The sequence below is a fragment of the Pelophylax lessonae genome (genome assembly GCF_965119305.1).
Source record: "Pelophylax lessonae genome assembly, chromosome: 5".
NCBI classification, from domain to species: Eukaryota; Metazoa; Chordata; class Amphibia; order Anura; family Ranidae; genus Pelophylax; species Pelophylax lessonae.
This window is the reverse complement of record NC_138772.1, coordinates 450,415,174-450,550,155: the sequence shown is the minus strand read 5'-3', so window position 1 is coordinate 450,550,155 and position 134,982 is coordinate 450,415,174. Positions and strand designations below refer to the sequence as shown.

Here is a 134,982-nt window from a genome sequence, read left to right as displayed (position 1 = left end):
CTCGTAATATCTAACCTTAAAAGGGTTTTAGAAAAAACATCCATTAGCAGGATTTAATTGATAAGTTTAGCACGTAAAATGTTATTTACAAAGTTGCACAAATCTCTTATTAGTTCTTCATTCTTGGGGTTTACTGGAAACGTGGTTGAGAAATTCTACACTGTAGTAATGCGTGTTCTTTTTTTTTTTTTTGTTTCAGAAATAACATTTATTGAACTTGAACTTGAAGGTTATACAATAACCCAAAATTCTATCCAGCACTATCTCCACAGGTGCAAGACCAGGAGCTGCCAACCAGTCCCCCCAGAGCTTGGCAATTTTTCCCAGTATAAGTAAAATTATAATTATATGAGTATAAGGGTGTTGCCCATGCTAATTATCCCTTCTCTATGGCTGGGAGTCCTATAAGTTTTCCACTGTTGCAGGAGGAGTCTACGGGCTTGCAATAGGGCTCTATTAACACCTGCTTTCTGAAAATCAGTCAGTGAGAGGTCCTCCGTGATGCCTAAATGCATTGGGTAGGTTTATCCTAATAGTAATTGGAAGAACTGTATTAATAGTGTTACCACTCCAGCCCAATAGCCATGAAGTTTAGGGCAGTGCCACAGAAGGTGGATAAGGTCACCTTGGGTGGTTGCACATTTTTTTTTTAAACTGCGTTTTATTAAATTTATCACTTGAACAGTACAAGAATACTACAAAACATTGGAAATACAGAGAGTCATGGAATAGTACCGGTCATCAATGAAATAACACAACGGTTCAATATAGGTAAAGGATATCCCATAGATACGTAGATACAGAGATTTACAAATTTGTCAGAATAAAGCAGATATCCTCAGGTATAACACATGCAACACATGCTCGTTATATGCATAAACAACAAAAAAAAAAAAAAGAAAAAACCCAAAGAAAAAGGAACAACTCAGCAGAAAAATGCAGGTGGTGGTCAGAGTCACAGCCTCATTCGACAGCGGAGTGTGGGCCCAGAACAGCCCCCCCCGTACCCGGACCGCCCTCACCCTCAGGGCAGCGCGGAGCTGCACGTGTCAGATAAAGCAACCCAAGGACCCCATACTTTTAGGAACTTTTTTGGACAGCCCCTGGCCTCATAAGTCAGCCTATACAGGGGTAGGACATGGTTGATCAAATTTTTCCAAAGATCAAGTGGGATCCTGTCCACCTGTGTCCATTGCATCACTACAGTTTTCCTGGCATAAAACAACAAGAGTCGGAGAAGCTGTTTCCGATGGGTGCCGAGATCAATCTCCCCGAAAATCCCCAGTAAGCACCACTTAGGGCTGCAGACGTTAGGGAAGTCCAAGGAGGTCGAGAGAAAGTGTGTAACTTGGGACCAAAAAGGCCTCACTTTCGGACAACTCCACAGCATGTGAAGCAATTTTCCCTGGTCCCCCCCACATTTATGACAGTCTGGCGCGGGTCTCTGCCTCATCAGAAACAACCGATAAGGAGTATAATAAGTCCTATGAAATATACGTAACTGTATCAGACGGTCCCTGGCCGAGATGGGTGTCCTAAAATATACCTCAAGCACTTCTTCCCAATCATCGTCCGAGATATCCGGGATGTCTCTTGTCCACCCGACCCTAACAGCCTCCAGGCGCGATGGCACACTAGTAAGAAGGATTCCATAGTAGGAGCTAGTCAGCTTAGTGTGCTCATCCCGCAACAATTCCTTTTCCATAGGAGAATTGTCTAGCGTGACACTGCCCGGCCCAAATTGGGCCAAGGCAGCGTGTCGCAGCTGGAGATAACGATATTGCCAAGAGCCGGGCACCCGAAAGTCCGCCCGGAACTGGGAGAACGTCTTAAAATTTCCCCCCTCAAACAATTGATGGGCATACTTCAGGCCCCGTTCTGCCCACCGCGCCGCATCCTGAGACCCAGCGAAGTGAGGCAGACTAGGATTGCACCACAAGGGTTGATTCGGGGAACAGAGGCCCGGAGTCGCCGCCAACAGAGACTCACATCTGACATATATCTGCAGAGAGGATTTCAAGAGTGCCGTACCCTCGGAGGACGCAACGCAGCGCCGGTAAATAAGATTAGCAAGCGTTTCATAGGAGGAAACCACCGCTGCTTCGACAGCCGTAGCCGCACTGCTCCTCCGAGGGAAGAGCCAATCGTGGACATGTCCCATTTGTGCTGCATAGTAATACAAGCGCAAGTTTGGAAGGGCAAGGCCCCCCATCGCCACCGGCTGCTGTAAGGTGGCAACAGAAAGCCTAGGCGCCTTCGGGTACCATAGGAAACCGGAAATAAGAGAATCAAGATCCCTGAAAAACCTATTCGGCACAAACAGTGGAGAGTTGGCAAGGAGATACAGAAATTTCGGCAACATAACCATTTTAAATAAGTTGACCCTACCAGTCAGAGTTAGAAGCAGATGCTTCCAGTGCTCCAGTCTAGATTTGAACAGGCTTAGGCAGGGAACAAGATTGTTTTGGAAATACAAGGATATAGGTTGCTGAACTTGAACACCTAGATATTTAAATGAGAACGTAAATTTCAAGGGGCAGTCAGTCGGCAGCGAGAGCGGGATGTCCATATCGACAGGAAACAGGCTAGACTTAGTCCAGTTAACCCGAAAACCAGAAAAAGAACCGAAATGTCGAATAAGTCGGAGAACGGGCATAAGCGATGTGTGTGGATCAGTTAAATACAACAACATGTCGTCGGCATAAAGAGAGACCCTCTCCTCCAGAGACCCCACCGACATCCCTTGGACAGCGGGGGAAGTTCGCAGCAGCTGAGCCAAAGGTTCTATTGCGAGCGCAAAAAGCAAGGGGGATAAAGGGCAACCCTGCCGCGTACCCCGTCGTATCTGCAGTGGACCAGAAACCATCCCATTTACCCGAATACGGGCAAGAGGTTGAGCATATAGGATCCGAAGCCAAATCAAAAAATTCTTTCCAAACCCAAATCTCTCAAGTACATAGAACAGGTACGGCCACTCCACAGAGTCAAAAGCCTTCTGTGTATCAAGTGAGAGGACCACCCTCGGTAAACGAGAGGGGTTCGGGGCCTGCAGATTGGTGAACAACCGACGAATATTCGCATAAGCCGAGCGCCCCGGAATGAAGCCAGTCTGATCTATCCCCACGATAGAGCCAATTATCTTATTAAGACGCAATGCGAGAATTTTAGTAAGGATTTTAAGCTCTACATTAATAAGCGATATGGGTCTGTAAGAGTCACAGTATCGCGGGTCCTTATTAGGCTTAGGGATCAACACTATGAGGGCCTCCTGGAGCGAAGGAGGAAGGGAGCCACCATCAAATATCGACTTGAAGAGCACCAGGAGTCGCGGCAGCAACAGTTCCCCGTGCTGTACATACCATTCTACCGGAAAACCGTCAGGGCCCGGAGTTTTATGTTTTGGGAATGATTTAATGGCAACCCCAACCTCCTCCAGCGACAAAGGGGCCTCCATACTAGCGCTCTGCTCAACACTAAGTGTGCGGAAAGGAATAGAGTCCACATAAGCATAAAGCTCTGGGGGGGTATAATGGGCCGAGAGGTGTACAGGTCCGAATAAAATTTGTGGAAGGCGCCAAGTATGTCCTCCGTCGCCGAGAGAGAGTGCCCCGCATGATCCAAAATAACAGGGATAGCAACCGGTTCCGGAACAGGGCTAGCCAAAAAGGCCAGCAAACGACCGTTCCTGTCCCCGGTCTCAAAAATACGTTGGGACTGGTACAGGAGACGCTTCTGGGTCCTCTGCACCAAGGCCAGCTCGTAAGCCCGCTGCGCCGCTTTCCACGTTCTATTATTCTCAGGGGTGGGATCCAAAGTGTAAACCCGTTCGGAGGCACTCAGAGCATCTGCCAATTCCTCGATTTCTGCTGCCACTGCCTTTTTGAACTTAGAAACCCCCTGCATGTATGCTCCGCGCAGGACAGCCTTAGAGGCGTCCCAACAGGTGAGGTCCTGCACCCCTTCCGCATTCTCCGCCCAGAAATGAGTCATGGCAGTAGCACATTCAGCCGACACCATCGGGTCCGCGAGCCAGTAAGGGCTCATACGCCACACCGATCCAGCCGGACGCCTGGCCACCGTCAGTGTCATCACCAGGGGTGAATGGTCTGAGATTGCCCTCGGAAGGTACGCCACGTCGGAGATCATTGGAAGCACCTCCGAGGAGACAAACCACATATCCAATCTAGAGAAGGTACCATAAGAGCTGGAATAACAGGAGTATTCCCTTCTCTGTGGATATTTCCATCGCCACGTCTCGGTCAGACCGTACGCCGCAGCCCAGTCAGCTAATGCCAGCGACTGTCGCCCCGAGCCGTGGAGACGATCCATTTGAGGTTCCAAAACTGCATTAAAATCCCCTCCTATAATTAAAGACCCCTGAGCCATGGAGAGGACCGTCCGCATACAGTCATCAAGACGTCCAACCTCCACTGGCGGAGGGAGGTATAGGTTAACTATTGTAAATAAACGTTCCATAAAATTCAATACCACTATAACATAACACCCATCCCGGTCGGTCTTCACCTCCAGCACCCGTACCGGGCACGCCCTGGAGATCAAGGTCGAGACCCCCCTTGAATAGGTGGAGTAAGTAGCATGGAATGCGTGAGCCATACGTGGTCGCTTTAACGCCCTTGTTTTGGGGTCCATTAAGTGCGTCTCCTGCAAAAGGAGGATGTCCGCCTTAGAGCGCTTGAAATAATCAAACACTAGAGACCTCTTAATCTTGGAGTTCATGCCCCGCACATTCAATGTCAAAAGCCTCAAAGACATTTGTTAACAAAAAGTAGCATGAAGAAACGCGGCCCACCCAGAGGAGAACCCCCTCTGAGAGCGCCCCGCCCCCACCTGAAAAAACATACATACCAGTACCTAGCGGGCGCACGGGCAGGGAAAGCCCCCGGGGGGCCCGTCCGGACCACACCGCCGCCGAAATACCACCCAATAAAGAGCTGACCACCACTGCTGAGAAAAAAAACATACAGAGTAAAAATAAAACAGGAAACTGAAATCCACAAACCCATGAACTCACCCCCCCACCCCCCACCCGGCTCCCTGTCATAAAAACGGTCAGAGAGCTTTAGCCCAGAAACACTAACAACCCCAGGAGGCATAACTATGCCAGAATGTCTTTTGTTCAGTGTCCCTAAAGGAGCAGGAACACACCAGAAAAAATAAAAACAAAAACAAGAAAAATGAAAAATGGAAAATGGGGGGGGGGGAGAAAAAGAAAAAATTTCCCCCCAGAGAAAAAAAAAAGGGAAAAAGACAAAACGCTGCGGAGGTGGCGGCACCGCCTCCGAGGATAAAGGTGCAAGTTCAGGGGATGAAAACCTCCTCAGAGAACACATGAGGGAGACCGTCCGGTCCAGTATGGAGTCGTCCAGCCATCAGGATAACAGCACCCCCAGACAGGGGATATCAGCAACAGATTCCGAGCATCAGTATGGAGGGGCCCAGGTAGGCCCAGACCCCCGGCAAACAACAGCTGCAATAGTCAAAGCATGTTCAGCCCCGTCTTCCCAAACCATCAAGCCAGGCCGATGCATCCTGCGGGGAAAGGAAGAAGTGAGCCTTTCCCTCATGAATCACCCTCAATTTAGCTGGGTAAAGCATGCTGTAGCCAAACTGCCCCTCCCTAAGCCTGCGTTTGACAGCATTGAAGGCCATGCGTAACTTCTGTGTAGCAGCAGAGTAGTCAGGATAGATAGAGATTTTAACTCCATTGTATTGAAGGTCAGGAAGATTGCGTGCAGCTCGCAGGATATTTTCCTTGTCCCGAAAATGAAGGAATTTTGCCAGTAAGGATCTTGGAGGGGCCCCGGGAGGGAGAGGGCGCATAGGAACCCGGTGTGCCCGTTCAATGGCAAACAAGGGGGAGAGAAGTTCCACACCTACAGTATCCTTAATCCAGGTTTCCAGAAAATCCTCAGCATGTCTCCCCTCAGACTTCTCAGGAAAGCCAACAAAGCGGAGATTATTTCTCCGCATCCTGTCCTCCAAGTCCCCAAGTTTATCAGAGTGGTCCTGTAGATCCTGCCGTTGTGTGCGGACCTCTGCCTGCAAGGGGTGAACTGTGTCCTCAACATCACTGATACGCTGTTCAGCAGCAGTGATCCGAGTGCGAATCTTCTGCACTTCATGTTTAACTATAGATAAGTCCAGCTGGACTGTCTCAATTTGAGTGGTCAGAGTGGATTGGCAAGTGTGAATAGCCTCCATGATGTGCTGTAACGTGAGGCTCCCAGAAGCTGAATCTCCCGCCTCAGTAGCCCCCTCCGGAGCCCCCCCTGCTTGGGAGTCCTCCGCATCCCATGTCCCATCCGCCGCCCAGGGATCTGAACCCTCCCGAAGCCACGGGGATAGAGCTGGGGGTCCCTTAGACAGCACGGGGGAATCTGCGAAATGGTCCCGAATAGTGGTCGGGCCTTCTGGGGCACACCATCAGGCTTACCCGAGGATGCAGGGATCCGTGAAGGAGGCTGTCCGGCCCGGCCCGACTTCTCCTTGGGCGGACGCGGCGGCTGGGAAGAGGGTCCGGCGCCATCTTGGGAGGCCTCGCAGCCCGGGCTGTTTCGGAAGGGCGCACCCGCCTTGGTGCCCTGGGGGCCGATTTTGACCATGGTGGCCGGCTCCGGAGGTGCCAGGATAGGTGTGCCAGCGAAAATTGAGGGGTTGAACGAAAGGATTAGTGCCAGGATCAATGAAGGATCACCAGGTGCCGCCGGAGCTCCGAGACCGCGCTGCTTACATGCCGATCGCTAGCCACGCCCCGGGGTGGTTGCACATTTAGCTCATAGAGGGGATTGCAAGATACCCATAGGTATAGTAGAGGCGTATAGTAAGCGCAAAGGACAATGTATAATTGTTAGAGCCTCTGAGTAGTGTTAAATGAGCTTTGCATGACTGATTCTAGAGCAGCCGTCATTAAATGGCGGCCCGCGGTCCAAACACAGACCGAGCGACGCTCCTACCTGGACCGTCAGTGTACAGTGACACATCTCCACTCCACAGTCATTGGTTGCTGGGACCGCGAACGTCCCTGCAACCAATGACATTGCGTTTGCGCCCCGCCCCCTGCTGTATACTCTTTCCCGGCTCCCGGCCGGGCCCTGAGGTGAGACGTGATGTGATGTCCCCGCTCCCCCTGCTGCTTGTCATCTCTTTTTCTCTCACTCAGCCAGGAGCGAGGTACGATGTGATATGCGTGCTCCGCCTCCTTCAGCAGGACTCCCGGCACAGCTCTCGAAGCCTCGGTGTAGCTTGTTATCTCTGATGGCTCCCGCTCCCTGCCTGTCTCAAGGTATATGGGGTGTTTACAGGGGCACGATGATGGACACATTTACTCTTAAGGGGCACACTGATGGGTACATTTAATGGAAGGTTCACTCTGATGGGCACAACAAAATGTGCCCAGCAGTGTGTCTCTTAACATAAAATATGCTTATTAGTGTGAACATTTACATAAAACAAAGGGCACTCTAATGGACATATTTTTTGTTAAGGGGCACTCTGATGGGCAAATTTTATGTTAAGGGGCACTCTGATGGGCACATTTTATGTTAAGGGGCACTCTGATGGGCACATTTTATGTTAAGGGGCACTCTGATGGGCACATTTTGTTGTGCCCATCAGAGTGAACCTTACATTAAATGTGCCCATCAGTGTGCCTCTTAGGAGAAAATGTGCTCATCAGAGTGCCCTTTATTTTATGTTAATGTTCACTCTTCACTAATGTTAAGGGGCACTCTGATGGACATATTTTATGTTAAAGGACACATTTAATGTAAGGTTCACTCTGATGGGCATAACAAAATGTGCTCATCAGAGTGCCCCTAATATAAATGTACCCATCAGAGTGGCTCTTAATATAAATATACCCATCAGAGTGCCCCTTATCATAAAATAAGGGACATGCCGATGGACACATTTTATGGTAAAAGGGCATGCTGATGGGCACATTTGTTAAGGGGGCACACTGATGGGCACATATTATGTTAAGGGGGCACTCTGGGCACATATGTTAAGGGGGAACTCTGATGGGCACATCTGATGTGATGGGGGACACCTAATGTATAGGGGCACTGTGATGGGGCACACCTGATTTGATGGGGCACACCTGATTTAAAGGGGCACTCTGATGATGGCACCTAATGTAAGGGGGCACTCTGATGAGGACAAATGATGTAAGGGGCACACTGATGGGAGACACCAGATGTAAGGGGACCTTCTGATGAAGAAACCTGATGTAAGTGGGGACATTTTATATTAAAAAAAAAAGCAAAAAGACAATTGGTTATGTTACACCATGTTGTCGTTATTTTATTTTTTTTACAATGCCCAAAATTACAATCAGAGGCAGTCAAAATAACACAAGTTATGCTTTTGAAATGTTGATTCTGCACCACAGTCCCCTAATCTAGTAGACCATAATGTGCCAAAAATGGCACCATCCCTTTTGCTCTTTTAACTCCCATCACAGTGACTCTGCCAGAGGTCAAGTGGTTAAACAGACCAAGTTATCCAGCAAAGGAATATTGAGACAAGCCATTCAACGCTAACAATGATCAATTTTTATTCAAAACCTTTATCCTAAAAGTCCGAAAATAAAACTACACTGCTCAAAAAAATTAAAGGAACACTTTGAAAACACATCAGATCTCAATGGGGGAAAATATCATGCTGGATATCTATACTGATATGTGCTGGGTAATGTGTTAGGAAAGAAAGGATGCCTCATCATTTAATGGAAATCAAAATTATTAACCTACAGAGGGCTGAATTCAAAGACACCCCAAAAATTAAAGTTAAAAACGATACAGCAGGCTGGTCCATTTTGTTGAAATTTCATTGCAGGAACTCAAAATGGTACTCAGTAGTTTGTATGGCACGTGCTCGTATGCATGCCTGACAACATGGGGCCATGCTCCTAATAAGACGACAGATGGTGTCTCTGGGTATTGTGACGGTGGTGGGTATCAGACCCCTGGCCTTCTCATCCAACTCGTGACCAAAGACCAAGCAATCTCACAGCCTGCCGTCACTTGCGTAACAATGCCACTCTCATCTGCACCCGGCACACAGATTGTCCAGCTTGAGGGACCACAATCTAGATGCCAGCAGACTGAAAGCGATTGTCACCGGGCTAATTAAACAACTAACCCTTTCTCTGCCACCACCTCTACGTTATAATGAGCCCAGAGGACGCTCGTAATTTTAGAAATACCAATTATGACTTTAGAATAATCATCTGTAACACACACTGTCACCTCAGACAAGAATGTTCAGATGGGTTATACTAAACAATAGCGCTCTTTCAGGAGGCAGGTTCTTTTGGGTCAGTTTGCGTTTAAGAGCTTAGAGACAAAGTTAAGTGCCGGTTCACACTGATGCGGCTGCGGCGATCGCATGTAATGTCGGAGCGCACTGCTCCTTCATTACATGCGATCGGCTGTGCGGTGCGAGTTTAGCCATACACTTTGTATGGCTAAATTCGCACCGCACCCTCAGCAAAGATGCACAGTACCCTTTTTTGCAGCCGCATCAGGATCGGATCGCACAGCGGTTCACACTTGTGCGATCCGATCCTGTGCGAACTGCAAGATCGCACTGCGATATGCGATCAAACTGGGGGTGTCGTTAAGATTACATTGACACCCCCAGCGTATCGCATATGGCAGTGTGAACTGCCAGGGGTGCGTTTGCGATGCGGGAACAGGCTGCGAATTCGCAGCCTTCCCGCATCGCATAAGTGTGAACCGGCACCAACACTTTTCAAAATAAGGTTTAATTATAAGAAAGGTGAAGATTGGTGCAAATATTTACGGAAAAATGGGTTACAAAGAAATAGAGACACAATACAGCAATTTAGAAATATGAAGATAAAGAGTGAATATACTTGCATTTAAAAAGTCCTGGTATCATCAGAGTTCCAGAAACTGAACATGCGATCGGTCCTTCTCTTAAAGCGATGTTATTGCTTGGATGGTAGAATGAAGACTGCAAGCTCCATCAGCTCTCTCTTTTTCTCCGTCAGGCGGTGACGGACACCCCTGACCAATTACAACAGAGTGGCAAAAAGGGCTGTCCAGTGGTTTATGACTATTTCAAATGTACTTTTGTGGACAGAGTCATACCACTCTTAATATCTCGACATATGTAAGGGTTATATTCTTGAAACTGATATTTTATAACTAAGCATGTAATTTGCTTTCAAACAATATCAAACATGAATATCTTTTATCACAGAGGGAATATCTTATCGCTCGTTCCAATTCCCTGCATGACAGGATGACCATGGGTGGTCTTGTTAAGTTCGGTAGGCTATTTGCCATTCAAATATTTACTTTTTGGTAATATGTTATGTTCAGGTAAAGAGTTATGAATTTTGGGTGTAACGGTGGTCATTTTCCCAATGATCAATTTGGCTTGGGTGAATTCCACACAGCCTGGTCAGCCGTAGTGAACATCTGTGCTGATAAGGGTTGCTTTGTTTATGACCTGGCCGGAATGTGTTAAGAATATATAAGGCTGCTTTGAGGCTTACATAATGATGTTCAGTGACCCAGGGGATAATTAACACTGCCAAAAGGAGCTGGGGGGGGGAGGGGCTGGTAAAGGTCATTCCTTTTTGTTTTTTTTGATACTGTCAGCTGAGCTCAGAACCACAAAATGGAAACCGTGACAAAATGGTGTCTTAACGCTCGACACCATTACACCTCCCCCTCTTGAGGGCGCATAGGAGGGGATTGCAATTTCCCTCCAAACGCAACCGACTCCCGTGGGTTCGGTTTGTTGCGACAAACCACCCGCATTGCCATGGGCGCTGCCTTTCTTCTGCTGGGTGACCGATGCTACTTCCCTGGGGAGTAGCTTCCGGCTCAAATAGAGGATGCGAGTTTCCTCACCTTTCGCATCCCTCCGGCCTAGGGCTGCATCTGGCCCAAAGGTAATGGCATAGGGTTGTGCCGGGACTGGGCGTTTAAATTCCGGGCCCCATGTCCCAGGTGCGTGGACCAATACCTCAGTCGGGGCCGGACGGTCCTTCTGACACACTGACGTCAAGGATGCCAGTGTAGCCAGGGTACCGTTGGGTTGGTCAGTCACAGGTTCAGCTGAGCCACTATCGTTGCACCCCAGCATCCACCTGTGGCCAGCTGTACCCAGGAACGACGTACCCAAAGTTGTGGTTTGAGGAGTAGGCCAGGTCCTGGTATCCTCAGTTCCAGATCTCTGGGTGCCTACTCCTCCCTGCTGTTCCCAGTACCAAACCGCTGACAGGTCCATCTGACAGTTACTATGCAGAACTGTCAAACTAGGCCATGCCAGAATATTTGGGACTGTGGACAGGAGCTCTGGGTGTTCCACCCAGACAGGGCCAAACACTACCAGGCCCCTAAAGCAGGCCACTGCACTAGGTTTGACCTCTCCCCGTAGATCACACATGACCCTTAGGGAGGTGTCTGATGCATTCCCAACCCCATCTAGCATTGCCGTAGATACAGTTAAGCCACATGGGGTGGGGAAGGCTGGCTTGTCCTGAGCCTTCCAGGTTAGAGGGTTTGGCTCACGCCCCCTGCTCAGGTTCAAGGTGGTTAGACAGCGGGCACCAGCCAGCTGCTGTGACAACTCATGGTTCCTGGGAACGGGGTAGGCCACAATCGCAGGGCTGACGTTCAGCCTGCTAAAGGCTCCACAAAGCCTTCTCTCGGTCTCCTGTTCCCCATCGGCCTGCGCCTCCTGTGAGACAGGAGAGGTCGCAGGCATGGGGGGAGCAGACACCCAGGCGCCCACCTCGTGGACGCCAAGGTGTGCCCTCCCAGAGTATCCAATATCTCTGACGTGGCATGCTGTAAGCACTGCCAGCAGCATAGATACCTGGAGGGGAAAGGGGGGCTTCAGCTGAAGGCGCAAACCCACGCCCGGAGTGTCAGCTACCGCTAATAGGACACCTGTCTTTCCCAGTTCAGGGGTACTAACTCTGCCCCTGGCATGTGCTGTGCTAGGATGCGGTGTGAGGATCAGGTCAAGCCACAAACCCTGGTGCTTCACTCCAGACCTGGCCCGTCTGATCTCACAGAGATCCTTACAAAACAGATCACCTGACACCTTCAATACATGTCTGTGAGATTGACTGGACACAATGAACAACTGTTTAACCCCTTCAGTCTCCAGGCCTTCTGCCTGTTGGCCTGTCACACCTATCTGCCCATTGTCCCAGTCAAGCTGTTGTTTACTCATCACAGCAGGGGGCCTTTCAGCTCCATTCCTGAGTGATTTGAGAGTCTGGTTGATCCGCAGTGCTGGCTGACAGGCAGTACTACAAGTCCCAGCCAGCTGTCCTGTGGCAAACAAAGAAAGCTGCTAAGGCTTATCAGAGGTGGAGTCCACTGGGTCAGAACAGGGAGAGGGCACAGAGACCTCCTCCTGCTGCTCTGCGACCAGGGCCTGCATCTCCACTGCCTTTGCCGCACTGCGATGGACCACCAACATGGGTAAAACATCATTAGCATTATCATCATTATTTGCATCATCATTTTCATCATCATTACTACAGCATACCCCTGGTTACTTCACAGGCAAGAGGGCCCCCCTTCCTTCTTCAAAAGATGGAGGACCTGGTAATTCAACACCACCCTTCTCCTCCTCCTTTCTCTGTCCATCCATAGGTTGCCCAGACATTAACCCAATATCTGCACACAGTACCTTGTCAAGTCCAGAGAGTTCCGTAGAGGCATCCAGGGTGCTTTTAGCAGGGGTGTAGTAAGAAACAAGGGTGCCTAGGTCAGCACCCAACAAAACATCTGTGGGGATTTCCTCAGAGACTCCCACCTCCCTCATCCCACTCCCAGCACCCCAATCAATGAAAACACGGGCACGGGGTACGCGTGAGCGGTCCCCCCACCTCCAGTGAGGGTACAAAACTTTCCAGGGATGATGTCCCTTCTTCTTATCACTTCTGGTTTGACCAGGGTGACTTCAGCTCCTGTGTCCCGGAAACCAGTGACAGTCTGGTTGCTCACGGTGACGGGCTGCAAGTTGGCGGTGGTCACCCAGGATTTCCTGCGGACAAACAGCACAGAGGAAGAGTTGCTGGCCGGCTGACCAGGTAATAGGAAAGGGTTAAAACCTCTACTAGGCTACTTTTGGTGTTTCTGTTTATATTGGAGCTATTCCCCCCTCATTTCCTGTTTTAGTGAAGGATTACAGACAACAATAAAAATCCTTCCCCAATCTATGAATAAAAAGGTGTTCGCTGTTTGTTGACCTAAGAAGCCCATGGATTTTTTTTTTTTTTTTTTTAACCAGTGTCTTGAACAGAAAAAACTGACTTGATTCCGCCTAGCCAAACACTAGCTGATCAGCAAAGCAGGCTATAGTCTGCAGCTCTGATTGAGTGGGGAAAATCATGCAGAGTGGTTGTACCAAAGTCTATTAATCTGCTTCGTTACAAACAAAGTGCCCACAAAAAAAAACTATGAGCTGGAGTTTACTTTTGTTTTTTACTGCAATTTATAATTTATTAATTAGTGTCACATCAACACACATGATCAGTTCTTCTTTCTGTCCAGCAAATACCCGAACTTTTCCAAGAAAGGTGCCCTGAAAATCAGAATGAGTAAATTTTAATAGCAGAAAGAATAGTTATGCTGACAAATATACATATACCAGTGCCTTTTTTTCTACCTTCTAGCCTCCCTTATTTATTTTGTCCAGTGATAACATGCCTTGTCACTCCATGGATAATGTATAATGCACGTTGTAGATTTGTGGACGGTGTACAATGAGCATTGTTGCTTCATGTGTGGTCCAAACTACGCATTGCTGTTATGGATGGTGTACAGTAAGGAATGTCCCTCTGTGGATGGTGTACAATCATTGTTACTTTATAGATGGTCCACAATGAGCTCTTTTGCTCTAAGTATGCTGCAAAATTATTATTACAGGTATTTATATAGGGCCATCAATTGACATCGGTTTACATATATATACTGTATATTGTACATTCCCATTAGTCCCTGTCCTCAAGGAGCTTACAACCTAAAGTCCCAAACTTACATTCATAAATAAAATAATAAAGTAAAGTCAGCGCCTTACAAATATAGAACAGCAGCTAGCAAACAGTGTGAATATACAAACACCTAAATAAAGTTGCAGCACTAAAAACATTGATAAAAATGACAAATAATCCTACACTATGGGAAGATGTGTTCTCTCCTATGTCTGCTGATTTACACCTGCTGTGCTGGAGTATTGGAGGAGATATCCTCTGCTGTGAACCCCCTTATGTCTGGCTCCGCTCAAGACCTGATATTACACCAAAACGCAGTAGCTGTCTTGACAAGGCAGCATATCGGTCTGGTGAGTGTGCATTCCTATTGTTGGTGAAGGATTACTGGTGGAGGAGTGTTCAATTAGATATACCAGCACTGAATATCAGCACAATTTTGGATTTTCTTTAAAAGATTTCCTATGGACTGAATTATTATTATTTTGTCACTTTAAATCACTGTTTGTTTAAACGCTGTAACTTATTTCATATGTATGTGACATAATTGTCACATACAATATTCTACATTTTATTTTTGGATTATTTGTCATTTTTATCACCATTTTTAGCCCTGCATTCATAAATACATACACATACAGCCAATTTAGACAAGAGTCAATTAACCTACTAATATGCCTTAGGAGAGTGAGAGGAAACCAGGGTACCCAGAGGAAAACCACGCAGGGACAGGGAGAACATACAAACTCCAGGAAGGTAGTGCCATAGTTAAGATTTGAACCAAAAAACCTAGTGTTGCTAGGCAGAAGTACTAACCACTTAGCCACTGTGCCACCCCCCAATGAGTTTTGTTGCTCTGTGGATGGTGTACAATTATTATGATCACTCTGTGGATGGCTTGAATGATCATTGTTGCATAATGTATGGCATACAATGAGCATTGTTGTTGTGGATGGTGTACAGTGAGCATTGTCACACTTCGAATGGTGTACAATGAGCACTGTTACTCTGTGGATGGCATGAATGAGCACTGTTGCTTAATGTATGGTTGAGATGGGCCGAACAACCCCTTGTTCGGTTTGCAGCAGAACTCCCAAACAGGGGAAAAGTTCTAACCTGAACAGCAAACCCCATTGAAGTCTATGGGAGCCGAACAGGAAAAATCAAAAGTGCCCATTTTGAAGGCATAAATGCAAGTAATTGGCCAAAAAAGGGGTATGGGGGTCTGCCATCAATGCAATTTTTTTCTTTTTTAATTAATCATTTTTTCAGGAGCAGTGATTTCAATGATGTATCAAAAATAAATAATTTCTTTAAATATAGTGCTTGAGGGGTCCCCTTAGTCTGCCTGTAAAGTGGTGCATCTGTAGCACATATAGAACATGCTGCAGCAAAAATGACATTTCTAAAGAAAACAAAATTAGTCAAATAACATTTAATATGTGAAAATGTTGAGAAAAATAAATATAAAAACGGTAAGGGATTCCCCCCCCCCCCCCAAAATACATACCAGACCCTTATCTGAGCATGCAGCCTGGCAGGTAAGGAAGGGGGGAGGACGAGCGAGCGCCCCCCTCTGGGATCATACCAGGCCACATACCCTCAACATGAGGGGTGGGTGCTTTGGGGCAGGGGGCTTTGCGTTGATGGGGGCAAGGGCATCATCCCCACAATCAAGGCTGGTGGTTGTAGGGGTCTGCAGGCAGGGGGCTCATTAGAATTTGGAAGCCCCCTTTAACAAGGGGGCCCCCAAATCACGGCCCCACCATGTGAATGAGTATAGGTTATATAGTACCCTACCCATTCACCAAAAAAGTGTCAAAAAGTAATAAAAACACACAGTTTTTGACAATTCCTTTATTAAAAAAAAAAAAAAAATAGTGTCCCCCGATGTAAATCCATCGTCAATCACGCTGCTCGCCGCACCCAAAAAATAAAAAAATTTAAAATGCTCCAGCCAACATGAAGGCTGGCTGCCTACTGCAGGCTCTGCCATTTGAAAGTTCTTATATAGGTAAGGGGCCGGCCACCTGGCTACGTTACCTGGTGGCACTGCCCCTTCTAATGTCATGGACTGGTGCATGCTGGGTCAGCAATGTCTCAAGAGGTCTGTGCCACCAGGTGACAAAGCCAGGTGACCCTGCCCCTTACCAATATAAGAACTGTGAAATAGCGGAGCCTCTAGTAGGCAGTAGTGATCGACCGATTATCGGCCAAGCTGATATATCGAGGGCCAATATGCACTTTGCCCGATATATCGGAATTGGCCTTTTGATTTACAGATATCGCCCATATTTTGGGAAAGTGCTTGTACCAGGGTGATGCCTGCAGCTAGAGGCATCACCCCACTACTGGTGTCCATAGCCGACGGTCGGCTGTCTTGTAATGACAACTGATGCGGCTGAGAAGCCGATCGGCTGTCATTCCAAGAAGCGGGAGGGGACGTCCCCCTCTCCCGCCACCTTCCGCGGCTCGCGGGTCTCCTGTCCCACCGCCATCTGACCGGGTCTCCGTTTCTTTGAATTTGGCGCCACCGAGTACCCGAAAGTGATCTTGTGACCTGAAATCACTTCCGGGTACTGGCGGCGCCGAATTCAAAAACTTACAGCATTCAAAACAGCCAAACTTTGCGTTTTTAATGCTTTTAAGTGCAGAGGAGGGGTTTAGGGTCTTTTAGACCCCCAGATCCCTCCACCACAGTACCTGTAGACATTAAAAAAAAAAAATTAATGTCAGAAAATATAGGCCAATATCGTCCGATACCAATATCCGATGACAAAAATCTCGGTATCGGCGGTAAAAAAAACGATATCAGTCGATCAATAGTAGGCAGTCAGCCTGCATTGTCGATGGGAGCGTTTTTTATATTTTTCGGGTGCGGCGTGCGGCATGATTGACGATGAATTTACCTCGGGGGACACTATTTTTTTTTTCTTTAATAAAGGAATTGTCAAAAAATGCGTGTCTGTTTTTTAATACTTTTTGATACTTTTATGATGAATGGGTAGGGGTACTATGTACCAAAACTCATTTACATAAGGGGGGCAGAATCTGGGGGCCCCCTTGTTAAAGGGGGCTTCCAGATTCCGATGAGCCCCGCTGGCAGACCCCCACAACCACCAGTCACAGTTGTGGGGATGAGGCCCTTGTCTCCATCAACATGGGGACAAGGTGCTTTGGGGCAGGGGGAGGAAGAGCCCCCTCCTTCTGCTGGTTGGAGGGGATAGTGCAGCAAAATTATTTTAATTTAGAATTAGCAATACAGTAGAAAGTAGAACAACAAAGGGCATTTTCTTCTTCTCCATGTTGCTGTAACCTCACACCTGGCTACATGTGAATGGTGAAAAATTAGCATTGTCCCTCTGTTGATGGTGTGCAATAAGACTTATCACTGTGTGGATGAACACTGTTGCTTTGTGTGTGGTGTACAATAAGCATTGTTGCAGATAGTGTTCAATTGTTGCTCTAAATATGATGTACGGTGACTATTGTCACTCTATGGATGGTGTTTAATGGGCATTGTCACTTTTTGGACAGTGAGCAATGAGCATTGTTGCTCACTGAATGGAGTATAATGAGCAATGTTTTTTTGGTGGATAATGATCATTGTTGCTGTTAATAGTATGTAAATAGCATAGTTACTCTGTTGTTGGTGTACATTGAGCATTTTTACACTGTGGATGGTATATAATGAGTATTTCTTGCTCTGTGGATGGTGTTTAATGAGTATTGTTGCTCTTTTGATGGTGTTTAATGAGAATTCTTGTTATGTGAATGATGTACTATGATCAATGTTGTTGGGTAAATTGTATGTAAATAGCATAGTTACTCTGTTGTTGGTGTACGGTGAGCATTTTTACTCTGTGGATGGTGTAAAACAAGAATTGTTGCTCTGTGGATGGTGCATGAGTATTATTGCTCTGTTGATGGTGTATAATGAGCATTGGTGCTCTGTGGATGGTGTATTATGAGAATTGGTGCTCTGTGGATGTTGTATAATGAGAATTGTTGCTCTGTGGATGGTGTATAATGAGAATTGTTGCTCTGTGGATGGTGTATAATGAGAATTGTTGCTCTATGGATGGTGTATAATGAATATTGTAGCTTTGTGGATGGTATATAATGAAAATTGGTGCTCTGTGGATGGTGTATATTGAGAATTGGTGCTCTGTGGATGGTGTATAATGAGAATTGTTGCTCTGTGGATGGTGTATAATGAGTATTGTAGCTCTGCGGATGGTGTCTAATGAGTATTGTGGCTCTGTGGATGGTGCATATGGAATATTGTAGCTCGGTTGATGGTGTATAATGAGAATTGGTTCTCTGTGGATGGTGTATATTGAAAATTGTTGCTCTGTGGATGGTGTATAATAACAATTTTTGATCTGTGGATGGTGTATAATGAGAGTTGTTGCTCTTTGGATGGTGTATAATGATAATTGGTGCTCTGTGGATGGTGTAAAATAAGAATTGTTGTTCTGTAAAAATTGGATTTTTGACTTACCATAAAATCCATTTCTCTGATGTTCATTGACAGACACAGCTCATGATCTTCTTAACCATTGGGTTATACTTCCCCCTACAGGAGTAGGACACTAGGCAGAAAAAAAAAGTCTGGCTATGTCCATGGGCAGTCCCAGGGGATATACTCCCTCTCTCTGCTATAGGTACTCAGTTTTGTTACAAGCAGTGTCAGAAGAATTACAACTCCACAGAGGGGTGGGTGCTGTGTCCGTCAATGAACATCAGAGCAATGGATTTTACGGTAAGTCAAAAATCCCATTTTCTCTTTCGTTCACTGACGGACACAGCTCCTGATCTTTGGGACCACCATTGGGACTAACCATTGGGACCTCCCAAAGCAGTGTTAAACATGAGGGGTATGAACAGCGAAAAGAAACTCCCTAGGCTAACTACTGTATAGCCAACCAGGTAAACAGGTCAACCAAAACAACTGGAGCTCACCTGAAAAAAACAATACACCCTCAAAGGGGACCAGGTCCTCTAAACAGCAGCCTGTAAAACCTTTCGGCCAAAGGAAGCATTCGCAGATGCCAAAACATATATATTATATAACTTTGTGAAAGTATGCACAGACGACCTGGTGGCCACCTCACAAACCTGCGTCACTGACGCCTGATGACGGAAGGCTCAGGAGGCACTGAGCGCCCAAGTACAGCACGCCTTGACAGGGAAAGGAGGAACCTGACCCCTGATGGAATAGGCCTGAATCGTCGTCTGTCTTATCCATCTGGAAATGGTTGCAGAGGAAGCGGACAACCCTTTCCGAGGCCCATCAGTGAGCACAAATAGTGAGACTGATTTCCCAAAAGACTCCGTAGCTGCCAAGTACATCCTAATTGCACGGACCACATCAAAGACATTTCCTTCAGATGTTTTGGCCTGGGACACAGGGAAGGCAACACAATGTCTTCATTCAAATGAAAATCAGAGACAACCTGAGGAAGGAACGACGGACAGGGGTGAAGAACCACCTTATCACTGTGAACCACCAAGTAAGGTGAACGTTAGGATAACGCCGCCAATGTTTACACCCTGCGGGCAGAGGTGAATGCCACCAAAAAAAGGCCACCTTCTGGGACAGCGTAAGCAGGGAATCTCCTGAAGATTCTCAAAAGGAGGCTTATGGAGCAATGAGGTCCCAAGGTGGCAACAGAGACTGCACTGGAGGGGTCAAGTGACTAACTCCCTGAAAAAAAGTACGCCCCAAGGAGTATGTGGCCAAGGGCCATTAAAAGAAGACTGCTCAGGCACCTGACCCTTGATAGTACTCAAGGCCAGCTTCTGCTCAAACCCCCTGTTGAAGGAAGGTCAAGATCCTAGCCACCAAAAAATAGTGAGGATGAACCCCAAGAGACTCACACCACGCAATGTATATCTTCCACATACGATGGTAGATCTTCCTAGAAGTAGATTTCCTAGCTTTTAAAAGCATTGGAATTACTAACTCAGACAAACCTCTATCCATCAGCACCCGGCATTCAACAGCCAAGCCCTTAAAGCCAGCAACTGTAAAGCAAAATGAAAGATTGGTCCTTGAGGTAGCAGATCCTTCCTGAGAGGAAGCTTCCAAGGAACGTCGGCAACCAGCCGCACCGGATCGGTGTACCAAGCCCAGCGAGGCCAGTTTGGGGCTACTAAGATAACCGGAATCCCTTCTGCCTCAATCCTGCATAGAAGTCTTGACAGAAGCTTGAGAGGAAGGAAGGTGTAAATCAGACGATACTGACCCCACAGGGCCACCAGCGCATCTATGGTGTCTGCCAGAGGATCCTGTGACCCAGCCACATACCTTTGCACCTTTCTGATGAGCCAAGACACCAACAGATGCATCTCGGGGATGCCCCACCAGACACACAACTGATGAAACACCTCCGGATAAAGGGATCACTCCCCTTGGTCCAACGCCTGCCGACTGAGGTAATCCACCTGCCAGTTTTCCACCCTGGGAATGTGTACGGCAGAGAGGGCTGGAAGGAACCGTTCTGCCCACCTTAGAATGGTGGCTACCTCCAGAGCCGCCAGGACACTTCTTGTCCCCCCCCCCCCCTGGTGATTGACATAAGCCACGGCTCTGGCACTGTCCGATTGAATGCGCACGGGACATCCCTAAAGATGATCTGTCCAATGTTCCAGGTACAGTCTAATCGCTCGGAGTTCCAAGACATTGATCAATAATCTGGACTCTTCCAGTGTCCAAATCCCCTGAACCGAATTTTTGCAGAGGACGCCTCCCCAGCCAAACAGGCTGGAATCTGTGGTGACCACTGTCCAATACAAGGGGAGGAAGGATTTGCCAAGCCGAAGCGCCGAAGAACAAAGCCACAATATCAGGGACTCTTTCGTTCCCCGGCTCAGCCGGATCTGATTGTCCAGAGACTGCGGATTCTTGTCCCATTTGGCCAGAATCTCCCTTCCAGGGACCTCGTATGGAACTGTGCAAATGGAACTGCCTCGAAAGTAGACACCATCAGGGCCAGCACCCGCATGCAAGAGGGATGACCATCTGCTGGACAGCAGGAGATGAATTGCAGCCTACAGTTTCTGGAGTTGTCCAGAGGTGGGAGCACTCTGGCTAAGGCCGAGTCCAGAGTCAGACCAAGATTGTCCAGCTTTGTGGATGGAATCAGAGCAGACTTATGAAAATTCAGAATCCAGCCAAACTCCCTCAAGCTCGTATGGTGATTTCTAGGTTTTCCACCAGAGCAGGAGACACGGCTTGCAGAAGGTCGTCCAAGTAGCCCAGTACCGTGATCCCCCACTGGCGTAACAATTCTAGGACCAGGGCCAACACTTTTGTGATGAGGAGCAGAGGCGAGACCAAAGGGTAACACCACAACTGATAATTCTCCTCTCCCACGGCAAAGCGGAGGAAGTGCTGGAGACCGACACATATTGGAATGTGAAGGTAAGCGTCCTTGATGTCAATAGAGGCAAGAAAAAAAAACCTGATGCAGGGAAGCCACCACCATGCGAATGGACTCTATTTGGAACTTCTGCACCCGCACAAAGCAGTTCAGTGTCTTGAGGTCCAGAATTGGCGCACCTTGCCTTCCTTTCTGGGGACTGTAAACAGGTTTGAGTAAAACCCCTGAAAATGTTCTGAAGTCAGAACCAGGACCATCACCCTTTAAAGTAAAAGGTATTGCACCGCCGCAAAAAGAGCCTGTAAGGGGACAGTCCGATGTTGGAAGGAAGAACCTTACCAGAGGGTAAGAACGAAACTCGATCTTGTAGCCAGGCTGAATGACCTCTTGGACCTACTTGTTTTGTATCAGGGGAGTCCACAGTTCCGGTAACCAGCGAGGACGTCCCCCCACCCCAGATACGGGTGAAGGGGCCTTGTCTGCGGGTCTGGAGAAGTCCGCTCTTGAATTGCCAGACCAAGTTCACATGGATCCTCCAAAGGAGGCTCCGGAGGGCTCCGATCCCTTGTCAGTCAACCTTGAGGGATGAAAAACTTCTTATTAGACGAGAAGGAGGGCCCACGTCTACGACGAGGGTCCTTGCCCTTAGTAGCCTACGGAAGAAAGGTACTCTTCCCCCATGTGAGACCTTTAATGATGTCATCCAGGGTAGCACCAAACAGGCAATCTCTTTGAAAGGGAATATCAATCAAGGCCTTTTTAGAAGTCTGGTCCACAGACAAGCATTTGAGCCAAAAGAGACGCTGAAGGACCACTGCCGAAACAGAGAGCCAAGCCACTAGCGGAGCCGCATCCAAAGAGGCATCACAGATAAATTGCAGCCCCTGGACCAGCTGGTCCCCCAGCTCAGCAAAGGCAGAAGGAGCTACTCCCCCTCCAGGTCACGGAGCAAAAGCCTAGCCCATTCGGTCAGAGTCTGCAACACCAGGGCAATGTTGAATATTGGCCTCAGTGCTGAACCAGCCAGGGTGTACATATTGCCGGGCACAGCCTCCGCCTTCCTATGAGCCTGGTCCTTAAAGGGTGGGGACTCTTCAACCGGAATCATGGTTGCCTTGTTTAATATGGAAACCGGAGGGTCCACCATGGCTAAAACAGTCCACTTCTTAAAAAGGGACTCCTCATAGAGGTGTCACCTAGCAAATCGTTTAGGGACCCCAAGGGGACGCTTTGATAGTCCCCACTCTTTAGTGACAATTCTATTAAAATAGGAGGGGAAAGGGAACACCTTTTCCACTCTGGATGGCTTGTGAGTGCCAAAGGGAACCTGCGCCTCCGTCGCAGCTGCAGCTGCGTCCTCCATCTTTAAAGTCTCACGCACAGCTACAATCAATGCGTCCACCAGCACCTTTTCATACGTGGTTGCAGAAGTGGAGGAATCCTCCTCACTATCTGAGAATTCAGGGGGCGTGGTCACAGACCCAGCAGGGTGACCCACATCCCCGGTGGCCGAATCAGACTCAGAATCTGATGAGACAGATGAGGCAGCCCACCGGTTACCAGTCACAGAGCACCAATCAATCCTTACTAGAGAGGGAGAGGACCCCACCAGACTCACCACTACACATAAGCCAGGCACCGCAGCCACCATGAGAATCTGCACTGCACAAGCGACGATCAGGAAATAAAAGGATCCAGGAGTCTGTACCATGGGGATGAGGAGGGGCTCCCATCACCCAAAACGCTGCCCAGAAGGCTCCACAGATATGGCCGCCACTGTTTTCTATGGCAAGCCACTGCAAAATGGGTGCCAGGCTACACAAACATGGCTGCTGTGCATTGCAGCACAAGGCTACAACAAAATGGCGGCTCTGCGTGGCAGCATGAAGATCCCAGGGACCCAGGAGGAATCCCTAGGCCTCAAGTACAGGCCCAGGTAGGACGGGGGACCCTGACAAGAGCCCTCACCAGGTACAGCCCCGCACAGCCGATCGTCTGGTCACTGGCGGCACTGCCCCCGGCCCCATCGCCAGCATAGCGCCCTGTCCCCACCCCTGGAGGTGGACCAGACCACCCACACAGCCCCAGCATAAGTGGAGGGGGGGGTAGGATGGGGAACAGATGCGTGGGGTGCCTGATGGGAAGGAGGGGAACCTGGTGGTCCAACTATCCCATGGAAGAGCCCACGTCCACCCCAAAACCCTTTAGGGGGAGAGGGAGGACAGCTACTCACCATACCAGGAACCAGGTGGGCACCGCTCCAGACAGAACCCCTCGTCATCTAAACGGAGGGACTGTTGGCCGAGACCCGGTCGTATGCAACCTCGCGAGGCGTTTAACTAGCCCCCATCCGGTGGTGGTATGTCACGGCCGACCTAGCGTGGAGCTGAGGTCTGCGTGCGCTCGCTGGCCAGACTGGGCTGACCACTGGATCTAGATTATCCAGCCCGTCGCCCAGTCCATCAGTTGATTGTAGATCTCACAAAAAAAAAAACGGGAGAAAGATTTCTATTTAAAAAGAAAAAATTGCCAGGACAGGGGTCCCAGCAATGAACTAGGTCCTTACTCCTGACTAGACAAAAAAAAATATAGCAGAGAGAGGGAGTATATCCCCTGGGACTGCCCATAGGTGTAGCCAGACTTTTTTCCTGCCTAGTGTCTTACTCCTGTAGTAAAACCCAATGGTTAGGAAGATCAGGAGCTGTGTCCGTCAGTGAACGAAAGAGAATTTTGTACTATGATCATTATTGTTGGGTGAATAGTAAATAAATAGCACAGTTGCCTTATTACTCTGTGGATAGTGCACAATGAACATAAAGCAGATTATTTTTGAATGGTGTACAATGAGCATTGTTTCTGTATGAATGATGCACAGTGAGCCTTGTTCTGTGGATGGTACACAATCAGTCTTTTTGATTCCTTCCATGATGCATTGCTGAGTACCTAAGTGGCCAAGCCTGGGAAAAGCACAGGTTCAGTTGAAATGTATCTATCTGTATATATTTTTTTGTCGGCATATGACACTGTTTGTAATAAAAGTGTATGTAAAGACACTACAGACCCTACTAAGCCAGTTTTAACAGTCATAGTAATGTGTTTGTCATGCAGCAAACCTGTGGTCACTTTTAAACTGTCAGAATACATGGAAAGCAGGCATCTAGAGGTGAGTGGGTGTACTTTCAAACACTTTGCTAAGCATCCATGGAGCTCTGAAAACTGGGGTGCTCTGTTATGCAAATACTGGTTTTGGTCCCTAAAGTCAGGCTCTGACGCACTCCCTCCTATGTTTAGGCCTTGTTGTTGGCCTATCAGGGGAATGGGCATCCTCATTAACCAAAAGTAAGACAAAGGATACAGAAGGGAATGGGCCTCAGTTTAGCATTGGTATATGCATGACAGAGTTTTTTAGGGCTTCCTGGTCTCATAGTAAAAGAATAAATGCTATGACAATATGTGAGCTCAAAGCCACAATACCTTAAGATATGGCACTGTAGAAAGGGTTCTTATTTTGTTCCCTGTGATCGTCTCTGTGGAAACACATACATATTCCATCATTAGTGAACATGAGCAACATTCCAAAGAGCTAAATTCAGAGAACCAAACATGTAATTGAAGAGGTAGGTCATGTCAGATTACTATTAAAAAGATTTTATATAAACAACACAATCACATTGAAGCAGATTTTCGAAAAGAAATACACAAACATGCAAAAATTAACTGACTGGTTGGTCTATGTCACCGCGTTCCATATTCATTAGTACTGATAGCGTACAGTGTCTTGAAAAGTTTTCATACCCCTTGAAATTTTTCACATTTTGTCATGTTACAACCAAAAACATAAATGTATTTTATTGGGAGTTTATGTGATAGACCAAAACAAAGTGGTACATAATTGTGAAGAGGGCTTCAAAATGGTTTATAAATAAATATGTGAAAAGTGTGGCGTGCATTTGTATTCAGCCCCCCTAAATCAATACTTTGTAGAGCCCCCTTTCTCTGCAATTATAGCTGCAAGTCTTTTTTTTTTGGGATGTCTCTACCAGTTTTGCACATCTAAAGAGTGACATTTTTGCCCATTCTTCTTTGCAAAATAGCTCAAGCTGTCAAATTGCAAAAAAAGCATCTATGAACAGCAATTTTCAAGTCTTGCCAAAGATTCTCGATTGGATTTAGGTCTGGACTTTGACTGGGCCATTCTAAGTCATAAATATACCTTGATCTAAACCATTCCATTGTAGCTCTGGCTGTATGTTTAGGGCCTTTGTCCTGCTGGAAGGTGAACCTCTGCCCCAGTCTCAAGTCCTTTGTAGACTCCAACAGGTTTTCTGCCAAGATTGCCCTGTATTTGGCTCCATCCATCTTCCCATCAACTCTGACCAGCTTCCCTGTTCCTGCTGAAGAAAAGCATCCCCAGAACATGATGCTGCCACCACCATGTTTCGTGGTGGGGATGGTGTGTTCAGGATGATGTGTGAGTTTTCCACCGCACATAGTGTTTTGCTTTTAGACCAAAAAGTTACATTTTGGTCTCATCTGACCAGAGCACCTTCTTCCACATGTTTGCTGTGTCCCCCACATGGCTTCTCACAAACTGCAAACAGGAATTCTTATGGTTTTCTTTCAACAATGGCTTTCTTCTTGGCACTCTTCCATAAAGACCAGATTTGTGGAGTGCACGACTAATAGTTTTCTTGTTGACAGATTCTCCCACCTGAGATGTGGATCTCTGCAGCTCCTCAAGAGTTACCATGGGTCTCTCGGCTGCTTCTCTGATTAATGCTCTCCTTGCCCGGCCTGTCAGTTTAGTTGGACGGCCATGTCTTGGTAGGTTTGCAGTTGTGCAATACTCTTTCCATTTTTGGATGATGGACTGAACAGTGCTCTGTGAGATGTTCAAAGCTTGGGATATTTTTTTTATAACCTAACCCTGCTTTAAATATCTCCACAAAGAATTCCCTGACCTGTGTGGTGTTTTGCTTGGCCTTCATGATGCTGTTTGTTCAGTAAGGTTCTCTAACAAACCTCTGAGGGTTTTACAGAACAGCTGTATTTATACTGAGATTAAATTACACACAGGTGGACTCTTTTTACTAATTTGGTGACTTCTGAAGGCAATTGGTTCCACTAGATTTTAATTAGGGGTATCGGAGTAAAGGGGACTGAATACAAATGCATGCCACTTTTTTCACATATTTATTTGTGAAAATTTTTGAAAACCATTTATCATTTTCCTTCTACTTCACAATTATGTGCCACTTTGTGTTGGTCTCATAAAATCCCAATAAAATATATTTACGTTTTTGGTTGTAAAATGACTAAATGTGAAAAATTTCAGTGGGGTATGACTACTTTTATAAGGCGCTGTATGTAAACATACACTATTGGTACTTTTAGTTTTCTAAAAATCAAAAATTGTGTGAACTTTTACTTACATTATACAGTCATGTGAAAAGTAAACTCCTGTTCTAAATTTTCAATTTCCTGAATTTTCTAACTATTCTCGTCTCTATCCAAAACAAAAACAAAAAAAAACCCTTGACGTAATTGACTTACATTTCCATCAGCAAGTTTTCATATTTAAAGGATAAGTTCACCTTTAGAACATGTTACATGTTACAGCTGTATTTAGGGTGTAACATGTTCCAATACTTGCAGTGCTCACCCCCTGATTACCCTGCACCCCCCTTGACAGTGGGCATGGGAGCTCCCCCCCAGCTGCTGTCACATTCAAAATCAGCACGGCTGTGTTGGGCTCCATCCACACAGTCCCATCTTTCATTTATAGGAAACTGTGTATGGGTGAAGCCGGGACCGGACTACCATGTTTGAGTATACAGACTTATCTTTCATTTGTGGGAACGTCATCTTGCAGAGACTGGAAGAGTGGCATTGTGGCAACTGTAGTCTTTCGCAGGATGATGATCATGTGCCTGGATTATCTAAGAAAATACCTTCCCAGAAAACAAAGGAGGCGTGAAGAATCTTGGGAGGAGTTATAAATCTATCTGCTTAACAGACTTGAACTCTCTTGCTCCTGGGACTGGTCGTGTGTACATCGGTCTGCTGTGTAGTGAGTGAGATAGCAGATTGCTGCCTACTGCACGTTGCCTGACCCGATCGCAGACTCAGCCTCAGCAGAACGGATGTCCATCACTGCAAGGTGGATATCCTAGCAGTGTCACTGATAGAGTGGAGACCAGCTGAATATCCTGAAGCAGCAGAGCGCAGCTATATCCAGACCACAGTGCGTGGAAGGCTGCATCGCCTGTTCCCCAGGGCCCTCCTGGAGGGATATCAAGATTTGGCAAGAGGGTGCCTGCTCTAAGTCCAGACTGAAATTATTACACTCTATCGTTACACTGAACATAGACAATGAAGCAGATATCAGATCCCTTAGGATTACAATCTATCATATTGACTCCTTTGTTATTCAAGCCACATTGGAACTTGCTTTACATGAGCTCCAACTGCCTGTGAAGAATACAGAAAGGCCTTGCAAGGGGAGGCAACATCATTGTACAGTTACTCTTAAAGGGGGCACGTTCCGGTATTCTGACTACCATATCTCTCATTAGGATACACCTGGTATAGGTCAGCTTAGAGTCCCCCTTTGATTTGAGTGCTGACTGATAATATAAGAGAGAAGATTTATCTTCACATTATAGAAGATTGTGTCTAGTGCTGTTATTTGATGTTATACCATTCTGTGTCTTCGTTGTCTTTTGATGTCAGCCTTGCTGAACTCCGATAGTTTATTCAGGGTCTAGCTGATTGACATAATTTTGCACGTCTATTCTTTGAGTAAAAGTTAAAACTCATTCATACTGTGTCAGTGCATCACTAAAAGATGTATACATTATGTCTGAACCTAGAGTGTCAGGAGGGCTGGACGGTTCACAGGGTCAAAGCAGTGCAGAAGAACATACATTAAACATCAACCCTCAAGGGGGTAGTGCTACATGGGTAAACTACAAGTCCCATCTTCCACTGTGGCAGACATTTTGTAGTTTCCAATGGACTGTGAGGGAGCAGATAAGTGCCCTCGTAGTCTATTCACCCACAATGCACTAATCACAGGTGCAATGCTCTGAAGGCTTGTGTAAAAAAAAAAAAAAATAATAATAAATGCATGTTTTCTTTCCCTGCAATAATATGTATAGAACCCACTAAATGCTCTATTTCTTCTCCATTCTGTCAAAAAACATATTTAGGCTGGAGTGTTTTTTTTTAAATTATTTTAACAAGTGAATATGTTCAGCTTAAACAATATTATATATATTATACTGTATACCAGTGTGAGAAGGACCCTCAGCTAGGGGTCAGTGGGAGAAGGGCTCCCTTGCACTTGTGAGCAGTGTAATGTCCTTTTAATTTTGATGGTCAGACAGAAAATCAATCAGCCAATACTCCCAATTGCAAACTCTAGAGCAGTAGTCCTCAACTCCGCTCCTCAGGGCCCACTAACAGGCCAGATTTTAGGTATTACCTTGGGGAGATGCAGACTAGAGTACTGCAATCCCTGAGCAGCAAATTATATCACCTAAGATGTATTTCAGTTATCTTGCAAACCTCGCCTGTTAGTGGACCCTGAGGACCAGGGTTGAGGACCACTGCTCTAGAGGAACCCTGGTCGACAAACCTGTCCTATAGGTTGAGTCCACCCAAAACTAATATTTACGTTAAACCTCCTGCACCTTTAACCTGCTTATTTGGGATTTGTAACCAGTTTACTAAGTGATTTATTCCTCCAAATACCACAATGCAGCTATCCTTTGTTGCCAAACAGCCTTAAATTGCACTCTAGATGGAAACACAATCCCACACAGAGTCATCTGCAGTTAATACCGTCCAGCTTTTTTTTTTTTTTTTTTTTATAACCAATATAGCAAACAATAGTGACTTACTGTTCATATAACTTATTTATATGACTTACCTCCTTTTAAGGCACCACAAAAATGAAATTCATCATCTGTTCCCGAACACAAATCCATTTTTGTATCTGAGACTTTTAAAGCATTCTGCCAGATTTCAACAGTAGCATATGCATAGTCCAAATTCATTCCTGCAACAAGAGACACATTGTTAATATGTTGCACAAAGTGAAAAACTACAGGACGTGCGATCAAGCAATCTGCAATCAAGAAGTCATATTTCCTACACAAACATACATGTAAACTGGAAAAGTGTATATTTAAAGTGCGCTATCCTAAAGGTGCATATATATCATTAAATAAAATGTGATATATAACAAACCATCAGAATATAAAAATATTGTTCCAATGAAAAGAAAAAAACTTCAACCTGTGCCAAAAAAAAAGAGTATAGCGATTCAGTATCAGTAAATAATTATAAATAATTATAACCGTATTCACAACATACCATCAGAGTGTAAAAATATTGTTCCAATAAAAATAAATTAACTTCAACCTGTGCCAAAAGCAGTGTAGTGAATCATTAAATAATTGTACAAGTGTTTGTAAAAACCAATGATGAGTTCATAAGACGGGTTCACAAGAGCAGTCCCATATGAAATCAACTCAGTGATGCGTTGTGAAAATAAACTGATAAGTAATCCAAGTGCTCAGAATGTGAATTAAGGCAGTGGCCGCTTACCAGCAGACTGCGAGTAAGCAGCTTTGAATTGCCCGACTATCCAATGCAGGAACTCTCAAGCTGATATCATCTACACAGGAACAGCTGATTTAGAGATGAACGATCCATCTATTCAGAAAACAGTCTCAGTCCTCTTCCACTCTTGGTTCAGACCTCAACACAGCAGCTGACAAGCTCCATATGCGAACAGTGTGTATAAAGAGAAAAGGACTCGTAGTGCATTATCTCCTAAATATCATTTATTGAAATAAAAGGGGCACTTATATCAGATCTCTGGAAAACGAGCAGATAATATAAATGAATAGACATGGCCGCCTGCAGTGCGGACCATGCAAAGTGACAGGCGCTGGCTACTCCATCCGATGCGTTTCCCCCCCCCCTCTGGCAGGCGTCAACTGGGAATGGAGTGTTAATCCAGATCGCTCATCTCTAAATCAGCTGTTCCTGTGTAGATGATATCGGCTTGAGAGTCTAGGTGTACGGGTATCATGTTCCTGCATTGTATAGTCTGGCAATTCAAAGCTGCTTACTCGCAGCCTGCTGGTAAGCGGCCACTGCCTTAATTCACATTCTGAGCACTTGGATTACTTATCAGTTTATATTCACAACGCATCACTGAGTTGATTTCATATGGGACTGCTTTTGTGAACCCGTCTTATGAACTCATTATTGGTTTTTAGATACACTTGTACAATTATTTATTGAATCACTACACTGCTTTTGGCACAGGTTGAAGTTAATTTATTTTTATTGGAACAATATATTTACACTCTAATGGTATGTTGTGAATACGGTTATAATTATTTATAATTATTTACTGAATCACTATACTGTTTTTTGAGATAGGTTGAAGTTTTTTTCTTTTCATTGAACAATATTTTTATATTCTGTTGGTTTGTTATATATCAAGTTTTATTCGATGATATATATGCACCTTTAGGATAGCGCACTTTAAATATACACTTTTCCATTATTCATTTCCATTATTCAGGAACTTTAAGTGCAGCAATCCCCATTTGTAATCAGTGCATCTTTACCAATTTTTCCACAAATACATGTAAACTGAGCATCGCGTGAACTAGCAGTATTTGTGATCTCTATTAAACATTCAACTTTATTGTTGTGCTACCCTGCTTGTTTCATATGATTATGTCCAAAAAATAATTTTCTAGAATTACAGGACACAGGATCTTAATTTTAGATAATGGAGTTATGCAGCTACGTTCAGGCGATTAGACACTGGGAAAAAACATAGCTGTAAGGACAGCCCCAGCATAGCCTCTTCCACTGCCAGCAAGCCTCAGTTTTTTGCTAGTGTCCTATGGACATTTTCTCTCTCCGTTCTGACAGAAGCAAACTTTCCATTTTACTTTTTCTTTGTTAACATTTCATACAATGATTCTTTAGCCAAGTATGCAGCTACTCATAGGCACTGCAGCTTCCATTTAGCAGCTTTCCAGGTTGGTTGACGCCTTAGCTGCACCTTTGGTTTGATCATACCTTGGCCCAGCTAAGAAGAAGGTGCAGGGAGAACCTACAACATTGCTTCAGGCACTGGATCCTGCGTGGGACTCACCTAGTCATGTAATGCAACGTAATGAGTTAGCTGCAGGGTGCTTTACTGGTGTGACCTTGTCCCTGAAGATTTCCTTGTGAGGCAAGTCCACTGGCAGGGCAAATTGCTGAAGGTGCTTTATCCCTATCTCCTTTTGTCTTCTGGACCACAAGACTCTGCGGTAAGTTGGGGCTATGCCCCTTCCCCAAGGTGCAGCATCCCCAGTCCCTTAGGGGTAATTTAGGGCACCCAGGCTGCACCTACCTTTAGTGGCAGCCGGAAGTGGGATTCTCAGCTGCTGCTTTGTTTTGAATTATGAGCTATTCCTCTGTCTCTAATACTCCTGTGCAGGTCAGGTTGTGCCTGTGTGCCTGTCCAGCCTTGATCCAACCAGGGCTTACTGCACAGGAATGTGCCACTTTGGTCTTTTGGGTGCACAGTCAGCTGGCATATCCACTACCTGCCTCTTCCTGGCCACATGGCACTGTGATTCTTGGATGTTTTGGGCTCCCTATGCCTACAGTGACAGTGTTCACAGAAGGCATGGCAGCTTCTTTTTCTACAGGTCTTGGCTACCCCTGTGGGTTTTTCTCCCCTCACTGCAATGGGGGATCATAAAGATGTGAAGGCCGCTTAAGCAACAAATTGGGGGCATCTCCATATTATTGCCTTTGGTTTTGGAATGGGACGTTCAACAACATCATATAGGTGTGATGGCCAGGTGTCTACAAGCGTTTGGTCATACAGTGCATATAATTTCAAATAGTAGTAGTAATAGTAAATTTTATCGTTCCACTGCTTTACATCAAAATTTTACTTTACACTGTTTAGCTTTCCATTCAGTAGCAATACTTATTAAAGTAAAATTAAAGTTCCTCTGAAAAAAACTGTCAGCAGTTCAAGTTCTTTAGCAGAAGAGACTTGCCAAAAAAGTCACATACCACCATGCTAATAGCATTTTTTTTTTAATGTATGCATGCAGTGTATATCCCAGGTCATTCTTACATGTCAAAGCTCTTGGAAGTGCCCAGGATGGATGAAGAAACTCTTGTACATATGTGTAGCAGTTACTTCTTCAGTGTTTATCCATTGGCTAAAGTAGAGCACTTTGTGACCCACAAAAAGCATCGATAGAGAAATGGCGTCATTAAATGGAGCAGAAACTGTGGCCTAGATTTAACACTGCTGACAGAGGGCGTTATGAGAGGTATGTGTGCCACAATGTTTAAATAGGATGTACCTACTTATACAATATGGTGGCAGCTCACCCCCACAAAGTGGAATTTCTCTCTGCAGAGCAATGAATTTACAGATAATGAGGGCTGATAATTCTAAAGTGTTTATGCTGTGACCCTACTAATGATAAAAGTGTGTATCTTTAACCATCATGTATACACTTTGGCATCTAGAAATTCTGTCAACAGCTGCAAGTCACCCAATAACCTGCTTGTCACTTTCCATGAAGGAGCCAGTGCTGGCCTTCCCTGACCACGTGGCAGCATCAGAAAGGCACCGGGCTGAGTCAATGCAATTTCATATTTGTGTGCATGTTCACATCTTGGTACATTGAGCCATTGATGCTCCCTGATGGTCTTGTCTGCAAAGCAGCAAATGATACAGGACTTACTCCCACCACAAATGTCAATTCCTATCAATATACATGTACATAAAGGACAATTGAAATCAGTAAGTCTTTATCAAACAACAGTTAAGGTAATAATATTAACAACATAATATTGCAGAATACTTCACATAGAAAAAATGTGATTTTCATAGATGGCTCCCCTTACAAGATAAACTTGCACCCAAGGTTACAATCCACAAGAATGACAACATGTGCAATAATTTAGCGGCCTTTAAAAGCCATTTGAGAAATGCTTTAGATGCATTGTGGAAGTCCCCTTCAATTGACTTCAGTGAGAAAGTGCAAACCAATGGAACAAAACTTTACAATGCATTGACTTTTCTATGTGCATCAGCACAACATGTCTGGTGTGACTGTAGTCCTTTAATTTATATTGATTGATTTTTTGGAGGAATTGCATTTTACTGTAATTAAAAAAGTGAGAGAATGCACTCTGGTTGACAAGTAATCACTATAGCTGAACTACATGCACGGGTATTCATTAATAAAACATTACTTTTCTTTTTAATAAACTACTGCAGGTACCTGGATTTGACTTGCTATCGGCCTCTTGCAATTTCTTGCACAGCAGTTCTTAAAGAATAAATCCAGGCCAAAACCTAACTAACGCTAAACCTGCTCTGTGTCACATTCTAACCCTAATCTATCTAACCCTGTAAAGCAAAAATAACTGTACTTACCTATTCTGCAGCCGATCTGATCCAGTCCCATGCTTACCTGTCAGTGGTGGCTTCAGTTTGGAGACGGGTGCAGGAGAGGCACTCGACAATGGAAGCCCCATAGTAAGTCTATGGGTGACGTCACTTCCCATTCATTTCACAGCCGTTGTCAGTCCTCTCCTGCACAAAGCTTCCGCTGCTGGAGACCGGATCGGCTCCAGAATAGTTAAGTACAGTGATTTTTGCTTTACAGGGTTAGATGGATTAGGTTTAGAATGTGGCACATAGCAGGTTTAGCATTAGTTAGGTTTTGCCTGGACTGCTACTTTAAGCCGGGTATACATGGACCGAAATTAATTTGCTCCCAATTTCAGTCTGTATGTACTGCTCTTCGTTCAACAGAAGACAGATATTAGATCGGCACCTGTCAAACTCATGCAGGAAAACCAGCATTCAATCAGTCACTTCAGCCACCAATGTTTTCTGATGGTGGGGTCTCTGCTGTCAGAATACAATAGCACAACAGAGGAGGTCCCTGCATCTACATCGCTTGTGTGGATGCAGGAGCCTGAGTTTTATTTCTAGTTGCGGTGGGGCCTAACAATTGGAGCGGTGTAAAGAGGGTATGGGTAAATAAAATCTGACCCTAACTACTGGATACAAACACACATACCACAGTCTTTCAGTATCCACATAAATGCTTTATTTACTGCGCCACAAGCTAGAGTCTCACAAACATAACCCCAACCTAGCAAAGTGCGCTGCAGTGAGGAGTGGGTGTGGGCAAATTGCAATTGATTATGGGTGTGGCCTAAAGGAACATGGTTACATATAGTCTAAGCCTGCTGTCTTACCTACTAAACATTTAACACAGTTGCAGTCCTTGAACCCACAAAATACTCCAACTACTGTGACACAAGCAAGAATTTCACAGACACGCATAAACCAAAGGATCACCTTAGAAAAAAAAAAAATAAAACAAAAAATAGACAGTGAGCTAACACCTTTTCTCAGCCTACCTTAAAGTAGACCTTGGTGGTCAGCGTCTGTGCCCCCCTTACTTTGATGGTCAGTGTCTGTGCCCCCCTTACATTGGTGGTCAGTGTCTGTGCCCCACCTACTTTGGTGGTCAGTGTCTGTGCCCCACCTACTTTGGTGGTCAGTGTCTGTGCCCCCCTTACAATGGTGGTAAGTGTCTGTGCACCCCTTACATTGGTGGTCAGTGTCTGTGCCCCTCTTACATTGTTGTTCAGTGTCTGTGCCCCCTTACATTGGTGGTCAGTGTCTGTGCCCCCCTTACATTGGTGGTCAATGTCTGTGCCCCCCTTACTTTGGTGGTAAGTATCTGTGCACCCCTTACATTGGTGGTCAGTGTCTGTGCCCCTCTTACATTGGTGGTCAGTGTCTGTGCCCCTCTTACATTGGTGGTCAGTGTCTGTGCCCCCCTTACATTGGTGGTCAGTGTCTGTGCCCACTTACTTTGGTGGTTAGTGTCTGTGCCCCCCTTACATTGGTGGTCAGTGTCTGTGCCCCCCTTACAATGGTGGTAAGTGTCTGTGCACCCCTTACATTGGTGGTCAGTGTCTGTGCCCCTCTTACATTGTTGTTCAGTGTCTTTGCCCCCCTTACATTGGTGGTCAGTGTCTGTGCCCCCCTTACATTGGTGGTCAGTGTCTGTGCACCTCTTACATTGGTGGTCAGTGTCTGTGCACCTCTTACATTGGTGGTCAGTGTCTTTGCCCCCCTTACATTGGTGGTCAGTGTCTGTGCACCTCTTACATTGGCGGTCAGTGTCTTTGCCCCTCTTACATTGGTGGTCAGTGTCTGTGCCCCCATTACATTGGTGGTCAGTGTCTGTGCCCCCCTTACTTTGATGGTCAGTGTGTCCCCAGTACATTGGTGATCAGTGTGCTCCCTCACATTGATCAGTGTATGTCTCTTTTGTTTGTGATCACTGGGAGCAGTGTTACAATTTCATGATCAGCAGAGAAGCGTGGGCACTGGACACAGAGAGCAAGGGGAGCAGGAAGAGGATCAGCATCAGTGAAGAAAGGGGCAGACTCATATGTAAATACAAGCTGGCCATAGTCTGAATGGCTCAGTGTCTTTGCTCATCATAATCTTTGTGTGGGAGGTTGGGACACCCAGGGCACCCTGCAGGAGATGTGTGGTATGTTCCTAGTGTGCTCAATACTGGTTACACCCCTGTAATAGGAGAAGAGAGCAAAGTGACTGAGAGATGATCTCATCGGAATGCTGCTGCTCTTTTAATGTCCAGTCAGTGCATCTGTTCTACAGTCTATAACTGTAACAAAAAATGTGTTGTCCTCCTGGCTATGCTGTGTGGCAGGGCTGTACAAATATTAGGACTTGATGGACTACAAATACATCGGCAGGTAAATCAGCTTCCTTGTATACACTACAATGCAAACGTTTTAGGCAGGTGTGAAAAATTGCTGTAAATTAGTATTGTTTTTTAGAAATACAAGTATTAAAAGTTCATTTTTATCAATTAACAAAATGGAAAGTAAATGAACAAAAGGGAAATCCAAATCAAATCAATATTTGGTGACTACCCTTTGCCTTCCAAACAGCATTAATTCTTCTCTTTACACCTGCACACAGTTTGTGAAGGAGCTCAGGAAGTAGGCTGTTCCAAACATCTTGGAGAACTAACTACAGATCTTTTGTGGATGTAGGCTGCCTCAAATCTTTTGGCCTCTTCATGTAATCCCAGAAAGACTCAATGATGTTGAGATCAGGGCTCTGTGGGGGCCATGCCATCACTTCCAGAGCTCCTTCTTCTTTACACTGAAGATAGTTCTTAATGTCATTGGCGGTAGGTTTGGGGTCGTTACCCTGCTGCAGAATAAATTAGGGGCCAATCACACGCCTCCCTGATGGTATGGCATGATGGATAAGTACAGTAAAACCTTGGATTGCAAATAACTTGGTCTGTGAGTGTTTTACAAGATGAGCAAATTTTTAAAATAAATTTGAACTTGATAATTGAGCGAGGTCTCGAAATACGAGTAGCACCACGTCACTACTGAGTATAAGGCTCGGTTCACACTGATGCGACTTGGATGTGGGTTTCCCCACATCCAATTCATATGACAGGAGACTGTGACCAGTTCTCAATGGAGCCGGTTCACACATCTCCGAGGCGACCACAGAGCACATTGCACAAGGGTCCTGGCTCCGTTTCAGGTCCAAATTCAGACATAAATTCGGGCCTGACTCATCCCTGAAACAGAGAACAGGAAAAAACCGAACCCCCGATGTAGGAGTACAAATAGGCAAATATGCATTAGTGAATTCAAAATCGGCATAGTCACGGTTCCATAACTGGCAATTGCCAACGAGTTTCCTATATATAACTGCACTATTTAGCTATGATTATGTGTGTACATGTATGTCAATATAATGGGGTGTGCTCTACCTCGTGTGTGGCTATTTATTTATGTTACAATTATTGTGCATATTTTGTTTCCTTCTTTTGCTAAGGAATGCTGTTCGGAAGGATTATTAAAGAGTAATGTTACATGTATTTGTCATTTAAAGTTACATAGCTGTTATTTTTTTTTTTCATGTTACATTTATTTTTTAGGAGACAATAGAGTTCTAATTATCTATGTTCATTCTTTAATCATACTAAACTATTATGCAAGTCTAATTGTACTTGGCACATTGGTTTAGTGGTCTGCGCTCATGAGCAAAAAGCTATTAGGTCATGAGTTCATATCCCAACAATGCTAACACCCTGTGTGTTTTCTAGTGTTTGATTTTTTTTGATTTCCACACAATAATATTTTTGCTAAATAACATACCATTGACTTTGTGCAAGTGTACAAACTGTGCAAGTGTAAGAATTGATGCTGGTTTAAAGCCAAAGGGTAGTCACACCAAACATTGATTTGATTTAGATTTTTCTTTTGTATGCTAACTTTGCATATTGGGGATTGAATAAAATAAAAAATTAAAATACATAGTTTTGCCAACGACAAGAGCCACTGACCTGTTATTTTTGTTGTTTGCCATATTCCTGCTGTCCTCTATTGACCTTGTTAAATATTGCTAAATGTATGCTACTTCCCATGGTGGTTATTGCCTGTTTACACCATGAGTGTTCTTTTTTAATAAAATCAATAAAAATATTGAAATCTAAGATATATAGTTTTGAAAGCCTTCTTACACTACATAATTTCTTTATACCTATCTAAAACATTTGCACAGTACTATATATAAAGAAGCTGGTTTATCTGCCAATGTATTTGTAGTAAATCTATTCCTAATATTTGTACAGCCCTGCCACACAGCATAGCCAGGAGGATAACACTATTTAATCTGTGTTCGCCTGGGGTTCAGCTTTAAATAATATACCTAAAAAAAGTAAAAGCTTCATCTCTGGAATAACCAAGTACAGTGTATGAGTTACATAAACTCTTCTTTTAGAATAAACCGTATTGAACAAGCCAGTATAAAATACAATGACCACATAGCAATCTGTTTGAAATCTTTAAGGCTAACCTGGTTTGTATAAACTAAGTGTTGACAGGCTGCCATAGGCTACTGTACTTTGCATAAAGACACCGCTTTTTGCACTGCCTTATTGAATAAGGTAAGTGATATATGGTCTGTACCCAAATTGATGACCTAATGTGATACTCAAGAATACAGGTGAAAGGGGTCATAGAAGACCTCTTAGAACGGCTGCAAAAAAGGGATGCTCAAACCAACTCAGTGAAATTAATAGAAAAAGCTTTATTATGGATCAGGATTGACACATGGTTATAAAATTACCCCGGCTAGGGGACACATTGCAAAAATTCAACAGGTATGTCAAGAAAAATAATTACAGAAAACATACATAACATAAAAACAATAACACACTCACAAGGCCGGCCTCACACACACTCCAGAAAATCAAGCCAGTGGGAACCTTGGCTAACCGCATACATTCCAATCGGAATTTGTGAACGCGGTGAGCTCAGGGATCCACTGGTTGGCATGCCACAGTGTAAAAGTCAAAAAATGTAATGATGGACCGATGTGGTAACATCAAATAGCAAGGGAACATGACCATCTAATATGTTACCGTTAGTACAGCTTGATGCTACACGGCTGATATACTAATATCAAGGGAGTGTCAGCCTGTGGGGGCCCACTGGATAGGATTGGCAAATACTTGGACTCATTGATCAAGGATCTTGTCCTCGACCTTCCCTCGTATGTGAGAGATACGGGGGACGTCCTGAACAATATCCAAGATCTTGAGTTTGCTACCGCAGTTCTGCTTGTCGGTATAGATGTGGAGTCTCTCTATACCTCTATTCCCCATCCCTGGGGCTTATTGTCAGTATACCATTTCTTGGAACAGAAATTTCCGTTACTAGGCCCACAGAACGAATTCCTTTTGGAACTACTTGAATTTTCCCTGCTAAATAATGTTTTCCAATTTTCCAATAACTTCTTCCAGCAAATCAGAGTAACGGCTATGGGGGCCCCTTGGGCACCGTCGTATGCCTGCCTGCATCTTGACATGTCGGAGGAGGAAGTGGTGTACACCTCGTCTATGTACCTCAGCCATGCCTTGACCTGGCTGAGGTATATAGACGATGTGCTCATGGTCTGGGCAGGTACACCACTTGAGCTGGAGCACTTTGTGTCGGAACTTAATGCTAATCAGCGAAACATCCGGCTAACCTATACAGTTGACAGGAAAGTGCTCCCCTTTTTGGACTTAAACATCGAGCTTAAAGACGGGAGACTAACCACTACTACCTTTCGCAAACCAACAGCCGCCAATACACTGTTGAGGGCAGATAGCCATCATCCCACTAGCCTCAAAATGGGGATCCCTGTGGGACAGTTTTTCCGCATAAAACGTAACTGCTCATCCGGTGAAGACTATCTACGGGAATCCAGAGAGCTCTATGCGAGATTTCGCGAGAGGGGATACTCACACCGGATGATCAGGAGAGCAAAAAGAAAAGCGGCAGAAAGGGAAAGAAAGGAGCTTCTGAACCAAACTAAATTAAAGTCAGAAAACTCTAACTTACCACGCCTAATCACTAAATATGGCTGCCAGTGGAATGAGGTGAGAAAAATCCTCCAATCACACTGGCATGTCTTACAAAACAATGAATTACTAAAAAATATAGTTGGACCTCGCCCATTGTTAACAGCTAGAAGAGCAACGAATCTCGGTGACTACTTGGTACATTCAGAGTTCACACCCACTACTAAGTCTAATTGGCTTACTGAATTACAGCCTCTCAAAGGAATGTACCCCTGTGGCCACTGTCAGATTTGTACCCATGTAATAAAATCACAGACTTACACTGATTCACAATCCAAGACGACGTATAAAGTCGAGTCTTTCATAAATTGTTCTACCTCTCGAGTTCTGTATATTATAAAGTGCCCCTGCGATAAAATGTATGTAGGGAAGACCAAAAGACAACTCCGTATCAGAATTGGGGAGCACCTCAAAAGTGTACGTCTCAAGGAGGAGACTCCAATTGGCCTACATTTCGCTGAAAAACACTGCGGGGACCCAACAGGCCTCAAGGTAATGGGTTTCTGGGCTTTAAAAATATCACCCAGAAGAGGTGATTTTGATAAAGTCCTCCTAAAAGAGGAAAAAGCCTGGATATTTCGTCTAAAGACATTGACACCTCTGGGACTAAACACTGACATGAGCCTCAGTATATTTTTAGAGCCATGAATATATGAAGTCAATCCCAGCCCCGGTATTAATGATGGAGCTACAAAGTGGTATAATAGGTAGAATATGATAATTAATATTGGGCTATAAAAACATAATAGTGAATAACTAAACATCTTACACCTTAAATGTGATTAGCCATATCACCCTGTCCCACCATTGGTACCGGGCAAATTATGGGAGAATTTCTTTAAATAAGTAACCATCTGACTTAGGCCATCTATACCCCTTCTGAACTGGGATGACTTTATCAGGGCATCTAGATTTAAGACCGGTAGATTGTGGGATGCTTCTAATATCTAAATGTCTGTTTTTGTATGACCAGGGTTATTGTATAAGAGCATAACCCAGGATTCTCTAGTAAATAAAAATGTAAAAAATTCCTTGAATAACGTCCGTTATTGGATGTCCAGCAGATCCTCTGGTTGATAGGGGAAATCTGCATGAACCTAAATAACTCTATCATTGCCCTCTGTATCTGTTTTATTTTGAGACAGTCTTATGCCATGCCATGTATATGCATTTTTTATTTTTCCATAGGGTGACTGTTGGTAGTGCTGAAGCTATAAGGAGCCTTAAAATGCGATAGTGCCAGTACTGTCTAATGATATAATTGAATACCATGAAATCCATATCGATAAACTAAGGATTAGCCCTATATCTCCGATTAGGATATCGAAACTCCAATGTTCTGCCGGTAGTAGTCCTGGAGCCATGCCATAATTATTTGTAAATTAAAGCTGTTGAGCATTACCTTTATTTTACCACAAGATGGAGACAGTCCATCTGGTTTTTAATTGTTATAGGAGGTGGAGATGGAGGAGTGTCTGCAGTACCGCCACCTGTGGGCATTAACCAATCACGCCACTTCCCTATTTATTCACCTCTCAAACCATCCAATGACGTCCTGACGAAGCGTGCGTCACGCACGCGAAACGCGTTGACGTCACACGCCGGCCCCGCACAACCCGGAAGAGCCACTGATGCGCTCCAGCGTCCATCCAAGGTGCGGAAATCCTGTCTCCAAATTGGAACACGCCGTCTCCTCGTGGCTGGCCGGAGCCATACCTGCATGCCGGGCCCTCATCTTAATGTTACCTGGGAAAACAAGCAGAAGCCCACCGATTTAAGATCCAAGTGCATGGTGAGCATTAACTTTATACCGATAGGGGATAGAGAAAAGGCCGTGACCACCAGGCTGTCTGTGGATACCTAGCAAAAATACACCAACCAGCGGAAGGCCATCATTTGGCCCAGGGTCAAATACCATTTCCTATAAGATTCAGCCTAACCCTGGTGTGAGCCTGCGCAGGATGCAGATTGCACTGCGTCTCTCCCCTGCTCCCGCACCTCCATTCCTTATACATTGTAAGTGACGCTCTGCCCCAGAGGAACTATTGTCGGCCTGACATTGCTGCCCCACATACAAGAGGAACTGTACCATCCCCCCCCCCAAAAGTATATTTGCTCTTGATCATCACAGGACTGATCCTCTATATCAAATCCAATCTATCCGGTATGCAGACACTCCTTTAGACACCCTTTCCTTTATGGTGGAAATTACTTTGAAAATTCCGAGTTATTGGTATTCATCACCATAGTGTCATGGTCTAGCCTGCTACTGAGTCGAATATTTGGAATCTTCTATGCATTGTATAGTCCAGCTTGGGACTCCCTTGATATTAGTATATCAGCCGTGTAGCATCAAGCTGTACTAACGGTAACATATTAGATGGTCATGTTCCCTTGCTATTTGATGTTACCACATAGGTCCATCATTACATTTTTTGACTTTTACACTGTGGCATGCCAACCAGTGGATCCCTGAGCTCACCGCGTTCACAAATTCCGATTGGAATGTATGCGGTTAGCCAAGGTTCCCACTGGCTTGATTTTCTGGAGTGTGTGTGAGGCCGGCCTTGTGAGTGTGTGTCATTGTTTTTATGTTATGTATGTTTTCTGTAATTATTTTTGTTGACATACCTGTTGAATTTTTGCAATGTGTCCCCTAGCCGGGGTAATTTTATAACCATGTGTCAATCCTGATCCATAATAAAGTTTTTTCTATTAATTTCACTGAGTTGGTTTGAGCATCCCTTTTTTGCAGCCGTTCTAAGAGGTCTTCTATGACCCCTTTCACCTGTATTCTATAGTATTGTTTCTTTGGCTGTGGTGGCTCCCTTCATACCATTTGAGACCAATTGGATTTCCAACGAGTCTCTTAACGGGGCTGTGTCCCGCCTACATAGGACACAGTAGTCTCACATCTTGGGTGCCTCCTCTGTTTCATATAATGTGATACTCAGGCCAAGACCATTAGAAGCACATGCTGTTGTGTACAGACACACATACCCAGCAGCTTGTTGGGAAATCTCTATGTGACTGTACTACTTCATCACTTGGAGTATAAGGAATAAAGTCACTGACAGCATAAAAAATCACTTCTGGCCCTGAGCCACTTTGTAAGACACTTATAGTTTTATTAAGGGCATGTGAGGATAAAAGTGCTAATTCTAAAGTGCAGTAACTGATAGCAAACAAAACAGAATGTATTCTTTTGGCAAAGACTGTCCTTTCCATGGTCAAAGATGTATAGATGTCCTGTGTCTATCTTTCTCGGGGAAGGTCTGTCAATCATTGGTTACCCTAAGTCTGTATATCAGCAGGTAAGTATCATCCTCTTTTATCAGATTTGTTTTATCCTTTAAACAACTAACTTTAAACAAACAGAAAAAATTACTTGGTATAAATATCATAGAAATATTCACTTCTTCTTTCCAAGTAGCACTACAGGGATCTATAGAAAAAGACAAATGGTTGTTGTCATCTGAAAAACAAATACACATGTATTATAATCAATTCATACAAATAGCTTTTCTTTAATAATGTGACTAAAGGACTTATTAAATGCAGTGAACAAAAATCAACATTTATAGTGCAATTCCAGTCAAAACATCTGTTTTTTCATTTTGTATAAGTTAGGTAGGTAAAGTAAGAACCCCTGGTGGGTTTTAATTGTTGTCTGGGTCTTTGTTTTTGCGAAAAATCAACCCTTCGCTACTAAAATGTGCCTTTCCAGACATCTTCATGACAGCTCATTGATGATTTGATTCTGTTTCCTTATCAACTCCATAGGACTGTATACTAATACATTTTTGTTCCTCCTCATATGCTTGTCCTTTTTTTTTTTCTCTCCTCCATTGACCACTCCAATGACTACAGTACATTCCCTTACCTGGCTGCTGCTATTTTTACCAAGTGTTTGTTCCTGGTGAAGCCCATGCTGCACCCTCCAAATGAGTTTCAAACAGAGAACCCTATCTGGGATCTGGGATAGCTCCTGCAAACAGCCTGGCCTCTGCACAGACACTGATTCTGCTCTTATTTTCACTCCTTTATGCCATCAGTCATCCTTTTCATGGGTATATTCCCCCAGGAGGTGCTTCAAATGAATGCACTTTAATTCATGTGCGTTAATGTGCTTTGCATTAAGCCAGTTTATTAATTTGAACACACTGCCTAATACACATTAAATTATTATTTTTTCCTGCTGATGGAGTTACTTTCATAAAACACAGTTATATTAATGTATGGAAGGATGCCAAGTAATTATATGCCAAATACACAAATTTGACAAGGTCCAGAAGGCATAAGATCTCCTAAGAGAATTGTAAATATGACCCATATCATGTTTAAAATCTAACAAATCATAAAACTTTATTCTGTTAAGTAATAAGGGGATTTTTTGTTACTCACCTTAAAATCCCTTTCTCTGGGTTCATTGATGATCTTCAATATCCAATACCAGGCAGGGTTTTTTAGCCCTACCTACAGGAGTAGGACACCTCCTATGGGCAGTTCTCTCTGAGCATAAAACCCCCTCTCTGCTATAGGCAACCCAATTAGTCACAAGCAATGTCAAAGGAGAAAAAAGAGGGGTGGGTGCTGTGTCTCAGAGCAATCCAGTTTTCATTGATAGACACAGCCTATTCTTCAATATTCATTACCAGACAGGGATGTCCCAAAGTAGTGCCATAACGAGGGGTGGGCAAACCAACTAATAGATAAAAACCCAGGGCAACATGCCAACACTCTGAACCACCCCAAAGGGGCACCCAAGAGTCCTAAATAGCCGCCTGCAAAACATGGCGACCAAAACTAGCATCGGAGGATGCCTAACACATCAACTGTATAAAAATTTTGTAAACAAGTGCAGAGACGACCAAATTGCCTTGCAACATGAGAAACAGACGCTCAATGTCAGAATGCCCAGGAGGTGCTAATCGCCCTGGCAAAATGGGCTGTCACGGGGAGGAGAGGTTCCCACCCTTCAGGAAAAAAGAAAAAGAAAAAAAGGCTATGGGAGAACAGTTCACAGCATAAGATCATGTCCATACTTCTGAACACACTAGACAGAATGAATGGGTTGCCTATAGCAGAGCATGAGCATAATAAAACCCTCCGGCACCCCTACATTACACCCCTTAGACCAGGGGTCCTCAAACTTTTTAAACAGGGGGCCAGTTCACAGTCCCTCAGACACTGTTGGGGGCCGGACTATAGTTTGAAAAAAAATATGAACGAATTCAATGCAGAATGACCAGCGTGCCCCCTTCAATGCAGAGAGACCAGCGTGCCCCCTTTAATGCAGAGAGACCAGCGTGCCCCCTTCAATGCAGACTGACCAGCGTGCCCCCATTCAATGCAGAGAGACCAGCGTGCCCCCATTCAATGCAGAGAGACCAGCGTACCCACTTTCAATGCAGAGAGACCAGCGTGCCCTCTTTCAATGCAGAGAGACCAGCGTGCCCCCTTTCAATGCAGAGAGACCAGTGTGCCCCTTTTAACGCAGAGAGACCAGCGTGCCCCCTTCAATGCAGACTGACCAGCGTGCTCCCATTCAATGCAGAGAGATCAGGCGGCCCCAATTTAATGCAGAGAGACCAGCGTGCCCCCTTTCAATGCAGAGAGACCAGCGTGCCCCCTTCAATGCAGAGAGATCAGCGTTCCCCCATTCAATGCAGAGACCAGCATGCCGTGCCCCCTTCAATGCAGAGAGATCAGCGTGCCCCCATTCAATGCAGAGAGACCAGCGTGCTGTGACCCCATTCAATGCAGACAGACCAGCGTGCCATGCCCCCATTCAATGTAGACAGACCAGCGTGCAGTGCCCCCTTCAATGCAGAGAGATCAGCGTGCCCCCTTCAATGCAGAGAGATCGGCATGCCCCCATTCAATGCAGAGAGACCAGCGTGCCGTGCCCCCTTCAATGCAGAGACCAGTCAGAGCACTTACCTGCAGCGGCGTCTCCTCGAGTCCTCCCGCCTCCTCCTCGGCCAATGGCATGAGTTCGCCTTTCGGCCAATCAGGAATCGGTCTCTGACCCGCTTCCTGATTGGCCAGGAGAAGGATCCATGTGACAATAGCGAATTTTCATTCGCTATTGTCACACAAATGGGTGGGCTAGGGAGCAGTGCTCTGCGCCCCGGGTCCACCCTTTTCTGAAGCCTATTAGAGCCTCTGGCTCTAATTAGGTGATTCAGGGAAAAAAAAAACAATGTGAATGATACATCCCGGCCGGCTGGCCGGGTTCAGAACCCTGGCGGGCCGCAGTTTGAGGACCCCTGCCTTAGACCTTTTGATTCGGTGGAGGTTTTCTCTGACGGTTTTTCAGGGTTCAAGAAAAAGGTTTCTGTGGCAGCTCTGGGCTGAAAGTATAATTATCGCACTACATGTTGGTCTGTTGCAGAGGCTACACAGGTTAAAAGTGTATTCAATGGCAAATTGTTTTTTCCTTTTCTTAAGTTTTGGATAGAATGGGGAAGGGTTAGAATCTCTGTCAAGTATTTATTACTGCCTATGTCTCTATTGTGAATATTCCGTCCCCTATTAATCCTGGTCTCCATTGCCACTGAGACTGAACATGGGCAAAATCCAAATTTTGGGGTTGTCTGTCACAAAAGCAGAAATAGACAGGGAATCTTCCAATGGGGAAACGTGTTCTAGTGGCAATTTATCTTTGGAAAGATTTTCTTTGACCTATAGTTGTATCTATCGCACAGGAAGTGAAGGCTAGATCTGCTGTCCTCTATCTCCACCTCCTGTTTATTTCCCCGATTCAGCTAGGGATTTTGCAGCTGTGGTGGCAACTCTGCACATGCTCCGATTTCAGCGAGATGCTATGCTGAGAATTTCCTCCCTCACATCTGAGCAGCCAGCCCATATGACTATAGAGTGTGGGCGTACACACAGGGGTAAATGACATCCCATTCCCTCCCTCCCTCCTCCATGCCCACTAACCAGCTAAACACAATGGGGGGTGGGATAAAACATGTAGCTTAATGGAGGCTTCACCTCCCTCCTATTTTAAGACACAGGCTGGAGAGGCATGACACATCCTGTGACTGGCAGAAATCCACCCACACCATGTTATTTCCACATTGTTGAACATTTTACATTGATGATAAATCTCTTTCAGAAAGCTCCCAATTTTTCCTACGTTTAGTACTGTTCTAAGCTAAAAAAAATTATAACTATGCTACGGAATTCTCCGAATACCCCTGCCATAGCTTTTTGGCTTACCCTCGTTAATCAGGCACTCCCACTGTATAAATTAATGTGTGAAGCCAGAGGTTGCCCTTGTAAGTTCCATAAAATCTGGGACTTATAGGTGTGTTCAGACCACACTACACCACCTACTACCCAAGGTACTGACCAGAGATAGGGACTTATTGTGGATATTTTTTCACTTTCTCTTGACTACTGTATTTGTATACACTGTTATATGGACAATATACAGTTCAAGTTTGGATTGCACACCTGTTCCTTCAATGCTTGATCTATGTGTAATGAATTGATATACTGTATATTCTATATGGTGATATTTGAGCATTGTTTACTTTATTTTCTGTGTTTTCTTTTATTGTACCCACATATTTTGTGTAAAATATCGTTATCTTAAAAAAAAAAAGCTCCTCCTGCTTACATTTCCCTGCAGACAGGCTGGGAGAGAGCTGGGACATGTGAAAATTGTATATCAGCTGGGAAAAGGGTACTAAGATGTTTTTTTTTACTATTAAAAAGATTACAATGCCATCATCCACATACAGAAATTAAAGGGACAATGTAAATTAAACAGTCTGTGTTTAGTATCACTTAACTAATTTCAGGCTTTGTAGCAAAGCTCCTGTTTTACGTTTCTGCGCTGTTTTTCACTATGTGCTACCACTGTTGGACCCCAAAAATCTAAAAATATTCAGCATTTGCCTAAGGCTTCTCAGGCAGTGAGCACTACATTTTGAGAGGCAGGCAGAATGTCAGATGTACCCCATTTCTGAATGCCCTGGATTTATCCCAAGGCTTTGGTGGCAATTCAGGGAATAGGGTAAAATGAAGCTCCCACAGAACCCATCCACACCTCTGCTAGATTTGATCTTTCAGTGCATTTTGAATGTGTGTATATCTATTTTACCTATAGTTAACAAAAAGTGAGATACTGTATACTGTCCGGAAACCACAACCTGAAAAAAAAAAGCAAGATCATTTTTAATGACCCACACTAAAACACATAGCTGTAGCCTATGCCTTAAATACCTACAAGAACACCTAAAGGTTAACTAAGTAAACCTATAGAGAGTATAGATAGACTTTAATTTCAGCATTCAAGCAAAGACTGTACAAGAAGCTGGATTGCATACATAAATAGAACATATAGTACTTACCACACAGTATATAAAATAACTCCACCGCGCGATTGTTACACATTATGTATTTTGTGATTGTCCTCATCGGAACAAAAAGAAGCAGAATAAAAAACAGAACCCTAATCATATCATCTATCATCCACCATTAAGACCATGAGAGAAAAATCATATACAATCTGTAAGAGGAACAGCAACTCGTCCTCTGATTTCCACTTCCTCTTAAAATGTTTTCTGTTTCTTACGTCAAATTCACAATCCAGGGCAAACAGAGACAGGCTGAGGTTTCACCGAAAACCGGAACTTTTTTTTTTTAATAAAAAAGTTTGTGTAAAGGCAATTTTCTTTTCTTATTTTTGAATAAAATATGGGAGGGAAAAAAAACCCTGTTGGATTTCTATGGCTACCTCTGTCCCGCCAGGAAGATCTAAGCTCCCCATTTACAGGTATGAGTTTGATATGTATGAGCTTGAAGATTCCTCCATTCACACAAACGAGGGGGATGGAGGAATCCATCATCAACGAATAACCTCTATCGAACAGGGATGGCCATACACTGATTAAAATCTGGTCATCCCTGCTGAACTGGCCGCATTTCAATTAGTATATGGCCAGCTTTACTCTACACATTTTTCCCAGTGACCATTGTTTCCATTACTTACAGTGACTGGAAATCCAACACTTTTAGGTTGCCACTGAAACAGGAGCTGCATAAAAAACTTCCAGTGGCAGAATCTGCTATTCAAATTTGTAGTGTTTTTTTCCCGGTAGTACTACAAATAACACAATTCTTGTCTATTTGTCTTTTTCTTGTCATTCTTCCACTGAACATATGGAAGAGGCCTTGGCTGTCATACAGGTTTGACTTTAAACATGTCTGCTTTTCGTTCCATTACATGGTGGATTAATGGGACTAGGAGTTTGCACAAGAAACATAGATATGTTTTTGCTTTCTTACCAGCCAACAGAAATTAATAGCGACACTTCATTTAAGGCAAGACCAACCAGTATTTTTTGTACTTGCTAAAAATGTTCTTAGCCTGAAATATGAAAACTAATGCACCAAGCACAAGTAATGACTAGTAAGCTGCAGTATATTACATTTCTGTTTTGGGATTTAGATATGCTTTAAGCCTGGTGTCTGTTCTGACTCATTCACACAGCCATGTAGCGCAAATTTCTTCATGAGGGAGCCAACAGGTGCTCCATATAGCTGCCTATAGAAGTCAACGGCTGTACGCGTCTATAGGTGTCAGTTATCTTGGTGGAGGCCGAAGTGCTGAGAGGGCTTCCTTTGCAGCTTGGTGCGGATCACCCCCTGGAGGTGGAACAGGAGATGACACGTACCAAGGAGCACTGGATGCGGGTGGATTCCTTATGATGAATGGTATGGTGTGGACTCACAGGACCGTTTCCAGAGTATCTAAAGATGCTTGAAACAAGAGACAAAAGGTTAATGCCAGGCCGAGGGTCATACACAGTGAATCAGTCTGAGGAAATGGAGGTACAGAGGGGTAAGACAAGGAGAGAGTCTGTGGAATCCAGGCCGAGGTAGGTACACAGAATATCCAGCAGAGGTATGGTTCAGGCAGAGAGTGGTCAGGCAAGCCGAGGTCAAACAAGGAGAAACATAGAATGTGTCGGCAGATAAGAACCATTTGGCCCATCTAGTCTGCCCAATATATCTGAATCCTATGAATAGTCCCTGTGCAGATGGGTCAAGGAGCAAGCCGGGTCAAAAGCAGGGACGCAGATAAACAAACAGGTCACAGGTACTAGAGCTGATGATAAACCAGCACTGAAGCACAGCCAGAGAGTGCCTTATATAGGGCCAGGGCTAGGGAGAAGGGCGTGGTGACACACCTGCTCTGTCTCCAGCGTTATATTGTTGCTGAATGGTAATTCCTTTCCTGACAGTGCCCCCCCCCCCTCGAGGGGCAGCCTCTGGATGCCCTACGACCACACTTTCCCGGAAACTTGTTGTGAAACTCTCTCAGGAGTTTAGGAGCATGTATGTTGCCTAATGGTTCCCAAGAGTTGTCTTCCGGCGGGTATCCTTTCCATTTGATTAAATATTGAGTGCGATTGCCTTTCTGTCGACAATCTAGGATGGTCTCAACCACGAATTCAGGCTCCCCTTCTACCGAAACTGGAGGAGGTGGTAACTCTTCTCTTCCAGGGTAGGGGCTTGGTATCGCCGGTTTAAGCAGCGAAGCATGAAACACCGGATGGATCTTAAGAGAGCCAGGCAGGATTAACTCAAAGGCTACAGGATTCACTATTCTTTTGACCTCAAAAGGACAGATGAATCTGGGACCCAACTTCTTGGACAGGCAAGATAATCTTAGATTAACTGACGAAAGCCAAACCTTGTCTCCCACCTTGTATGCTGGGTTCTCCTTCCGTTTGAGATCACAGAACTTTTTATAGGCCTGTTGTGCCTTCAGAATATTGTCCCGTAACAACTGGAGATTAGCTGCAATGGCTGCTAGCCGATCATGGACTGGGGGAACCGTAATTTCCTGATCCAGATTGGGCAAAAAGGAAGGATGGAAGCCATAATTAACCCAAAATGGGGTTTGGTTGGTTGCGGAGTGCACAGAATTATTATAGGCGAACTCCGTGCATGGAAGTAGGGAGGTCCAGTTGTCCTGAGCACTGGTGCAGAAGCATCGGAGGTACTGTTCCAGGGTTTGATTTTTTCTTTCAGTCTGCCCGTTGCTTTGTGGATGATAAGTAGATGACAGGGACACTTAAACCGCCAAAGATTTACAGAGCTCCTTCCAGAACCTAGAGGTAAATTGAACAGCTCGATCCGAGACTATATTGTTCGGAAGTCCATGAAGCCTGACCGCCTCTTTGATAAATGTATTGGCTGTCTCCAAGGCAAAAGGGGTACCCATCATTGGTAGGAAGTGAGCCATTTTAGAGAGTCGGTCTACGACCACTAAGATAGTAGTAAACCGGGGGGCGTGGCCGGGATGTGAGCCTGAGCGGACGTGTGGCTGCAGAGCTCCGTGATCATCCGTGCTAATTCCTCCGTTTTAGGGCTATTTTGTTTGCAATACCTGGCTTGCCGGCTTGTCCTGCTTCTCTGGATCGTCCTGGTCCTGCTGCCATGTCGACCAAGCCGAAGGGTAAGCTGCCTAAGGATCCGAAACCTCAGCGCCCCGGGAAGAGCCGGGCCACGTGTCCTCCCGGCGCCATCTTGCCAGTCTCCAGCAGCCCCCAGGCAGGTCGCTGCTCCAGGGCCTCGGCGGGGATGTCTTCCTCCCCTGACTCGCAGCCGTCGGGCTCACAGACACCGGAGCGGAGCTCTCCTGCGCCCGCGGAAGTGGCGGTGGAGGTGGCGGCGATCACCGGACCCATCCTCGCGGCCATTGAAGGCTGCAAGGGTTCCCTCATGCTCCGCATCGACAGCGTGGCCTCCAAATGCACCCTGATACGCCACGATCTGGACAAAATCAGGGGCAGGATGACGGAGGCTGAGGATCGGATTGGAGAGGTAGAGGACCGGCAGGGATCCCATTCGGCTCAGCTAGCGGACTTACAGGCGTTGGTCGCCGCGCTCACTAGCAAGGTGGATGATGCCGAGAACAGGCAGCGCCGAAATAACATCCGTGTGGTGGGCTTGCCGGAGGGCGCGGAAGGTGATCGCCCTGAAGCCTTTGCTGAGGACTTCTTCAAATCCCTGCTGCACCTGCATGACCTTCCTGCTACCTATGTGGTTGAGCGGGCTCACCGGGTGCCCACGGGCAAGCGACCCTCGGGGGCCCCCCCCCCCAGACCGTTCCTGGTCCGGATGCTGAATTACCGGGACCGGGATATGATCCTTGCTGCGGCTAGGAAGCAAGAGGAGTTGCCCTATGAGAATTCCAGGGTGATGTTATTCCCGGACTTCTCGGCTGAAGTACAGAGACGCCGCAGATCCTTTAATGAGGTGAGACGTCGCCTGCGGGAGAGGAATATCAAATACAGTATGCTGTATCCCAGTCGGCTGAGAGTGGCCCATCAGGGCACGGTGCGATTCTTCGAGACCCCCCCAGATGCCAGTGATTGGATCGACACCTTGGGTGCTGCGGCCTGATTGTTGCTGACCCCCTATGTCCCCCTCGGCTGTATGATGTCCCGGATTCTGTAAGTGAACTCCTGCACTGACTTCTGCCCTGTTTGCCCCTTTTATTCCCACTCCTGCTCTCCTACATGCTCCTATTCTGCCTCCCTTGGATGTGTTTCTCAGGACTCCTGGACACTTGCACCTCCTTCCTCACGGTGGATGCTTGCCCTGCATCCTCCTTTGGCCCTTATGTCCCTTTTGTTTACCATGGAGCTCGGGTGAACTGCACTATTTTTTCCCCTTTTTTTTTTTCCCCTTTGCTTGACTTTTTGCCTTCTTTTTGTTTTTTGACAGGCTCCCTGAACTGTGCTTCCCGCTAGCCCTGTTGGCGGTGGGCGGACTATTTTTGGACAGACTGTGGCGGTAGGCCCAGGCGGTCTGTTGGCTGGTGCCTAACCGCTTTTTTTTTCTCAGTTTTTGGGTTCAAACTGTCCCTGGGCTCTCCCCCTTGTTTTTGGGGGTAACGGGGTACAGTAGGGTAAACGTTATGTGTTTGGGGTGTTGTGCTCTCCCTCTAGGAGGGCTTACTTTGTTTGTGTTTTTGTTTGGTGCATGGGTTTACTCAATCTTGCTGCTCCCCAGGAGGAAGTACCTATGGGTGATACTTCTGGGGTGTTCATTTATGTAACCTTCCAGGATGGCATCACGTAAACCATCTACCTTCTCTGTGCTATCCTGGAACGTACGGGGTCTCAATTCCAAGTTTAAGCGGGCATTGCTCTTTCAGTATGTGCAGCGTTACAACCCCTCCATACTGGTTTTGCAAGAAACCCACCTGGTGGGCAGCAAGCTCCTGTCTCTTAAAAAACCGTGGGTACAGAGGTCGTTCCATGCCTCCTACTCTACTTATGCAAGGGGTGTTTCTGTACTGATTCACAAATCTTTGCCCTGTGTGGTGGAGGCGGTGCACACCGACCCCTCCGGTAGATATGTGGTGCTGGTGCTCACTATGTGGCAGCAGAGGTATGTGGTGGCGGGCATTTATGTGCCCCCACCGTTCAAAGCTGAGGTCCTGTATACCGTCCTGGAGAGGGTCTCCGGCTACTGTCCTGCCAAACTGCTTCTCCTGGGGGACTTCAACGCCATCCTCTCCCCGGACCTTGACAGGCCCTTGCCTCTCAAGGCCTTTTCCAGGGACCTTCTCCATTGGTCTTCGGCCGCCGGGTTACAGGAGATTTGACGCTGGAAACACCCCCAGGAGAAGGTTTATTCCTGCTTTTCTGCTACTCACAAAACATCCTCCAGGATAGACTATGGCTTCGCCAACCCGCTCATGTTGTCTGATGTGGAGGAGGTCTCTTATCTCCCCAGCGGCTTGTCGGACCATAGTCCCTTGCAGGTCTTTATTCGCTCGGGCTGTGACCGCAGTAGTGCTATGTGGCGCCTCGGTGCCCAGTGGGTGGACCAGCCCGAGATTGTAGCTCAGACCCCGTCTATGATAAAGGACTATTGGCAGACTAATGCAGGTACGTCCTCTCCCGGACTGGTATGGGTCGCCTTTAAGGCGGTTACTAGGGGCCACTATATTTCGGCAATCAAAGCCGTTCGAGTTCAGCAGCTGGCTACGGTGTCTGACTTGGAGGCGGCGGCCGAGGCGGCTTCTGGCCGCTATGTCCGGGACCCCTCGGCCGCTAACTTTGACGAACTGCAGGCGAGTAAGAGAGACTTACATCTACACCTGACTGAGGTCACCCGTTTGTCTATGTACCACTCTAAACAGAGGTTGTTTGAATACAGGGATCGGAACGGGAAACTGTTGGCGGTTATGTCTCACCATGATGCCCCCCTCACCCTGGTTCCGGAGCTCACTTCTCCTTCTGGGGAGGCGGTCACCTCACCGGAGGGAATTTTGGGGCTTTTTGGGGACTTCTACTCCCGATTATATGCTACTACCTTGCCCGCGGACCTCCGGCCGGAGGTTCAGCAACAGCTCCTGGATCCGGTTGCCCTGGGTTGGTTGTCGGAAGCCGAGCGCTCCGACTTGGTTCGGCCGGTCACGGCGGAGGAGGTGGAGATAGTGATATGTTCTATCCCTGGAGGCAAGGCCCCTGGCCCCGATGGGCTGCCCATTGAATTCTACAAAACTCATGCCGGAGTGCTGGCCCCCCTGCTGGCGGCTTTGTACAATGACTGCCTGGAGATGGGCTCCTTGCCGCCCTCTATGGCGGAGACACACATTATCCTGATCCCTAAGCCCCCGAAGGACCCGAAGCTGTGTGCTTCCTACCGCCCAATTGCCCTCCTTAATAATGACCTCAAGGTTCTCACAAAAATTCTTGCCTCCAGACTTCGCCCCATCCTCCCCTCCGTGATTGACCAGGATCAAACGGGGTTCATGGCCAACAGATCTACAGATGTCAATCTGCGTAGGCTTTATACTAATTTGCAAACTCAACATTTGAACTCCGGTGCAAGGGTGGACGCCTCCTTAGATATAGAGAAGGCTTTTGATTCGGTGGAATGGCTGTTCCTGTGGGAGGTCCTCAGGAGAATGGGGTTCCCCCTGTTGTTTATACGATGGTTGCAGACAATCTACAGATCTCCAAGGGCGGCCATTCGTTTGGGAGGAAGGCTGTCCCCTTCGTTCCTGTTGTCCAGAGGTACGCGGCAGGGCTGTCCTCTTTCTCCGGCCCTTTTCGCCATCGCCATGGAACCCTTGGCCGAGGCGCCCGAACCTCGCCGGAGGTTCGGGGGCTTCGGGTGGCGTGGCTGGAGGAGAGGGTGGCGCTGTACGCGGACGACCTCCTGTTGTTTTTGCAGGATGCGGGTCCCTCCCTTCGGGGGGCTCTGGACATCCTGGACGGCTTCTCCAGGGTGACGGGCCTGAAGGTGAATTGGTCAAAGTCCCAGCTGCTTGCGATCGACGGGGCGGCCAGGAGCGCTGCCCCGCCGGATCTCTCGCTACAGTGGGTCGACAGTTTCATGTATTTGGGGGTGAGGGTGTCTAAGGACCCCTCGAATTTTATTTCCCTTAATCTAGACCCGGTGATGCAGGATGTTCGGGCCAGGCTGAAGGCATGGGAGAACCTTCCCCTCTCCCTGTTGGGCAGGGTGAATCTGATAAAAATGAAGATCCTCCCTAAATTGACCTACCTCTTTCGCCACTCACCCCAATGGATCCCCAAAACCTTCTTCACCAATTTGAATAGGCTCTTCTCCTCCTTTTTGTGGGGCCCTCGCCCCCCCCCGCTACAAGTTTTCAACGCTGATGAGACCCCAGTCCCAGGGGGGTCTAGCCTTCCCAGACTGTCATAAATATTTTTTGGCCTCCCAGTTGGTTTCCGCGGTATGGTGGCTGTCTCCTGATGCCTCCAACTCCGCGGTGGTGCTGGAGGCGGCGGTGTTGGGGTCAATGGAGGCGCTGTCGCATCTGTTGTTCCGGGGCCCCAAGGCTCTGTATCCTTTGACCTCATCCATGCAAACGACGCTCAGAGCCTGGCGTCAGGGCCTGGCGCTGGAGGCTTACCCGAGCACCGCGGTCTCCCCTAAGGCGCCGCTGTGGATCAACCCTACTCTGCCCCGCTTGTACTCCCTCCCCGACCCGGCGGCCTGGACCAGATACGGCATTAAGGTGATTTCAGATCTGTCCTCGGACCTCTCCCTCCCTTCATTTGACCAACTTTGTGAATCTCACGGGGTGCCCCCGTCTCACCTCTTCCGTTATCTCCAGTTGTCCCATGCCTTCGGGGCTCAGTTCCCGCGGGGGGGCGGGGGTGGTGCAGTCGGATCTGGAGCGGGTTCTTCGGTATGATTGCTCCGCCCGCGCCGCCTCGGTCCTGCACGCCCATCTCCTTCGAGTGTTCTCTCCGGAGCTCTCGGGTCTCCGAGATCGGTGGACTCGGGATGTCCCGGACATGGACGCCGAGGACTGGCAACAGGTGTGGGATTCCCCCTTTAAGATCCTGGTCTCACTAAGGGACCGCATGGTGCAGTATAAGATCGCCCACCGGGCGTACTTCACTCCCCATCGCCTACACAAAATGCATGAGTCCCACTCCCCGGAGTGTTGGCGGTGCGGCCACACGCCCAGGGACTTTATCCACATTTTCTGGACCTGCCCAGATCTGTCTGATTACTGGTCTCGGGTCCACGCAGCTGCAAACGGAGTGTTGCAGGTTTCGATAGACCCCTCGCTCAAGACGGCCCTGTTAGGCCTACTGGACGATCTGTTCCCTAGGGTGGCGGATCGCACCCTCATGGGTCTCCTCCTGTTTTTCGCCAGAAAGAACGTAGTACTTCATTGGAGGCAGCGGTCCCCTCCCCCGCTCCGGTGGTGGAGGGCGCTGGTGGATTCGGTGATACCGTTGTACAAGGACACGTATTCTCACAGGGGATGCCCCAAAAAGCATGACAGGGTTTGGGCCAAGTGGTTGGCGGACTCCTCCGTGCCGCTGCTTGCCGCCTGTCTGGGCGGGGGCGGCTCCGGGGTTCCATAGACCGCTATCCGGGACCGGCCGAGAGGCGGCCCGGACTATACTACTTATCTTATGCTGTACACTGATTAACGTTGTATTCTTGCTGCCAGAATAATTATGCCCCTGCGTGGGCTCACTTTTCCCCCTTTTTTTTGTTCATGTTTGATTGCCGTGACGATGACCATGCGCTGCAAGACTGTTATGTGAACCTTTTTGCACCTATTGTTTTTGTGTTGTTATGTTTTTCTGCTGAAACAATAAAAAGATTTTCAAAAAAAAAAAAGATAGTAGTAAACCCTTCTGAGGGTGGAAGCTCGACTATAAAGTCCATAGATAGACCCTTCCAGGGTAGTTCCGGAATTGGCAATGGTCTTAACAGTCCCCATGACTTTACTTTTGCCCCCTTGTTGCGTTGACAGGTGATGCAGGAATCTACATATGTTTTGCAGTCCTGGTGTAATTTAGGCCACAAAAAGTGGCATTGAATGAGTTCAAAGGTCTTCCTTACCCCAAAATGCCCTGCAAGTTTGTGGTCATGGAAGGTCTTGAGGACCATGAATCTCACTTGTGTGGGAACAAAAATTTTCTCCTGAAACCAGAGGAACCCTTCCCGCTTATGTAGAGATTTGGCTTCTTGTCCTGTATACTGGGTAGAGGCTTGTTGAATTGAGGACCGTAAGTCCGTATGGATCAGAAAAAAGTTTTGAGCCGACAGGATGGTACTGGGCTCTGTTGTACCGGGAGTGTCTGGAAACATCCAGGACAGGGCATCCGCTTTTCCACTCTTAGACCCTGGCCTGTAGGTAATGTGGAAATTGAAGCGTGAGAAAAATAAGGCCAACCGGGCTTGCCGAGGTCTCAACCGTTTGGCGGCCCACAGATATTCGAGATTCTTGTGGTCCGTGAATATCATAATAGGGTGCACTGCCCCTTCCAACCATTCCTCCAGGGCAGATTTAATGGCTAGAAGTTCTTGATCCCCCACATCATAATTCCTCTCAGGAGGTGACATCTTCTGAGAGAAAAATGCTACTGGGTGTAGTAAGGCCTTTGGGCCTTGTCGTTGGGACAGAATAGCCCCCGTGGCTACTTCTGAGGCATCTACCTCGAGAATGTAGGGTAAATCTGGATCTGGATGTTGAAGAATCGGAGCGGGCACAAACAGGCTCTTTAATTTATCAAAGGCAAACTGGGCCTCTGGCGACCAGCGGAAACGGATCTGCTGGCGTGTTAGCTGGGTGATGGGTGTGACAATTGTTGAGAAGCCCTTTACGAATCTTCTGTAGAAGTTAGCGAAGCCCACAAATCGCTGAACTCCTTTCATATCCGTGGGGGCTGGCAACTCCAAAATTGCCTTCACCTTCTGAGGATCCATCGAGACGCCCTCTGTTGAAATGATAAGCCCCAGAAACTGAAAAGATCCTCTCTCAAATTCACACTTCTCCAGTTTCACGTAGAGTCCATGTTTCCTCAGGGTGGTTAGAACTTTTTTAACATGAATTCGATGGAGTTCTAGAGAGGGGGAGAAGACCAGGATGTCATCTAGGTAAACAATTAAGAAGTTATCCAGAAATTCACGGAAAATGTCATTTACCAGATGTTGGAAAGTGGCTGGGGCATTGCACAGCCCGAATGGCATGACCATATATTCGTAGTGGCCAAAACGGGTTCTAAATGCAGTTTTCCACTCATCCCCCTCTCGGATGCGGATAAGATTGTATGCCCCTCGGAGGTCTAGTTTAGTGAAGACTCAAGCATTCCGGAAGCGCTGGAACAATTCTGGAATTAGAGGGAGAGGGTAGCGGTTTTTAATAGTAACTTTGTTGAGTTCCAGATAATCAACACAAGGTCTTAACTTACCGTCCTTCTTCTCTACAAAAAATATTCCAGCGCCAGCTGGGGAGGATGAGGGCCTGATGAACCCCTTTTTCAGATTCTCATCGACATAGGACCGGAGAGTTTCTAATTCCTTTTCAGATAGGGGGAAGATCCTTCCAAAAGGGATCTCTGCCCCTGGGAGAAGCTCAATGGGGCAGTCGTAGGGCCTGTGAGGGGGTAGAACATCAGCTTTCTTCTTGTCGAAAACATCCTTAAAGTCCCGGTAAGCTGCAGGAATGTCTTCGAAGGAGTCTGAGGCCGGCTGGACGGCTAGGCAAGTGGCTGCAACTTGGGATTCTGAAGGGAAGCAATGATCCAGGCATTTTTTAATCCAATCAATCTGTGGATTGTGGGCTTGGAGCCATGGTAGGCCTAGGATGACCGGGAATAAGGGAGAGGACAGGACATCGAAGCGGAGGAGCTCTTGATGACCCGAGTCCGTGGTAGTAAGGACCGGGTAGGTCTCCCTGGTCACGGGTCCGGAACTAGGCAGGGCTCCGTCGGCCAGGAAAACTTAAAGCTGTTTCTCCTTGGCTTGCAGGGGTACCCCTAGCTTCGCAGCTAGTGTACAATCCAGGAAGCAACTGCAAGCTCCGGAATCAATAATTGCCGTGAGCTGGATCCTCTCTTCTGCTACGTGTAGGGAGACAGGAAAGATAAGGTGAGCAAGGGATGGCTCAGAGACCTGACAGTTCGGGACAGACCATGAACAGCACTTACTAGGCCTCACAGGGCAATTGCGGAGGAAGTGGCTGGAAGCTCCGCAGTATAGACAGAGGTTCGCCTGGCGGCGGCGTTGTCTCTCTTCGGGGGTCAGGGAGGAACGAATGAGCCCAATTTGCATAGATTCCCCGTCTGCCGGGGCATGGACAGCTGGTCCTGGAAGAGGAGAGGCCATAAATGGGACCTTTGGCATGACCCACGTGGCTCGAGACCCTTGAAGGCGTTCTGAGCGTCGCTCCCGCAGACGCCTATCCATTTGTATGACAAGAGCGATTAGATCCTCTAAGGATGCAGGTGTTTCTACCCAAGCCAGCTCGTCTTTTAAAGCTTCCGAGAGGCCATGACGGTACTGTTATTTCAATGCTGCCTCGTTCCAGTCCGTGTCGGCTGCCCATCTACGGAAGTCTACCGTATAGTCCTCGGCCGGGCGTTTGTTTTGCTGGAGGGGATGCAGGGCCGACTCTGCCGTGACCGTACGGTGGGGATCCTCGTATAATTGGGCCATAGCCTCAAAGAAAGAGTTTGTGGAATTCAGGATTGGACTCTTCTGTTCCAAGAGATTGTGTGCCCAAGTCTGAGGTTCTTCGGCCAGTAGGCAAAGTATGAATCCCACCTTGACGGACTCAGAGTAGAAGGTCCTAGGTTGAAGGGCTAGGTATAATTAACAAGCATTCCTGAAGGCCCTGAATTTCCTACGCTCCCCACGGAAGCGTTCTGGCGTGGGCACCTGTGGTTCCGGGGGCGGAGCTGAAGCCGAATGGCCGGAGCTAGCTTGGTCCGGTTGGGCCGGAGCCGGCAGCAAGCTAGTGGATGGCTGATTTGGGTCAAGTGGAGGAGAAGGGCCGGCCGTGTTGAGTACTCGACCCTCTAGCTGGAAGTACCCATCTTGTAGCCTTTGCACAGCTTGGGTCAGGGCTGAAACCTGCTGGCATAGGGCCTCGAGCTGGGAAGCACCTCTGTCGGCCTCTGACATGGCTGGTTTATGCTGCCAGTTACCTTGGTGGAGGCTGAAGTGCTGAGAGGGCTTCCTTTGCAGCTCGGTGCGGATCACCCCTGGAGGTGGAACAGGAGATGACACGTCCCAAGGAGCACTGGATGCGGGTGGATTCCTTATGATGAATGGTATGGTGTGGACTCACAGGACCGTTTCCAGAGGATCTAAAGATGCTTGAAACAAGAGACAAAAGGTTAATGCCAGGCCGAGGGTCATACACAGTGAATCAGTCTGAGGAAATGGAGGTACAGAGGGGTAAGACAAGGAGAGAGTCCGTGGAATCCAGGCCGAGGTAGGTACACAGAATATCCAGCAGAGGTATGGTTCAGGCAGAGAGTGGTCAGGCAAGCCGAGGTCAAACAAGGAGAAGTTATAAAGAAGTAGGGTAAGTTGGCGCTGCCAACTTACCCTACTTCTTTATAACATTTTAATATAGCCTTTATACTATATTTTTGGGGTAGGCTTCAGCCAACTTTTTCAGCTTTATCCCCTTGCGCGGAATCTTTTACATATCAAAACAAGGAGAAGTGCAGATGGGTCAAGGAGCAAGCCGGGTCAAAAGCAGGAACGCAGATAAACAAACAGGTCACAGGTACTAGAGCTGATGATAAACCAGCACTGAAGCACAGCCAGAGAGTGCCTTATATAGGGCCAGGGCTGGGGAGAAGGGCATGGTGACACACCTGCTCTGCCTCCAGCGTTCTATTGTTGCTGAATGGTAATTCCTTTCCTGACAATAGGCAAGTGCCTGTGTAAACATCCATATCTATATGGACGTACAATTTTGGACACATAAATCTGCGTCATGTGTACAGGTGGTCCCCGGGTTACAAACAAGAGGTTCTGTAGGTTTGTTCTTAAGCCAAATTTGTTTGTAAGTCAGAACAGGTAAATTTTTAAAGCGTAGCCCCAGCCATAATAATAATTTTTACGTTTTTTGGATAGCATAGGAAAGAGGTAACACCCCTGTTCCATTTGTTTTGCTGTGTGTGCCCCTGTGCATAAGATTTCACCTCACTTTCTGACCCTAGGACAATTGGATTTTGAAAATTTTGGGCTGTTGTGGACAAGGATTAGTGATAAAGCTTCAGTGGAGACACCTTTTTCCCATGAGAACTCTTACAGGATTGAATTTCTCTTCCTAGGGCTAGATTTCTCCTCGCTTCCTGTTGTCTCCTTACATTTGTAAGTAGGAGTCGTTTGTAAGTTGGATGTTTGTAACCCGGGACCAACTGTATATGGACATATGCTTATGTTTAAAAAAATACTTCTATAACCAGCACCTGTGGGCTCCCTAGGGCATAAATAGAATGTACAAGTGTACATAAAGAATATACGCCATGCAACCAGATACGGCTGTGTGCAAGAGCCTTTTTAAAGGTATACTTCGTACTAAACTGATATGGGGAGCTAAGCATCCCTTTACCATTTATCATTGCCACCAATGAAGCTAGTTATAAAAAACCCTCCCTCTTCTATCCATCCCTGCTCATCCTCTTTGGTCATTGGTATAAATATAGGGTTTTTATTTGGGGGAGGGGCTGCTCAGTTCTAAAGGGTAGAGGAATGTATTAGCATACCAACCTGAAATGTTAAACATAACTGTGTATAGATATAAAGACTCGTAATTTCTAACCTTAACAGGGTTTTAGAAAAAAACATCCATTAGCAGGATTTAATTGATAAGTTTAGCACTTAAAATGGTCTTTACAAAGTTGCACAAATCAGTTATTAGTTCTTCATTCTTGGGGTTTACTGGAAACGTGGTTGAGAAATTCTACACTGTAGTAATGTGTGTTTTTTTTTGTTTCAGAAATAACATTTATTGAACTTAAACTTGAAGGTTATACAATAAATTCAACCCAAAATTCTATCCAGCACTATCTCCACAGGTGCAAGACCAGGAGCTGCCAACCAGTCCCCCCAGAGCTTGCCAATTTTTCCCAGTATAAGTAAAATGATATGAGTATAAGGGTGTTGCCCATGCTAATTACCCCTTATCTATGGCTGGGAGTCCTATAAGTTTTCCACTGTTGCAGGAGGAGTCTACGGGCCTGCAATAGGGCTCTATTAACACCTGCTGTCAGTGAGAGGTCCTCCAGTATGCGTAAATGCATTGGGTAGGTTTAATCCGAATAGGAATTGGAAAAACTGTATTAATAGTGTTACCACTCCCGACCAATAGCCGTGATGTTTAGGGCAGTGCCACAGAAGGTGGGTAAGGGCACCTTGGGTGGTTGCACATTTAGCTCATAGAGGGGATTGCAAGATACCCATACGTATAGTAGAGGCGTATAGTAGGCCCAAAGGACAATGTATAATTGTGAGAGCCTCTGAGTAGTGTTAAATGAGCTTTGCATGACTGATTCTAGAGCAGCCGTCATTAAATGGCGGCCCGCGTTCCAAATACGGACCGAGCGACGCTCCTGCCTGGACCGTCAGTGTACAGTGACACATCTCCACTCCACAGTCATTGGTTGCTGGGACCACGAACATCCCTGCAACCAATGGCATTGCGTTTGCGCCCCTCCCCCTGCTGTATACTTATTCACAGCTCCCGGCCGGGCCCTGAGGTGAGACGTGACGTCCCCACCCCCTGCTACTTGTTATCTCTTCCTCTCTCACTCAGTCAGGCGCGAGCTACGATGTGATATGCGTGCTCCGCCTCCTTCAGCAGGACTCCCCGCACAGTTCTCGAAGCCTCGGTGTAGCTTGTTATCTCTGCTGGCTCCCGCTCCCTGCCCGTCTCAAGGTATGTGGGGTGTTTACAGGGGCACGATGATGGACACAGTTACTCTTAAGGTTCACTGATGTGCACAACAAAATGTGCCAAGCAGGGTGTCTCTTAACATAAAATATGCCTATGAGTGTGAACATTTACATAAAACAAAGGGCACTCTAATGGTCATATTTTGCAAATTTCATGTTAAGGGGCACTCTGATGGGCACATTTTGTTGTGCCCATCAGAGTGAACCTTACATTAAATGTGCCCTTCAGTGTGCCTCTTAGGAGAAAATGTGCTCATCAGAGTGCCCCTTATTTTATGTTAATGTTCACTCTTCACTAATGTTAAGGGGCACTCTGATGGGCACATTTTATGTTAAAGGGCACATTTATTGTAAGGTTCACTCTGATGGGCATAAATAACAAAATGTGCTCATCAGAGTGCTCCTAATATAAATGTATCCATCAGAGTGCCCTTAACATAAAATAAGGGGCATGCCGATGGACACATTTTATGGTAAAAGGGCATGCTGATGGGCACATTTGTTAAGGGGGCACACTGATGGGCACATATTATGTTAAGCGGGCACTCTGATGAGCACATCTGATGTGATGGGGGACACCTAAAATATAGGGGCACTGTGATGGGGCACACCTGATTTGATGGGGTACACCTGATTTAAAGGGGCACTCTGATGATGGCACCTAAAGTAAGGGGGCACTCTGATGAGGACAAATGATGTAAGGGGGCACACTGATTGGAGACATCAGATATAAGGGGACCTTCTGATGAAGAAACCTGATGGGGACACCTTATATAAGAGGGTACTCTGACGGTGGCAACTGATTCATGGGGGGCACCCAATGTAATGAATTACTCTGGTAGGGGCACCTGACGTAAGGAGGAACGCAATTGGGGACATTTACAGAGTATTACCAGAGTGTGTGGAGGAAACCGTAAGAAAAACGTGGCTTGCGCCAAAAAAAAAAAAGGAAAGAAGACACGTACAATCTTTCATTGTACAGACTTGTGATTCGGACCTCGGGCGGAAATTTTTTTTAGCGACCGGACCGCCTTCAATTTTAATTCCCTACCCCTGTTCTAGAGCATTATTCCATAGATCCCCCTCCAAAAGACCTACGTCCTGTTCCTACTTCTCTTTAGCATTAAAGGAGTAACACTGTAGTAATGGTATGTACAGAAATATAATGACCCTGCTTTTACCACCATGCCTACTCTGATGGAGGTAAAGTCACTAAGGTGGCATTATCTGCTTTTAAGGCCAATATTCACATCAATTTTATATAGAAAAAAAAAAAAAAGCAAAAAGACAATTGGTTATGTTACACCATGTTGTCATTATTTTTTTTTTTTTTTTACAATGCTCAAAATTACGATTAGAGGCAGTCATATTCACAAAAGTTATGCTTTCGAAATGTTGATTCTGCACCACAGTTCCCTAATCTAGTAGACCATAATATGCCAAAACCGGCACCATCCCTTTTGCTCTTTTAACTCCCATCACAGTGACTCTGCCAGAGGTCAAGTGGTTAAACAGACCAAGTTATCCAGCAAAGGAATATTGAGACAAACCATTCAACGCTAACAATGATCAATTTTTATTCAAAACCTTTATCCTAAAAGGAAAATAAAACTACACTGCTCAAAAAAATTAAAAGGAACACTTTGAAAACACATCAGATCTCAATGGGGGAAAATATCATGCTGGATATCTATACTGATATGTACTGGGTAATGTGTTAGGAAAGAAAGAATGCCACATCGATTAATGAAAATTAATGATCAAATTTATTAACCTACAGAGGGCTGAATTCAAAGACACCCCAAAAATTAAAGTGAAAAAATGATGCAGCAGGCAAGTCCATTTTGCTGAAATTTCATTGCAGCAACTCAAAATGGTACTTAGTAGTTTGTATGGCATGTGCTCGTATGCATGCCTGCCAACATGGTGGCATGCTCCTAATGAGATGACAGATGGCATCTCTGGGTATTTCCTCCCAGCTCTGGTCCAGGGCATCACTAAACTCCTGAACAGACTGAAGTGCAACCTGGTGGCATTGGATGGACCAAAACATAATGTCCTAGAGGTGTTCTATTGGGTTTAGGTCACGTGAGCATGGGGGCCATTCAATGGTATCAATTCCATCATCCTCCAGGAACTGGTTGAATACTCTCGCCACATGGGCATTGTCGTGCTTTAGGAGGAACCCAGGACCCACTGCACCAATGTAGGGTCTGAAAATTTCATCCTGATACCGAATGGCAGTCAGGGTGCCATTATCTAGCCTGTAGAGGTCTGCGCATCCCTCCACGAATATGCCTCCCCAGATCATCAAAGACCCCCACCAAACCAGTCATGCTGAACGATGTTAAAGGAAGCATAACATTCTCCATGGCTTTTCCAGACCCTTTCACATTTGTCACATGTGCTCAGGGTAAACCTCCTCTCATCTGTGAAAAGCACAGGGTGCCAGTGGTGGACCTGCCAATTCTGGTGTTCGATGGCAAATGCCAATCGAACACCATGGTGGCTGGCAGTGAGCACAGGATCACCAGAAGATGTTAGGCCCTCAGGCCACCCTCATGAAGTCTGTTTCTGATTGTTTGGTCAGAGACATTCACACCAGTGGCTTGCTGGAGGTCATTTTGTAGGGCTCTGGTAGTGCTTATCCTGTTCCTCCTTGCACAAAGGAGCAGATACTGGTCCTGCTGATGGGTTAAGGACCTTCTACAGCTCTGTTTGGCTCTCCTAGAGTAACTGTCGGTCTCCTGGAATCAACTCCATGCTCTTGAGACTGTGCTGGGAGACACCAAAGCTTCTAGCAATGGCATGTATTGATGTGCCATCCTTGAGGAGTTGTACTGCCTGTGCGACCTCTAAAGTAGTGGTTCTCAACTCCGGTCCTCGGGACCCACTAACAGGCCAGATTTTAAGTATTACCTTGGGGAGATGCAGACTAGAATACTGCAATCACTGAGCAGCAAATGAGATCACCTGTGATGTAATTTCATTATCTTGCAAACCTGGCCTGTTGGTGGGTCCCGAGAACCGGAGTAGAGAACCACTGCTCTAAAGGGTCCAGGTATACCCTCATGCTACCAGTAGTGACACTGACCCCTGCCAAATGCAAAACTAGTGAAAAGCAGTCAGTAAAGATGAGTAGGGAAAAAAAAGTTAATGGCCTTCACCTGTAAAACCATTCCTGTGTTGGGGGTTGTCTCATTGTTGCCCATCTAGTGCACCTGTTATTTTATTAATAGCAACGTAGTTGAAACTGACTAACAACCCCCTCTGCTAGTTAACTGACACAATCAATACCAGGTGTTTAATCGACTTGATGCTGTACTCTGATTGAAAAGTGTTCCTTTAATGTTTTTAAGCAGTGTATATCTGTAACTGGTTATTAAAAGGAGCTCCAGTCATTTCTACATTTATTAAAAGTCAGCAGCTACAAAAAGTTGTAGCTGCTAATGTTTATTAAACACACACTCAGGATCCAGCAATGTACTCATCCCGGCCATCACTTCTCTTTCTCTTCCCCACTCCCCCGACATTTCAACGGCTTAACAGCCAGGTGTGCAATGCGCATGGGCGAGTTGCGCTGCGTGTCTTGAATCGTTTCGGCAGTCACCTGGGACCTGAGACACATTCCAGATGACTGCAGGGAGGGAGGGGGAGAGAAGAACTTCCGCTTGGATCGCCTAGGCAATCCAAGCAGAAGTGGGAGCGGGTGCCTGTTTAAACTAGGTATCTGCTCCCCCCCCCCCCCCCCAAAAAAGTTACATGCCAAAAGTGTTGGGGGGGGGGGGTAGTACTTTAAGCGGAACTTCCCCTTTTGGGTGGAGCTCCGCTTTACGTGATAGCTGGAATTTAGCTTTAAGTTGTTACTTGGCACTTTGTCACCTATAAAAAATAAATCTACAACAATTGACAATGCTGCTGTCCAAAGGTGGCTACAGGTACATTGGACTTAATGTAGCCACCCCAAAACAAAAAGGTGTGTAAAGCCCCGTACCGATCATCGGCCGAACGATCGGCCGTCTTTTGTCCAGGGCTGTCCTGTCCGCTGAAAAGTGCAAAAGACTGCACACGAATTTTGTCGGCCAACAACAGCAGACTGCAGAAGTGATGTCATGTGATGGTTAACTTTCCGTGTCTTTTTTCTTCTCTGAGCATGCCCAGTCTTGCAAATCTGCTGATTGTCGGCCGAAATCTGTACTGACTGACGCACAATCGGCCGTTCTGTTGTCAGCGTACAAAAATTTTAATGCCTGCAGGACAGATTCTGTTCGGCCGAAAATGCGCTGTCGGAAGCATCATACTAACAAGCCGACAATCGGCCGATCGTTCAGCGGCCGAATATTTGCGGCCGACAATCGGTACGTGTGTACGGGGCTTAAGGCACCATTTGCAGAAGGGTTTTTCCACACTACGAGACAATACAGGGAGTGCAGAATTATTAGGCAAATGAGTATTTTGACCACATCATCCTCTTTATGCATGTTGTCTTACTCCAAGCTGTATAGGCTCGGAAGCCTACTACCAATTAAGCATATTAGGTGATGTGCATCTCTGTAATGAGAAGGGGTGTGGTCTAACGACATCAACACCCTATATCAGGTGTGCATAATTATTAGGCAACTTCCTTTCCTTGGGCAAAATGGGTCAAAAGAAGGACTTGACAGGCTCAGAAAAGTCAAAAATAGTGAGATATCTTGCAGAGGGATGCAGCACTCTTAAAATTGCAAAGCTTCTGAAGCGTGATCATCGAACAATCAAGCATTTCATTCAAAATAGTCAACAGGGTCGCAAGAAGCGTGTGGAAAAACCAAGGCGTAAAATAACAGCCCATGAACTGAGAAAAGTCAAGCGTGCAGCTGTCAAGATGCCACTTGCCACCAGTTTGGCCATATTTCAGAGCTGCAACATCACTGGAGTGCCCAAAAGCACAAGGTGTGCAATACTCAGAGACATGGCCAAGGTAAGAAAGGCTGAAAGACGACCACCACTGAACAAGACACACAAGCTGAAACGTCAAGACTGGGCCAAGAAATATCTCAAGACTGATGGATGGGCCCGTGGCTGGATTGGTAAAGGGCAGAGAGCTCCAGTCCGACTCAGACGCCAGCAAGGTGGAGGTGGAGTACTGGTTTGGGCTGGTATCATCAAAGATGAGCTTGTGGGGCCTTTTCGGGTTGAGGATGGAGTCAAGCTCAACTCCCAGTCCTACCGCCAGTTTCTGGAAGACACCTTCTTCAAGCAGTGGTACAGGAAGAAGTCTGCATCCTTCAAGAAAAACATGATTTTCATGCAGGACAATGCTCCATCACACGCGTCCAAGTACTCCACAGCGTGGCTGGCAAGAAAGGGTATAAAAGAAGAAAAGCTAATGACATGGCCTCCTTGTTCACCTGATCTGAACCCCATTGAGAACCTGTGGTCCATCATCAAATGTGAGATTTACAAGGAGGGAAAACAGTACACCTCTCTGAACAGTGTCTGGGAGGCTGTGGTTGCTGCTGCACGCAATGTTGATGGTGAACAGATCAAAACACTGACAGAATCCATGGATGGCAGGCTTTTGAGTGTCCTTGCAAAGAAAGGTGGCTATATTGGTCACTGATTTGTTTTTGTTTTGTTTTTGAATGTCAGAAGTGTATATTTGTGAATGTTGAAATGTTATATTGGTTTCACTGGTAAAAATAAATAATTGAAATGGGTATACTGTATATTTGATTTTTGTTACGTTGCCTAATAATTATGCACAGTAATAGTCACCTGCACACACAGATATCCCCCTAAAATAGCTAAAACTAAAAACTACTTCCAAAAATAGTCAGCTTTGATATTAATGAGTGTTTTGGGTTCATTGAGAACATGGTTGTTGTTCAATAATAAAATTAATCCTCAAAAATACTCATTTGCCTAATAATTCTGCACTCCCTGTAAACTGTAATGATAGGCTGTCGATGGTGGAAGCTATTTGTGCCTGTTTGCACAACCAGAAATCGGCTGTGGTGATTGTGGCTGGACACATGCAAAGATCACCGGCAGGTGATCTGTGGTTGTGCGAACAGACGCAAAAAGCTGGGGCCGCTGACAGCATGTCATTGCAGTGTACAGCCTCGGCGGCCACTGCTATCCGCAGCTGTCAGTCCCAGCAGCAGGAATCCTTAGATTCCTGCCACTGGGACTCGCAGTGTGGCAAAACATCCATGCAAATGCTGCCTTACTGGCCAAACACCAGGTGAAAATAAAGGTAGGGTACAATATATTACATTTTTGGTTTTGCGTTTAGTTGCAGGTTAAATATCAATTTCACGTGAAAACACTCTTCCTAACCTATACAACATTTATGTTTGTGAATTAAACATTTGCACAAGAAGAGCATTAGTGAAGAGTGTAGACATGATGCTTCTTAGTATATTGACCCTCTATTCATTGCACTTGGCAACTCCAACCAACAGAAATGGGTATGATGTTTTTAGTAACCGAATTAAAGAAAAAGAAAGAAACTGCCACAAAATTTGTGTTGTCTTCTTGTGACTATTATTAAGTGTTTAAACCCACGCTAAATGGGAGTGCAAAACTAATTGTTAAGTGTATAAGTAAATAATTTAAATTGATTGCAGCTGCTGTTTGAGTAAAAAACCTCGACACAAATGACTAACAATAAAAACAGCGCTTGCAGTAAAAATAGCAAAATTAATCTTAAAATACATTAAATGTGCATAAATGAGTGCGAAAATTAGTATACCATAAATAAATTGATGACAGAAAGTGCACTGGTGCTTGAAATATGAATCCTTGTGCAATAGCTCTAAAAAGTGCAATCAGTGCTATATAAGTCCATACACAGTGCAATGTCATTAAAGCAAAGTTCTGGCCTATTTTGCAACTTTAGTGATTCCTGGAGTGCTCGCTATGCTGAACAACAATTGGGCATTTTCAATATTTTTCGGGGGTCCCTTACCTTATTTTCAGGGCATTTTTGATTATACTTCCTCCTTCTCCCCCCCCCCCCTCTGTGGCCACGGCCACCGACATCACTTCCGCCTTAGCAGTGCATCCTGGGAGCGGTTTGTCATCACTCCCAGGAGGCTGGAATCAGGAAGAACTCCCAGAACATATCCCTGGAATCAGGAAGAAGGACTCCGCAGATTACACTGCGGCTTCAGATGCCCACGTCTAAGATAGCAGCGCCCAGACAGCGTTTTTCAAGTAAGATTTTTACTAAAATCCAATACTGTACACCTTGTAAGTATGAGAATAGTGGTTCTGTAAAGGGCGATGGATTAGTATTATAGGGGTATTTTTAAGTTAAAAAGGTAGTTGAGGCCGGAACTCCGTTTAAATATAAAGTGCTTGGAGTGCTTCAAAAAGGTGCTGGGGTGCTTCAAACAAAACAGCCAGTGCAGGTGCTTCACTCCCCTACTGTGTCCCCACTCACCAGAAAAGATGGACCCTCAGCTATTTCAATCTGAGGGTCAAATGAGCTTGAGACTGATATAAAACGAACAAAATCCCCTTGGTAGTAGTGTCGAATCTTGAGCAGCTCAAATGGAACAAATAGCCCACATACTGAAGGCCATAATAATAATTTTATTGGCCCAAAATCATAAAATTTACAGAGTTTCCATATGAGAAGCGCATGTAGAAATAAAGAGCTTGCAGGACCGGAATACAGCTGTTCCCGGAATGCTGCTCGTGTGCGTTCCATGGATACCAGTAAGTGACGTCAATGGTTGTGGCATAACTGGAAATACGTCAACGCATTTCGCCCCACCTACCAGGGCGTCATCAATAGCCATCTATTGATGAGGTGGGGCAAAACGCGTCAACGTATTTCCGGTTACGCCACAACCATTGATGTCACTTCTTGCTATCCGTGGAACGCACGTGAGCGGCTTTCAAGGAAGGGCTGTTTTCCGGTCCTGCAAGCTGTTTATTTCTACATGCACTTCTCATATGGAAACTCTAAGTTTTATGATTTAGGGCCAATACAATTATTATTATGGAATTCACTAGGTGGGCTATTTGTTCCCTTTGAGCTGCTCAAGATTCAACACTACTATTAAGGGGATTTTGTTCGTTTTATATCAGTTCCAAGCTCATTTGACCCTCAGACTGAAATAGCTGAGGTTCCATCTTTTCTGGTGAGTGGGGACACAGTAGGGGAGTGAAGCACCTGCACTGGCTGTTTTGTTTAAAGCACGCCAGCACCTTTGAAGCACTCCAAGCACTTTAGATTAAAGGACATTGCACTGTGTATGGACTTGTATAGCACTGATTGCACTTTTTAGAGATATTGCACAAGGATTAATATTTCAAGCACCAGTGCACTTTGTCATCATTCAATTTATTTATGGTATACTCATTTTCGCACTCATTTATGCAGATTTAATGTATTTTAAGATTAATTTTGCTATTTTTATTGCAAGCGCTGTCTTTATTGTTAGTCTTCTTGGGACTATGGCAACACTGGGGTATGCCATACAAAGTGTGCGGTCCACCACCAGAAACGGAATTTCCTTCACTAATCCCTGCTCAATTCTTCACCCAACTATCTTTAAAGGATAAGTACACCTTTGGGATCATGTCACATTTTGCTACTCCCCGATCCTCCCCCCCGAACCTACTGTCACTATTTAAAAAAGAGTGCGGCCATGCCGGTCTCTGCCCACAGAGTGAATGAATGAACTACAAGTACTTACAGCCTTTACAGCTGACGGCTTGTAGTTCTCAATGAACGACCAGGGCGCTGTTGAGGTAGTTCATTAATTCACCCTGTCATTGTGAAACTGCCTGCCCAAACAATGTACAAGCAGACAGATATACTGGTTCTGCACTCCAATGTATTCCAGCCAACTAGAAAAAAAAATTGTAAATGCACATTTTACAATTTATTTATTTATTTTTTTTTTTATAAAAGGTGAACTTACCCTTTATTTATTGATACTTATATGATTACGATCTACTTAGCACTCAAGAAGTAAAAGCAGCTGGAAAGAAAGTGTCCGTTTCAGCTATTCAAAGTGTATGTGTAGAAGACTTTTTTTTTTTTGGGGGGGGGGGGGGTATATTTTTTTTATTTGCAGACAGAGTATGGAAGGGTTAAAACTCATTTATTTAAACAAATATTTCAGCCAAGCGCTCACTCGACAGAGAAAGACTGACGTGCTGCTCTCCTCAGGCAGGGGACTCCAAAACGTGTGCATGAAAGAAAGGAAAAGGAGGCGCAAACACCTAGTTCATTACCCGTGGTACTGTTTAAAATGATTTAATAAAATGCTGAATGCATAATCACAAACATGAAGAATAGAAATCGTGTTACAAATTCCCGTCACACGTATGTTGGAACATATCCTGGAAATTGCGAACCGCTAACGCGTTTCAGGAGTCAAGCTCCCTTCCTCAGAGCTCTTTCCAGGACATGTTCCAACATGTGTGACGGGAATTTGTAACACAATTTCTATTCTTCATGTTTGTGAGTATGCATTCAGCATTTTATTAAATCATTTTAAACAGTACCACGGGTAATGCACTAGGTGTTTGCGCCTCCTTTTCCTTTCTTTCATTTATTTATTTATTGCTGTCTGTGCCCCTTCACCTTTGGCCAAGAAGCGAGTTAATTGTTACCGAAACAAATGTCTCCATTGGAAGATTTTCCCTCACCACTGGTTACAGCCATAATGCAAAAATATTGGATTTCCCCTCACATTCCGTCTCAATGAGAACAGACACCGGGGCAATTAAAGGGTGGGGAAGTTTTGATAATACACACACTTTAAACTCTTGCAATGCCCATTAATTGAACTGGAGTAGATTGTTTATCCTCTCAGCAGAGTTACACTTTAATCATGGTACTTAGGATCTGCCATGTCTGACTGGCTTATCAAGCAATGTACAGTTGTGGAATACACTACACACAGTATTCAATTCTTTGGCTCATTGAAAACAGAAATAAGTTGTCAGGGCCAACACAGTTCCTACAGGGGTGTTATAAAACTTTGAACATAAAGTTTGTAACGTCACAGGTCCTCTTATATGAACATTAAAAAACTGTTGCATATTCACATAGGAAACTATTGTTCCTTTGAGGGCTTATCCAGATCTTCAAGATTAAAGGTGAAGGGTTTATCATAGCCCATAAGGTGATGGTAGTCCCATGGATTTGGGAAGAGGTCTGGATTGACCAGCATGGATTTCTTCTTAGCATAGAACGTTGTGAACATTTTACTCACACCGGGGACTTCCACATCGGCAGGAGAAAACACAGTCCTCTTTTCTGCAAGAAGTACGTTATATGTAACTGCAGTGAACAAGTCCCTGTCGCTGTTGTGATACAAGCGAGCCACGTATCCCTTTGTTATTAGGTGCAGAGTAACGGGGGTGACAAAAGTGAAGAATCCCACCACACTGCAGAATGCTACTTTCAAAACAAGGCTGTCCACTCCAATACCAGTCTTCATCAAAATATACGGCATAAGAAACAAGCTAGCAATACTGGTGGAATAGGAGAAGAACTTCACACCTGTTTGAAAAAGAAAAAGAAAAAAAAAAAGGCATAAAACACATCATGTAGAGCTGGTCACTGTTGGTGTAGTACTGAATATTTCAAACCTCACCACATGCATTGACCTAATCAGCCTTTCTCAACCTTTTTGGCTTGAGGTACCAACCCCCCTTTTCACAATTTACCCAGGGATGAAGGCAGACACCTACACTTCATAAGCTTAATAGAGGTCAAATTTAACCCCATAACCTTTTTACCCTAAAGGAACCCTTGCAACTTTTCAAATCTCTGGGAACGCCTGAACTGGATTTCAGTTCAAAACCCACTTACATATTAGTGTTCAGTTCAAACCCCACTCTGCATCCATGATATTTTCCTTTTAATTTAGTCTAAACTTAGGCTTTAAATTGGACTTGTGCCTTGGATAGTCCTCAGGATACAGGCCCTTATCCTGTACATTACTTGTATTAAAGCCCCGTACACACGATCAGATTATCGAACGATCTGTCGTCCGTTTTTTGTGGCATGCTAGTCTGATGTGGAAAGTGAAGAGGTTATTTTCATACGAATTTTCCCGTACACAGAATTCTACTTCAGAAGTGATGTCATGTGCTGGATTGTTTTGTATGTGTTCTTTCGTCTCTGAGCATGCCTAGTCTTGCTCTTAAGATTTTTTTCCGTCGAAATCTGTACTAATGAGACTGAAAATCGGACGTTGTTTTGACGGACGACAAAAATTATATAGCCTGCACATCAGGATTTTGTCAGCCGAAAAGTCGGAGTCGGCTGTCGAAAGCACCATACTAACAATCTGAAAATCGGCAGATCGGTCGCCGGGACGAATTTTCCCTACATATTTTCTTATCGTGTGTACGGGCCTTAACCTACCACTCTTATGTGTGGTAGGAAATCAAATCACAACCCACACACAGACTGAAAAAGCTTACCTCAAGTACTAGACAGGAGTTATTTCCTTTCACTTTTTTTGGTGACATGAAGAGCTAGGACTCGAAGAGTACTCTTGGGTTGATATCATTCCACCTGACAGGGTCAGAGGACTGAAGCCACCACTGAACAGATATAAAATTTGCTGCAATAGTAGATCACGGTGGAACTCTTGTTGAGATATCCTGAGCTAGACAAATATAGCTGCATAACCCACAGGTTTCTTATGCTTCTCAAGGACTTACTAATAAGTTCTCCTCTTAGATGCAGATATTTACTTGCGTTTCCAGGAGATATATAAAAGCCAGAAGAGAGATTGAACTCACAAGCTAGCTACTCAAAACTGAATGACTAGATTGAGAATCTGGACCCTTTAAAAAGGTTTTCTCATCTACGTAAATTGCCTACACCCATAGCATGTGCATTACTTAACTTTGGTCAGAGCTGGAAAGTTTGTTCTTATATAGAAAACCCCCTCTTGCCTGCATAGGCAGTTTTTTTTTTTTTGGTAAAGGTCAACTAACAATTTAAAGCGGAGTTCGGCCTCCCCCTCCAAAAATTAAAAGTCAGCAGCTACTGTAGCTGCTGACTTTTAACATTAGGACACTTACCTGTCCTGGAGTCTAGCGATGTCGGCACCGCAGCAATTGTTTCCATTGGCTGTCGGGTGCTGCCGCCGCCATTGCCAGTAAAGGAGACCCGGCAGTGAAGCCTTGCGGCTTCATGGGCGGGTCCCTAGTGCGCATGTGCGAAGAGCGCTGCGCATTCCTATTGGCTCCGTGGCAGAGGAGGGAGCCGAACTTCCGGGGTATGGCGCCACATCCCGGAAGTGGGGAAGGGTACCTGTCAAAAACAGGTACCTGTCCCCCCCCCCCCCTCCCCTGAAAGGTGCCAAATGTGGCACCGGAGGGGGGGGGGGGGGGTCGGAACAAAAGAGCGGAAGTTCCACTTTTGGGTGGAACTCCGCTTTAAAGTTTAATAGGAAGTAAACCCTGCTATAGTTTTCAGCCAAGGAAGCTGCCATCTTAGCTTCTGTTTGACCTGCAACTGCCATGGTGCTACACATGTGATCAGTTATGATAGCAGCCATTTGACTGCTTGATAATATAGTTTAGAGCACAAGCTACAGCGTGACCTTATCATTCACAGCATGCCTTGAATGTAACTGTCTTAGTTTCACTTAAAGTCCAATTGAAAATCACAGTCACATGGCAAAAATTAAGCTTTGTGAAATGAGACTTATGTCAGTTTTATTTTGCCACGATTCATGACATCTGCATTCATAAGACATCCAACCTGCAATGCATTTTGTACAACAGAATCTGAGAACTACATGTCTTTGTTATATGATCACATTCACAGAAGTCCTGCATCGTTTTCTTGCCCTGATTAACCACCACGTCTCTTGCTGGTGCTTTGCTGTCCTTAAAATTATGATATTTAGCAGCAAGCTTTCCAACAACAGAATTTCTGTTTCAGAGAGTCACTGAAAATACATTCTGGGACATTTGTACAGCTTTCCCAAACATCTCAATGATTAGCAAGATCAATGGGGCATTGCTGCCATCTGTCCAACAATTTATTCCTTTCTTGGCTCTCATCCTGTGCATGTACATTTCTGATTCTTGTACTTCCTTTATCTCAGATTATTTACTATACATATTCTTTTCTCATGGAATTGCTGCATCCTCTATGTGTTTGTTGCCAAGAACAATTAATTGGCTTCCAACTGTCATTTTATAGTTCAGTTTCTGGGAAAATCAAAACAAGAAATCTGATTGTTGCCCATCAAACATTTTCATTTCAAGTAGACGTTAACCGCAAAAATAAATGCATCTTATTTGCTCTCTTTTAGTTTGTTAAATATACTATTTAAATCTTCAATTGGATCTATTCATTATGTGCAAAAACACAAATGCACCTTTTTGGTACATACCACCTACCAGAAATACTGTGTACTGTAGGAAGTGTGTTAGGACTGCAGATTACCATTATATGTTGATCAGGGGGGGGTAAATGTGCAGCTGGTCAAGTCAATCCTCTTGTAGGTCAGAATAGCAAAGATCAGTGATCGCAGCACACACTTTTTTTTCCTTTAAAAGGAAAACTAAAAGAAAAGTTTACTTTAGGAAAAAAAAAAATGCATTTATTATTTTTTGTAGTAGGATCCTGTAAAGCATTGCACCAGCAATCAGCAGATCACTGATGCCATGCAGGACTCCTGTACACTGTCAGTGTATCTGCATGCCTGTACATCCCATACTGATAAGCCGATACTCCCTGACAGGAAGACTCAATGAACTACCACAGCGCTGTGGTAGATGAGTGAGATCTACAAGCCGATAGATGAATGATGCAGCCGTGTTTTTTTCAAACAGTGACAGCTAGTACAGGGAACTTCTCCCCGTACAGCTGCCACAGGGAGGGGACAGCGGGCAGCAGCTGCAGTACTGGGAACATCTTATACATTCCACCCTAAAATCAGATAGAACATATAACATGTTCCCAAAGCTGAACTTATCCTTAAGGGCTCTTTCACACTAGGAGTCCATCAAACGGACTCCATTTATCTCAGCGGGGGATCGATCCGCTAATCCCCCTGCTGAGCAGGAGGATGACAGCTGTTCTCCAGGCTGTGTGCAGAGACACAGCTGTCAGGTCCCTATGCACCTCTATGGGGGAATCAGATGGGAACGGACCGTCGGTCCGATCCGCTGGACGGATGGAAAATAGGGTTTCAATCTTTCCAGATTTGACGGATCGGTTCGGATGTCAGCGGACATTTCTCTGCTGACATCCGATGCCCCATAGAGATGCATGGGGGTGATCCGCCAAAAAAACTGACAGGCTGATCTGAACAGTCCGCGTGTGTGAAAGGGACCTTAAATAGTTACAAGCAAAAAATTTGGAGTTGCTGTTCGTACACACTGGGGTTGATTTGCTAAACGCACCTTTGTAAAAGAATTTGCACAAGGGGATTCGCCTTAGGTCCCTTTCACACATACGGTCCGTTCAGTCACGTCAAAATGTATCAGTTTTTCATCCGTTTTTCATCAGTTTTTTCAACCGTTTTTTTTTACTACCAATGCAAAACGGATGAAAAACGGACTGTTTGTCTGTTTACATTCGTTTTTCGTCCGATCTGTTTTTTTGACGGATGAAAAATAGGGAATTCATCTGTTCCATAAAAATGGACATTGACATAAGTGGATGAAAACGGATGATCATCCGTTTTTACATAGAAATGCACTGATGTTCATTTTTCATCCGTCAACGGATGGACGAAAAACGGACCGTATGTGTGAAAGGGGCCTTAAGCTTAGTGAATGCTGACTCCTATCATCCAATTATATGAAAGCAAAAGTACTGTTTTTGTAAATTTCACCTTTACAAACTATACCCATTGTCTAAATGAAGGGAAAATTTCTCTGTTAAATGAATAGCCTATTTGGGGGGGATAACTTCCAGTGGAATCGCCTAGGCAATTTCAGTGGCAGCGGGGGAGGGTACCTGTCAAAAACCCACTACAAAAGTACCCACTTCCATAGAGAAAAAAAAAAAACTCCAAAAGAGGGAGAGGAAGGCATAAAGCCTAATTTACCTTTTTAGGTGAAAATCCGCTTTACATTATTAAGGTGTCAATTTAAAAACGGAGATAAACAGAGATAGTGATGATCACAGCTTATCTCACGGGTGTTGTGATTTATTTAGCTGGAATGAGGTGCAGAAAGATGTTCTCCGCTTCTCATCACAATACACGAGAAGCTGTCATTGATTTTTTACACAAACGGACAGTTTATTAAGGCAAGATCTGGGTACCCCACTGGCCATCTGTGTAAAATATCTCCCTCTCTGCTTCTCCAATCCAGAGGTCAAGTTAAGCAGGAATAGAGGAGAGAAGCTTCAACAATGTGAGGAGGATATTGATTTAAAGATTTCCTTCTTCAGGCCGAGTACCAATACTTTCGGTCAAGTCCTCGCCAATACTGCAAAGAATCGCATGCGATTTGAACAGGAATTTTTAAAAAGGGAAAAGTATCAGTTTCAGTATCTCCAGAGCATTAGGGCGAATACAGATACTTTCGCAAATGCTTCATATCAGCACAAATCCCAATATCAGTGCATCCCTAGTTTTTACACTTCTAAAAGCCCTGAAGAATGTATCTAAGGAATGCTGAAAGCTTGGATCCTTAAAAACTTAAAGCAGAAGTAAAGTCAGGAATACTTACCTCTTCCAAAAAGCTGATGCCGGCATCTTCTCCCTGGCTTTTTCTAGGTGTCAGTCTTCAGCCGTCCTAACAAGAATGGGATAAAGACAATCCGGTGCATGCATGGAAATCATTCATCCCAGCACTCTGGAATAGTGCCAGAAATGTGAAGCTCAATGTGCATTCTGCAGAAGATTACAAACAGACAGGTAAGTGTCATTTATTGTAGAAGAACCATTGCATGTCTCTTCTGCAATAAAGAGCTGCCAGTTTGCAATTTTTTTTCAACTTTAGTTCTGCTTTAAGTTAGCAAAAAAAAAATAATCTTTTTTTTACCTTCATGCATTAAGGTAAAAAAACGTCAGTGCTGCAGGATCCCCCCAGCCCCCTTAATACCTACCTGAGCCCAATCTTGATCCAACAAGGTGTCGCTGTCTCCCTCCTCATTGGGCAGATTGACAGCAGCGGGGGCCATTGGCTCCTGCTGCTAATCAAACTCTGTGATGAGGGAGCGGAGGGCAATCAATAGAGACAGACAGGGCAAATCGGGAGTGAGCTTGCACGAGTGCCTCCATCAAAATGGGCTTTTTATTGGGGAACTAACTGAAGAGGAGGACAAGGAGGAGGAGCTGCAAAAACACCAGTGGGGGACAGGAGGAGGATCGGGCGGCTCTGTGCAAAACCATTACACAGAACAGATGAGTATGACATGTTTATTATTTAAATAATGAAAAAAAAAATATGAAGGTTTCAACACTTTAAATTAGAACTATAGGCAGACACTACTGTTCATTTTGGATAGAGTAAGGGAGACTTATGACCCCTGTCTTTTTTTTCTTTTTTTGCCATCTGTGTCCCATTGGAGAGGTTTACCTTCACATGCTGTAACATAGCCAGGAAGTTAGAGGAAATCCTGCAAATTAGGGGAATCTTTTGGGACCCCCCAGGTCACCAGAATTAGTGTCCCCGTTGGAATATTTCTCCTCTTTTACTCCTCTGAGGACAACCCAAGGTTTGGGAATTTATTTTTACTTTCATTAATAATGGTAAACAGGATAAACAGAGGGTGAATTTCCCTAATGGGGACACAGATTGCAATAAAAAGGTGATCAGCATTCTAATCACTCGCCACTATCCAAAACTAAAAAAAAAAAAAAAACAAATTTTGCTTTAGTAATACTTTAGGCTCCAAACTTTGGGCAGTAATTAATGGCTATCACAGTACAGGATTCTACTACTGTAAACAAAGTCATTAGCATTAGGAAGGTTGTAGGACCTACCAAGTACTGCCCTGCCCATATTACCGGTATAAACCAATCTGCCCTCTTCAGGTAGTGAAGGATTGGATGACGTACTGAAGAAATGAACGGTCCTTAAATCATGTAGAACCTAAGAAACAGAAATAGAACAGAAACTAGTCACACACACTGACCTTTGATGAAAGGGAAGGAATAGCATTTGGTTTAAATGAGCCCTATGAGGAGGTACACATAAGGATCCAAAACAAAGGAATAAGCCAAAATTTACAATCCATCAAGTAATGCTGATCCAAAAGGCAGATAAAGGGAAATGCCTGAGGCTGGAGAATCACAAAATCCAGGTAGCCAATGCACCTAAAATGACCGCAGAGGCCTGACTTTAGCTGGAGAAACATGTAGTCTGGATCCTTAGGCCTCATGCACACCTGACGTTATAAAAATGCCAGTAGCATTAAATGTAGAAGTGCCGATTCACACTTGTGCGATTGCGAACGGGTCCGACTGCAATGCGAATTTGCAGTGCGAGTTTACCTTGCGTTTTTCAATAGTACCAGCGCGACTGTAATGAAAATTGATTGCGTTGATTATGTTAATTAAGCTCAGGAGGGGTGGAGCCGAGGGGAAAACTAAAACAAAAAATAAGAATTCGCACATATCTGAACTGATAATGCGAGTCCAGACCGATTTACATTGATGTCTATGGAGACTAAATTCGCAACGCAGTGCTGTAAACTCGCACAAGACCCTTTTCATCATCGCATTATATTCGCATCTGAATCGCAACTCATAGATGTGAACGACCGTCGCGAATACAATGTATTTTGGGAATACATGCGAATATAGACTTTTCCTAACGCATCGCATTCGCAGTAAAATCGCACAAGTGTGAACCGGCACGAAAGCTGTAGGGTTTTTGCAGTAGCATTTTTCAGCTGTTGTGTTTTGTAACTTTTTTTTGGCAAAACTATACTCCCACTAACGCTTATGGCTCAAAAATAGCCGCATTTTTAAGCTTTTATCAGAGTTAGAGCATTTTCACAGCTGGAAAACTCCTCTTAAAGCGGAGTTCCACCCTGGAATTTTTTTTTTTTTTTAGAAATACCCCCGGGACAGTCAGGGCTAGTGCATTCCACAATGGCTAGCCTCTGATCTGTCCCGGGTTGCACTTACCTGCTAGGACAAATACTTACCTTGAAAACGTCTTGTCCAGCGCTGCCATCTCAGATGTGAGCAGCTTGAAGCCAGCGAGATCCCCTTCGGTGTCCTCTTCCGCCTTCTTCAGTCCCACGATGCCCTGGGCCGGTCCCGCCGTCACTTCCGGGTCGCGCGCGTCATCCCTCCACAGCTTCTGGGCATGCCCAGAAGCTGTTTAGAAGGGGATGACGCGCGCGCCCCGGAACTGACGTCGGGGCCGGTGCAGGCGCAAGGATTCCTGGGAGCGATGACGTTCAGCTCCCAGGAATCATTGCAGAGCCAGGAAGTGACGACGGGCCGCGGCCGAGGAAGGAGGAAGTAAGGTAAGTATATTTTCTTCGCTACGAGGTAAGTAAAAAAAAAAAAAAAAAAAATGCGATTATCCATTTCTTTTTCAGGTGAACCGTAGCGAGAAGATGGAGGTATGTATAAAATTAGGGTGGAACTCCACTTTAACCACTTTACCACTGGAGGATTTTCCTGCTTTACATCCAGGCCACTTTTTGCAACTTGGCACTGTGCGACTTTAACTGACAATTGAGCAGTCATGCAATGCTGTACCCAAACAAAATTTACGCTTTTTCCCACAAACAGAGCTTTCTTTTGGTGGTATTTGATCACCTCTGCGCTTTTCATTTTTTGCGATATTAATAAAAACAGAGAGAAAATTTTGTGAAAAAAATGGACATTTTCTACTATGACAGTTAACCACTTAAGCCCCGGAAGATTTTACCCCCTTCCTGACCAGGGGGTTTTTTGCGATTTTTTACTGCGTGACTTTAACGGACAATTGCGCGGTCGTGCGACACTGTACCTAAACGAATTTCACGTCCTTTTTTTCCCACAAACAGAGCTTTTGGTGGTATTTGATCTTTGATCAAGCGCTATAAACAAAAAAGAGCGTAATTTTTGCAAAAATAACAATATTTTTCACTTTTTTTTTTTTTATATGAAATTCCCCACAAAAAAAAAGTAAAAATCAAAAATTTTTAACATTTTCGGCCAATTTGTTTTACACTACCTATGTATGGTAAAAAAAAAATAAATAAATAAAATCGCAAAAAGCGTATTTTGATTGGTTTGCGCAAAAGTTATCGCGTTTACTAACAAAGGGAAAGATTTTTGTCATTTTTGGTGTTTTTTTTTTTAACGAGTAATGGCGGAGATCTGCGATATCGGGTCCGCCAGTCACACTCCCGCACTCCTCCGTGAACGAGCCGAGGCGGGCGCGCGCTCGCCCGCTATTAGCTCTAGAAGGAGTGACAGGCGAGCGACGTAGACCTACGTCACTCTGCCTGGCCGGGGCTGACTGCCGCAGTAAATATACTGTGCGCAGTCGGCAAGCGGTTAAAAAATATCCAATATATTCAAATTTTGTCATATTTAGGCCAAAATGTATTTAGCTACATGTCTTTGACAAAAAAATTCTCAGTGAGCGTATTTTTAACCGCTTTAAGACGGGAAGATTTTACCCCATTCCTGACCAGGCTATATTTTGCAATTCGGCACTGCGTTGCTTTAACGGACCATTGTGCGGTCGTGCAACACTGTACCCTAATTATAGTTATGTCCTTTTTTTTCCCCACAAATAGAGCTTTCTTTTGGTGGTATTCGATCACCTGTGAGATTTTTAATTTTTGAAAAAAAGGACAATTTTGAAAAAAAAAAAATATATATATTTTTTTCACATTCTGATATACAACATTCCCAAAAAAACATTTATAAATCAAAATTTAACATTTTAGGGCAATTGGTTTTCTGCTAAAAATTTTTGGTAAAAAAAAAAAAAAAAAAATTCAAGTTAGACTTACCGGTAACTTGTTTTCCAATAGTCTTTCAGGACAGCACCTTAGAGAGATGGCTCCTCCCTCTCCTCATCAGGAAACACCCCATCCACCAGATTTTAAAAGGAGGCTTCTCCCACCATTCATCAGTTTGTAGAAGAGTACCTCCGGCCCATGCTGGAACACAAACAGATATGGTTAATCACAGCAATACATTTTATACAATAGGGCGGGATCCTCCTGCTGTCCTGAAAGACTATTGGAAAACAAGTTACCGGTAAGTCTAACTTGAATTTTCCCTAAAACGTCTTTCAGGACAGCACCTAAGAGAGGATTATCGAGACTTACTCAATTTAGGGAGGGACCACAGCTTGCAGAACCTTTCTGCCAAAAGCCTGATCTTCAGCTGCCAAAAGGTCCAACCTATAGTGTCTTGCAAATGTAAAGTAGCTTGACCACGTAGCCGCTTTGCAGATCTGATCTGGAGTGGCACCAGCTTTCTCTGCCCATGTAGTGGCTAACGCTCTAGTAGAGTGAGCTCTGATCCCCTGTGGGGGAGACAATTTCATTTGGGAGTAAGCCTCTGAAATAGCGGATCTGAGCCATCTGGCTATTGATCCTTTTGATGCCTGGCGACCTTTTTTGTTGCCAGAGAAAAGAACAAAAAGAGAGTTTGATGATCTAAACTCTTTAGTAACCTCCAAGTAGTGTATAAGAACCCTTCTTACATCTAGGTAGTGAAAGCTTTCTTCCTTATCTCCTGATGGATTAGGGCAGAAGGTAGGTAACACAATTTCTTGTGAGCGGTTTCTCGTTGAAGCTACTTTTGGGAGAAACCCTGGATCCGTCTTGAGAATTATCCTATCTGGATATATGGACAAGAAAGGTTCGATAGCTGATAAAGCATGTAATTCACTGATTCTTCTTGCTGATATTGCCACCAAGAAGACCGTCTTGAGGGTAAGGTTTTTTAGTGTAACCGTTTCTAGTGGTTCAAAAGGTTCCTTTGTGAAGGCCTGAAGGACCACCGACAAGTCCCATTTGGGGAAGCTTCTGACAGGCACTGGTCTGGAGCGGGTAAGGGCCCTGAAGAATCTGATGATTAAAGATTCTGAAGAAATGGGCCTTTCCAAGAATACCCCCAGGGCTGTAACTTGTACCTTGAGGGTACTTACTGCCAAACCTTTTCCTGCGCCCTCCTGTAGGAACTCCAAAATTGAAGTAATACTGTTCAATTTTTGATCTTTCGATTCACACCAGGTATTATATGTCTTCCAAACTTTTGCATATATATTCCTTGTGACTTTTTTCCTACTGGAAAGTAGAGTAGCAATTAATGCATCTGAAAATCCTTTCCTTTTCAGCAGTTGCTCCTCAGATACCAGGCGGTGAGCTTTAGCTTTTCCACTTCTGGATGATAGACTGGACCTTGAAACAGTAGGTCTTGACGAAGAGGGAGCTGAAAAGCAGGTTTGACTGATAGTTGAAGGACAGTCGAAAACCAAACCCTTTTGGGCCAATAAGGTGTGATCAGGATCACTGAGGCTCTTTCCATTTGGATTTTTCTCAATACCAACGGAATGAGCTGGAAGGGGGGAAAGGCATACCCCAACCTGAACCTCCAGGGATGTGCCAGGGAATCTACTCCCAGAGAGTTGTCGTTTCTGTGGAGTGAGAAGTAAAGTGGAAGTTTTGCGTTTTCTTTCGTTGCAAACAGATCCACCTCTGGCTTTCCCCAAGTCTTGGTTATCAACATGAAGACTTCTGGGTTCAAGCTCCATTCTGCTTCTCGGATCTTCTGCCTGCTTAAATAATCCGCCACACTGTTTAGTGTACCTTTTAGGTGGATTGCTGACAAGGAAAGTAACTGCCTTTCCGCCCATTGCAGAATTTCCGTTGCCAAAAGCTGTAGGGTTTTGCTTCTTGTGCCCCCTTGCTTGTTTAGATATGCCACTGTAGTGGCGTTGTCTGAAAGGACTTGAACATGAGTCCCCTGAAGATTTTGAGAGAAGGCAGTTAGGGCTAGGCCGACTGCCTTTAACTCCTTCCAATTTGAGGATTTCCTTGTCTCGGTCTGAGACCAAACCCCCTGTGCCAGGTTTTGGTTCCAGTGGGCTCCCCACCCCCACCTGCTGGCATCCGTTGTTAACCTCTGGTCTGCCGGGAAGGACCAGGCCAAACCCTGAGACAAGGTTATCCGATTTCTCCACCACCAAAGGGACCTTTTGACCTTGGTGGGGATTTTTACCTTTAAGTCCAAAGTCTCTGGATTGTGATCCCAGATTCTGAGGAGGAAATATTGGAGTGGTCGAAAATGCAGCCTTGCCCATTGGACAGCTGGAATTGATGCAGTCAGGTTTCCAAGGACTGACATGATCTCTCTGATCGACCACCACTGATTTGTTTGTAGCCTTGCTACCAAATTCTGTATTTTGACCTGTTTATCTTCTGGTAGGAAGATTCTTTGTTCCACAGAGCATAACTGAAACCCTAGGAACTGAACCCGCTGAGCCGGTGTGAGATTCGATTTCTTGATGTTCACTATTCATCCCAGAGCTTCTAGATGACCTCTTGCCTTGTGCAGGTCCTCTTGAAGTTTTTCCTTTGACGGGGCAAAGAAAAGCAGGTCGTCCAGGTAAGGCACCACAGAGATTCCCTGAAGGCGGAGGGGAGCTAGACACTCTGCCATTACCTTCGTAAAAATACAAGGGGAGGATGATAGCCCGAAAGGGAGTGCTTTGAATTGGATATGGAGCATTTCCTTTCCCAGATTTACTGCCAACCTTAGGAATCTCTGTGAGTGAGGGGCAATAGGGATATGTAGGTAAGCATCCCTTAAGTCGATTGATGCCATGAAGCATCCTTTTGTTAACAGGGTTCTGACTGTAAGAATTGAGTCCATTCGAAACTTTTTGTACAGAACTGACCTGTTTAATGGTTTCAGATTCAGTATAAGACGAAAATCCCCCGATGGTTTCTTTATCAAAAATATGTGGGAATAAAATCCCTGATGTTGTTCCTCCACTGGAACTGGACAGACAACTCCCTGTCGCCTCAGGTCCTTTAACAGGTCCATCATAGCCAGGGCTTTTTCTGCATCTCTTGGGAGGTTTGTGACAAAGGACCTTTCGGGTGGCGTCTGAAAACTCTATGTTGTAGCCTTGGGACAGCATACCCAGAATGTATTGATTTTCTGTTATGGCTGCCCAACAGGGGAGGAATTCCCTCAATCTTCCTCCCACCGGCAATGTCTTGTCATTGTGTTTTGTTGGTTGACACAGGAGGATGGAAAAGAACACCTCCTTTCCCTTTGGGTTTTTGTGTCGACCAGTTTCTTCTCTTCTTCTGGGGTCTGCTATTTTGCTGAGCTTTTTGAGGTCGAAAAAGCTTCTTTGCTGCCTGTTTCTTCTTCACAGGAAAAGACTTCTTTTTGTCTGCTGTTCTATCTAGAACAGAGTCTAGCCCAGGCCCGAATAGTAGATCCCCTTGAAAAGGAAGTCCACACAGCTTATTTTTAGAAGCCGTATCCCCAGGCCATGTCTTTAACCAAAGAGCCCTTCTGGCTGAGTTGGATAAAGCTGCAGATCTTGCTGTCATCTTCACTGACTCTGCTGAAGCGTCAGCAATGAAGGCTATGGCCGTGGAGAGCGTGGAAAAGGAATCCAAAATTTCCTGTTTAGGTGAGTCTGCTGTGATGTGTGCTTTTAGCTGGCTAAGCCAGTATTCCAGATTCCTGGACACACAGGTTACTGCCATGGCAGGTTTCAGACTCCCCATGATGGATTGCCAGGATCTCTTAAGTTGCTGGTCCATCTTCTTATCCATGGGATCCCTCAGGACTCCCATGTCTTCAAATGCTAGGTCTGTTGACCTAGAAACCTGGGAGAAGGCTGCATCAATCTTTGGCATCTTATTCCAGGGAGCTCCTGGGTCCTCATCAAAAGGAAATCGCCTTTTAAAGGCTTTAGGGAAGAAGGTTTTCTTTTCCGGATCAGTCCACTCATGTTTTATTGCATCTGAGATGGTCTGATGCACTGGGAAGATACGGCCCTTAGGCTCTTCCAAGCCTGCATACATTTTGTCATGTAGGGACAATTCCTTCTTTTCCTCCTCTAGACCCAGGGTGATGTAAACTGCCCTCAGGAGACCATCCACTTGCTCTAAGGATAGTTTGTATTTAGTGGGCCTGCTTTGTGCCCCTCCCTCCTCTTCTTCCTCTGAATCCTCCTTGGAATGTGAGGGGGAATTATCTCCTTGGGTGGAAGGAACCCCTTCTGTCCCCACCGAAGGAAGCAATTGTGAACCCTGAGAGGACAGTGAGGCTGATGGCTGACTCAGGGCAGGGTCCTGTAGGGATGACCGAAAAGATTGGATGGTAGCATCCAATTCCTTCCTCACAGATGCGACTAAATCGCCACAAACTGCAGATGCTTCTTCCTTTACTAGTGCATCAATACATCCCTGGCAAAGTGTCTTTTTCCAACTTTCCGACAACTTTGCTTTGCATGAAGGACACTTTCTCTTGAAAACAGTTTCAGAGCTTTTAGCCTGGAAGACATGAATGGGAAAACATACACATGCTTCTTAAAAGTCAGCCTGATTCTCAGGGCCACCAAAGGTGCACAGAAAGACATTTAAAGGGAAGTCCCATGTGCCCTGACAGGCCCCCAGCCACCGGGGGGATAGTAAAAGGGATGGAGAGAGACCCCACAGTAAGATAGGCCATATAAAGATACCCCTTACCTGGGCCTTACTGGTGCCTGTGCCTGTCCCACTCGCTGACGAAGCTTCCATCGCTTGGCAGCGGTATCACCCGTGGCTTCGGTACCGGTTCCGGAGACCAAAGCGCACCTGCACTGGACCGGATCCGGAATAAGGCACCAGCTTGCTCCTCCCTTCTTCCTCTGCGTCCGGCGGAAATGACGCCATACGCCCCCTGCAGAACGCTGCCCTTTCCGGAACCTCACTTCCGGTCCGGACGAGCGTCACTCGATCCGGAGAAATGGCGGCAAATTTGAAAAAAAAGGCGGCGGAAACCTAAGAAAAATCGTTCCGCTCCTCCAAGATGCCTTCCCAGGGCTGTGCTCTGCGGGGTCTTGACTCAGCCTAGAGCACTGAAGAGGAAGAAGGAGCCCATGCACTGCAGTCGGTCGCGTGAATGGGAGAAGCAATCGTCTCCAAAAAAAGGGTAGGTGGACGTAGGAAGCCCGGTCTCTCAGGATAGCACCTTAAGAGCCCAGCTCCCCACAGAGGTGTTCCTCGGCCGGAGGAAACACAAAAACTGATGAATGGTGGGAGAAGCCTCCTTTTAAAATCTGGTGGATGGGGTGTTTCCTGATGAGGAGAGGGAGGAGCCATCTCTCTAAGGTGCTGTCCTGAAAGACGTTTTAGGGAAAATCACAATAAGTGTATTTTGATTGGTTTGTGCAAAAGTTATTGCGTTTACTAACTACGGGAAAGATTTGTCATTGTTATTGTTTATTTTTTTTTCAAGTAATGGCGGCGATCTGCGTTTTTTTTACAGGACTGCGACATTGCGGCGGACAGATCGGACCCCTGACTGACATTTGACACTTTTGGGAGTACCAGTGACATTACCACAGTAATCAGTGCTAGAAATATGCACTGTTACTGTAATAATGACACTGGCAGGGAAGGGGTTAACACTGTTGGTGATCAAGGGGTTAAATGTATGCCTCATGCTTACTGACGTGTGTGGGGGGAGGGGATTGTGAGACACAGGCACAGATGGCAGGTTCAGCTATGCTGAATCCTGTGATCTGTCCATGCCTGTCATAGAGAAGATCCGCCCGCTTTGTTTACACAAGCGGGTGGATTTCCTCACTCGATCCACAACGATCGGGGAAGAGCGGCGGTGATCACCGCCTCTCCTCCCCTGGCCCGACTCCCGCTGTGTCTGAATACAGCGGGAGAGCGCCGAGTGAGGGGAGAGTCTGGTGATGTAGATCTACGTCGCCAGACGATAACAGGCCACTTTGCCGCAGTACCAGCTCAGTGAGCGGTCGGCAAGTGGTTAAAACCCACTAATTCTGGGTTTTTTTTTCCAGCCAGAAAACACCCCTCCAAAAAACTGCTGATAACAGCCTGTGTGTGCATGGACACATAGGATAACATGCTGGGGAGTTTACTGGCTGCAGAAAAAAGCCTGAAGCCAAAAACAGCAGCACCTCCTGTGTGCATGAGGCCTTAACCACTTCCATACCGCTGGATGTCATAGGACGTCTTTGGGCTTTGAGTGGCGATATCTGAATAATGCCTGCAAGCATCAGATATTCTTATATATGTGTGTGTAATAAAAAAGTTGTGAATACCTTCCCCCCTCCATATATATATATATATATATAGGCTCCATTTACACCTGAGCGTAGTGCAGCAACAGCACCACTGCGTGTTTACTCCCTCCTCCCCCCCATTTTATTGTGGAGCGGCACTGTTCATTTGAATGGGCCTCCCTCCTCGTATCCAAAAAGCTAATGTAGCAAATCTCGGCACCGAGCCAGGAGCGTTTCCGGTGTGATTTCTGTTGTGATTTTAGCGTGTTTTGTTGGTCAACAATCGCAACAAAATCGTACTGAGTTTGGGGTACCATAAAGAAATAATGGCATCACAAATGCATCCCGTGTTTCCAGTACACTCAGGTGTGAACAGAGCTGGGGGAGGAGAAACAGCAGTACACCGTACACGCTCCATGCACTGTCCTCCATCAGCACACCGTACACACTCCATGCACTGTCCCCTATCAGCACACCATACACACTCCATGCACTGTCCCCTATCAGTACACCGTACACACTCCATCAGCACACCGTACACACTCCATGCACTGTCCCCCATCAGTACACACCGTACACACTCCATGCACTGTCCTCCATCAGCACACCGTACACACTCCATGCACTGTCCCCTATCAGTACACCGTACACACTCCATGCACTGTCCCCCATCAGTACACCGTACACACTCCATGCACTGTCCCCCATCAGTACACCGTACACACTCCATGCACTGTCCCCTATCAGTACACCGTACACACTCCATGCACTGTCCCCCATCAGCACACACCGTACACACTCCATGCACTGTCCCCCATCAGTACACACCGTACACACTCCATGCACTGTCCCCCATCAGTACACACCGTACACACTCCATGCACTGTCCCCCATCAGTACACCGTACACACTCCATGCACTGTCCCCCATCAGCACACACCGTACACACTCCATGCACTGTCCCCCATCAGCACACACCGTACACACTCCATGCACTGTCCCCCATCTGTACACACCGTACACACTCCATGCACTGTCCCCCATCTGTACACACCGTACACACTCCATGCACTGTCCCCCATCAGCACACACCGTACACACTCCATGCACTGTCCTCTATCAGTACACCGTACACACTCCATGCACTGTCCTCTATCAGTACACCGTACACACTCCATGCACCGTCCTCCATCAGCACACACCGTACACACTCCATGCACTGTCCCCTATCAGTACACCGTACACACTCCATGCACTGTCCCCCATCTGTACACACCGTACACACTCCATGCACTGTCCCCCATCAGCACACACCGTACACACTCCATGCACTGTCCTCCATCAGCACACACCGTACACACTCCATGCACTGTCCCCTATCAGTACACCGTACACACTCCATGCACTGTCCCCTATCAGTACACCGTACACACTCCATGCACTGTCCTCTATCAGTACACCGTACACACTCCATGCACTGTCCCCCATCAGCACACACCGTACACACTCCATGCACTGTCCTCCATCAGCACACACCGTACACACTCCATGCACTGTCCCCTATCAGTACACCGTACACACTCCATGCACTGTCCCCTATCAGTACACCGTACACACTCCATGCACTGTCCCCACCTGGCAGGGTGTCCCCAGGCTCCCTCTCTCTGCTCCTCTTCCCGGGAGGGGGGGACACACTCGGCCCCCCACCGCTCCCCAGCATGTGACCCGGAGCGCCCCAACAAGCCCCGCTGGCCGCCTCGCGCACACCGCCAACCGGAGCATTCCGCCAATGACAGGCCGCCCTCTGTAACCCGGATGTTCTCCCCAGACTCTTCATACCTGTGTGTAGAGCGCCTACCTACTGCCCAGCGCGCCCCCTGCCGGCTGTTCTCAGGCACAGCACTTATATGGAGAATAGTGAAGGGAAGTTCATACACAGCTCACCACTGTGTGGAAGAACACTGAGTAATGACTGTGCTATCTCACTCTCAGACATCCCAACCTGCAAAAACTCATTTCAGGGAGGTGGCAAAGTCATTTCAGGGAGGTGAGCCCCCCCCCCACATGCCGCCCCCCCCCCCCACACACGCCTGCGCCGCACCCCCCTTTCCAATTTAACACTACCAGAGAATAATGAAATGAAATGTAATCAGTATACCTGGTCACTGGTGCTGGTCACTGATGCTGGTACTGTTCACTGGTGCTGGTACTGTACTGGTCTAGTAACTGGTGTGGGTACTGGTCACTGGTGCGGGTACTGGTCACTGGTGCTGGTACCGGTCACTGGTGCTGGTACTGGCCTGGTCACTGGTGCTCGTACTGGTCTCTGGTACTGGCCTGGTCACTGGTGCTGGTATTGGCCTGGTTACTGGTGCTGGTCACTGGTGCTGGTGCTGGCCTGGTTACTGGTGCTGGTTACTGGCGCTGGTACTGGCCTGGTCACTGGTGCTGGTCACTGGTGCTGGTACTGGCCTGGTCACTGGTGCTGGTTACTGGCGCTGGTACTGGCCTGGTCACTGGTGCTGGTACTGGCCTGGTCACTGGTGCTGGTCACTGGTGCTGGTACTGGCCTGGTCACTGGTGCTGGTACTGGCCTGGTCACTGGTGCTGGTACTGGTGCTGGTCACTGGTTCTGGTACTGGCCTGGTCACTGGTGCTGGTACTGGCCTGGTCACTGGTGCTGGTCACTTGCTGGTACTGGCCTGGTCACTTGCTGGTACTGTCACAGAGTGGGGTGTCACAGTGTCACGGTCCCGCGCACGCCAAAATGCCTCCTGGAGTAGAATGTGGCTGTAGTAGAGAGCAAAGCCGCTGCTTGCTCTTTGCAGCTCCTCCCACAAGCGGAGTGCATGACTCATATCACTCCGCCTGTGAGCCGGATCTACTTTGGCTCCGACGTGATGTCTGTGCAGGCTCAGCTTGCTGACAGCTGTCACACTTCTGCCTGCATCGATCGATGAGTCATCTCATCTGACTCACTCACTCAGACTGACTCACACACAGAGCCGGGATATTGCCCTGAGCTCGCGGGTGTCCGTGAGCTCAGGGCGGATAGCGGGAGTCTCCCGCCACTTGCGGGAGACTTGAGATGTCTGCACTCTGCAATACACATGTAGCAGGATTTCCAGGCATTGGGCCTGATATGGTTCTGCCATTGTTACCGGTAAACACTTCCAACACATTTAAGTTGAAAACCCAACTGTGAGAGCTGAGACAATGACCATTCTTTGGCATCTTTGGTTTGTTTTGTTTATTTTGCAATGGGGATGGGAGCATAGTTGCCAACATTTAAAAATAATTTCCAGGGACACTTTGCAGCACAGCTATCAATTACCACACCCACTTCCCTGAAGCCCCGCCCACTCTGCATAATTAATCTCGCCTACTTATCAGATTATAGTCTACTCAATATAGAGAGAATTACAGGAAATTAAAAAGGGAATGTCAAACTTAAAGCCACAGTAGCAGAGTTGGAATAAGTCTCCCGTTCAGCTGCACTAATGCTGCATAACATTTATGGGCAGCCCGATTAACAGGCACTTCCAGGGACAAAATAAATTACCTGCGACAGGCTCCTATTTGCAGGGGGTAAACATTGGACTTATTAGGAAAGAGATAATGAGAAAAGGCCTTACCTGAGTGATCGGCTCTCCCAGTCCCATCAGAATAGATCTTCTGTCAATGTGATAGATGGCCCCTCTCTGTATCAGGAGCTCTGATAGATGTGGCACTCCCTGCCTGATTTTCTTTGGTGTCATCTCCAGACAACATCTCATTTCCATTAATATGTATACATGGGTATTTTTATTTGTGTGCATGGAGTTAGGCTTTAATTATATAGCGTTTACTCCTGAAGGAGACGCTATTTTCTTGGGTTCCCTGTTTCCAAAGCCTACCACCCTGTAAGCAGAATTACACACTCTAACACACCAAGGCTGAGGAAGGGATATTTTTTTTTTTTCAATTATAAATTTTTATTGAGGTTTAGTAAAAGAGAAAAAAAAAAGAAGTTATACATTTACAGAACGTTCCCAAAGCGGGTGGAGCATATCATATATATTTATACTTCGACCAGATCTAATAACATAGGAAAACAGAAAGAGGGGGAACCTTGTTTCATTATTACTATCTCCTTTCCACCTCTAATGATCTCCTCTTCATTTTCCCTCAAATCAGTTCAGGCCATATCTCCACCCCTACTATGTTCTCCATTCTATCTTCCAAACATCCTTTACCTTCTCTAACTCTTTTATCTTTATATCCCAACAAAAGAAAATAAACCCCCCCCCAAAAAAAAAAAAGAAGCCTAATCTCCCGACTCTCCTGTATAGTCCTTCTCATGTCCACCACATTATCCCTTTTATTTACGTCTTTATTCTATTCTAAGTGTCCCCTCCCAAGAAGGGCTTTGCCCTCTTCCGAGAGGATAAACAGATTCCAAGCATCCCACGTAGCAGTATATTCTGCCCTCTTATGTTGTGCCGTCATAACTAGATCCTCCATTTTGTTTACTTTCTCTATTCTATGAATCCATCCCGTTATCGTTGGTGGTGTTTGTTTTTTCCAACTAAAGGGTATACATGCTCTCGCCGCATTTGCCAGATGGGATATAACCAATTTTCTATACTTTTTCACTGAGGTATTTATTACTTGTAAAAGAAAAAAAGCCGGATCATCCGGTATCTCTGTTTCTGTAAACCTTTGCATAATCTCTCTGACTTTTGTCCAATAATCTGTTAATTTGGGGCATGACCAAAAAATATGTAATAGCGTGCCCTCTCCCTTAAGGCAGCGCCAGCATCGACCAGAATTGTTAGACGAGATTTTATTTAACTTATATGGGGTATAATACCATCCTGTAAGAATCTTGAAGTTTGTCTCTTGATATTTAGTACATATCGAGGATTTAAAAACCAAATTGATCATTTGCTGTTTCTGCTCTGGGGGAAAGACCTTCATCAATTCCCTCTCCCATCTATCTATATAAGGAAGCTGATATTGTGCTTCCGGGGTGTTTATCAAACTATATATTTTAGATATTTTCCCTGATTCTATATAGTATCTTTCAAAGGTTGTCAATTGGCGATTATACTTTTGAGGGTTAGGAATTGAGCATAGTTGCAGTGCATTCCAAAATGGGAGTCTATAGACCTCCGCCTCGTTAACTAGTATTTCTAATGAAAACCATTTATCCTCTCTTAACCACCCCCCATCCGCGCTACAGCCTATATACGGCTGCAGCGAGGACTTGAATTTTCGGGGGGCCGTTTTTAAACGGCCTCCCAGTAACCCGCTCCTCGCACGCTCCCGCGAGCGCGCATCGGGGAAAATCTGATCACAGATCGTGGTGAATGGCCAATCACAGCGGCCATTCACCACGTGATCGGACCGTCCAATGAGAGATGATCTCATATGTAAACATATGAGATCATCTCTCATCGCCGGCCCTCCTTCCTCACACAGAGCCTGCAGTGTGAGGAAGGAGGGGGAGCCTCACAGTGCCGGGGACACACAGGAATGTAATCAGGGCACTGATCACCAGTGCCCTGATTACTAAAGGTAAAAAAAATACACAAATTGCCCCCCCCATCAGTGCCCACAGTGCCCGCCATCAGTGCCCCCCATCAATGCCCACAATCAGTGCCCATAGTGCTGCCAGTCAGTGCCCATCAGTGCCTGCTCATCTAGGCACTGATAAGCACTGACTGGCAGCACTATGGGCACTGATGGTGCTGCCCATCAGTGCTGCCCATCAGTGCTCATCAGTGCCACCCGTCAGTGTCCATCAGTGCCATCCGCCAGTGCCCATCAGTGCCGCCTATCAGTGCCCATCAGTGCCGCCCGTCAGTGCCGCCTCTCAGTGCCCAGCAGTGCCACCTCTCAGTGCCCAGCAGTGCCACCTCTCAGTGCCCAGCAGTGCCGCCTATCAGTGCTCATCAGTGCCGCCTATCAGTGCTCATCAGTGCCGCCTATCAATGCCGCCTATCAGTGCGGCATATTAGTACCTCCTTTATCAGTGCCCATAAGTGCCACCTCATCAGTGCCCATAAGTGCCACCTCATCAGTGCCCATCAGTGCAGCCTATCAGTGCCGCCTCATCAGCGCACATCAGTGAAGGAGAAAAATTTATTTTCAAAATTTACTCACAGAAAATAAGAAAAACTTTTTTTTTTTTTTCAAAATTTTCTGTATTTATTCTTTTTTTTTTGTAAAAAATAAAAAACCCAGAGGTGATTACATACCACCAAAAGAAAGCTCTATTTGTGTGAAAAAAAAATGATAAAAATTTCATATAGGTACAGTGTAGCATGACCGCGCAATTGTCATTCAAAGTGTGACAGCGCTGAAAGCTGAAAATTGGCCTGGATGGGAAGGGGGTTTAAGTGCACAGTAGGCAAGTGGTTAAAAAATGCGAGGCTTGGAAATGTCCTGTTTCTCTAAGGAGTCTGAAAGGCGGTGCCTCTAGGCCCATCATAAATCTTGGATTCCCCAAGATAGGGAATAGTGGCGATTCATATGTGAAGAGAGAATTTTGCAAGCGCATTTGTGTGCAGATTTTTAATGTCGTACCTATTAGTTGATGTGCCCTCACCTCAATCGGGAGATCATCATAGCACTATAATGCTCTGTTAAGGGGAATTGAAGTGCACGCCTGTTCAATTTGCACCCATAATTTGCTGTCCTCGTGTCGACACCAATCAATTTGCCTTCTCAAGTGAGAGGCCTGAAAGTATTTACGCATGTCTGGGAGTGACATCCCTCCCCATTTTTTCGGTAATGTTAATAATTGTTTTGCAAGACAAGGTTTCCTATGTGCCCAGACAAATTTAATAAACAGTTAGTTTATTTGTCTGAAATAGTAGGTTGGGATATTAATGGGGAGTGTTTGAAATAAGTACAAGAATCTAGGCAGTATGGTCATTTTAATCAGATTGCACCTACCAAACCATGAGTGTAAGCCTAAGTTCCATTTCTCCAATTTAAGACGAATTTCTGTCAGTAAAGGGACAAAATTATATTCAAAGATCTGGGTCGGATTAGCTGGTATTGACGTGCCCAGATATTTTAGTACTCTATTTGTCCATTTGAAATTGAAATTCTGTCTTAAAGCGGAGTTCCGGGCACAGATGTCATTTTTTGATGAACATACCCCCGGGACAGTCAGGGCTAGCACATTCCACAATGGCTAGCCTCTGATCTGTCCCGGTTCGCACTTACCTTTTAGAAGAAATACTTACTTAGAAAATTTCTTCCACAGCGTTTCCATCTCTCTTGTGGGCAGCTGAAGCCGGCGCGGTCCTCTTCTGCGTCTTCTTCCGCGTCTTCTTCTCCCAGAATGCGCCGCACCGGCCCCTCTCGTCACTTCCGGCGCGGCGCCGCATTCCTAAACAGCTTCTGGGCATGCCCAGAAGCTGTTTAGCAGGGGAATGCGGCGTCGCCCGGAAGTGACGAGCGGGGCCGGTGCGGCGCATTGATTCCTGGGAGCGATGACGTTTAGCTCCCAGGAATCATCGCAGCGCAGGAAGTGACGGGGTGAGCCGCGGCTCCGAGGGAGGAAGCAGTCAGGTGAGTATTTACGATCTTCAATAAAAAGGTGAGTAAACAAAAAAAATAAAAATAACTATCCAATTCCTTTTCAGGTCAGGTCTACCTAGCGGAGGGGCACAAAAAAAAAAATCGTTTTTGTGCCCGGAACTCCGCTTTAAGTGTATTGATGTTCTCTTAGGTAGATTTATTCCCATAGCTTCTGATTTACTGAAGTTTATTTTCAGGTTGGATATATTTCCATATTGTTCGAATTCTCTAATAAGGTTCGGTAGTGATACTGTCGGATTAACAATTGAGAAGGAAAGGGATATTTGATATTTATTGTGACAATATATTTATATAGCAACCACATAAAAGGAAACGGCAACAACTCCTCAAACAAATACAGGTGCATCTCAAAAAATTATATTATCATCAAAAAGTTAATTTATTTTAGTAATTCAATTCAAAAAGTGAAACTTGTATTCTTTATATAGATGCATTTCTTTCCTTTAATTTTTATGATTATGTCTTACAGCTAGTGAAAACCCAAAATTCAGTATCTCAGAAAATTAGAAGATCACATAAAAATATATATTTTTTTAAATTGGATTTAATACAGAAATGCTGGCTTACTGAAAATTATGTCTATGTACAGTATAGTATGCACTATACCAATACTTGGTCAAGGCTCCTGTTACATGAATTACTGCATCAATGCGGTATGGCATGGAGGCGATCAGCCTGTGGCACAGCTAAGGTGTTATGGAAGCCCAGGTTGCTTTGATAGCGGCCTTCAGCTCATATGTATTGTTGGGTCTAGTGTCTCTCCTCTTCCTCTTGACAATACCTTACAGATTCTCTATGGGGTTTAGGTCTGGCGAGTTTCCTGGCCAATCAAGAACAGTGATACCATGATCATTAAACCAGGTATTGGTACTTTTGGCAGTGTGGGCAGGTTCCAAGTCCTACTGGAAAATTAAATCAGCATCTCCATAAAGCTGGTCAGCAGTGGGAAGCATGTAGTGCTCTAGAATTTCCTGGTGAAGGTTTGCATGGACTTTGGACTTGAAACACAGTGGACCAACACCAGCAGATGACATGGCTCTCCAAATCATCACGGAATGTGAACACTTCACTCTGGACCTCATGCAACTTGGATTATGTGTGAAAGGGTCGTAAGAAGCCGACTCTTCAGTGGAAACGCGTCGGGGGGAGCTAGCCGTGCTGTTACAAGTCTCGGACCGTACTGCAGACGTCCGCGACCACCCTGTATATGCTGCTTATTCGTCTGGAATTTGTAAGTGTCACTTCACATATTTCATAAATAAAACTGAAGGTAATGCACTATAGCCCCTTCTTCTTCTTTGGGCACGATCTTTTGGCGATATTCCCCTGTTTGGAAGCCTACAGATCCCCTCAATTTGGAAGCAGCTGGTTGATCCATTCCACCTGAGAATTACATCATCTAGCCGATCAGTTTGGACCTCTGGATAATATACAGTATATGCTCACATCTCTCCACATTGTGGTAAGAGTCCACTCCTATCACTGGGTGTTCACATGTGCATTGAAGTTTACCAATATTCACTTTGGATCACAGTCTGGGAAGAGGTTACACCCACCTCCCATCACTCCCTAACCTTCACTATATTCTTTGGACTGAGAGACTTTTTCACAGCCTTACATCCCTTGGATATATGTTTTGTGTTAGCTGCTGTTCCAGCAGACACCATATATGAACATTTTTGTTTCTCATCAATTTGTTTAGCGCACTTTTGTAATTTATGTTTCATTTATTACGACCCTTTCACATTCAATTCTTTTTGCAGTGCTGCTTTCACCTTTTTTATCTTGCCATAAGGCTCGCGCACCTATTTCTCTATTCACAACTTGGATTATGTGCCTCTCCAGACTCTGGGACATTGATTTCCAAATGAAATGCAAATTTTTCCACAGCATGTGATGATTTGGGGAGCCATGTCATCTGCTGGTGTTGGTCGACTGTGTTTTATCAAGTTCAAAGTCTGTGCAGCCGTCTAGCAGGAAATTCTAGAGCACCTAATGCTTCCCTCTGCTGACCAGCTTTAAGGAAATGCTAATTAGCCAGTACTAGCAAGGTGTACCTAATAAAGTGTCTGGTGTATATACAGTATCTCACAAAAGTGAGTACACCCCCTCACATTTTTGTAAAAATTTTATTATATCTTTTCATGTGACAACACTGAAGAAATTACACTTTGCTACAATGTAAAGTAGTGAGTATACAGCTTGTATAACAGTGTAAACTTTCTGTCCCCTCAAAATAACTCAACACACAGCCATTAATGTCTAAACCGCTGGCAACAAAACTGAGTACACCCCTAAGTGAAAAATGTCCAAATTGGGCCCAATTAGCCATTTTTCCTTCCCAGTGTCATAAGACTCATTAGTGTTACAAGGTCTCAGGTCTAAATGGGGATCATTGTTGTTATCGCTGTCAGTCTCTCATACTGGTCACTGGAAGTTCAACATGGCACCTTATGGCAAAGAACTCTCTGAGGATCTGAAAAAAGAATTGTTGCTCTACATAAAGATGGCTTAGGCTATAAGAAGATTGCCAAGACCCTAAAACTGAGCTGCAGCACTGTGGCCAAGACCATACAGCGGTTCAACAGGACAGGTTCCACTCAGAACAGACCTCACTATGGTTGACCGAAGTGGTTGAGTACACATGCTCAGCATCATATCCAGAGGTTGTCTTTGGGAAATATACATATGAGTGCTGCCAGCATTGCTGCAGAGGTTGAAGGGGTGGGGGGTCAGCCTGTCAGTACCCAGACCATATGCCCCACACTGCATGAAATTGGTCTGCATGGCTGTCGCCCCAGAAGGAAGCCTCGTCTAAACGTGATGCACAAGAAAGCCCGCAAACAGTTTGCTGAAGACAAACAGACTAAGGACATGGATTACTGGAACCATGTCCTGTGGTCTGATGAGACCAAGATAAACTTATTTGGATCAGATGGTGTCAAGCATGTGTGGCAGCATCCAGATGAGGAGTACAAAGACAAGTGTGTCTTGCCTACAGTCAACCATGGTAGTGGGAGTGTCATGCTCTGGGGCTGCATGAGTGCTGCCGGAACTGGGTAGCTACAGTTCATTGAGGAAACCATGAATGCCAACATGTACTGTGACACACTGAAGCAGAGCACAATTCCCTCTCTTTGGAGACTGGGCAGCAGGGCAGTATTCCAACATAATAACAACCCCAAACACACCTCCAAGACGACTACTGTCATGCTAAAGAAGCTGAGGGTAAAGATGATGGACTGGCCAAGCATGTCTCCAGACCTAAACCTTATTGATCATCTGTGGGACATCTTCAAACAGAAGGTGGAGGAGCAAAAGGCCTCTAAAATCCACCAGCTCCGTGAAGTCGTCATGGAGGAGTGGAAGAGGACTCCAGTGGCAACCTGTGAAGCTCTGGTGAACTCCATGCCCAAGAGGGTTAAGGCAGTGCTGGAAAATAATAGTGACCACACAAAATATTGACACTTTGGGCCCAATTTGGACATTTTCAGTAAGGAGTTTACTCACTTTTGTTGCCATCGGTTTAAACATTAATGGCTGTGTGTTGAGTTATTTTGAGGGGACAGCAAATTTACACTGTTATACAAGGTGTACACTCACTACTTTACATTGTAGCAAAGTGTAATTTCTTCACTGTTGTCACATGAAAAGATATAATAAAATATTTACAAAAATGTGAGGGGTGCACTCACGTATGTGAGATACTGTAAATATATATATATATATATATATATACTGTATATATATATACTGTATATATATATATATATATATACACAGTGGCAATCAGGTTATACAGTTGGTAATAAGACAAAGGTCCAGAGAATGATTCCTAAACACTATACTAAAGAGGGATCCTGTCTAAGGGACAATGTAAATACCAGTCCGTTAGTCTTTTTTTAATCCTTTCCTTTTTGCCAGCATGTTGGGGCCCAAATCCAGCATTGGATCGCTCAAGATACATTTGTTTTCCTAACCCGGGTCTAGGCGCCTGCACTCTGTCCCAGGCAAACAATACTGTTTCCTTTTAATGGGGTGCAGAAGGGTATGGCCAGTGACCTTATACCAACTCCTGGGGTGACAGCTGGTCTCCCTCTGTTCTCCTTTGGTGACTCAGTGAAGGCAGCGGTGTCCTCCCCAGTGATCAGGCAGCAGCACCAATCAGCGACAGAGGCCTTCTCTCCAACAATCAAGCAACAGCATCAGTCAGTGACAGTGGCATTCTCCCCAGTGATCAGTGAGCAGCACTGGTCAGCAACAGTGAAGTTCTCTTCAATGATCAAGTGGCAGCACTGGTCAGCAACAGTGGCGGTCTCTCAAATGAGCAAGTGGCAGCACCAGTCAGCAACAGTGGTGTTCTTTCGTGCCAGGAGATGTCCACTGCTTTGCCTCTTTCAGGGTTCGTACGGTCATGAAAATCCTGGAAAAGTCATGGGATTTTGACATGACACTTTCCAGGACTGGAAAAGTCCTGGAAAATGGGAAAACTTACTAAGTTTTGGAAAAGTCATGGAATTGTGTTGTGCAACTATTTATTTTTGTCTCGGGGCCCCCTGTATTCTGTGGGAGCGGGGACAGTAAGTGGGACTATTTTCTGTGTTTCGGGTTTAGGCGGATTAATCAGCCGCAGCGCACAGCTGAAGCCTGATCACTGGTCTCTTCAATATGAATAGACTGTGACAGGCTCGGAACTCGGATTGATCCGCTGAAACTGAAACTAAGAAATCGTGGCTATACTGTCCCGCTCTCAGGGACGTACCAGCGAGGGGGGGCGCGTGCACTTGGGGGGTGTCAGGCCGGTGTCCGCGGGGCCGCCCGCATCTCCGCACTGGGGGGGGGGTGTCAGGCCGGTGTCCATCGGGCCGCCCGCATCTGTGTGAAGAAGGCAGTGGCAGAAGGAATGTCAGGAATGTCAGTGAGGAATGTCAGTGAGGAATGTCAGTGAGGAATGTCAGTGAGGAATGTCAGGAATGTCAATGAGGAATGTCAGTCAGGAATGTCAGGAATGTCAGTGAGGAATGTCAGTGAGGAATGTCAGTGAGGAATGTCAGGAATGTCAGTGAGGAATGTCAGGAATGTCAGTGAGGAATGTCAGTGAGGAATGTCAGGAATGTCAGTGAGGAATGTCAGGAATGTCAGTGAGGAATGTCAGTGAGGAATGTCAGGAATGTCAGTGAGGAATGTCAGGAATGTCAGTGAGGAATGTCAGTGAGGAATGTCAGTGAGGAATGTCAGGAATGTCAGGGAGGAATGTCAGTGAGGAATGTCAGTGAGGAATGTCAGTGAGGAATGTTAGTGAGGAGTCTATTGTGGAATGTCAGTGAGGAATGTCAGTGAGGAGTCTATTGTGGAATGTCAGTGAGGAATGTCAGTGAGGAATGTCAGTGAGGAGTCTATTGTGGAATGTCAGTGAGGAATGTCAGTGAGGAATGTCAGTGAGGAGTCTATTGTGGAATGTCAGTGAGGAATGTCAGTAAAGAATGTCAGTGAGGAGTCTATTGTGGAATGTCAGTGAGGAATGTCAGTGAGGAATGTCAGTGAGGAGTCTATTGTGGAATGTCAGTGAGAAGTCTCGTGTGCTGGATAGGAGGGGGATGGGATGGGACAGCTGCATAGAGAGGAATTGAACTTTCATATTCCTCATGTCACTGAATGTTGTTTCTCCTCCTCTCAGAAGCTGCACTAGGAATATGGAAAGTTAAATTCCTCTATATGCAGCTGCCCCATCCCCCTCCTACACAACTTCCTTTGCTGGCCCCCCTAAGTGCTCTTTTAGCCCCCTCCGTGCTCTTAGTCTGGCTCCCCCAGTGATCTCCCCCCCTGGCTCCCCCTCAGTGATTTACTGTCCCCCCCCAGACAGTGCTCTCCAGTTCCCCCCCCTCCCCCTGTGCTCTACATCCCCCCTGGTTTTCCCTGCCTGCCCCCCCCCCAGTGCTCTCCGCTCCCCTGCGCCTTCCAACCCCCCTGCAAGCCTCTAACCACCTCATGTATTATGTCCGCAGCCTCTAACCATCTCCTGTACCATGTCCACAGCCTCTAACTACCTCCTGTACCATGTCCGCAGCCTTTGACCACCTCCTGTACCATGTCCACAGCCTCTAACCATCTCTTCTATCATGTCCGTAATCTCTGACCATCTCTTGTCTTTTATCATGTCTGCAGTCTCTGAGGGGGTCTGGAGAGGAGTCAAAAGTGGGAGTGCTGTCGGGATGGGGATCACAGGAGAAGTCAGACATGTGTGGACTGGGGAGAGGAGACTACAGGATAAAACCAGAGCATGGTGCACCTAAGAGGAGGTCAGTGACAGTGCTGCCCGGCCAGTCTGAGGGGGGGGGGGGGGGTCACTGATTTAAGGGGGCACTGTTATAAAGGTTCCTCCTTGTATTAGGACCCCCCCCTCCCTTCCTTAGTGCATTCACTCTGTGGAAAGTGGTCTTTGGTCACCAGAGTCCCCCCCCTACATCAGAGTTCTCAGCTTTTTCACCCGTGCGCTCGAAGTGACACCCGCTCCCAGCTGCGGCAGTGGTGCTTCCATCTCATCCACTGTAAAACAAGGGACCATTTTTAGTCGCGCTGTATCCAGAAACGAAACCCTAACTGCAGAGGTATTGTACACTACAAAGATTGTCATTTATTTTAGTAAAAATATGCTGGGTGTGACATGGATTTTCTTCTTATTTTACATGTATACATAGACATTTCATGAAACTTTAGGTCATGAATATTTACGTGAAGTCATGGAAAAGTCATGGAATTTTATTGGTTAAAATGTGTATGAACCCTGCTCTTTGCATCCCTCATGCAATAGGGAAATGTTCTGCTAACAACTTGCAGCACAGTCTGTCTTCCACAATGTCTTCACCACATCTGCCTTGAGCCCAGGAACTTTCTTTTCCTCTTCACAGTGCCCCAGTTATGCTGGTATGTGTAGCTCCTGTGTCAATCTGTAATAAAGGCTGAGTCTGTCTGGGGACTATATCTCCCTCAAGCCAAAATTGCATCCAGTAGGCTCTGTCCTTCCCATAATCAACAACAGCTCAGGTTTCTTTTCCTCTCTGTGATCCAGGCGGTGGGCAGGACTTTCTTCAAGCGCTCTCAGTGGCAGCATACAGTCCTGCATAGCTTAAGACGAAGTGAGCAATATAGACTGCCCGACCACACAACTAGCAGTCCACTCACACTGGCTTCAATAACAGCCTAGGGGGTGTCTTTATAAAGTTTATTGCTAAGAGAACTTCTACAAAAGAAAGGAACTTGGCACAGGATACTTCAGAAATGCTCAGTAGTAGTTATTGATCAGAGGATAGTCTATCCTAGTAGCAGTAGTTAGTGGTGAACAGTCCAAGGCCCCACAGATGGAGGCCATAGGACTCCATATTTGGTTACCTTGCATCCATGCACAACTGTAGGTACGCAGGGGCAGTTTCCAGCACACAGTCGCAGGGATCAATTGAAGGTTAAAAAGAAAAAAGTATGGATAACCCCATACAAAAGAAGGTACCAATCCAGTCCACGTAATGTGACTAGAGTATGATTTTATTTGATAAGTAGATAAAATTGAAAAAATTTATACATTAAATATAAACATCACATGTATAAAAAGCACCACCTCCACCAAACAGACTAATAGATAGCTAAGCATAACAATTATATGTGGTATAGAGGATGATCTTTATGCAAACACATGAAGCCCAGGAGAAACCATCATATAGCTAAGTGACTGTGAGATTGCCCTTAATGATAGCTGCAGCCATAAGTAAGGTGGAGTAAGGAGATTCACATGTAGATGGGGATAGTCACATCAATGTGTCCCAAGGGTAAACGGAGGTCTGCACTGTTTGATAAACCAGTATCGTGGGAAGGATGGATGGCTAGATCAATAGACCACGAGTCTCTTGGGGAGGTAGTTAGATCTGTGGTAGTGGCTAAACGTAGATGTCAGGTTGATAAAAGTCATAGAGCACTAGCAGCCGACTCCATCCTGCGTTGGTCGTGGCAGGGGAAAGGCATGAGATCAAGTCAAGAGTCCGGAGCTCCCATCAGAATAGACTGCCAACTACGCATTTTGCCCGCTGTGTCTCTGCAAGCTTTTTCAGGAACTGAAGATCATCAATTAAAGGTCACTACTCATGCTGTAAGTCCCCAGGACAGCTGTCTCCTTCCAGTTTCCTCTGGACATTGTCCAGTGGGTAAGGCGGCACCTCTCAGGACTAGATCCCTTGTGGCATGATCCTGCAATCAGCTTTGAGCACAGTCCATGCAAGCCTTTAGTCCTGGCACTTCTGAGGCCTCTTACAGCAGTTGTTCAGTCCATGGGCTGCTGGAAGCAGCAGCCCTTGCACCTCTGGAACCCCCCTAGGAAAAAGGAACCCTGCTCTCCTGTGTCTCCAACTATTTAACCACATTCTAGCCCCCTACTGGACACTTGCCCTCCAGGGATTGGCTGGAACCCGATAAATATTCAGGCTGGTCGATTTGAATCTTCCACCCTAAGCTTTAGAAGCTTCTTCCAGAAGCAGGAGGAAGCAATCAACTCCCAGCCTGTGAAACCCTGAACGGGCCAGAACAAACAATTACTGCTCTCTCGATTAGAGAAGGAATCAAAACTTGCCTGGCAACCAACACTAGCGGGAGCTACACATGTCAATAACTCTGCAAGTATTGAAAAAAGATATTATAAATCCCCCTCCACACTGTAAATAATATCCAAAAAAACATAAATTGTGTATATTCAATAATAATACTAAACTGCTGCTGCATTCAGAATACCCTTAAATGTGCAAAAATGAATCGAGCTCTATAGACCCACAGTGCAGCGCCATGTGTAAATATTCAGATCAATGTTCAAGACAATAACAAAAAATAATATGAAGACACAACGTTTAGGCCCCTTCCACATGGGACGGATTCCATTCCAATCGAAGCAGAGCGGGTGTGTGACACATCCATGTCCGCTCAGTTTCTGCAGAGTGTACACCAACACTCTGCTCTATGAGTGGCTGGGAGTAAATGGACTCCCCTGTTTTCTCCCCTTTTGGTAGCACTGGAGGACTGGATTGGACTGGGTTGGATGCCCTTTCCTCTCAAGTCAGTACAAATACAGTATGTTAGGCTGTTGGCTTTAAGTGGCAATACCCCCCAAATCTGACCTCAGTCTAAGCAGGATCTGCACTCATTGACAGCTGCTTGGTGTTATAGCTACCATCTTCAGGCCTGCAAACATGGAACCTGACAGAAGGAAGGCTTCCCACATTTTGTGGATCTGGAATGATATGTGACTAAGGGTTCATTCACACCAGCTGCTGCATTGCAATGCAGGAGCTGGTGTGCATTGCAGTGCGGGTAGTGTTGATGCACTGATTACAGTGCATCCCACGGTTCTTTTTTTTTTTAACCTTCTTAGCGGTATTCCCGAGCGTGGCTCGGGGTTAAATTTCAGAGCCAAAAGCGGTAACCCCGAGCGACACTCGGGGTACCGCCAGAAGCATCACTGGATCCTGTAAGCAGGGTTACTTACCTTGTCACCGGGATCCAGCGATGTGTCCCTGGGTGTCTCGCGGCGGATCTTCCTCCTGATCGTCTCCGTGCCCCGGCTTCCGTCTCCTGCGACGTGAAGTCCACAGGGGGGTGGAACCGGCGGCAAATTCAAATGTAAATACACACCAAACACACTGATACAATTCAAAATAAAAAAAATCATATTAGTTTGCCCCCCAGTGCCCTTTCCTGCAGTTTTACTGTACTTTTGATGTATATATATAGATATATATATATATATATATATCTATATATATATACACACACGTATATATATATATATATATATATATATATATATATATATATATATATAAATAAATATATATATATGTGTTTTGTATGTGTTTATATATATATACATATATATATATAAATATATATATATATATATATATATATATATGTAATTCTTGTGAATGAGCAGCCCAAACCAACTGTATACATTTATTATATATATATATATATATATATATATATATATATATATATATATATATATATATATATATATATATATATAATGTATTAATGTATACAGTTGCTTTGGGCTGCTCGTTCACAAGAATCACATGCAAAATAATGGTACCGCTTTCAGCACCTAAAATCCAAAAGAATCATACCACCAGGGAGGTTAAACAAACTTTATTGAAATTTAATAGAGTGACATTTCATAAAGTTCTGTTGGCTAGTGTGTCGTGACTGCAGTGTGCTGGAAAACATTACTGTATGCAGTACTTTGTTTCAGCCCACACCACCCGCACACTATCACAATGCAGTGGAGTGAACTGGCCACAACGGAGACAAGGCATTTTGTTTTGTAGAACTAAGGTTTGGTTCACACTGCTGCGACATGGGATCTGACTTGTGAGACCCCAAGTTGCATGACATGTCAAATACAATGTTTCCCTATGAGAGCCATCTTAACACAAGTCCCTCGACTTTAGAAAAGGTTTCTGCACTTATTTGGTTCGAACTGGGTTTGGTTTCAGCCCTTGTACAGACTCCTAAATAGCATCCAAGTCGGAAGTAAGTTGCAGGGCAAAATCACTGGCAAAGTCGTATGACTTTGCAGTCGAAGCAGTGTGAACCGAGCCTAAATTGAAATACAGTAGCTGTCCATTGCAGTCCCACCACACCTGTTGTGAATCTACCCTAAGTTCAGAGAACTGAAAATTAGGTCAGTGTTAGGCTCCTTTCAAACGGACTGCCCAATACACCTGTGTGCATTAGCCCTTTAAGAACATATTTATTGTAACACACCTTTTCACATATACAGTATATACTAAAGAAAGGGGTCATAAATAAACACTAAATAAACACGAAATGAATCACTATGCAACCATCACAAGAATTGAAACAAAGACCTCGTTGTCACCACTGGAGGCCGCATCAATCTTCACCCGTCTTCCTTCCAGGTCTGTGGACTGCGGCGCTGTGACTGGCCAGAGCCGCGTGACGTCACTCGCGCGCATGCACAGTCACTGAACGGGGCTCTGAAGAAACGGCATGTGTGGCCGTTCCTTCAGAGCACATGCACCAATGATGTCATTGGCAGCGTATGCAGTAAATATCTTGGTGCACGTTTAGGAGATATTTACAGTACCTATAGGTTAGCCCTATCATAGGCTTACCTATAGGTACAAACAATCAGTTCCAGGCTCCTTCAGAAAAAAATGTAAATTAGCAGCTACAAATACTGTAGCTACTGACTTTTAATATAAGGGCACTTACCTGTCCTGGGATCCTGCAATGTCGACACCCCAAGCTGATTCTTCAATCAGCTACCAGGTGCTGCCACTGCCATCTCCACTTGGGGCTTCACAGGCAGTTCCCTACTGCACAAGGTGCGCTGCTCTCAGTGAATAGGCTGGCTGTGGGGGAAAGAGGAAGGGGGGAGATTTTCCGACTGTCAAAACCAGGTACCTGCTCCCCCAAATAGGTGCGAAATGTGGCAGCGGGTGGGGGGGGCACTGCTTTAACTTAACAAGACAGAAGCTGATTGGTTTCCATGAAAACCTTTGGTGCTGCAGCTGTCCCCCAGACCCCCCCCCCCTCTTTTTTTTCTTATCTGAACTCGATCGTTCCAGTGATGAACGCGAGCCCAGCGGCTCGAGCCACTGTCTCAGGTCCTCATTGGATAGATTGATAGCAAATGGGAGCTGGCCCGAGTTCCGCTGTCTGTGTTAATAGATAATCGCATAAGGTTACTGCAAGGAGCGTTTGGGTTCAAAATTTGCTATTAGAGGTCCCTGCATTTTAATAATACGTGTCTGACCTAACCTAAATATGCATATAAAGAGGTGTTCTGTGCAGCGTTCAGAACTATAGACGGTTAAATGGTCAAAACAGATATAGGGACTCCAATTGTGTAAGTTCAAATAATAGCAAATTTATTAATGAAAGAATTTGTATTTTTCATAACCGTACAGATATATAAATATTTTAGTGTACCAGTATATAAATGAGGAACAAGACATACAACATAAAACAATAGACATTTAACACAGTACTGGCCGGTGCATAATAATTCATTCACAGGGCTAATTTTCACTACTCAAGATGCATGGTAAAATACCGTTGGCATATCTTCCTGTGATGCGTGTCTGTGGACAAACTGAATATAGTTCAAAAAGATAATAAACAAGAGTATTTTGAAAAAATAGGGGTTTTGGAAGACAAGTCTGGTGGGATGGCTACTCTCCGGTTAACATCATTGAAAAATAATTCCGGGGTGTAGGTGTGCGGTCCGGAGTCTGTACAATTACTTATAACTCCGGTGGTAATTACCGTTGCTTCACCTTTTTATTCCTCCCTTTTCCTTTTTCTAGATGCCGATTGGATATTTTATTTTTCAGCGGTATGTAGGTAGGGTAAATGGGAATATCTTAAAGTTAGTTATCAGGTATGGTTCCCTTCTTATAGCGGGTGTATAGAGGAGTGTCAGGAGTGTTGTTGGTAATCAGGAATTCAGCGTATCTATTGGGGACTATGCAGAGTGTTTCTTGTAGGGCGGATAGGTGTTAGCTACTCCAATGTAACTCCTTCAATACATCGCTATTGCCTTCTCCCCACTCTGTCAGCCGTGTGGCTGATACTTCACCCCTTCCTCCGATATGCTGCGGTGCTGTCTTTCACTTACCTGACCTCCACTCTATAGCCGCTCATTCTGTTTCCTACCCTCCGCTACTTGTCCGTTGTGGTCGCCGATCCCCGACCTCTTGCTTCCGCTCGCTTGCTTCGTTGTCCGCGTCTGAGACACTGGTGGGCGTGCCGGCGGTGATGATGACGTCAACGTGTTTCGCTTCTAAATGGCGTAGCTTCGTCTGGAATTATTTTTCAATGATGTTAACCGGAGAGTAGCCATCCCACCAGACTTGTCTTCCAAAACCCCTATTTTTTCAAAATACTCTTGTTTAGTATCTTTTTGAACTATATTCCGTTTGTCCACAGACACGCATCACAGGAAGATATGCCAACGGTATTTTACCATGCATCTTGAGTAGTGAAAATTAGCCCTGTGAATGAATTATTATGCACCGGCCGGTACTGTGTTAAATGTCTATTGTTTTATGTTGTATGTCTTGTTCCTCATTTATATACTGGTACACTAAAAGATTTATATATCTGTACGGTTATGAAAAATACAAATTCTTTCATTAATAAATTTGCTATTATTTGAACTTACACAATTGGAGTCCCTATATCTGTTTTGACCATTTAACCATCTATAGTTCTGAACGCTGTGTTAATAGATGCAGCAGCAGAACTCGTGAGCGTGCCCGCACGGGTGCCCACATGAAAAGCAGCTCTCCGTGGGGGCACCTGATTAAGAGGAGGAGCCAGGAGCTCCGCCGGGCACCCCAGAAAAGAAGGGTCAGGGCTGCTCTGTGCAAATACTTTGCACCAAGCAGGTAAGTATATAACATGTTTGTTATTTTGCAAAAAAAAAAAAAAAAACGAACCTTTACAATCACTTTAATATATAAATCTGTTTGTTGTGTGAAGAGGAATATACAGGATCTGCAGATAGGTAGCCGAGTAGCTATCACTCCAGGCAGAGCAATAGGTCTCCTTGTGTCTCCAGCAAAATGGCGGCGCCAAGGACGCTCATTCCGCAGCTAGGCAACCGGCGCCCGGATAGAACGTCATTTCCGCTTTGCTGCTTGGGCGTGACCTTCCGGAAGTGATTGTTGCAGCTGTCGCTAAGGGGAGCGATCGGGCCGCTGGAGGAAGAACGGGTAGTGCGGCCGGGTGAGCATTGCTGTGCAATGTAGACTTATATTGGGGGGCGGGGGACACATTGTATTCGTATGCAGGGAGGGGGGCTGGGTACATGGGGTGCCCCGCGCTGTTCTCTGGGTGTTGGGGGTTCATAGTCTACACTTTGGCCTTTCCCAGCAGGTCATTGTTAGGATTGATCTGTATTGTTACTTATCAGAGATTGGTGGAACAAAACATCCTTCTGAAGCTTATCACACACATTCCAATCTGATTGTACGATCTCCTTACACTATGTAGTGTATTGGCCTTCCTGATTGGATGCAGATGGATTGGATTGTTTAGATTGGCCCTCATATCACATAGTTTGGGTAAATGTAACGTGTGTGATGAGTCTATTGGTGGCCATACACCCTCCCAATACATGATTGATCTCCTCCAATAAGAATCATCAGTCTCTAGCCAACAATACATTGCATTGATCATCAATCCGATCTCTGATTCTACCATGTGATCTGATCGATGGATATATGATCATATTCATCAACAAAGAATCTCCGTGCTTCCCAGCAATGCACACGCTTGATATTATTATTCCACCCTGGCCCATTGGCTCTGTGTAATCCAATCTAAATGGGGTCTAAATCGATCCGAAGGAAGTTATCTCTGTGCATTTGTATGCAGATTTGATCAGATCACCCATCAATTGAGTAAAAAAAAAAGATGGAAGAATGTTAGGCCACCATTAGGCCTCATTCACCTGGGTTTACTCCAGTATTCACCCGGGTTTACTCCAGTATTTTCACCCGGGTTTACTCCAGTATTCACCCAGGTTTACTCCAGTATTCACCCAGGTTTACTCCAGTATTCACCCGGGTTTACTCCAGTATTCACCCGGGTTTACTCCAGTATTTTCACCCGGGTTTACTCCAGTATTTTCACCCGGGTTTACTCCAGTATTTTCACCCGGGTGTACTCCAGTATTTTCACCCGGGTGTACTCCAGTATTTTCACCCGGGTGTACTCCAGTATTTTCACCCGGGTGTACTCCAGTATTTTCACCCGGGTGTACTCCAGTATTTTCACCCAGGTGTACTCCAGTATTTTCACCCGGGTGTACTCCAGTATTTTCACCCGGGTGTACTCCAGTATTTTCACCCGGGTGTACTCCAGTATTTTCACCCGGGTGTACTCCAGTATTTTCACCCGGGTGTACTCCAGTATTTTCACCCGGGTGTACTCCAGTATTTTCACCCGGGTTTACTCCAGTATTTTCACCCTGGTTTACTCCAGTATTTTCACCCGGGTTTACTCCAGTATTTTCACCCGGGTTTACTCCAGTATTTTCACCCGGGTTTACTCCAGTATTTTCACCCGGGTTTACTCCAGTATTTTCACCCGGGTGTACGCCAGTATTTTCACCCGGGTGTACGCCAGTATTTTCACCCGGGTGTACGCCAGTATTTTCACCCGGGTGTACGCCAGTATTTTCACCCGGGTGTACGCCAGTATTTTCACCCGGGTGTACTCCAGTATTTTCACCCGGGTGTACTCCAGTATTTTCACCCGGGTGTACTCCAGTATTTTCACCCGGGTGTACTCCAGTATGTTCACCCGGGTTTACTCCAGTATGTTCACCCGGGTTTACTCCAGTATTTTCACCCGGGTTTACTCCAGTATTTTCACCCGGGTGTACTCCAGTATTTTCACCCGGGTGTACTCCAGTATTTTCACCCGGGTGTACTCCAGTATTTTCACCCGGGTGTACTCCCTCTTCACATCAGCCACAGTGATGTGAGGACTTTGAGATTAGGAGTCATTCACACTACATCAGTCAGTGTGCTGAAAACCATTGCTCACATCATGACACTGGGGATGGGTTCAATGCATGAAAATGAAGACATGCTGCGTTTTTTGCACCTCACGTTACTGCTTGTCACCATAGCACAGCTCCATTGTGGTTGTTATTTTGTGACATTTCTATTAAAGAAAGAAAAAAAAGCGCCTTGTGTTGTAGAAATGTAAAGTGCTGTCTCTCCCTACAGATCGGTGTGAATGATCTCTTGGTTATATTACTGGTCACATCTGAATGTACTGACTGTCCTGTTTCACAAAGCTCCACATATCTGGCTATCAGGCCAAGATGTCTCCTTAGTCAGGGTTCAAATACATGCGGCTCCGGTTTTGGTGCAGAGTCTGGTGCAGTTTCCATTCAGCAATTCAGATGCAAATTTTACACTGAAATCGTACCTGAACCGGACTGAGAAATGCACAGGATCCTTTTAAAATTTGCACCGCAGCCACCCTGCATACATGTGAACTGGTTCCATTGAAAGACAATCTGGTTCACATGTTATGCGAATCGGATGCGGTTCACAATGTGACACATATGTGAATCGAGCCTGAAAGTGAGACTAAACGATATCCTTATTCTCCAAAAACGACTTCACCCCTTCACACCACCTCCTACTGGCCCTTTAAAAGGTGCTAAATGCCAGGAGATGGACCTTCTGATCATGTGACCCCTGTGATTGTCAGTCACATGTTCAGAAAGCTCCCGATCACAAGTATACATCAGGAGCTTTCTGGTACCCACCGGTTACTGTGCCGGGAACGCACAGAAATATGATTACATAAGGACACATATATGCTGCTTCTCAGCTTTATAGCTCACTTGCGGAGAGGCCGCATATATACATACCTCCAGGGGGAAATGTAACCTGTTTTGCATTAATTTTTTTCCTACTGTGTTTTTCTTCCTTGTAATGACTTATGTGAGCTCCTAAACCTCAGGGGTCCATCTTCACCCAGTCTTCCTTCTGGGTTTACAGGCCCTGGCTGCTTAAATGCCCGAGCCGTAATGACGTCACTCCCACGCATGGGCACAGGAGCCGCAGCGCAGCTCACCTATTGGACAGCATGCTGTCCATTGAGAGCGTAGTGCGCATGTGTCGGTGACATCACTACACGTGTAAATAGCTCTTAAATGGTGCAGGTTTAGGAGATTCACTGTACTTACAGGTAAGACTTATTATAGACTTAGACCTATTATAGGCTTACCTGTAGGTACAAGATAAAAAGCAGAGTTTACTCCTACTTTAATGGCACCCTCAGTATTTCACAAACGTCAGACCGTTCAAGGCCACCAGAACACATGCTAATGCAGTACCATGCTGTTTTGTGCAGCACAATTTTAAAAATCACGCCTGCAGTAGTTTTCGCATGTTTGGCAGCCTATTGAAATGAATGGACTCCCCAAAACGCTTTGCAAGTGCATTCGGACTCACTTGTGAATCGGCCCTCAGGGTACTGCTTAGGCACAATAAACATTTATACATGTTCCCTATAACATAGTAAATCTTCACTTTTTCTGTTAAGGTCCATTTTGATGGTTTTGTTTTCAATATGTAAGTAGCCCCTTTAACAACGTTATTTGCAGGGAATGGGTAGTAAACAATAAGGCTTCATTCACACCTCTACACCTTCCATAGAAATGAACAGTACTGCATGTAAAGTGGAATTAAACCCTCTTATTCTTTACAGCCAAAGAAGCTCCCATCTCAGCTTCTGCTTGATCTGCAGTTATCATGGAGCTACACCTGTGATCAGTAATGGCACCGGCCATTTGATTGCTTGACAGTTCGGATGAGATCACAAGCAACTGTGACAGTTAGTCACGGCATGCCTTAAATGTAACTGGTTTGAGAAAGTGGGTTTAATTCCGCTTGAAGAATCTGTATTATGCACTAAAACTGTGTTACATGAAAACAGCAGAGGAGTGAATGTAGCCCCTGGCGGGGGGGGGGGGGGGGGTTAATATTGTGATTGTATGCTCTAATTCAATTCAAATCTAATTGGGTACTCAACTTGTGGCCCTCCAGCTGTTGTGGAACTTCAAGTCCCACAAGACATTACAACCACTGACAGTTACAAACATTACTCCGAAAGGCACAGGCATGATGGGACTTGTAGTTCTCCATAAGCTAGAGGGCCACATGTTGAGAACCCATGTTCTAATTATAATGTGATAACAAAGCAACTGTATATCTTGTGTGTTCTTATAAGGTTACTTTTTTTTTCTAGACAATTTTATTCAATCTCCTGCCGAATAATCACCTAATTAGAATGGGTATGTAACAACTATTTTATTTGATTGGTATTGCTTTAGAAAGAGAAAAGAACATTTTTCATTTTAATGTAGTAGTATAAATGTTTCATGGGTAATGTCACACAAATCCTTTTTGGAAGCTACAAAATCACTGTGATTTTGTTGCTTGCAAAAACAAAAAAAATGTAAACGGAAAGGTCTGCGTTTCAGTGACATTTGTAGTTCAGCTGTTCGGTGATTGACATTTTACAGGGCTTGAAATTAGATATTGTGTCACTGGGGTCTATTAGTAGAATGTCAAAGCTTAAGGGCTCTTTCACACAGGCGGACCGTTCTGATCCGCCTGTCCGTTTTTTTTTGTGGATCTGAACGGTCCCCCCCATGCAACACTGTGGGGCATCGGATGTCAGCAGAGACATGTCCGCTGACATCCGATCTGATCCGTCAAATCTGGACAGATGGAAACCCTATTTTCCATCCGTCCAGCGGATCAGACCGACGGTCCCTTCCCATCCCATTCTCCCGTAGAGATGCATGGGGACCTGACAGCTCTGTCTCCGCACATAGTGCAGAGAATAGCTGTCATCCTCCTGCTCAGCAGTGTGAAAGAACCCTAATTGAACAAGCTGAAGTTTGAAGCTAACTGAATGAATCCACTTTTGTTGCCAGCGGTTTAGACATTAATGGCTGTGTGTTGAGTTATTTTGAGGGGACAGCAAATTGACACTGATATACAAGCTGTACACTCACTACTTTACATTGTAGAAAAGTGTCATTTCTTCAGGGTTGTCACATGAAAAGATATAATAACATATTTACAAAAATGTGAGGGGACTCTGTGCAGTGGTTTTGCACAGAGTAGCCCAGATCCTCCTCTTCTCGGGTCAACTGCTGGCACTCCTGGTCCCTCCCGAGTGCCCCCACAGCAAGCAGCTTGCAATGGGGGCTCCCGAGACTCAGCTCTACATGTCCATTCAGACACAGTGCTGCAACTTGGCCCCACCCCCTCTTTCTCTAATGGCTTCCTCTTCTGTCTCAGCCAATGAGAAGGGAGAGTCCCCGGAGAGCCGAGGTTCTCCTGCACATCACTGGATTGTGATGGGGTTCAAGTAAGTTTTAGGGGGGGCTGAGGGGTTGCTGCACAGAGAAGGTTTTTTTACCTTTATGCATAGAATGTACGAAGGTAAAAAAAACCTTGAGCCTTTAAAACAACTTTAAGTCTTTAAGGTAAAACATTTAGAGTGATTGTAAAAGGTTTTTTTATATATATATTTATAGTAATTAAACATGTCCTACTTACCTGCTTTGCAAAATGGTTTTGAATTTATGTACAGCACAATGAAGGCCTATGTGTTTCACAAAACAGATACGCTTCCACAGAACCGTGATGATGAATGTTGCATTGGCTCTTATTGCGTTCGGATCCATGCACCTGATTCTGCATGTATGTCAAATTTTGACAACTAATTGCGTCTATGCAGCCGCTGTGTGTAAATCCACTTATATGGGCTACCTGCATGTAGCTGCAAGGTGGATTCAAGCACAGCAGACATGGGCTCAGATTGGAGGATAGGTCTGATTGCCTGTCTGAGCCCCTACAGACTATACAATAGATTGTAAAATCTGTGTGCAATAATGACTGTTCCTGATACTTAGTGCCGGTTCACACTATTGCGGCACGACTTCGGGGGCGACCTGTGAAGTCGCGTGCACCGCGACTTTGGCGTGACTTGCACGGACTTCATATAATGAATGTCAATGCAAGTCGCTCCGATGTCGCCCCAAAGTAGTACAGGAACTATTTTCTAAGTCGGAGCGACTTGAGTCGCTCCTATTAGAACGGTTCCGTAGCACTGCATGGACCGCGACTTGTCAGGCTGACCAGTCGCCTGACAAGTCGCGGTAGTGTGAATGGGCACTTATAAGCATGTGTGACCTGCTACTGTCAGACCATGTATGTCAGTCTTGTTCAGTGGCCCTAAACTATATTCAAAAAGAATATAGGAAATTCTTTCATTGGTATTCTGTCTAGTGGCTCTGTTTTCCTTTGAGAGCCTCACAATTAGTTAGATCTATTCAGTATTTAAATCTTAAGGTGGAACTAAACTCTCCAGTGTAGTCTTTATAAAGATCTGCAGGTGCCATAGTGCAGCACATGATGGTGTGGTCCGCTATAATACCAGCATATTGATGGTTTTACAGTTCAGTAAGAGCACAGGTTATCAATCATGGTATGCCTTGTCGATGCAGGGCTGTTTTTACCAGCACGGGGATTCACAGATGCTGCATGTTCTCCCAAATATTTCTATTGGGACACATGGCTGCACAGACACAGCCGCTGTGTCCCAATATATCATGCAGCTCCCTGAACACATTCAAAGTTGAAATAAAAGGGCATTTTTGTGGCAGAAAATACCCGCTCTGCACGGGAGATGCATGTCTGTGCCCCATGTGAAAGGACCCCTAACTGCTTTGGGAAAACTGTTAAATTATTGAGCTTAGTTCTGCTTTAAAGAGGTTGTAAACCCTTCCATGTACCCAGGGAAGTGACTGGCCTCAGGTGATACACTGTCACCATTTTTCTCTTGGTGTCAGGAAACCTTTTCAGAAGTGGTTCATGCTTTATAGCAGAGGAACAAAGCAGCAGACAGAAATGTCACTTAAGCCCCGTACACACGTACCGATTGTTGGCCGTAAATATAGATAATAATAATAAAGATTTTCGGCTTGTTGGTATGATGTTTCCGACAGCCGACAGCGCATTTTCGGCCAAACAGAATCTGTCGTGCAGGCATTAAAATTTTTGTTGGCCAACACCAGAACGGCCGATTGTTCGCCAGTCAGTACAGATTTCGGCCGACAGACAGCAGATTTGCAAGACTGGGCATGCTCAGAAAAGAAAAAAGACAAGGAAAGTTAACCATCACATGACATCACTTCTGCAGTCGGCTGTTGTTGGCCGACAAAATTCGTGTGCAGTCTTTTGCAGTTTTCAACAGACACGACAGCCCTGGACAAAAGACGGCCGATCGTTCGGCCGACGATCGGTACGTGTGTACGGGGCTTTAGTGATCTTAAGTGAGACAAGAACACACTATAGAGGGATGCTTTGTTCATATTTCATATCTGAGGTTTACAACCACTTTTAAGGCTTAAAGTAACACAGATTTAGCTTTGAAATGCTTTTGACTGTAGTAACTTTGGCCCTTCCAACTGCTATTTCTTCAGCTCAGATCTGAAAATGAAAGTATTCCAGTTTTTGGCTTGAGGCAGTTTGCAGCTTAAAGAAACACACATGGCTGCAAGTTTTGTTGCCATCTTAAAGGGGAGTTCCACCCAAAAGTGGAACTTCTGCTTCCTCTCCCCCTCCGATGACACATTTGGCACCTTTCAGGGGGGGAACGGGTACTTGTTTTAGACATGTACCCTTCCCCACTTCCGGGAGATGGCGCTGTCCCTCGGAAGTTCGGCTTCCCCCGCTCCTGGGCCAATTAGAAAGTGCAGCATGCTTCGCACATTAGCACTAGGGAACCGGCTTCACTTATGACGAATGGTGGCGGCAGCACCTGACAAGCCGATCCGAAAAATCTGCTGACTATTTTTATTTTATTTTTTTTTTCTTCCCTAGGGGGAACTCCTCTTTAAGTTACTCAGTGTGTTTCAACAGCTGACTACAGACATAACTCCGCCAATTCATGGATTTCCTGCCGGGAGCAGAAAGTAGAACAGTTTGAGTTAATAAGACAGCTGTTTGTATTTATTAAACTAGAAATGTCACGTTTACAGTGCATCTGGAAAGTATTCATAGCGCTTCACTTTTTCTACATTTTGTTATGTTACAGCCTTATTCCAAAATTGATTAAATTTATTATTTTCCTAAAATTCTACAAACAATACCCCATAATGACAACGTGAAATAAGTTTGTTTGAAATCTTTGCAAATTTATTAAAAATGAATAAGGAAAAAAAATCCCATGTACATAAGTATTCACAGCCTTTACCATGACACTCAAAATTGAGCACAGGTGCATCCTGTTTCCATGGATCATCCTTGACATGTTTCTACAACTTGATTGGAGTCCACCTGTGGTAAATTCAGTTGATTGGACATGATTTGGAAAGACACACACCTGTCTATATAAGTTCCCACAGTTAAAAGTGCATGTCAGAGCACAAACCAAGCCATGAAGTCCATAGAACTGCCTGTAGACCTCCGAGACAGGATTGTATCGAGGCACAGATATGGGGAAGGGTACAGAAAAAATTCTGCAGCATTGAAAGTCTCAATGAGCACAGTGGCCTCTATCATCCAAAAATGGAAGAAGTTTGGAACCACCGGGGCTATTTATAGAGCGGGCCACCTGGCCGAACTGAGTGATTGGGGAAAAGGGCCTTAGTCGGGGAGGTGACCAAAGAACCCGATGGTCACTCTAACAGCGCTTCTCTGTGGAGAGAGGAGAACCTTCTAGAAGAACAACCATCTCATCAGCACTCCACCAATCAGGCCTGTATGTTAGAGTGGCCAGACGGAAGCCACTCATTAAAAGGCAGATGACAGCCCACCTTGAGTTTGCCAAAAGGCACCTGAAGGGCTCTCAGACTATGAGAAACAAAATGCTCTGGTCTGATGAAACAAAAAGTGAAGCATGGTGGTGGCAGCATCATGCTGTGGGTATGTTTTTTAGCGGCAGGAGCTGGGAGACTTGTCAGGATCAAGGGAAAGATGACTGCAGACATCCTTGATAAAAACCTGCTCCAGATCGCTCTGGACCTCAGACTGGGGCAAAGGTTCCTCTTCCAGCAGGACAGCGACCCTAAGCGCACTGCAAGGATAACAAAGGAGTGGCTACAGGACACCTCTGTGAATGTCCTTAAGTGGCCCAGCTAGAGCCCAGACTTGAACCCGATTGGACATCTGTGGAGAGAACTGAAAATGGCTGTAGACCGACGCTCCCCATCCAACCTAAAGGAGCTTGAGAGGTCCTGCAAAGAATGGGAGAAACTTCCCAATATAGGTGTGCCAAGCTTGTAGCATCATACTCGGGGATTGAGGCTGTAATTGATGCCAAAGGTGCCTCAACAAAGTATTGAGCAAAGGATGTGAATTCTTTATGTACATGTGTTTTTTTTTTTTTTAATTTTCAGATTTGAAGATTTAAAACAAACTTCTTTCATGTTGTCATTATGGGGTATTGTTTGTAGAATTTTGAGGAAAATCAATGAATTTAATCCATTTTGGAATAAGGCTGTAACTACAAAATGTCAAAAAAGTGAAGCGTTTTAAATTCTTTCCTGATGCATTGTTTATGCCACTCCTCACAGTTAAAGGAGCAGTATGGGCAATTGAAATAACAAACATTAATTCTCCTTTCCATGCTGCAGCATCTGTTCCACACCAACTCTAGGACTGTGAACTGAGCGATCACATGACTGCTGATCACTTAGTTCACTGTCTGCTGTAAACAGAAAGTAGTGATTGTAGGTCACTGCTCTCCACTCTGCTTCTCCAGTGCTCTGGAGCACCAAGCTGGGGAGGGGTGGGCACGGCTGGGGAGGGCTCTTAGCCCTGTGCTGATAGTTGGAGCCAGGTTTCATTCAGGCAGCCAGGTGGATCTGGACAATATTGTGGGGATCCTTCCTTAGCCTGAAGCTGCTCTGCCCAGTCAGTTGTTAATAGCCTGCTATCAGCTGACTCTGGGTCACAGGAGAGCAAAAGTAAATGTACTCCTGTGATCCAATTAGGTAGCATGGTGAGAAAAAAAAAAAAAAAAAAAAAGCTTTAGTCGTACTTTTCTTTTAAAACACAAGAACATTTTAATGTTTTGCACATACTCTTGCCATCCAACCTTGCCTTGTAATAGGGCAGCACAACACCATATAGCTATTTTTGTTAAAGATCAGAACACTGCGGACTCCAAGCGACTTCCCTGCCTTCTGTTTTTTCTATGGATTAAAATGAACACCACCAGATTGGTGACGCCTACACTGAGCTCTCCTTTTTATGTATTTGCCTGGAAATTTCTTTGAACAGCTGTCTGAAATGATAGATCGCATAAAAACCCAGAAATGTTTTTTTTTTTTTTTTTGCAACACATGAGCACACTTTTTGCAGGTAAAAAAAGCATTTGGTGTATATGTGTGTATATATATATATATATGTGTGTGTATATATATATATATATATATATATATATATATATATATATAATGTATGTATATCATTTTTTTTTTTCTTACACTAGGGCCTGTAAACCATTTCTAAGGTTGCAGGTGCAATGGCAGGACCCTGCAGACCCTCACTACACTGTCTGCCCATACCTCCAATATGGGCAGGCAGTTGCTGAATTGCAGGAAGAATCAATGAGCTACGAGGACACTTGCAAGTGCCCTCGTAGTTAATTGAGAACTACAAGTCTGTACTTGCAGTTAATCTATTCACAAAGCTCTGTGATTGAATGACGCGGCCATGTGATCACCGCATGGCCATGCTGTTTTTATAGAAAATACACCACAAGGGCAAAGAGGGGGGAAAGAAGGGGACTTTAAACTATGCCCAAATAGTCATTCGATCATACTTGAAATAAAATGTAATTCTCCTTTATTGAAAGGATAATTAAATGTTATTCCGGGTATGATTGAATGACTATTTGGGCATCATTCAAATTCCCCTTCTTTTCCCCTCCTTGCCTTTGTGGTGTATTTTCTATGTCAGTTTGGGACAGATACAATATACACTGCCTGGCCAAAAAAAAGTCACCACCTGGAATTAACTAAGTATGCAGTAACTATCCTATTGGATAGTTACTGCATGTGCCCAAACAATGAGGTCAGCTGACTACCTGAATATACTGAATGATCAGGTATTCTATCAATTTTTTTTTTTTTCCCTGATGGCACGGGCATATTCCAAGATGACATTGCCAGTATCCATTGGGCTCAAATTGTGAAAGAGTGGTTCAGGGAGCATGAGACATCATTTTCACACATGGATTGGCCACCACAAAGTCCAGAGCTTAACCCCATTGAGAATCTTTGGGATGTGCTGGAGAAGGCTTTGCGCAGTGGTCCGACTCTCCCATCATTAATACAAAAAGAGGGGGATCAACCCTTTTCACAGAGCAGGTAAGTATAACATTTTTGTTTTATTTTTTTTTTTAAATCGAAACAAAAAAACCTTTAGTCCTGGTTCACACTTGTGCGATGCGGGAAGGCTGCGAATCCGCAGCCTGTTCCCGCATCGCAAACGCACATCTGGCAGTTCATACTGCCATATGCGATATGCAGGGGGTGTCAATGAAATGTTAACGACACCCCCAGTTTGATGGCATATCGCAGCGCAATCTGACAGTTCGCACAGGATCGGATCGCACAAGTGTGAACCACTGTGTGATCCAATCCTGATGCGGCTGGAAAAAAGGGTCCTGTGCGTCTTTTGTGCGGGTACAGTGCGAATTCAGCCATACAAAGTGTATGGCTGAATTCACATCCGATCGCATGTAATCAAAAATTCAACTTTTCCGTATTCCAATTCTCCCCCTTCACTTTTAAAAAAAACAACATTTCTTTTAGTTTTTCTTTACATTTTTTTTTATTTATTAAGTATTTTATTTTTTGTGCTACACCCACCCCCTGCCTCCATTTTCACTCCCCTCCCTTAGCCTCCCGAGATACTGATGTCACATATCCTAGAAGGCATTACTTTTCAATCATGTACACAGAGGGATCCCTCGATCTGGCACATGCACAGACAGAGATCTGACACCGTGTCCAATTACATATTGCTTTATGAATGGTGAAAAGTAGTGCCTTCTTGGATATGAGACCTCGGTATCCCAGGAGACATTACTAGCCTCCAATCCTAGAACAATTTGTAAACGAACATGGTGCCGGATCTCTGTTCGCACATGTGGGAGATCTGACCCATGTCATTGGGGGGTCAAGTGCATGAACCTGTAAGAGAAGGCCGACTCCATGTGGTGTAAAAAAGAAAGATGGTGGTGCAGGACATGACCTGTAATAGGACAGTGGTGTGCTAGAAGAGGACAACAGTGGATCTACTAGGATTGTAGGAATATTGCAGCATAGAAAGAGCAGCAAACAAAGGGGAAATGGACTGGAATTTTCATTGGGAGAGCCCTCATCTTACCTCCTGGTCCCTTGCTTTTTCTTGCTAGAATACATCTTGGGAAAATCACACAGATACGTACAATCCTGTGGTGGCAACAAAAATAATGTGCAGCAGTGTTTATTTTCCCCAGGCAAAAGCAATGTCTTCATTACTGCCCTAAAGAAAAGCTTTGCTTAGTTGCCATCAATAATCGTATTCAAATTCTAGATGTCTGGTTGAATTACTGATCAGAAGATCATAATACTTTGACATAGAATAAGCAGGACATGGGTGAATTTCTAATGTTGATGTAGGTTCTTATTTGGGTCAGTGACTCAAAGTTACGATCCTATCGATTCAAGAGCAAGCACTTTTAGGAGAGGCCATCAATGCTCAATACAAGTGGTACTCCTTATAGTAAGGATGCACGCACTTAAAAGTGTTATGTTCCTGTCAGCCTAATCACTTTTCTTTTCTTGTGGTGTTCTAGATGGTGAAGAGAAAACATACGGTGGCTGTGAAGGGCCAGACGCTATGTATGTCAAATTGATTTCCTCAGACGGCCATGAATTTATTGTGAAACGTGAACATGCATTAACATCTGGAACAATAAAAGCCATGTTGAGTGGTCCAGGTAAGTGTAAATGGTATCTTTTAAACAGTAAATGAAGTGTGTTTTTGCATTACATTTTTTCATATCTTTTTGATTGCATATTGTCATCAGTTCTTTGAATACAATATGAGATTGCAATGGAAATACTCCAAAATATATTTTCAAATAATTCCTTTAAGTCCTCATTCAGACAGGCGCTGGCATCTGTGCTGGTTGTAGGCTGCCTTTGTTTTGGCATCTGTCCGAGCTGCATGCAGACAGCCTAGGTAGGTGAATGCAGATACAGTGGCTGCATGGACACAGCCACATGTCAACATTTGACAGCTGAATTTTTATAGCATCAACAGTTTGTGTAGCAGTTTCCAAAATTAGAGAGACAGTACAGTTACAATGCGGTTCAATACAAGAGGGCTACACTATTTTTTTCTATTTTTTTTTTTTTTTTACAATAATCATTTAAAAGTGATATTTAAGTTATGGGTGGGATATCTTGGACAAAGCTGCCATTTTTTTCCTGATGTTTTCTCCAGCATAATTCCCAGGTCTGCACCCACCAGTATTTGACATAGCAGAGGGTGGAGGTACAGCATGATTTGGGAGGGCAAGCACCTAAAATACCTGTAACAGTGTCAGATGCTAAAAATTCTCTGGGGTGGGTATTATCTCTCTTTTACGGGGTACATTTAAAGGAGAAGTACAGCCAAAGCTCATTTGGCTGTACTTTTCCTGTGGAACACAGGAGTGCGGTTCGTTCTACACTTCTGTGACCCAGTTTCAGCCGACAGCGGGCTGCCTGCTGTCGGCTGACTGTCACAGAGCCAGTTCAGGCCGGAGGAAAGATCACAACCATATGGTCAGGATTCACCCAGATGTCTGGATCAGCACCCCGCTTAGCCTCTAAGCAAGCCACTGCCGCCCCCTCCACAGCCCAGCACTCCAGTGAGCGTGGGGGGGGGGGGGGCGACAGAGCAGACAGCGATATGGCTGACAGTCACCAGCTCTCTGGTCAGGGAGCTCTGAGAACCGATCAGCTGTGTTTGCTTCCTTAGTGCGGGTTCACATTTATGCGATCACAGAGATCGCATGTAATTCGGAGCGCACTGCTCCTAAAATAACATGCGATGTCTGTGCGGTACAAATTCAGCCATACAGTTTGTATGGCTGAATTCACACCGCAATCACACTTAACATGCACAGGACCCCTTTTTTGGTCCACAGCAGAATCGGATCGCATGGTGGTTCACACTAGTGCAATCCGATTCTGTGCGAACTCTCAGATTGCACTGCGATATGCGATCTGATCTGGGGGTGTCGTTAACTTTGAATTGACACCCCCAGCATGTGTGTATTTCTTTTCAAACTCTTTACCATTGGGTCTATATTTGAGGAAATTTGTGTAAGATTTAGGGCACAAATCCTGTCACCTAAGGCATTTGTTAGACCTGTTTAATGCAAATGATTTAAAGCTGATTTCTCTAGCGCTCATTGACAGACGTAGTCCTCGGTGATACACCACCTTCGGGTTATGTTGCCTCCACAGGAGCAGGACTAGACAGGAAATTAAAAAGCTCTGGCCACACCCTAGGGGCAGTCCCAGAGGGTATATCCTCTCTCTCTCTGCCTCAGCAAATCAGTTATTTTCTGTCTAGTTAGGAGTAAGGACCTAGATACCTTGCTGGGATCTTAAGGTCCTGGCAAGAATTTTTTTCTTAAAGGATTTTTAGACAGCTTTTTTTCTCCAGTGTTCCTGTGAGATCTTCAAGCAAGAAAGCTGAACTGGGCGACGGGCTGGATGTTGAGATCCGGTGGTCACCCCAGTTCAGCCTACGAGCGCGTGCAGGCCATAGCTCCGCGCTGGGTCGGCCGCGACAAAGTCCCATTAAGGGACTGACCCCGCAAGTTAAACGTCTCGCTGAAACGCCAAAGACCATGAGTCACGGCGTCCGTATCGGTCGACAGCCCTCCCGCCCCGGTGGAGAGGGGTACTGTCAGGAGTTGGTGCCCGCCTGGTTCCGGTATGGTGAGTAGTATGTTCCCCCTTTTTCCCTGACGGGTTTTGTGGTGAACGCGGGCCCCTCTCTGTATGGTAAGAAAGAGTCCTTTCTATCCTATAACATGTCACAAATCCTCCTACTTTGAGTGTGATTTTATGTGTGCAAAAGCCAGGAGGCTTGGTTTGGGAGCTAACAATCTATTGTATACATGTTTAAAAGATGTAATCTGTGGCATTCTGGGAATCTTATGGGTTAAGTATAAGCTACCTACCAGTCAGAAGCCACGGACATGTAGACTGCCTTCCAAATCAGATCTCCAGCTATTAGCAGGCCTCCCGAACGGCCACGCGGTCCGCCAGGGCCGGTACCGCCAACCACGCCATATCCCCATGCAGAGAGAGTGTTGTGTGCCCTGCAGCACACCGCTATTCAGTATAGGCCGCCGCCATTTTTTTTGCTGGATCGCACGAGCCGCCATTTTGGCGTAGCCTCGTGTCTCCAGCATGGGGGCGGCCATGTTTGAGGTGATCCTACACCTCGTGGAGCTTGGGGGAGGCGCCGGAAGGCGTGCAGAGGGGCGGAGCCGCCTCCTTTCTTCCTGGGCAGCCAGCCAAAAGACTTCCTGTTTGTCAAGACAGCGCTGTAAGCTGTTGCAGTTTAACTCTGAGCATCAAGTGGTGAGCCTGGGGGTCTATCTCTCTCTCTCTCGATCGATAGGGATCCCTAGCAGGTAACACTAAGGGGCTTTTTGTGGCGCTGGGGGTCAGAAAAAAAAAAAAAAAAAAAAAAAGTTTTTTTCTTTACGTTTGAATTATATTATCCAGGAAGTAACTGGAGTTATTATGGACCCTGCCACACATATTCCCCCACCTGTTTCCCTCGAGGGGGCCTCGGGACCCGCCGGTGCACAGAGTATAGAGTCATTTACAGCAATTTTGGAGTCTATGGTGGCTCGGGTGGAGGCGGCCTGTCAGGGACGGGGGTCAAGGAAGCGACCCCCGCCTACCCCTATACCATCTGACACCTCTGACTCAGATTCAGAGATGGTCACGGCAGTTGCAGGTTCCTCTGCAAGGGCTGTTATCCCAGGTAAAGCCCCCTCAGACAGTGAGGAGGACGCTTCTTCTCTTGCTATAATTCAGGAAGAAGCATTGGTGGACGCACTAGTTGTGGCAGTGCAAGAAACCTTAAAACTTGAGGCTTTACCGGCAGAGGCAACTGAAACAGAGAGGCCTTTTGGGACTAATAAGCCCATCAAGACGGCGAAGGCTTTTCCTGTACCTAAATGTTTTGGTAATCAGATTAAAGGAGAATGGGAGCATTCTAAACGTACCTTTACTATTTCCAAGCGTATTGCTAGACGCTATCCGTTTGAGGAATCCATCATTAAGAAATGGACGGTACCACCAGTCGTGGATCCGCCTATTTCCAGGCTGAATAAAGCCACGGTTATTCCAGTGGAGGACACTTCGTCCTTTAAGGATCCGGTGGATCGAAAGATAGAAGCGGAGTCCCGCACTATCTTTTCTCTGATAGGGTCAGCATTTAGACCAGTAATTGTTATTGGTCTAGTTTCCCAGACACTTACGGAATGGGCGAAAATGGTACGCCAAGATCTTAGGGGAAAAGATATTCCCCAGGAGACATCTGATTTGATGGAACAGATCATACAAGGGCTACGGTTTATCTGTGACGCAGCCTTGGACACCACTCCCTTGTTAGGGCATGCATCTAAGTTAGCAGTGATCCTCAGACGTGTGCTGTGGTTAAAATGCTGGTCAGCTGACCTAGGTTCCAAAAAGACCTTGACCAATCTCCCTTTTCAGGGGAATCGTCTATTTGGGGCCAACCTAGATGAAATCATTAAGGATGCCACTGGGGGCAAGAGCACTTTTTTGCCACAGGCTACAAAAGCTAAGGGACCTCGCAACAAGCGAGGACCTTTCTTTACCGCCCATAAAGGGCGCCCGGCTGGTACTCCCGGGAAAGGCAAGACTCCTCCAGGAGGGTTCAAGAAGGGCTGGTCGGACAAGCAGAGGACCAACCCAGCCAGACCCGAAGTAAAGGAGTACACAGCCTGAAGGTGCGCCCCCACCCGGTTTCAGGGTGGGGGGACGTTTTCACCGGTATTCAGGACATTAGATCGAGCATCAAGAACTACTACCGGTGCGATTCTTCCCTTCCAACATTTAAGTACCACAGGAAGCGGTAGTTACCGTTCCCTGAATAGATCTTTTCCTTTACCTTTTCCTAAGATTAGTCCCGATACCTCACAGGAATCGGATCTGATTGACCAGTTAGGCCAAGCAGCTTCTAGTCGGGTGACTTCGGTCCCTGAGGTTCAACCAGAAAAGGTCACCTTTCCTGATAACTATCAGGTATCTGATAAATGTGTGGAAACAGAAAACGACCAGACTTTCTCGGATGGTCGGGGCCAGATAGCTCTAGGGACGCCTGGTTCAGATCCAATCAGCGCCAGTGGTCCTAGAAATTCTAGGCTGGCCTCCTCAAGCCGGCCTGGCCGACTTGGACATGTTAGTCGCAGACGTTCCGTGGGAACTTCGTCTCAGGGAGTGTCTGTGGTCTCAAGGACCAATTTACCTTCGTGCTTTACAGTCGCTGGTTTTAATGGCCTGGCCATTGAGACCCAAGTACTGAAGGACAGAGGTTTGTCTACTTCAGTCATTCCTACCCTTATTAAAGCAAGGAAAGCGACTTCCAGCAAAGTCTATTATCACACATGGAAGACTTATATTGCGTGGTGCGAATCTTTAGGATTTCCTCCACGTACCTATTCGGTGTCTCGAATATTGGCCTTTTTGCAACAAGGGGTTGAGCAGAAGCTAGCCTTGAGCACCATCAAGGGTCAAGTTTCAGCATTAGCAATCTTCTTTCAGAAACCTTTAGCTACCAAATCCTTGGTGCGGAATTTCATCCAGGGGGTGCGGCACCTGGCTCCTCCAGTCCGCGCGCCCTTACCGCCCTGGGATCTTAATTTGGTTTTGTCGGTTCTACAGAAACCTCCCTTTGAAAACATCAGGGAGATTCCCTTGCTTACTTTATCCCAGAAGGTGGTCTTCTTGGTGGCTATTACTTCTGCTCGCAGGGTGTCAGAACTGGCTGCATTATCATGCCAGTCCCCATACCTAGTGATTCATAGGGATAAGGTAGTACTTCATCCTAAGCCATCTTTTCTTCCTAAGGTGGTTTCAGATTTTCATCTGAATGAAGATATTGTACTACCTTCCTTGTGTCCTCAGCCCAAGCATCATCGGGAACATGCGTTGCATTCCTTAGATGTGGTTCGGGCAATCAGGGTATACCTGAAAGCTACGGAATCATTCCGTAAGACGGATTCACTTTTTGTGATCACGGATGGCCCCAGAAAGGGTTTGCCTGCATCTGCCGCGACCATTGCCAAATGGATTAGACAAACGGTGGTACAGGCTTATTCTATTAAGGGTCAGAGTCCTCCGTTCCCTGTTAGGGCGCACTCCACTCGAGCGCTCAGTACTTCCTGGGCCTTTCGCCATCAGGCGTCAGTGGTCCAGGTATGTAAGGCGGCCACGTGGTCGTCGGTACATACCTTTACAAAATTCTATAAAATTGATGTGACGGCATCGGCGGATGCCTCATTTGGCCGCAAGGTTTTGCAGGCCGCAATTTGAGGAGACCGGTGGTCTACCTCGAGGGTTTTTTTCTGTTTGAAAAAAAAAAAAAAAGAAAAATTTTTTTCTCTCTTTTGTTGAGTCTCATCATTAAGGATGAGCATTGTAAACTTCGGTTGGGCCTTCTAGATTGGGATTTGATTTCATTTTCCCACCCCTCAGTTGTGATACTGCTCTGGGACGTCCCGAAGGTGGTGTATCACCGAGGACTACGTCTGTCAATGAGCGCTAGAGAAAAATGGATTTTTGTAAAATCTTACCGTAAAATCCTTTTCTCTTAGCTCATTGACAGACGTAGTCCCCGCCCCTCTGTTTTTTTGAGTTGGGTTGGGTTAAAATCTCTAAAGACTGCTTTTTCATATAACTGATTTGCTGAGGCAGAGAGAGAGAGGATATACCCTCTGGGACTGCCCCTAGGGTGTGGCCAGAGCTTTTTAATTTCCTGTCTAGTCCTGCTCCTGTGGAGGCAACATAACCCGAAGGTGGTGTATCACCGAGGACTACTTCTGTCAATGAGCTAAGAGAAAAGGATTTTACGGTAAGATTTTACAAAAATCCATTTTTTCATGTTTCCTGTCACTTTAAATAATTTGTTTGGACCAGCTGGTTCAAACAAACTATTTCCATTACTAACTACTGCAGTGTCTCTAAGAGCTGTTGTAAACTGCATGTAGCTTTAGCTCCATACAGTGCCGTCTTCTGGCTGTGAGATGGAGACTTCCCATCTCACACCTGGAACAATGCAGAGTCGGTCTGAGCAAAGCTCAGCCATTTATAGAAAGCTTTGCATTCTTTGAATCCGTCTGGGAGCATGCCATCATCAGCCGGCCCCTCCGACTCAGCCAGAGGAAGTTTTGTGTTCATTCACAGATTACAAAGCTTCCTATGAATGGCTGAGCACCACTCAGACTGACTCTGCATTGTTCCGGGTGTGAGACTGGAAAGTCTGTGTCTTAAAGCCGGAACCCGGCACCCTTGTACTGTAGGTGTGCAGTTTATACAGCACTTCATGAAGGAAATAGTTTGAGCCAGCTTCGCCCAAACAAACTATTTAAAATGACCAGAAACATGAAAGTCAGTTTTATTACTGTAAGTACAAGCTCATTCTGCAAGCTCTGTGTTTTACAATCTGGACTTTCTGTGCTGTGGGCATAGTCACACAAATGAAGTGTCTTATTCCACACAATCTATGGCTGCTATAGTGGTTACAGACTTTCAAGCACATATGAAATGTCACCCAAGTATAATTTATGGTAAGCCTTGTCCCTTTTCTGTAAATGATGGTGTGATTTTTTTTTTTGTTCAGTGTTGCTTTAATCACAAAATCCAGCATTTTACAGAACTTTACTAAGCATGTGGAATTTCAGAAAAATGAGCCTTTGCATGGAAAGAAAAACCTGTTTAAGAAGGTGTCATACTTCATTCACACAATAAAGGAGTAAAGATTTGAGAGATCCGAATGGCTGATTTATGAATGCAATAGCAATGAGAACTGGAGCAAAAGTTATGTTCCATAGCATCCAATTGGGCTTTACTGTTAAATCTCTAACAAAAAAAATAATAATCCTGTTAGTAGTTATGTGAAAAAGCTAAAGCTTTGTTCCAGCTTTTATAGGATTGTATTTCTGGGATGATTCCTGTTCTTTAATGTAATAGGTAAGCAGATTAATGCAAAAAATAAATACTGCTCCCATCATGTAATAGTAGCTGTTCTTTTTTGCTCCATGAAAGCATACCTAAATGGTATACTATTTTCAGGCTATTTTACCTCTACCAGCTAGTGCTACCAACACCCACCCCTAGTTTGTCCTAAAGCTGAAATTACAATAATCATTTGTCCCCTAGCCCAATTCTGACATTTCTTTCATAAATGCAAACATCAGCTTTTTTTTTTGCAAGAAAATTACCTAGAACCCCCAAAAAGTGTGTGAGTATGTGTATATATAATATATTATCATTTTAAGCAGAGGTCCTGGAGAATGAAATGGTTGTTGCTGCACTTTTTTATGACACACTTTATTTGCGCAAACGTTTATCAAACGTTTTCAGGAAAAAATACACTTTAATTAATTTAATGCACACAAACACAATATAATACCCACTTTTTTGGTAATATATAAAGATGGTATGCCCAGTAAATAGATACTCAACATGTCACAGTTTAATTGCATACATCTGTGGAACGCCAACAAGCTACGGTACCTAAAAATCTCTATAAGGGACCCTTAAAAAGCCATTACAGGTTACCAGTTTAAAGTTACACAGGTCTGCTGTTAGAATTCTTGCTCTCGCTCTGACTTTCACTGTGATATCTCATGTGTGGTGCGATCACTGTTTACATATGCATCTGGAACCTACTTGTGCATTTGTCTTTGTGCATGAGCATATTTTTATTATTTATTTATACTTTTTTTTATTATTTTTTTTTTTATTTACACTGTACCTTTTTAATTTTTTTATCAACTTTATTGCCATCACAACAGATGATCAGCATCCTTTGTGATAGCCTGGACTGTGACAGGTCCTATTTATGGAGCGATCTGGGGTCTATTCGTCCGAGATCGGTTTGATCAGATGCTTTACAAGCCAGTAACTCCTTGTAAACAAACAAAAACTGTCAGTGACAAAATCCTCATCACTTCCAGTCTCTGATCTCACAGAGGGGGAGGAGCATCCATTCCTCACTCTCTCTCTCTCTCTCTCTCTCTCTCTCTCTCTCTCTCTCTCTCTCTCTCTGTCCAGTGCAGCCGATGCTACCAGTTAGATCAGTCCCTGACTCCCCGATGGGACAGGAGAGCCTGGAACAGGGTGCAGTGGGAGTGGTTGGACCCCTTCCGCTGGCTGTAAAAGTGATCAAGCAGATTAATAGCCGCTCGATCACTTTTACATAGAAGAAATTCCCCAGATCTAAAGAATGGTACTGGGATCATAACTAGCTGCAGCCGTGATCACGTTATAACAGCCCTAGCAAGGCTGTATATATACCTACAGTGGTTCCGAGGTGGATATAAGTTACAGAAGACTTTTTCATTAGCTACTTTGAACACCGTTCACTACTGCCACTTAAACATAGCCACAGCGGGGGCCTATGGCTGCTGCTAGCTTTAACCTTGTATGGGAATGTCGGACAACTACTCTCACAGAGTGCAGTATTTCTTCTTCTCTTTAGACTACTGTCGGGGTACAGGCTGTTTTAGGGGAGATTAATTCTACACAGAGCTGTAAGGCTTTGCATTGTTTTTTTTACACCCTGATAGATTTACAGTACATCATTTAATAGAAAGTTTCCAAAAGTTTGAAGTATAACTAAACTGTAATATGTTGCAGTTTACCAGTCCTTGGGTGTGGAGGCTGCATTACTTCTGATTTTTCAGGCTAAGAACATTTCAGTTCATCTTGCCAGAAATGCAATGTCCTCACTTCCTGAGCTGAATTTCTTTTGTAAACTACTAATTTGATCACTCTCCACGTAATGGAGATGAGCGAAGGCAGACATGTTTGAAGTTCAGCCTGGATGCAGCCATGGCTGCCTTCATGGATACAGTGGCGAAGTGAGTGTAGCCACAAAGGGACAAGTAGTGTGTTTTTTTAGGCGATTAGCCACCTCCTCCTAAGGACTGACAAGCTGCAGTATATTACATTTTTGTTTTTTTGGGTTTAGATACGCTTTGAGGTCTAACTCTAAAACGGTGAGCTGTAAAGGTTTTCAATCTATTGCTTATTTCGTTTTGGATAGCTTAGATTTTTTTGCTAATTGACAAGACTAGAAATGTTTAACAAATATGTCCTACTTCCCTGCTCTGTGCAGTGGTTTTGCACACAGCAGCCCAGATCCTCCTCTTCCCAGGTCTCCCGTTGGCGCTCCTGGCTCCTCCCTCCTTCCATTACCCCCCTAGCATGCTGCTTGCTTGGGGAGTACTTGTGCAGGCTCGATCCAGACCCACACTGTGCCTTAGGACTCATAGTGCGGCTCGTCACTTAATTTTGATAGCACTCCTGTTGGTCTCACAAAGTGAAGTAGGGAGAGACAGAGCAGCGCTGCTCTTCTGCGCAGCGTTGGACCAAGATCGTGATAAGGTAAGTATTTAGGGGGGCTGGGTGGAGGAGATGCACCTGAAAGTCTTTTTTTTTTTTTTCTTTTTTTTTTTACCTTAAAGCGGTAGTAAACCGCGGCATTTATAAAAAAAATAATAATAATTCACCGAGCCTGCATTCGCGGGCTCGGCTATATGAGCTGTCAGGACCGTGATGACGTTACGGTATGCCGGACCATCAGAGCGCATGCATCGGTGACGTCACTGGCTGCATCCAGTGTTAATATCTCCTAAAAATCACAAGTTTATGAAATATTTACTGTACCTACAGGTAAGCCTTATTATAGGCTTACCTGTGGGTACAAGTTTACAAAATGAGTTAACTACTGCTTTAATGCAGAGAATGCATTAAGATTAAAAAATAAATAAAAAAGCGGAACCATTTTAATTTTTACCTCAACACGGTCTCCTTACTAATAGAAAAGCTAAAATTAACTCGCTTTTGAACACTAAAATTAGAATTCACACACATTTGCACTAAAATTGTGCAATAGGCAGAATCAGGACTGTTATTTTTGTCCTATAGGCTCTCTTCAGAAAATATATAGTTTTTTGGGGTTGTCTATTAACTTTCAGACTCGTTAGGGGTTGATTTATTGAAGGCAAATAGACTGTGCACTTAGTGCAGCTGCTCCGGAACTTGGTGAATGAGCAGAAGCTCTGCTGACTTCCATTATCCAATAATGTGCAAGAAAAAAAATGCTGTTTTTTTTTTTTTTTTTTTCCTTGCATTTGATTGTGTGTTCTTTTCAAAGTTAAGCTTTACCTCATTTACTAAGCTCTGGAGCAACTGCACTTGCATAGGGAAACTGCACATTGCAAAGTGCACATTCTATTTGCCTTTAGTAAATAACCGCTCTAATGTGCATTTTACCATGTATTCGAAATACTGCTGTTCTGGCAGCGAAAGGGTCAAATGTACATGCTCTGGGTCATCTGTATCCTCCTTGTACTACCTGGCAAGTCAGCAATGACATGGGTATGACAGTTTACCATTATGAGTTATGAATATGGTCAGTTCCCATCAGTTGTGTGTTGACAGGCTCACATTAGGTTGCTTTGTTTTCACTAGGATAGAGGTTTTTCGTATTGAAATTTGACTCTAACCACTTTTATTTTTTATTTTTTTTTGCAGGTCAGTTTGCTGAAAATGAAACCAACGAAGTGAATTTTAGAGAGATCCCCTCTCACGTTCTATCCAAAGTCTGCATGTATTTTACTTATAAAGTTCGTTATACGAATAGTTCTACAGAAATCCCAGAATTCCCCATTGCACCAGAGATTGCACTGGAGCTCCTGATGGCTGCAAACTTCCTAGACTGTTAAATAAAGTAACTTATGGGAAATTACTATGTTAAATGATTTCTTTTGTATTTAAAAACTTCAGTTTTGGTTAGTATTTTTTTTTTTTTTCATCCATGTAGCATGTTTGCATCCTTCTCTGAGTGATGATCAGTATGTAACAGTATCTCCATTCTACTTTAGCAAAGCAAGTGCACTGAAACGCTTTGCTTCTTTTCCCTCACTGTAACATTAATAAACCAGTATGACCATTTGGTGTTGCCGTTATGGTTCAGATCTTCCTTTCTGGCACGATCCGTCATACTTTTGACAGAATTGGTTGAGAGGGAGTATAATTTCTTCTGCAAAATCTGCATTTCTTTAAATT

The 134,982-nt window shown here is 45.3% G+C and overlaps 3 protein-coding genes across 3 annotated transcripts; 1 reads left to right on the top strand and 2 right to left on the bottom strand.

Annotated features, from left to right (window-relative positions):
* Positions 1-13,531: 13,531 nt before the first annotated feature.
* LY96 (lymphocyte antigen 96) lies at positions 13,532-48,484 on the bottom strand. Its single transcript, XM_082259331.1, has 4 exons — positions 48,320-48,484; positions 43,339-43,425; positions 29,330-29,458; positions 13,532-13,602 (listed from the first exon to the last, which is right to left on the bottom strand). Exons 1-4 carry the CDS (start codon positions 48,438-48,440, stop codon positions 13,538-13,540), a joined length of 402 nt encoding a protein of 133 aa, XP_082115457.1. The 5' UTR covers positions 48,441-48,484; the 3' UTR covers positions 13,532-13,537.
* A 24,751-nt stretch (positions 48,485-73,235) lies between these two features.
* TMEM70 (transmembrane protein 70) lies at positions 73,236-91,188 on the bottom strand. The gene is made up of 3 exons (XM_082258004.1): positions 91,008-91,188; positions 80,123-80,231; positions 73,236-73,707 (listed from the first exon to the last, which is right to left on the bottom strand). The coding sequence occupies exons 1-3, from the start codon at positions 91,152-91,154 to the stop codon at positions 73,259-73,261; spliced, it is 705 nt and encodes a 234-aa protein (XP_082114130.1). The 5' UTR covers positions 91,155-91,188; the 3' UTR covers positions 73,236-73,258.
* Positions 91,189-110,660: 19,472 nt separating this feature from the next.
* On the top strand, positions 110,661-134,662 carry ELOC (elongin C). Its single transcript, XM_082257496.1, has 4 exons — positions 110,661-110,762; positions 114,813-114,858; positions 123,435-123,578; positions 134,449-134,662. The coding sequence occupies exons 2-4, from the start codon at positions 114,855-114,857 to the stop codon at positions 134,637-134,639; spliced, it is 339 nt and encodes a 112-aa protein (XP_082113622.1). The 5' UTR covers positions 110,661-110,762; positions 114,813-114,854; the 3' UTR covers positions 134,640-134,662.
* The last annotated feature ends 320 nt before the right edge of the window (positions 134,663-134,982 follow it).

Coding starts and splice junctions, on each gene's coding strand:
- LY96 (XM_082259331.1), bottom strand. CDS start 48,440: ATGATAGATGATATGATTAGGGTTCTGTTTTTTATTCTGCTTCTTTTT. Junction 29,459..43,338: donor TTCTATGATATTTATACCAA/GTAATTTTTTCT, acceptor CTCTTGTTGCAG/GAATGAATTTGGACTATGCA. Junction 13,603..29,329: donor TTGTGGTGCCTTAAAAGGAG/GTAAGTCATATA, acceptor TCTGATTTTCAG/GGCACCTTTCTTGGAAAAGT.
- TMEM70 (XM_082258004.1), bottom strand. CDS start 91,154: ATGCTCCGGTTGGCGGTGTGCGCGAGGCGGCCAGCGGGGCTTGTTGGG. Junction 80,232..91,007: donor GCCTGGGGACACCCTGCCAG/GTGGGGACAGTG, acceptor TCTGTTTCTTAG/GTTCTACATGATTTAAGGAC. Junction 73,708..80,122: donor TATGGGCAGGGCAGTACTTG/GTAGGTCCTACA, acceptor TTTTTCAAACAG/GTGTGAAGTTCTTCTCCTAT.
- ELOC (XM_082257496.1), top strand. Junction 123,579..134,448: donor AGCCATGTTGAGTGGTCCAG/GTAAGTGTAAAT, acceptor TTTTTTTTGCAG/GTCAGTTTGCTGAAAATGAA.